Source organism: Epargyreus clarus, unplaced genomic scaffold (genome assembly GCF_041222505.1).
Source record: "Epargyreus clarus isolate Ecla_fem2 unplaced genomic scaffold, WU_Ecla_fem_2.2 ptg000008l, whole genome shotgun sequence".
Lineage (NCBI taxonomy): Eukaryota > Metazoa > Arthropoda > Insecta > Lepidoptera > Hesperiidae > Epargyreus > Epargyreus clarus.
This window is the reverse complement of record NW_027332216.1, coordinates 9419260-9541155: the sequence shown is the minus strand read 5'-3', so window position 1 is coordinate 9541155 and position 121896 is coordinate 9419260. Positions and strand designations below refer to the sequence as shown.

At 35.9% G+C, this 121896-nt stretch overlaps 2 protein-coding genes across 2 annotated transcripts; one reads left to right on the top strand and one right to left on the bottom strand.

Annotated features, from left to right (window-relative positions):
* Positions 1-343: 343 nt before the first annotated feature.
* Positions 344-2585, bottom strand: ND-PDSW (NADH dehydrogenase (ubiquinone) PDSW subunit). Its single transcript, XM_073075952.1, has 4 exons — positions 2400-2585; positions 2196-2331; positions 1382-1518; positions 344-538 (listed from the first exon to the last, which is right to left on the bottom strand). The coding sequence occupies exons 1-4, from the start codon at positions 2494-2496 to the stop codon at positions 432-434; spliced, it is 477 nt and encodes a 158-aa protein (XP_072932053.1). The 5' UTR covers positions 2497-2585; the 3' UTR covers positions 344-431.
* A 5756-nt stretch (positions 2586-8341) lies between these two features.
* On the top strand, positions 8342-83401 carry LOC140744384 (uncharacterized). The gene is made up of 8 exons (XM_073075953.1): positions 8342-8659; positions 33770-33870; positions 73409-73562; positions 75290-75475; positions 77762-77985; positions 78441-78657; positions 80287-80490; positions 81635-83401. The coding sequence occupies exons 1-8, from the start codon at positions 8486-8488 to the stop codon at positions 81770-81772; spliced, it is 1398 nt and encodes a 465-aa protein (XP_072932054.1). The 5' UTR covers positions 8342-8485; the 3' UTR covers positions 81773-83401.
* Positions 83402-121896: the final 38495 nt, after the last annotated feature.

Genomic DNA, 121896 nt, shown 5'->3' with positions numbered 1-121896 from the left:
TGGAAAATAAATGTTATTTTTTGAAATCTTGTTTTATTCAAATTCACAAGCATGCTCGATTGTTCTGCAAATTGAATATTGATGAATAAACCATGATGACGATTGATGACGACCTGCGTGGCGGAGCGGTCACCATATCGGTCTGACGCGCACTGGGTCCCGGGTTCGATTCCCGACCAGACAGATATCTAAATGATGAATTTAGATGTCTGTTTCTGGGTCTGGGTGTTTGTGTATTTGTCTATGTGTGTGTCCATGGCACCCACGATGCAGGGAATCCTAGTGTGGGGCTGTGAGTGTAGAAAGTGTTTAAAGCATTTTATTTATAAAATAAAAACGCAAGAATGCACTATTTATTTATTTTTGCAGCAATAGTTAACAATACCTATTTATGTTTATAGATAAGACTTTACATTCACTAATTTCATAAATCACTTGGTCTGGTCAGACAAGGGACCATGGCGTCTCTCCCAAATCATGCGATGTTTTTGCTTCATGTATGCTTTCTTTGCATCTGCATATGCTCCTAAATCACCATCTGGAAATAATAAAATTAAAACAGTTAAATACGATAACATTGCAGAAGTCGCAGTATCAGAAGTATATCAATAAAAATAAAAGGAAACAATGAATTTAGACTATAGTTGTTTTTTATTGTATGAAAAAGAAATGTAATGTAAAGCAGCATAATTGAACTGTTTATGATGTCACAAAAAAGGAGCTTTGCCAATGCCTATTTTGTTACATCTTTTGGGAATTCTATCAACAGAAGATACTTTAATTTTGAATTAGTTGCATATTATAGTATACAGGGTGATTTTTTTAAACGGGCCTTCAGCGCCAAATCCAAAACTAAAAGCATTAGCGAACAATGCTGAAGGGAGTTACGAGGCCGATTTTGATAAAAAGTAAAACTGCATCATTTCTTTATACTTTTTAAATATTTTTTCCCTGGCCGAGAATCGAACGAGTTAATTTTGAAAAAAAATACACCCTCTATATTATTCCACTGTCTGATAGTGTTGCTTATAAGGATCAAATTCTGGGAAGTAATGTTATGTGTAATTGTATAAGAGCATCAAGCTATATTCTGTATTTATCTGGTAATTTAACTATATACAGGATATTAGTATAGAATGAACGGGAACATGACAGGAATGTTATTATTAGTAGACTAAGCTGAATTGCCTCTGATAAGTATGTCTCCCTTACCACACCCTTCAAATCAGAACACTGCAGCGGTTAACATAGCTGTTGTTAAGCAGAAATAGGTGTGGCAAGGGCGCTGCCAGCGTTGAACCACAAAGGGTTCTACCACCTACTTATTAGTAGAGCAAGAAAACGTTTCCAGATATCTTCTATTTAGGGTAAAACAACTTACACTTTATAAACCAAGCTTCTTCTGCCTGCTTGTATTTCTCATAAAGAGGTTTGCAGGTGATGACATCAGGTCTCTCATACATCATGCAATCTTCATAGCGCATACGCAAGATGCTAAGTATTTCAGAATCCACAGCTCTGAAACACAAATGTGTATATTAAGTAAATTAATACAGAAGCTGAGTAAACCTTGTTTATAACATATAAGGAGTAAATTACCATGCCATTTGATGTTAAATAATCATAGATAGAATTATTATTGAATGTATGTTAAAAAGCCCGCTGTGTTCCATATGTACCACACCTTTCCAAACAGAGTACAGCAGTGCTTTATACTGCTGTTATGTAGCATGTATTTTTGTGTTTTTTATTTCTAAATACCAATTTCAGGGAAAAATAAAATGCTCCAAAGTGAATGTCATATTTTGATCCTATTTTTGTGCATAATTGTATACCTAACATCACAACTCTTTATTAGGAGCATTTATTTGCCTGAAATAGGTATTTAGAAAAAAAAAACACAAAAACTTGAATATCTCAAAAACAAATCCCTATCGGCTAGGATCGATCGAGTTTTCAGTAATCCTGTATAATGCATATTGATACATGTTAACAAAAATTATTTTAAAAGGACTTTTTAACTTTTTTTTTTCAATTCATGAGTTACCCTAGGTGGTATCATCAGTTACTTTTAATATAAATCATGTTTTTACAGATTAAGTAAAAGGTAAACCTGTCATAAACTTTATGTATACCGTAGCCACTAAAGTATACTTAGTAGTACGAAAAGGTAAACGAATACATAGTTCACTAACCTATCACGTTTGAACTGCGCGTTGGCCTCGAAGTCACATAGCACGTCGTCCGAGTAACACTGATCGATGGTGGGCACACGGCGGAACTTCTGGTGGTACCACGGGTACTGCTTTTGGTTCGGCTCCACAACCCTTTCTGCATCAAAACAACACATTACACGAATGCTTACATAACAATATAAATCAAAATGCAAACGAAAGTACCTTTAAACCATGTTACCGGGGCATCTACTGTGTTGTAAAGACCATTCATAAACGCCCTAAATAGGTTGTCGTCCGGTGGGCCACTCTCTTGTACCATTTTGCCAGGAATATGTTTCAGAAATAGGTTTTTGTGAACAATTCCTGGCTATCGGTTGATCTGAGTGACTGTCACGTTTGACATTAGGCGAAAACCAATGACAGTAATAGATTATACAGGCATCGGGTTATAGATTAAACAATGACTACCACACATAACATTTAATAATACACATTACCATATTTGATAACAACTATAACTGAATATATCTAAAAACCAAATTAATTATGTTATACTGCTTTTACTATTTTTCAATAAAACATAAAAAGCGCCAGTTGTAATAATTTTATGTTGTTCATATCCTCGTGGTTTTTTAGGAACTCTCAGGCGCAGGTGTATAGGTTTCCTCAGCTCACGAGTCCGGAGTCACAATGTTTTCCTTTACCGTTTAAGTAACAATATAAGTAAGTACTTTTTTTTCAATTTATAAGTGCGATTCTGAGATTTGAACCGCGGTTCTCCCGATTGAGAGGACGAATTTCAACCATTAGACTATCGCTCTTTTTTAGGATATTAGAGTCTGCGTCAAACTGCTAGTCCGCTCCGATATTGCAATTGCAAAAAATAGCAAATTGTAGTCATCCGTCCGCTGCCCGCTCTTGCCCACGGGTACATAGCTGCGTTAGTGTGCCCTTACATTGCTACGGAGTATAATATGCGCTTGTGTTCGATCGCATTGGCTCTCTGACTGACCTACGCGCACTAATTTTAGAGCGGACCCGAAGTTTGGTGCGGAACTGCGGACTATACTCCTCGTAGTTGCTGTTAACAGAATTAAGGCGCTATTAACAGAGTTAGTCTCAAATTACAAATTTAATTTAGATGATGAAGAATGTAGGTACTGGGTAGAAGTAAATTTAATATCATATTAAAGTAAGTTAAATGTATTAAATTAAACTTAAGAATTTCTGAAAAATATAATTTTAACATTATATCCACGTATCCATAAAGGTAAGCAAGTATTGAGTCATAACTTGAGTGATTTTTATAATTTATCTCATTTATTAAATTATTATCAGTATATATCGACACTTAATTGCGTTATGGACATCAATTAAAACATAGGGATTAGATTTTCAAGCGGTAGGTACGCTACGCCGCCTACGACTCTGTGAACGTTGTTATCAGCGGTTATTATTGTTTACGATATACCGTTGTCTGTTATATTATATTGTATAATAAAATAAAAGCACGATAAGTTTTTACGTACATTCATATAAAACTGAACAATTGTTTATAACAGAAAACCGTAGAAGGAAAAACACGAAGTAAATCTTTTACAATTAGTTTGTTCAAATCAAAAAAATCATGACCAATATTACCGATACTTATATATTATTACAAAATTGTAACAGTAGGCTTCGATTCACAAATACGTAGGTACATTTAGGTATTTATATAAAATATCGATTCAATCATGATAAAAACAGAATAATAGACAGCGATGTAGGTACGCTAGAGCTTTTAACGACGGACTAATCCAATTATAAATCGGAGGCCCGGCTTTTCATTAGGGTATAGCATGCCAATATCTAAGGATAATTTAATTGTAACATGCCTCGGATGACAAAGCTTGTTATAACTAAACAAAGCGTTCCGCTTGAGTATAGGTAATAGTCTCATTCTGTGTTATGAATGGATTATTTTCTTGTGTACCTACTTATTTCTCTCCTACGTTAGAGTAGTAAGTAGATCTACATACCTACATATTATGTAGGCATTTGTTAGATATTACATTAACCAGAAATTCATGTTATTAATAGTGATGTAGCAGGTGCGTAAATATTAGTAGTGATTTGAAATTTTACATTATTTTTATAGATATTTTAAAGTTTGATTTTTTTGGGCAAAATTGATTTATTTTTAGCAAAAGCTAAAACTAAACCTTTATTGATTCCTCTTTTCTGCGTATCTGTATCTCATTGTTATTTAAACAGAAGTTATTTATGATAATCCTTTTATCATAACCGCTTATACTGGATTGAAACATTATGATAAGGCGGCACCATGAATAATATTCAATACCTACTTACTGAATTTAATATACCTATGTATTATTTACGCAAACCTTTACCACCTTTACACACCACCATAACGTTTTCGCGCGTTTAATTTATTGTTTGCGTTACCTTGTATTTTATTCATAATAATATTTAAATGTTTAAGGCATCGAATAACATGTCAGCTTGTTTTTTATTTCATTTAAATCGATGCCTACACACTACGTAAGATAAGACCAATGATATGGAATTTCGCGCGTTGTTACTATAGAGCTCGAATTTCAAATATTTAATAATTATCGTTTATCACTATTTACTTGGTTTAACTTTGAAATATGTAATTATGAAATATACACGCTTTATATTATATTTTTCCTTAAGTTAAGGATGTTTGAACTCTACCAATCGCAGTTAGTCGAGTTCTAAGACCTATTTTACGAAATTAAAATAAAATAAATCTAAGTGCATTCCACGTAATGGTAAGTAACATTGTGAATGCGTTGCTACCTCTCGGGACTAAGTTAAACTGTTCCGTGAAAGTCGTATACTTTTAGCTTAAGAGGCTTGTTATTAAGAAGCTTTACTCTACATGGAAAAAGAACACATACGATTACCTATTTACCGAAATAAGTCAAAGAAAACAAATTTATTATGGAATCATAAACGATACTAACATGATGGTTGATCCTTAAGCATGTTAGCTCCCCCCCCTTAAACCACCCTTGGAACCACTAGTGCGTGAATAAAAGTATTTTTCACATATAGTTATGAATAAAGATTTTACTCACCATACGGTTACGGTCGTAACTTCAGGCATAATATCCAATGACTTTGATCGTTACGCGCACCGGATGCCAAAGTTCGTACGGTGCCGTGGTAGAACAATCTCCAGAAATTTACTATTATTTTTACTATATAATGTACTTACTGAGCCATTTTGGACATTTAGGTATATAAACAATTAATATATGTATATAGTAATTGTAATCGCAAAATAAAATGAAAATGGAATTAAAATCACTATGATCTATGCAGTGTACCTACCTCATACGTTTTTTGGATCACTTATGCCTATAAAATATATAGTTATTTAAATATCATGTATCTATCGGTATACTTAACTATCTGAAAATGTTTACAGATATGTACTTTGTTGGGTTTTTCATGCAAAGATAAAGAATTTTATATTGAACAATATTTTTAGGGTTCCTTACCCAAAGGGTAAAAACGGAACCCTATTGCTAAGACTTCGCTGTCTGTCCGTCTGTCACAGAGTTCTATCTCTAGAACCGTAACAGACGGACACTTGAAATTTTGACAGAGGATGTATAACGGTGGCCGCTTTAACAACAAATAATAAAAATAAAAGCCATAAAAGAAACCGCTCATCTATTGAACCCTAATAGGTAGACAGTTAAAATTTTCACAATGTATTTATTTCAGTGGCTGCTATAATAACAGATACTAAAAATTAAAAAACAATGTTGGTGGTACGGAACCCTCCGTGTGCGAGTTCAACTTGCACTTGGCCAATTTTATTTTACTATAAGTACTAAAAATGTATCGGTAACTTAAGGAAAAAATTGAAAATGTGTTTACGACCATGAAAGGCAATTATGTATAAACAATGATGGACGTAATAGATTAGTCTACCATTACCGATATTAAATTTTACATTGTTAGGGGATACATTTTGTTAGTATCCCCTAACAAAATGTAGGTACCGAACCTAAAATTCTCTTTCATCTTTTTATAAGAACTTAGAACTTTATACTGGTAGGTATAATACTTAAACAAAGTATTTCGCGTTGGATTCACGGCAAATATTTATATGATATATAAATAACCGAAGATAGGTGCGAACATAGATAGATAGAATACTCTTTATTGCACACTTACAGTTGAATTTAAATTATAAGCAAAATACATACACACGTCAAACACTATGCAATAGGCGGTCTTATCGCTAAGTAGCGTACTCTTCCAGACAACTTATGTATGAAAAAGAAAAGAGAAAGCGAAGAAAGAAGGACAGTGTGCGCAAAGTTACAGAAGGTTATGAAGGATAGGATACATGTAGTATATTAGTGTTAAAGCAACAATATGTGAAACAAATAAATACAAGCAACCAAAAATGATGAAAAAAAAAACATACGAAACAGTGACACAGTACATATGAAAAACATATGTATGAATAAGTCAAAATTCTAATATAAGGATAAGCCCACGGCTTATCATAGAAGCGTAGTTATTTTCAATAAAAGTTGCAAAATGAAATAATAAATGAATTTACTAATGTTTCATCATGATACCTAGATATTATGTTCATAAACTATGCCACAAGATAGAGTTTTGGATGACATTTTTATTTTACACGTTTAGTTAATTTTATTTTTACGTTTTTTTTTTAATTTAAAATTTTAATATTATTATTATTTAGGTTATTTTCTTTTAAAATTTTAGGTTATGTTTATTTTAATTATTTGTCTTTTCTTCATGTTTTGTTGATTTGTATTTAATATTTCTTAAATAAACTATAATGTATTTATTCATTTATAATATAGTGTTCCAATGGATTTATAAATTTATAACCAATGCTATCCCATAATTTGAGTTTACATATTGGATAATATGATTTTTCCTCTCTGTTTTGTACAAACGACATGGAAGAAAAATTCGGAATACATATTCATAGCATGGACTTAAAGTGATTGGGTATAAACATCTTTGCGTGATCTCTGAAAACGCACTATATAAAAAAACAGAATATTCTCAGCAAGTTACGTTTGATCTACAAGAAATACATTTTAATGCAATCAACCAAACACTTTAGAGAAACGTGGTGGAATAGCCTTTCCGCAGTTGTGGGGAGAAAGCCGTGTTCAGACATAAGCCAGCCAAAATAGATATATACAGTATTATTCTATTTAGCCACCTTGCCTAGGATTAGCGACGTCTAAGAATTACGTATCTTATACAAGGTCATACTGTCTCAGTTTAGGTATAGAATTCACAAGCATTTAAAGTTTTTTAAATAATTATAATGTCATTATTCACGAGTCTTTCGGATTTATAAGATAAAAGCTCATCTTGTCGTTAATAAATAATTGAGGAAATAGCTATTTATTTTGTTCTACGTAAGAAGATAGACGATATCTTTAAGTTTACCTCTACAAGAAGTGTATAGTGTAAATGTTTACAAATTTAATGCAATTTATGTATCTGTGCGCCGAAGCTCGGCAAGTCGTGGAAAGCTCCCTCGTTGAAGAATGTCATTGAACGAGGGCGGGCGGCGCGCATGCGTCTAGCGATACGGCCTGTGTTACAAGCTCCGTGTACACACACGATAGTTATGGAAAACTTAGGTTATGTTGTAGATTTATTTATGGAGTTCGTTTTAATGAGTGCTATAAAAAACGTCCGTGAAAGGTTCAAGTTCCGAAGCCGCGGTTAGAGCTTTAACGTAAATGTTTTTCCTGAAATATAAGATCTCGGTTCAGAAATTGCGATTTCAAGGTTGTGTTCATTGATATCTAGTGCGATTAGTGCTTAACTTGATTACTTATTCATTTTTATCCGGTGATAGTGAGCTTTTTTCGCGATAAAATATTTTCAGTAACAGAGCTTTGCTTATCACATTTCTAGTGTGCAAAGAGCTATTGGTCATATTGAACATTCGCAAATGAGAGTAATTTAGTTTTATTGATGATGATTTTTAATACTGTGTATGTGAGACTTCAGTAAATACATAAATGATGTTAAGTGGTAGAATTCCGTTAGCAACCCAGACTTGCGAAGTCAGTTTGATCGGCTGTCATTTGATTGTGCGTCAGTGTGTGGGGGCGGCGGCGTTGTTGTGACGCGGCGCGGAGGGCACGCTCGGTCGCCTCGGTCCTGGTGACCGAGTGTTCGTTAGTTCAGTAGTGTCCGTGTGTCGACAGTGACGACCGCCTGCGTGCCTCCATGCATGCGAGTGCAGAGCCGGCACGATGCGGTGGCGCGCGCGCGCGGCCCCTTCTCGCGCCAAAGAGCGCGCGAATCTCAGTTTCTTCATCTTTGTCATATTCTTTGCTGTGTTTGGTGTAATAGTCTTCACTGAACTTCTCCTCCTCGAACGCCCCGCGCCTGGATCAGCGAGGTCCCGATACAATGAGGAACTACAGGTACCGAATCTTTATATAACTTGTAGCTTGACCAAATATTATTAGACTACCAAAATACCAGACAGGATCGATGTGTTTGTATTTTATTAGTATAAGCATATCTATTCTATGATATTATTATCATTTTATCCATTAGGTTTAATATAGAAATTGCCATATGTATCTATTTACATGTATTATAAATTCAGCACATCCTAAAATCCAGCTGCGTACAAAAGAAAATCGTATTAATGAAACAGACAAGATATTCATTGTTTGTTTTATTTACAATAATGTGAACAAAACAAACGGAAGTTTAGTCAAAAAGGAACGCTGTTGTTACTTCGGTGTGGCTCCCAGGGCAGACTGATCGATATTATCTGGTAAAAACATTGACTCGTACACATACGCTAAAAATAGGTTAAGCGGGAATTATTTATTCAGCAGCTCACAGGATCCATGAACCTACTAGTGATTAGATCAGTTTCAACTATAGGTTCTTTGACACAAAATATTAATTATAAATTTAAATTTATTGTGCATGATCTAATAAGTCAAATATTCATGAAATAAGAATACATAATTATAAGGAAATTTGTAGCCGATTTAAATACGAATTGAAGGAAATGAATGATTGTTTTTGTTATGAACTAAAAGACGAAAGATGAATGAAGGTAAATAAACAATATGAGCTATATCTCCTCGTGGCCTGTCAGTTACAGTTGTCGTGTGGATGTATGGTAAAAGATGAACGAAACCGGTTCGTTTGGACAAAGACGGGGTCAATATCACCGATCCGGTACAGCAGTTTGTCGTTTGTGTACGCGAATTTGAGTAAAAAGTAGGTTTCCTTTATTACTTTCTTAATAAGTATAATAACAGGTACAGATGTTTTTCGATACTGCACTTTTCGATGGTTTATAGGTACCTATTATTGTTTCATGCAATATGTACTTACCTATATACCTACCTTTACATATTATATGTTTTTAATTATTTACAAAATAATCCATGAACTTTAATTAAAAAAACAATATGAAACAATATAAACTAAATTGAAATCAAGTATGTTGCGTATCTTTTCGAGGTTCGAAAAACGTTCACATTTTTAATTAATAAAGGCGTCTATTGTGGTAATTTTTAGACTTCTTACAAACCCAGTATTTATATATTGCTTTAATAGACTCATCAAATAGAAAAGCAGATTGCGAAAAAATCTCAAATTAAAAATAAGTTGTAGCTTTGTGAAACATTTTGTAGACCCATAAAGGAAAAGTACATAGTTACTGGCGCATTTTACTTTAATTTTTTGCATCACAGCGGCGTTTTTTCTTAAAACTGTCATTCAAAGAAAGTCAGTTGCTTTCATTTCGTTTTATATTTTTCAGAAATTGCGGGCAAATATTTTTTTGTTCGTAAAAACGCCGTGGACTAAGGCTGAAAGCGAACGAAATATGTTTAATCCGACCTCAAACGTTTGCAGATGAGTAAGGTTTTAAAGCTCCGGTTAAATTAAATAACATTTTTGACTGACCTAATTTTTTTAATTAAGGTTCTGTGGCTTTGAAATACAGATGTACGACTTCACTACAGATATACGATACATACATACGATACAGACGTATACCAAAGAGATTAAATAATTTGAGATTAATGCATATTTATTATTACATTTTTTCGTAACTTCATTCTTCAGGATCATTACGTTAATCTTCAGAATGTTTTTATCATGCTAAGTCGCTTCAGTCCCCGTGTGTTAGTATTTGCGTAACACGTAAACACACATGGCCCTCTTTTTTGTTTAAGTCGTCAAAACGTGATGCAGCATCGATACAATCCCTAACGTCCGTTATTAAAAAGCAATCTATTCATCTTTTGTCTACCATAGATCGAAATTTGACAACATCCAGTATGGAGAAATGTTTAAATGTCGGTCTTTGGTAGGCAAATCCTTGGATAGATTGATTATTAATGGCGGGCCTAAAGCACACGGCCATGCTATCGTCGAATGTTTGGTGGAGCCGTAAACTAGTATCCTAAAGTCACAAATTACTTCAGGACTTTTAAATCTTGTACTTTGAAATGTAGGGATTTCTCATTAACTACTTATATTCAATAACAACAGGTTTTGTTCAACGTAACGTACAAAAAATTAATGGAATTGATTATAAAAACACCCTTTAATTCTCGGTTTCGCTAATAAAAAGGTGCATGCTTGCTTGTATTAATCAACTTTAAACTAATTATAACTACTTTGAACGTGGATGTGGGAGGTTATAAGGAAAGCTCGTTAGCATTAAGCTTTGCTTAGCTGATTAAAAACACTGGACATTAATGAGTTACTACGCTTTCCCTCGCATTTTCTCAATATATATTTTATTTTATAACTGATAAAACATTTCAGGTTTGAATAATATTTTTCGTATATTCATTAGATACTTTCGTCATTGCATATCCACCGTTTAAAATATGATATTCATTATCATTGACTCATCCAATATATAATTATTATGTCGCAGTCAACTAGCCTAATTAGTCTTAATCGAAAAGCAGCTGTATCAATTCAACCGTAGTCTCTGATACAATATTTTATGAACTGGCTAGTTTTTTGCTCAGGTCATTCTTAAAAAACTTGGCTGTGGTATACATAACGTTAATCTTTTTCTTTTTTTTTTTTTTTCGAGGGGGAAACCTTCAAAAGGTACCCGACGACGTGGGAGCGACGCCGGGTTATGTGGGATTTTTACCCACTAAAACCCCCCCGGTGGCCGTCCTCAGCGCTTGTTGGAGAACTCCGGGATCTCCAATGGAACACAACCGGAGTCCTCCGAGCGCGATGCCCCGGTCGGGCTCTGCTCTGGGGGGAGCACTTTGCGCTCCTCCCGCACACCTGGTGTTTACGACGGCATGCGACCACACATGCCGCCGTTCTTCCCGGGGTTGCTCTCCGTACGGTTCGAGCTCCCACTCTTGCCGCCGGCAACCCCGGAAGCCCCCTTTTACTCGCCTCTTACGACAGGCAGGGGATACCGTAGCCCTATTCTAGTCCCGGAACTACAGGGACAACATAACGTTAACCTATTAGGTAATGAACAGAGTTATAAAAGGACATATCTTATTACCAATATCTCGGCACGCTTATTTAAATACATTTTAACTACTGAATTTACATGAATTGTACCCACTCGTTCGGAGGGTGCAGCAGTGTCTTCCTTACTTATTTTTAAATTTCCTTTTATGTTCCAACCTAACCTAACCAATCCTATATGAAACATTGATATACTAAAGAAACTTTCCTTGCTCTTTGATTTGATGTTCAATCAAGCATCAATTAAGCTCATTCAGGAAGCTAGGTAGTTAATATAACGGCTTATTAAGCTATGTAACTGCGACTTAATTATTTCATTCATAATATATTACAAGTATCTATCGCATAGCAGAAGCAGTGGTAACGGGGACAAATGTTCAAAATCTACGCAAATATATTTTTTAAAGTAGTTTGAGCATTACGTATCTAGAAATTATAAGTATTGTAACAATTAATAAGGGTTACCATACTTTTTATGCTAAGGTAAATGATATTTTTAAACAAGTCCTTTGTCCGTATACGCATATTTGACTTTATTGCAATAATTTTTAAATAATTCGAAAAAAAATACTATTCGTATTATTAAATTTTCTTCATATCATAGACTACACAAACCTATAGAGAACATTGTTAATAAATCTCAAGTAAGTATGTAGATTTTCTCAAGATATTTTCCTTAACTATAAAACCAAGTAGGTAGTAATAATTTTCTAATAAGCATTTAAATGAAGAACAATATAAAAGATACGTGATGAGTTGTATATACCGATTTTGCTTAAATTGCTCATAAGTGCAATGTGTGTGTTTAAAAATGTGCTCGTCTCTGTAAAGTCTAAACATAGTTAAACAGATAATTAAAATAAAACAGATATAGCAGTTTTCGACATTAGCCTGTTAGCTAGTGTAGCAGGTACCTAGTCTTATAAAACACGTACATACTAACACGTATACGAAACGAACGTATTAAGAACCTATGTACCAATAGGTATCTTAATTTCGTAGTTTAGAATACCATATAAGACATAATATTGATCCGTATGTGTAGATTATTACAGAAAAATATGATATTTTCAAAAAGTACATTACATTTATTACATTTCTTAGTTGGTAACGTCTTATAGTTTCTAGTTTAAATAAATATAGTTCAAAAAACTAAAAAACACGCTTTTATGATAAAATTAACTAAAAAGTAGAAAATCTAAATGAATCTAGGAATCAATTAAGGAACAGTAAATAGTATAATTGTGAAATAAACCTACAAAGTTTGAACGAAATCTGACCGTTTAAAGTGGGTCAAAATCGCGCCCAAAGAAGTCGGTTACAAACATACAAACATACAGGTGAAGCTAATAAAAAGCGTGTAAAAAGCCCTTCATAATGACTACTTAGTAGAATTTACTGTGATACAATGACATTTTCATGAAGGAATTCTATGAAGATATTAAAATTTTATTGCCTCTTAATATTTCCAAGACGTTTGAAAGCACGCTGGCACACTGTTTGGCATTTTTATAACATTAGATGACTTAATAAAACCTTTAAAGTCTATTACTCTAGAAGTGTACTCTGTGTGCACAAAGGGCTCTTTTCTTGTCACGCGTGCTTATGTCCGCATGCGTGAGGTCATTCGTTGCAGTCTCTTCCCGTCCCGAGTGCATGTCGCTAGCACGACAAGAAAGTTATATTTGAAATCATAGCACGCATGCATGCAAGCCGGCATAAACCTGCATGACAGGATCAGATAAATTATTAAAAGTAGACCCGCGTGGCATAATTGGTGTTCTACTCTAAACACGAAAAATAAACTTTGGATTAGTTTAGTACATGGGTATAATATTTGGTCCTGAAATCTCAAAACGAATTATAATGTTTGCATTCAATTTTATCGCGTTAAGAATTGTACTCGATATGAAATCACAAACGATATGTATTAATTAGTGTTAAACTACTAATCTATGTGTTAAACAATAATAATTAATACTTTCTTACTAAAGTAACAGCAATAACATAAATTGTTTAAAAAAATCAATAAATAAAATATTTTGCTTGAGATACTTAATTTTTAGAAATTTATAAAACTTAACTATATTATATTCATGATTTATTGTCTCTGCATTAATTTTGAAGTTATACGAAAAAAATATCTGTCATTGTTGATATTTGACTATCTGTTGTATGGATTTCATTTATGATAGAACACAAAACACTACTCATAAAACCACAACGAACATTAAAAATAAATATATTTACATCGCAACTGAAATACATATGATGGCAAAAGTATCGATGTCCCAAAGTGTAAGTTTGGTCACGTTACTCTTGGTGGAACAACGACCCCATTATCCATTCACAACGTATTAATAGGATAATCCTCTTCGTCAAAAGTAATCCTCTAAGCACATCATCTGGTCACGGACGGTTAATACGAATGAGAAAGTTGATAGAAGGCAATAATAATAGAATAGCACATATTTGATGGTGGTAGAACCCTTTGTAGTTCGCTACCGCCGTACCTATTTTTGCCTAATAAATACTAGCTGTGTTTAGCGCTGCTGTGTTGCGGTAAGGGAGTCATATTTATCCGAGGTGTTCCAACTTCATCATCAACCCATTACTGTCCCACTGCTGGGCACGGGTCTCCTCACAGAATGAGAAGGATTAGGCCATAGTGGACTATGACCTAATCCTTCTCATTCTGAGAGGAGGACCGCGGTGGACCGCGCTGGCCAAGTGCGTATTGGTAGACTTCACATACCTTAAGTTTTTTTTTTTTTTTATAAATCTCTCAGGTATGCAGGTTTCTCACGATGTTTTCCTTCACCGTTTAAGCAAGTGATAATTAATTTCTAATACCCTCATAAATTTGAAAATCAGAGGTGCGTGCCTGGGATTTGAACCTCGGACCCCTCGATCGAGTTCCAACTTAGGTAGGACTAATTCTATCTCGGGTTGATTACAGATGTCCATGGGCGGTAGTGACAGTTTATCTTCAATTGAGCTATATGCTTATTTGATACTTTTATATAATAAGAATATTTATAATTATGATTTACTATCTCGAGGTGGTCAAGTGTCAACCTAAACCGTGATAGTAGCCCTACCCCGTATTGAGACTATTTGTGTCAAAAATGATCAAGGCTATCCGACGGCGGCTAATAAATAATATTACCGAAGTACCGCCCTATTTACTTTACTGCGGCGGGACACGTGTACGGTAACCCAATATCGTCTATTACTCATAAATGTACCTTCAGGGTCAATGGGATAACCCTACCTAATTATGTTTTTATAAGATTGAAGTAGCGAACGAGCATAGAAGGTGATGGTGAGTGGTTACTACCTACTTTTGTTGGATATTTGTAACCGATTCTCTATAGACAAGGGGTTTTTATCTAAAGTTGACCACTGCGTTGTCACTGCTGACGGCATAGTGTGACACAATGGTTGCATCATATACATGTAATACAGCATATGCCAACCTTTTAAAGGTGGTAGAACCCTTTGAGGTTCGGCTCCGGCGGCACCACTGCCACACCTATTTCTGCCTAATAACAGCAGTGTTAAGCGCTGCTGTGTTCCGTTTTGAAGGGTGTGGTAAGGGAGACATACTTTTCCGACGCATTCCAGCTTAGTCCTCAGGGTAGTAGCCACTTACCATCAGGTGGACTGCATGCTAGTCTGCTACTCCTATATTATAAAAAAAAATATGCCAACCACAATTCATTATCATTATCCTTCATTATTTTATTTACTATAGCTCATGACACTACAATATAATCTCTAAATTATACCCGTCTACGACTCACCATTGACAGAGTTTGATAAGCCTCATACGTTTAAACGCCCTCCAATGCACCAAAACGCCAATGCAATAAATAAAATAATTATTTTAATGGATGAAACAACAATAAAGGATGCTCCGAATCCCCTTCCGAAAGTTATTTTGGACAACTTCGTCATAATTGAGTAACGAGTTCGGCGAGATGAACGAATGACGTGTTAAAGAAACCGTCATCTCGTTCATTCAACAATTGAACTGACAGATAGCCGTGTAAGTAAAGAATAGTGACATGTACGAAATTAAATATTGCTATAATGTTTCATTTATAGTAACATACAAACGATTATTTGGTCACTGTAAGCACGTTTCATCATCGAACCATTATTGTCCCACTGCTGGGCACATGTCTTCTCACAGAGTGAGAGGGATTTAAGCCATAGTCCACCACACTGGCTAAGTGTGAATTAGTAAAATTCACACACCCCTGAGAACATCTTTTTTAGAACTTTCAGGTGTTCAGGATTCCTCATGATGTTTTCCTTAACTGTTTAAGCAAGTGATTATAACAAATTTCTAATACGCATAACTTTGAAAGTCAGTACCTGGGATTTGAACTCCAAAGTCCCGAATTAAAGGTTGCGTTTCTAACTTCTAAGCTATCACTACACCAAGCTCGTTTATTAAATCGTATAGTACCTATATCGTTTGCTTTTATATTTAATGTTATTGTACAAACCATCATATCATATAGCACAACAGAGCCTCACATAAACGTATAGAAATCCTTATAAAATAAAAGCATCATTATGGCTACATACGAAAGCGTAGCGTGTAACGAACCCTACGCATAATGCGATGATTATGTACAGCGACGTAGTGTTACTTCGTAGTTATTGCTTAACGGAAGTGCAGCTTCGCTAATAATGACTTGAACGTGCCTGGAATTAAGTGGAATATGGTCGATGCAGTTAAATATGGCTGCATTAAAGATATTGGAGGAATGGTGGAGATTGGAGGTCCGGAATGTGAAGTATGTTAATATGTTTTAAGGTTGTAGAACTCTCAGTGGTTTGACTCCGGCGATACCACCACCGCACTTAATTCTGCATCATAACAGTAGAGTTAAACGCAGCTATGTTATGGTTTGAAAGGTGTGGTAAGGGAGACATAATTTTTCGAGTCATTGCACCTTAGTCCTAAGGGATAGCGGCGCTTCTGTGCTCGGCCTCGAGTAAGAATCCAATCTTACCTGGGGTTGATTTAATTGGGGTTAATAACGTATTTGGCGAGATTATAATATAAATACTTATTAAGTAATACGTTATATAATAACAATTGGACAATTAAAATATAACACCTCCAGATCCGGACCTAAATGAAAGAAAACAATTTTTTTGGTCACTAAATATGGAACCACAATGTTGTCCGACTCACACTTGACCCCTTCTTTGTTTGCAACGTGTCATGGGAATTGCTTCCCGGTGATACCGTTTCGGCTTGATTCGGATAGAAATAGCCTCCTGTCAAAAGGATAAGGATATAAATGACTAAGGCCGCGGCGTCCCTCGTCGGTGCCAACCTTTTCGTCCATTACGTTGTGGTCGCATTTTGATTACTGCTGATGGGTTGCGATTTTTTATATAATTCTACCTATTTCGAAAGCTGAGTTTTGGAAAGGTGTAGATGCAGACTGACTTACATGTCAAGAGATCATCTTGGTTCTCAGAAAGAACAATGGATTTGCGATTGGCTTTTTTATTATATAGGAGTAGCAGACGAGCATGCAGTCCATCTGTTGGTAGTATAAGATTTCTACCTGAGGTCGGCCACAGACGCGCCGCTACCTCTGAGGACTCAACTGGAATGCCTCGGCAAAGTATGTGTTCCTTACCACACCCTTCAAACCAGAACATAGTAGCGCTTAACACTATTGTTATGAGGTAGAATTAGGTGTGGCGGTGGTGTCGCCGGAGTCGAACCACAAAAGATTCTACGACCTTCAAAACTCAGGGGCTCAGTTAGAACCCCTGTATATAGATGACAACTTACCATCAGGTCGGCAGCATGCCCGTTTGCTTCTTGTTAGTGTTATTCTCGTATCTGTCTAAAACACTTACACATAGTTGGTACGCAGAGTTTCGGACGAATATAAACACGTAAAACTTCGTGCCTAATAAAATACCTAAATACTGTTAAGAATTTAATTACTCGCATACGTGCCGTTCGGAGTTTGCCTTTATAACACGAAACCTATATTTAACTTTTAAGCAGTTTTATTTCTAACTCTTCCTAGTTAGCAGTACCTTGTAAATACTACCAGGTTAGTACAGTAGTCAGGTAGACTGTAAATCAGTTTCCTAATTCAGTAGACGTACATTCGCCCCTTTAGCGTAAAATTGAACTTTTAGCAGTAAACTCCTTCTTTGTAAAAGCCGGGTTAAAGTTAGATCATTCATTGTTTCGTTATTGCGGTTGACGCTAAAAATAGCTCACCACACCGAGGGCGGCAGTTTATTCCATTTCAGTTCACACGTTTAAGAACAGTATGGGATAAGATCGAATTACAAGTACAGTACATATTGCGGTCATGTCGCGTTGCTAGCAAAGGGCGTATTTTTGAAACAGAAGTGTATAAGGGCGTTTTTCCTGTCGCGCGTTACGCTTACACGCATGTCTCATCTGCATGCGTGATACTTGCATCCTATCGTTTAATAGGCACACGTATGTATTTAACGAGTAAATTATATAGTATAGTAAATCGGTGTCCAGATGCAATGAAATAATTATAATATGGAACTGCATGGACTCACACTAAAATTTATTTTTGTAAGGCAAATGGTTCTAATAAAGTTTCGCTGGTAGTACCTTTCTCGGTTTTGTATTTCCCGTACTACCCTAAAAACGCGATCAGCATTCACATACACATACTTCGACGAATTATTATTAGATTATTTGCCTTTTCTTAGAAGTCTATTTAGCTTCTTCATCCATGATCTCTCTTCATGCGCTTGTGAGCTGTTATTAAGTCTAGATAAAACCCGACGCGAGAGGCCATTGTGTATTCAAGAAAACTTTTGACAAGAAGTTCGTTATTCTTTCAATTCCAGTTGGCTTTTGTGAAATTATTCTTCGCTCCTCTCTTTTCCTTATTCACAATTAAGGGTTGAAACTTCTCTTAAGAAAGGAAGGTGAAGCCTGTTGATTAGTGACTATTTTATTTGCTAAGTTATAGAAGTTACTCGTCCTAGCATTCCTGGAGCGGTCAATGCGATCCCTGGAAAAGACAGCTAATCAAATACGAAGTAGGAAGTATAATTGAAGAATAATGCCTTACTGTAATCACATACGAAGTAGGAAGTATAATTGAAGAATAATGCCTTACTGTTGCTTAGAACCAGGTACATTGGGAGATCTTTTGTTTTTTTGGTTTAACACTGTCTTCAAAACGCAATTTCTTTACATTTTTATTTGTTATGGTCAGTAGACCGACTGATTCGTTATCGTAAATTGCTTAATGTAACTCTTAATTAATATTATCGCTCCAAATAAGGAAGCAGAAATTAATTGAAACATATATTTTTTTCGCACATTAAACAAATTTTATGATAAGTTAAATGTATCAGGAAATAATGCGTGATACTTGGTCTATTTCAAATCAAACAGGTAGGTTTTATCTATGGGATGGGGTCGCAATAACATAACTATGTTGTTTTATTGTACCTACACGTGCGAGGGAAATCTATAAGATATCGGATATCCGTTTGCGTGTACGGTTATGTCGACGTCTATTGAATTGAAATATTGGAACGTATAGGATTCAATCTGTTTGTTTTCATAACATGTTTTATTTAAATTATTTACTCAAAAGTGGGTCTATATAGAAATGGAATATTTGAATACTAATAAAATGTGCCACAAATTGGAAGATAGATTGGATCATAGGTTAATATTATAACCTTCTTTAATTCTGCGTCGTTTTTGTCCTATTGGCTTTTTGCATTGTGAAATATAATAAATATACTTAGCTCATAAATGCAGACCTGGCATTAATAAAAATAATAGTAGAAGAATCTTTTAAATATTTCAGTTAAAAAAAAAACTATGAAACTATCATCAAGTGTTTTTATATTTATGTCAAATTTTCGCCAACATCTGTTAGGCTAAGTATTCCACAATTATACAAAAATAGCCTAAATTGGCGTTTATAGCTAAACATGTAAATAATCAGACAAACTTTGATAATGGCAGTTATTATTAAAATCACAGGCATTTTGTTGATGTACATCGAAATTAGCGTCAAAATGTTTCAATAATGGCGATACATAATTCGTATGAACGTATTTTGTACATTTGTTATTCTTTGGACGTGTAGGTATTTGTTACCGAGCACGTGTGTGCCAGGTGGCACGTCTGTCTATTTGTTTAATTGTATATATACACATGTTTACGTAGTAAGGGTATGTTTCGATGGCAACTGGCAACGTTACTGATATTTGTAAGATACCGACACATTTGTTCTTCACATTAACATCGATATTATTTATAATATTCAATTTATAAGCTCTTTGCCAATACAACAATTTCTTTTTCTTGTAGCCAGAAATTCATTGGTAGGCATAAACGTTGGATAGATTAATTATTAATTAGGGGCATTACTCATCGCTTTATAAAGTTATCTATCTTTATATGTATTGCAGTCACCAATACGTACAACACGCAAGTCAAGCGCGTTAACTCGGGAAACTTCCTATGGGAAGCAAACTTCAAGAGGATTACTTTAAGTTGATGGATGCAGAAGTATACCTACCTATACTCTGATTCACAAGTAGGTGTCCAAAATGTAAGCAAAGAAACGTCATTGTCAAAATACGATTACAGGTATTGTAAACCTTAACAAATCAACAAGAAACAAAAACTTTAACAAACACATTAAAAACAAATAAAAATATCAACTACACACAATTTAACAAACGCGCTATGAAAACGAGAAAATAATCGAGTTCGATTACGATCACGAAAATGTGTAACGTCAGCTACGAAACTTAAAAATGGCGGTACAAAAACTGTTTTGGACCCCGTTCGTGTTACCATTATCACATTTTAATTATCTACCATAAAAAACAAGTTTTATTATTATCAATTATTGAACGAAATTGAGGTAATATAAATATTATAAAATGTGAATTGATTTTAATTTATTTAGATTATTATTTTATTATCGTTGTATTAATGTAATATCGTCAAAAATAAGAAGCTACCATGTGCAACCATAAAGATACTTCGCCGCCTTGAAATTGAATGAAGCCGCAAATGGCTTATTAGTAAGTTCTTTTTTTGAATTCATGACAAATAAAAACATTTTTAGAGAAAATTTACGAATAAATAACTAATACTGCGTAATTTTCATGATAATTAAATAATTTATAATAATAATTTCAAATATTTTAGGGACATTTTAGCACGGAGACGTGGCAAAAAATTTTTACGCAACTGTTTCAATTCTCAAAACTGGGTACATTTTCTTGTTAGGAGTGAGTAATCTTTACTAATCTATGTGTGCAACGTATTTTCTTGATAGATGAACACACTTTTGTTTATATTTTGGACACCTAATTATGAATTGGACTATACTATAGTTTTAGGAAGCACGAAATTAAAATCTGAACAGAACCTTGGCAACGACACTGCGTGTAAATGTATCGATAAAGTACTAGTAGCGTGAGAACCTGTGATCACGGCACGGCGGTGTAATTAGTGTAATAACTGTAATAATATGATGTTAACAATAGACGCAAATTGGATGTAAACAAGTGTTATCCACATGTAACGGAAGTAGCTTGTTTATATTAGAACGATATACAATTAACCAGAATAATGAGGACTCTATGGAGTTGTATACGCATTGTTTTGTTTACGTATCTGGAATTACCGATTGCGGTAAACAATTACCAAGGTACCGTTATTAATAGACAATCTATACAATGTTTTGCTTACCAAAGATCGACAGTTACAATTTTATTCCTAGGTATGCAAATGGCAACTTATGGCAAATAAAAGTACTGAAATTTAAAAATTAACATTGTAGCTTGTGTCCGTATTCATATGTATGCCGCTGTCTATATGCGTGTGTCCTAAACGTACGTAATAATTAATATCTGATGTAAACATAATCAGTATCAACTAATTGTTGTCCTGCCGCTTCTTAGAATTAATATAGTCATTACAGGTATATGATAACGGTAAGTATGAAGCTCTCTCAGGGGCAGGGCCGGGGCGGAATGTTGATTGGAGGCCCTCAGTGTAGAAAGTTGATTTGATTTTACAAACGTATCACAAATGTATCATAGAATTATTTGCCGAAAAATACGTATGATTTCGGTGACGTTCCACAGATTGCTTGGTTCTGACAACCTTTTTTTTAGTAACTGTGTTTGGGGGCCCCGGAATCTGGGGGCCCAGGGTGGCCCGCCCCTTCCGCCCCCATTCCCTTAGTCCGCTAGAGTTTAGAGGCGTAGTTTCCTATGGTTTCTTTCGTTGTTACCGGGGCTCACCGCCACATCTATTTCTACCTTACAGCAGCACTGCTAAGCGCTGATGGGTCCTCGTTTGAAGGGCGTGGCGAGGGAGACTAATCAGAGAAGTTCGAACTTAATCCACAGGGGAAGCAAAGCAGTTGTGGCCAACCACGGGACTTACTCTGATCCTATCCGGGGTTGATTATAGATGTTTTAGGGCGACATTGGGCCCTTATCATCAAGTAGACTGCGTGCTCGTATGTTACTCTTATATTATAAAAAGATATGTCTATATGCAGATGAGTTTAAAAAGACAGAAAGAAAAATATTAAATTTTCTACCATTCTAAGTGAACTTTAAGTACTTATATTCAATTTAAATGCGCAATGCAAAACGCATTTTGAGCGAGAATATTAACTAGCCGCGGGGCGGAAATGGCTAGACTTGAATTCGATAACAGAATAACATAAATAGTCCTAACTGCATTCATATTTTGTTTATATAAACCAGGAAATTACATTTTTATACGTGATATCTAAAGTTCATTGCCAATTTTGTAATGTAGGAGTAGCAAAAGAGCACGCTGTTCAATGGTAACTGTCGCACATAGACTTCTCTAATCGATCACAGATTGGATTGGTGACTTGAAGGTAGGTCTTGGAAAGCCTTGTATGAGTGTTATTCCCTTATCGCACTTTTTAAACCCGATCACATCAGCGCTTAACACTGCTGTTATAAGGCAGAAATAGGTGTTGCGATGATGCAACGCAGTCAAACAACGTAGAAATCTATCACCTTTACTTGTACCTCTCGAACATATGAGTAAGTAAATACATTCGTGTAAAAGTGTATGTTGATCAGGTAGTCTAAGTGTGAAACCTTATGTACGAGATTAAAAGTTCGTTCAGTTCAAGAAGAAAATTCTCAGTGTTTAGATAAAAGCTTTAAAATCACTTCCATCTCGGATCTATCGCGTAATCGATCTTCCAGTTACAAACTTCCCGACAGGGCCTCGCTTGCGGGAAATCAGATTCCGTGAAAATAACGAGAAATAGAATCTTTTCGTCAACGGTCGATGAGATTTTCCACGGTTTTGCATTCAATCGGCCGTCTGCGGTATAAAGCGGCCATTAATTTTATTAGACGCCGCCGTCTCTCGTCTCGCCTCGCCGTAAAACAAAGAGCTGCAACTAATATTGGAAATGCCAAAACGCTTACGGGCCCAATAAAATTATAGCCCATTGAACCATTTTATGCCGGAATACTTTTCACGCGCTAAAATTTGTGGACGTGTCTCGAATTGAAATTTAATGCTCGGTTCGGAGGTTTGTTTATTTGAATGAACATATGAATTACATTTATTAATTTGTAATAAGTAAGAAGGTTGTGGGCTTCTGGTATGGAAATTCTTGTATGAAAAAATTATTAGTAGTGTACCTACTTACATGTAATAATCCTTGCATTTGATTCATATGGATTGATTATCGTCGATCTGGGGGCACGGCAATGCACCCGCCATAATACTATTTTGAAATAGACTGTTTTCCTATTTTTTTATATTATTGAAATAGATTTTTGTTTTATTTTTTCTTTTAGTTTTTTATTACCTACCTATTATTAAAAGGGCTTTAAGGATATTTTTTGGCAATAGCACATTAATGCAATGCTAACAACAAAATTTGAGGACTTGTTAATTGATGTCGTTGACTGCCGTGGGATATTAATAATTTGAGGATAACTTGTAACTACATCTTTTTACTACGCCTACGCCAACGAGTGCCTTAGAGAAAGTTCATGGCAAAGTTACTAGATTGCAACAATTATAACCTTTTAGTTTGATGAACTATAAAAGCGTGGTTTTTAGTTTTAAATACTATTATTATCAAGTAAGTTATTTCGCTACTTCAAACCGTGTAATTTCTGAAATGTGGATATAATATACATCTGGCCCTATGCGGCTGTATAATTTGCTCCCACTCGGCTCTCGGCGTCTATTTCCGTTCGGATGGCGTAATTGAATAGGAGGCTATTATATTTGTTCTGGTCTCAGTGTATTGACCAAGTAAATGCAGTATAAAGATAAAGAGTAGATTCGAATTAGTTGGTTAAACATTTGGACAACAATATTGACAATTATAAGCTGGGAACCATTCGTTTCTGTACAGTAAGAAGCGGATCGAGAAAATACATGAAAAAGTCGCTGGCTGAACAAATCATAAACTTTAATAGCATATCATCAATATCATAAGATTTACCTATATACGTATAGTGTTAAAGAATATTAGGTTTTGAGGGTATTTTACTGTATCACGTGCAAAGTCAGTATCTTACCTCTTATATATTTGTTCGTAACAATAAGTTTAGCTTGTGGTAACCGTGAATAAACGACAATAGATATGGTCTAATAATCCCCTTAACGAATAAAAATCTCTTTCGCTTATTCTTTGTATGAAAAGGGGTGAAGCTAGTGTTTGTCTTTATTAGTCTAACGTTCTAACGAGCTATGTGCCGTGACTGCAATAAATTATGAAGGAATGGAAAATAAAAATGTTTTCCCACATACCGTGTTACCATTGTCGTAACCCTACCCGTTATCTTACGACGTAGTGATACATTTGTTCGGTAACCATACGGCGGTTGAATAACAAGCGTGAAAAAGCGTCAGGATCGTCTAATAATCCCTTTCAACGGATAAAATCTTCCACGCTTCCCTTCCATCAAAAAGGTTGTAGCTAGTCTTTGTTTTTATTACACTGGCGTTCCTCCGAGCCATGTGCCGTGCCTGCAATAAATGATTATGAAGGAAAGGAAAATAAAAATATGTTCCCGCATACAGTATTTGCCCTGCCATTGTCGTTTCCCCAGCCGCATGTAATTTTTATGATATACGTATAATCTCGCTAATGCCGCGTAAATCACACAGTACAACGAGTCGTTGGGCCCTGTAACCGCTTTTTACAAAGAATTATGCATACAGAGATTAACGTTGGTACAGTTTTTGAAATTGCAGACAATGCGACAATGAACATTTTATTGCGGAGGTGTAAAATATTCATGTCGATTTTCAGCCTATCGTGATTTTTGCTTCATTTTAGCACGCGTTTGACATGACACTAATATTTGTTTTGAAAAAAAAAACATTTGGGCTTTCACACTAGTTTTGATAAAAGGATTTTATTGATATCATCATGTATCTATTCGGGTGCTTTCAAATTAGACGATTCGAATCTGATAGCTGCCTCACGGCAGTCGGACGAGTTGTCGTATTGTACACGGACTGTTGTGTTTTATCATACAAAATCCCTAATCACAATGCTGTCGTGTTGCTAACGGACATGTGACGGGATCTACTCCCGCTCGTTCTGCGTCATGGTACATTTTGTATGAAAATGTAACCGTCCGCTTGCAGAGCGACAGCCGTCCAGCTGTCGTGTTACAGCGTCTGACGGAAATTGTCTAAATTGAAAGCTCCCCTGTGGTGCATCTAAAGACATCGTATGTACAAGACAAAATTATATCGCTCTATAGAATGTGTATGAACGTATTATACGAACGAAATATTAATTTTCTCTAAGAATATTGAAAAACATACGATTTTATCTCAAATGACACGGTCAATGTTTGCACATGTAAATTGAGCTTTACAGTTCTGATGAACGGTACAGAACTTCTCTTTTATTATATTAGATTTGCACGTCTATGAAAACGCTATGAAGATTATTCAGGCATATGGGTTTTCTCACCATATTTTCCTTTACCGTTAAAGCGAGCCATAATTTATTAATAGTTTGTGAGATATGCGCATCTAAAGTCGCAAAGTATCCCGCTTCTCAACAACTATGGGGCTGTGGGAAGTAGAACTAAAATAACATTTTCAATGAAAATGGTTTTCAATAACATACGTGTAATTACTGCGTAGTTTTCTAGATTTAAGGTATTTTAAGTTTAGAGCTATATTATTATTGGCGCGAATTATTAGGTAAGTACTTATTGTTGTTATCAATAAAATTATTGTTTATGGTGACATAAGAGTTGTTGAGTACGGGTTTGCAATAAAAACTCCAATTGAATTTTTCTTCCTGTATTTTCTTTTCTTGACCATTTACAATATTCTTCTATTTTCCGGAGCGTGCCGGACCCTATTTCTAGCCACCTTAAGTGGCAAAGTGAGTGTTACAACCGACGGGGGGCTAACGCAGCAGTCGCTTTTACTCCCGTCTCGCTCACTTCCTATAGCCCTCTCTTTCTATCATGCATCTCGCTCACTCGTGTCCCTCTCTTTCTATCTTTACTTTATTTTTATTTTTCTTTATTTATTTACATTAAATACCTTATTTTAAACATAGTTGTACATTATTTTTCATACACATTAAATATTCTTATAAAATCAACAATCTTACGTACTAAAAAACAATAATATGAATTACAATATATCAACTATTCTTAAATTTATTCGCCGTCCGCAACATCCTCCCCCCGGCGCAGCTCCGTCGTAGCCCTCCCTATCTGGAGGACGGCGAGCTTCACCACGGGCCTCCTGAAGACTCCTCCCCGGGTCCTCACGTCTGCTGAGCGTATGATGCCGTCGGGTCCCTCGTGCACTCGCTCGACGATGCCGCGTGGCCATGTGTTGCGGGGTAGCGTGTTGTCGACCACGATGACCAGGTCGCCGACCCGTAGTTGTCGTGATGCCCTTGTCTCTTGTCCTCGAGGTATCAGCGTCGGCAGGTACTCCTTGACCCACCGCCCCCAGAACTGGTCCGCCAGCGCCTGTGCTTTTCTCCACACGCTGCGGTCGGCTTCCTCGCAGGGTCCCGTCAGCGGCAGCCCGGTCGATGACCCAATCAGGAAGTGGTTGGGGGTTAGTGCTTCTGAGTCGGCGAGATCCACGGAGACGTGCGTGAGTGGCCGAGCGTTGACACAGTACTCGGCCTCCACCAGTAGCGTTTGAAGGACTTCTTCTTTGGGTGACTTCTCGTTCAGTGTGGTGCTCAGCGCGGTCTTGACTGACCGCACGAGCCGCTCCCATGCCCCGCCCATGTGCGGAGCCCCCGGTGGGATGAAACGCCAGCTGGTTCCATACTGTAGACAGAAGTTATGTAGCTCCGGACCCCATGCCCGGTATGCGTTTCGTAGCTCGACGTCAGCACCTCTGAAGTTCGTTGCGTTGTCTGAGAAGATCACCTGTGGCCATCCTCTTCTGGCGGCCATCCTTCGGAGTGCCATAATTGCCGAGTCGGTCGACAGCGATGACACCAATTCCAAATGCACTGCTCGTGTAGTTAAGCAGGTAAACAGTGCGCACCATCTCTTCTCATGTCGGCGCCCAATAGTGACTGTTAGGGGGCCGAAGTAATCCACGCCGCAGTAGTTGAACGGTCGATGCCCTGGACTTGTCCTCTCTTCTGGTAAGTCCCCTCGTGGCGGTGTTTGCGGCGTTGCTTTCCTTATTTTGCAAAATTGACATTCCTTAGCCATTTTCCTTACTGTCGGTCGTAGTCGAATTATAACGTATTTTTGTCGCAGCTCGTTTACGACCCTCTCGTTGTTAGCGTGTCCGGCGTTTCGATGGTAGTCCATCACTAGTAGGCGTGTGAAGGGGTGACCACCATCCAATATTATAGGTCGGTTCGAGTGCGTCGACGTCTTAGAGGCTCCTATTCTGCCTCGGGCCTTCAGTGTTCCTTCTTCGATGACGGGGTCCAACTTCGCTAGTTTACTATGCCGGTGTAAGTGCTGTCCAGCCCGCAGTCTACGTAGATCTTCGCCGAAGGAGTCCTGTTGTGCTTGTCGTATCCACCGCAGCTCGGCGTCTTGTATGTGGGAGACTTCTAACAGCAGGCTTCTGTTCTTTGTTCTTAGCTTCTGTACGTAGAGTTGAACTAGCGCTGTGGCCCTTATGAGTCGTCTGTAGGCGGAGAACCTCGTTATGTCCGGCAGGCAGCCCATGCGGTCCGTGATGTCGTCTGTGGTGATGGTATACGCCGCCTCTTCTGAAGTGTCACTGCTTGTAGCTTCGGTAGGCCATTCCTCCTCTGGTAAGCCCAGGAATGACGGCCCGGTGAACCATCGGTCGGCGCCAGTGATCCTCTTCGTTTCGATTCGCGTGGCGTCGTCGGCTACGTTGTCGGCCGTGGGCACCCATCGCCAATCTTCCACCTGGGACAGCTCGCCTATCTCCGCCAGTCGATGCGCCACGAACGGTGTGTACTTCTTCTTATCGTTCCTTATCCAATGAAGTACCGTCTTGGAGTCCGTCCAGTAGTAGACTCGCCCTGGTTTCCATTCGTGTTCCTTCAGGATGGTGCTCGCCATACGCGCCCCGATGAGTGCTGCCTGTAGCTCCAACCTGGGAATCGTGAGTAATTTCAACGGCGCCACCTTAGCCTTGCCCATGACTTGTACAACTTCCACGGTGCCATCCTTATGGGTGATCCTCCAATACGCCGTGGTCGCGTAGGCCTGTTCACTCGCGTCGTTGAATATGTGCAGCTGTAGCTCTGAGCTCGGAGTCATGTCGCGGCTGTAGCAACGTGGTAAGGCCAAGTTCGAGATGTCTTGTAGTCCGGCGACCCATTGCTGGAACTCTTCGGCTTCCTCCCTAGGTAGCTCTTCATCCCAGCCGACCTTCTTGACCCATAGTTGCTGTAGCAATATCTTCCCGGTGATCGTATACTGGCTTACGAGGCCCAGGGGATCGTAGATTGACATGACGGCGCTCAGTGCTTCACGCTTGGTCGGTGCTCGCTGTTGACACTTGACTTCGGTGGGGACCCTCTTAATGTCCGTATTGAAGCCTATGGTGTCTTCGCTCGGGTTCCACCTTAGTCCCAGGGTCTTCTCCGACTGGTGTGTCGTCAGTTGCACGTTGACATTCTTCGATTTCTTCGTGTCGGGAATACTCGCGAGGACAGCTGGGCTATTGGAGTTCCATCCCCGCAGATTGAAGCTGGCTTGTTCGTGTACATGAATGACGTCCCTTATGACCTTTATAGCTTCCTCTTCTGACTGAAAGCTATCTAAATAGTCATCCATGTAATGGCGTTCCCTTATGGCTCGCGCAGCTTCCGGGTATCCCTCTTCGTAATCGGCGGCATTCTTGTTTCTCACGCTGTGAGCGAGGTACGGCGAACTCGAGGCCCCAAATATCATTGACGTCATCTTGTACTTGCGCGGGGCTTCACTGGACTCGTCCCGCCACAGGAACATCTGGGCTGGTTGATCTTCGCTACGTATCTTCACTCGGAGGAACATTTCTTCTATGTCCGCCGTCACCGCGATCTTCTTTTCGCGGAAACCAAACAGGATCTTAATCAGAGACGCCAACAGGTCGGGCCCCTCCAGCAGGTAGTCGTTCAAGCTGACTCCGTTAATCTTGGCCGCTGCGTCGAATACCATTCGTATCTTGTTTGGCTTGTTAATGTTGACAACCGCGAAGTGAGGTAAGTACCACTTGACGTTACTTCTTTCTTCGTTGCCGTCGCATGCTTCTGCGTAACCCTTCTTCAGCAGGTTAGCCACTTGAGCGCTGTATTCCTTCTTGAATGTGGGCTCATTTTCCATCTTCTTTTCCAATGTGCGTAACCTCTTGTATGCTTGCTCGTAGCTGTCGGGGAGTGTGGGGTTGTCAGTTTTCCAAGGTAGACCCACTTCGAAGTGTCCGTCCTTCCGTCTGGCGGTCGCCTCGAAGATGTCGCTGGCTCTCTTGTCGTACTTGTTAATCTTCTCTTTCGTAGATACGCCGAGCGAGTCCACGTCGAAATGCGACTCGACGAGCTTCTGTAACTGTATGTCGCCCGTGCAGACGTGAAGCACGGCCGCCTGGTCCTGGTAGACGAACCTCCTAGGTACCGACCCATGTAGAACCCATCCCAGCTTCGTTCTTGATGCGGCAGGTTCGTTCTTCTTGCCGGCGCGCAGCTGTCGGGACACTATTAAGTGCCAATTGTCGGTGCCTATTAGTATGCGAGGTCGAGCTTCCCCCGTGCTGATTTTCTCCCTTACGACTCGCAGGTGTGCATACCGCTCCAGGTTCTGAGGTACGCGCTGATGATGCAATTGAAGTCCCTTCACCGTGCGGGCTGTCACGGAGTATGCTTCATGTTCGTGTAGACCTTTGATTTGAATCTTGACCGCCTTGCTGTCGATTCTTCTTTGTTCATTGATACCTCTTATGTTTAGAGGTTGGTTCGGTCCGCCGCTGGTGAGGTGACTTGCCAATTCTTCATCTATAAGGGTTACCGTAGACCCCTCGTCCAGGAGGGCGTGCGTCCTTATCTCCCCCCGTGGACCGCTGAGTTTTACTTCACATGTCTTCAATAGCACCGCTCTTGGTGCCACCTTTGATGTGACGCTCATGACCGCTGCGGGTGCACCCTGATCTGTGCACTCAGAAGTCTCCACCCTCCTGGCGGGCTCTGCAGTCTTGTGTAGGATGGCGTGATGCTGCATGCTACACCCGTCGACTCCGCACGGCTTCGCTCTGCATGTGGTTCTACTGTGTCTTCGTGTCATGCATTTGAAGCATAACCGCTGTTCCTTCGCCCAATTCCACCTGTCGTTGATGGTGAGTTCCTTCAGCTGAGGGCACTTCGGAGTGTGATGGCTTGTAGACTGGCATCGTAGACAGCTAGGTGCTCGCTCTTCACGCGTCGATTCACTCGTAGAATAGACCTTCTCCCGAGGTGCTGTCCTCCTTACTGGCCTCTCCCCTCTGAGAAGCCCCGGAGCGCTGTTCCTCGCCGTGTGCGTGTAGCGTAGTACCCTGTCTGCTTCACCCATCAGGAACTCCGAGAGTATTGTGATTTCGTCGCTGTATGCAATCTTCCCTTCGTTGATCGCCGCGTATTCCGCCCATTTGCTCACCAGGTGAGGGCTTAGCTTCTCCATTACATCCCTTATCAGTAATGGATTTCGTAGATAACCACGGTGGTCCACACTCTTCATAGTGTAGACGACGTTCTGTAACTTGATGGCCAATTCATTCAATTCGCTGCTGGAGTTGCCGACCTTGGGGAGTCTCTTCAGTTCTTCCATTGCTTTATCGAAGATATATTCAGGTCGACCGTATTTCATTTCTAGCGTCTTCATTATGCTGTCCGGGTGAGTTGCCGTGTACAGTTGAGAGAGCACTGTCTCTCTCGCTTCCCCACGGAGACTGTTTCGAAGCCGCAATAAATTTTCTGTGGCGCTGAATTTGTAGAGACGCGTCGAATCTTCTACTGCTGCTTTGAAGGGTAGCCACTCCATGACGGACCCGGAGAATGCTGGGAGCTCCGACGTTTGCCGCGGCGGGGGTCGTACGTGCATCATCTTCTCTAAGGCGTTTGCTAATTGTTCGATGCCCCTTCCCCTCTGCCGAGGCCGTTCCTCCCCCCGTACTTCTAACGGGGGAGGTAGGACCTCCTGTTCCCTGTGTACTTGCGTTCCGGCGTGTTCGTGGCTCTTGTTCACCCAGTCGTGTATTCTTTCTTGGTCGCAGATAGTTTCCCCCCCCTCTTCCGCTTCGATCGCAGAGATTTCCGCTTCTAGCCGCTTCTTTACTAGCGTCTTCTTAAGTTGTATTCTTCTTTCTTCTAATTCAGCTAGCTCCTTTTCCGCTTCGTATTCGACTAGCCTAACTCGTGCCGCGACGCTGACCGACGAACGATGCGAACGTATACTGGGCGCCGCGCTATATGCCGGAGACGTGGGCCGGCATATAGGCGACTTGGAGCGCGACGGTATCTCTTGCGACGTGGGGTGCTCGGGGTGTGCGGTGCTGCGTACAGGTGAGCGCTCGAGGACCCTTCCTGGTGGGATCCTCCCGACGGATGTACCGGCGGGCGTCCCGGTGAGGACTGCGGTCGATGGCGATCTCGGCGATTCTTCATATATACGGTGGAACAGCCCCCGCCCACCTGGCGGAGGGTGCTCCGATTCGCCGATGCCGGACTCGGAGTGGGTCTTCTTGCTTCGTGTGTTCATTGTAGACGCGCTGGTTGCTTCTTTTTTCTGTATCCGCCGATCGAAGGACCAATGTTGAGTACGGGTTTGCAATAAAAACTCCAATTGAATTTTTCTTCCTGTATTTTCTTTTCTTGACCATTTACAATATTCTTCTATTTTCCGGAGCGTGCCGGACCCTATTTCTAGCCACCTTAAGTGGCAAAGTGAGTGTTACAACCGACGGGGGGCTAACGCAGCAGTCGCTTTTACTCCCGTCTCGCTCACTTCCTATAGCCCTCTCTTTCTATCATGCATCTCGCTCACTCGTGTCCCTCTCTTTCTATCTTTACTTTATTTTTATTTTTCTTTATTTATTTACATTAAATACCTTATTTTAAACATAGTTGTACATTATTTTTCATACACATTAAATATTCTTATAAAATCAACAATCTTACGTACTAAAAAACAATAATATGAATTACAATATATCAACTATTCTTAAATTTATTCGCCGTCCGCAACAAGAGTTTTGTGAGTATACCTAAACTGTCTGACAATAATCAGTTGACCGGATATGTAAACTATATTTCTTCTCTTCCTGAAAGCAATATTTATTTATTAGACTATGTTTAAAATGTAATAGAATACGATTAAATATGTCAGCAATTCATGTTTGTTTAGCGTATTTATCTACTCGTAAAAGCTTGTAAAATATATGTAAATAACTACGTTGTGTATTAAATGTTATAATTGTATAGACATTATAGTGTATCGTAATTAATTCATATTACATAATAGTAATACAAACACAATCCAATATAAAACGAATGATGTAATTACAGAGATAATGTGGATTTATTTACAGTGTTGTATCTCGTAATATCAGTGACACAATACATCGGAAGTTCGAGCCGTAATGACATGATTGTGACGAATAGTTGCGGGATTGAGGTTTGTCAATAATTTATTGAAAACGGAGTGATATATTCTTTAAATCCATCCTAGCGTTACGATTAAATAGCTTAGGTACTCAGTTATTTTTATATTCTCACGGGCAGTAATTACCTCTAATGAGTAAATTAGACAAGAAACTTATCGTGCGCAATGATGTAGGGATTATCTATTTCGAAGGATCATATTCAAATCGAAGTTACAATACAGTTTCCCCAATTCGTACGCCAGACAGTTTTTATAGATTTTCCTTATCGATATCGTTAAATCCCAATACAGTTCTGTAGTTTTAAGTGTATAGATAAGGAGTGAGATACTCAGGAAGTTAATTAAATAATTATAGCGTCGTATTACACGATGTAAGTATCAATGCCGTTTAGGTGGATCGGAACAGCGATAATGGTATCAGTTTGTGTGGGCAATAAAACTGTCATGTGGCTGATTTCACGCACTGTTTTATGGCGAGAGTTAGTTATCCTTTTGTACTTTTATGTCATGGCCATCATTTGTAAGACGTAAAGATAATCCCTATATATTGTGTGGTTTACTTGTAACCCGTGGAAAGCTTCGGAGCTTCTTCAAATGTGTTGGTGCCCTATGGTGTATGTGGTTTACATAAATATGGCATGGCATTTTAAAGCACGAAAAAGCTATCTAATATACTTGTATATCTAATACCTATAAAAAAATATTGTCACTAATATTTTTTTATTATAAAAGTTATATTATAAGTTGGGTAGTAAGAAATCCGAAGTATTTTATTTGATAGCACTAAGTAATTTCAGTTTTACTGTGTCAAAAAAACAATTTATACATGTGGAAAAGGGTTTGATTTTACTATTAAGGTTGTTTTATTCTTGTTTTAGGGCTGGGAGGGGCGTACGGAGGCTGGTGGAGAGGGCGCCGAGCCTCCGCCGCCGGCGCACGCTCCTCTAGATGCTGTATGGCAACCAGTGGCAGGCACCAGGTAAGATTACATAAATAAGATATATGAAACATACATACATTTATCATTATAACCCTTGACATAAATACATACTCAAGAACGTCGACAATTGGATTGCGTTTAGTGAAATTAACGTTGGTCGAATTCCATGTTTGCCTATAACTGCCTAGACATGACAGCTGTTATGTCTATTACGTCACTACAGCAGCAAATGGGTTCTAGTTTGAAGAATGCTGTAAAGAAAAGTAACTCATTGGAGCCAATCTATCTTTGTCTTCAGGTGTAGTAACGGATCTATGGTTCTCGGGTATGACTCCTGTCCATTTGGGGTCGAACCTAGACCACTTATGACAGTCGTCTCTTTAGCCTATTTCTGCTTCTATTTCAGAATAAAAACTTAACCATAAAATGGGTAAAAAATAGTATTGTATTGCTCCCAGTTGAACTGAGTACATGATCCAATTACTTTGCCTCTCGATATACTTTTAAATTCATAAGTTTAAAGAAGCATCGGAATCCAGTACAACTTGTTCCATTCACATACGTTAATTTAATTTCGAAGCACGAATACGAGTATGAGAGCAATATGTGAAAAGTAGAACGCTGTGTTCCCATTTTAATCTAAAACTTTCTGATCCTAAGACGGCTCTTCCCACAAGTTCGTGTTGTAAAAGTTTTGACATAATCTATTCCCCACAAGTTCGATAATCTTTGTGCGTATTAACTTTAATGCGAGTAAATAAATATTTCTTTTAATGTTTATACGAGTATTATTTAATACATTATTTTTACCAATTATCTACAAATTAATTGAAATATGTCATTAAATGTTCTTTATTTACCAAGGTATAGTTCGCGCCAAACTGCTAGTCCGCTCTGAAGTTGTTGCGGAGGGTATAGTCATTCAATTTGCTATGGCGACGCGATTCATTTCTATATTCAAAGCGGACTAGCAGTTTTACCCGGATTATAATACTTCTGGTCGACAGCGATGACTCCACATCCATAAATATTGTTTTATGACAGCGATGCAAGGTCGATGCTATTATTACGTTCTAATTTAGTCTTCAGGAGTAGCAACGCAGCTATATAGACTTCGCTCCTGAATTATTTAGGGTCTGTAGCAATTACTGCTTCTTAGCTCGATCCATCACACAAAAGTAGAATTTAGCAAGAATTCGTGCTCATTCTTCAATATAATTTAGACGGGCTTAAGAAGTTGAAGTCTAAAAGGAATCTCTAACTTAATATTTCGTAAATTCTTACTGTGCTTACTTAACACTATGGTTTGGATTGACTGATACGAAAACAATGTAATAAATCATAGATAAGAGTCTAATTTTATCGAGAATCAATCGCAAGATGAACTTCCTTGATTCCAAAAAGTTAAAACCCATCTAAATGATAAAGTAACTTTTCAAATTTAGCACCACGGACGTGCTTTGTTTTCTAAAGTTGCTCTTCAAACTCCTCAAAACAATAAAAACGCGCGACTTTTTAAGCCAAGGATAAAAAGTTTACGGGAAGAGTAAACTCGCGACCGGCTGTGTACTTTACTTGTGTTTAAAACCAAACATTAAGCATCGGGTTACAATGAAAATTAAAAGGAATGGAAGCTGTACGGACCACGGAAATTTATGTTGGTATTTAGCTAGAGAGGAAGTTCCTACTCTAAAATTAGCCACGCGTATTTTCAATTTGTTTTAGTTAATGCAGCGAAAATGGGTATTATATTTTTAGAACTGGATAACGCAAAATGACTTTTTAGCGTATGGTTTTATAAGTATCGAAAAGAGTAGCCTCTTAACTAAAGGTTAATTTAGTAAACTGTATGTAAGAACTTACTGATTGTAACTTCCTATTTGATTAAGATTTAAGTTACACATTGATTGGTTGGTGGACCGAATTTCGCTCGGATTCGTGTAGGTTGTAGGTATGCATTGACTTTTCACAAGTTTAACCAGTGAGACCGAAATACTCGGGTTTTTCCCGACAGTTCCAACCCATATTAATCGACTCAATACATCCAAAATGGCACACTTTTTTTTTTATAATATAAGAGTAGTAGACGAGCATGCAGTCCACCTGATGGTAAGTGGCTACTGCCGCCCATGGACATCTGTAATCAACCCCAGATAGGATTAGATATTCCTACCTGAGGTCGGCCACAGATGCGCCGCTCCCCCTGATGACTAAGCTGGAAGGCCTTGGAAAAGTCTGTCTCCCTTACCACTCCCTTCAAACCGGAACACAGCAGCATCTAACACATAAATAGGTGTGGCGGTGGTGCCGCCGGAGTCGAACCACAAAGGGTTCTAACACCTTCAACACACACACTTTATTTTTTAAGCCATTAAGGCAAATAAATTTTACTACATTATTTTCAGTAAGTACTTACTAATATGGCATTATCTTCAACAGAATAATGCTCGTCTTTTAACTAGCTTGGAAGATAAACGGAACCTTAAATATTGGTAGTTATTATTAATCTACTGTGTACTTTGCCGTCAGCCAGATTGTCTCTATTGATTGGATTAGCAGATTTCGGAGTTGATTTTGGTTCAAAGCGACCCGTCGTTATGGTTATATAAGAGAAGGTTTACATTTATATGTACCTACTTTGTATATATTTATATATTTGTGCACTATGTTTAACATATTTACAATCGTACATCTTGGTAGTGGATATTTTTGCGAAATAGTTTTATCCTAACTTTATACCATTGATTGAATGTTAATCATGTTGTTTAGGTATTGTGTAAAATAAGAGTTTGAAAAATAATTTCTTAACGTTGCTTTAACATTAAAGGGAAAACTTTAGCACGTGAAATTTTAATGAAAGTTAATACCGGAGTACTTAACATTCTTAAAAGCTTTAAACATTGCCCAGAAAGCCTGAATGGAAACTATTTTGGCTTACTTCCAGGCGGCAGTTGTGTTCAGCGTTGCTTCGCTTACTCACCACAATTGCCACTTGCATGTGACAAAAGATGTGGCGGGCCTGGATGGTGACAGCACGAATTTGCATTTATCATTTGCGTTATTAGACTAATGTAAGCTATACACGCTACGGTCTACAGGACAGTTTACCTACGTAGATAGGCCTGTACAGTACCCTTACCAGGACTTTTTACGTTTCGACAAATATGACTGTTTTGGTATTTGTTTACGTATTTGCCCATACAAATTCCAATCAGCGCCCCTAGCGGATTGTGTATGAACTAGGAAATCGTATGGGCCAATAGAATTAGAATAAAAGCTTCTTCGCATGACTCCGCTCTTAACATATAAGTATTATTACATAGGTGTACATATATAATACATACATACAAATATAGGTATATATATATATCATTTTAAATCATGCAGTTTGCACTATGCAGAATATAATATTTACCATCATACATAAAGCATTAACAAAGTAATAAAGTTAAGTTGAAATAATGAACATAGATTCGATCAAAGTTGTCAATCACAACTTATTTATACTGGAAGCTTCAATCATAAATCTCTTTAAAGCTTGAAGCGCATACTATTCATATAAAACTGAAAACGGAGATTAGGCTGTTATAAAACCATCTATTTTTACATGCCAAATTCGTGCGTTTCAATAAAAATGTTGAAATATATTCGAGTGAACATAGTGAACACAGATTTACTCAAAGCTCTCAGGCAATTCACGTCTATTGGAAGCTTCACTCGACGTAAAAGCACTTTTAGACGTGCGAAAATAAAGAGCCTACTTCTGAACAGAAATGAAATACATTAGGTTGGTGTAAAATCAGGCTATTTTTAGATATGCCTAAAACGTGCGTTTCTGTACACACGTCGTATAATGTTAAATAAATATAGGAAACATAGGTTTGCGGAAAGTTCGTAAATACACTACGTCGATCAGAAGCTTCTCTCGCATAATAGCTCTCTTTGAACGCCTAAATATAACTGAAAGCAATGTAGTGGGTTTTCACAAAGTTGAGAGGTTATCTACTGGTCGTGTTTATATACTTCGCGATGATTATTTACTGATGGCATAACTGATTGATATGTTTAAAAACTGTGGGAGGATGGTGCAGGTGGTGGTCCGCAGGTGGTTTATAATCCCTTTTTAAAAGTTTTAAACTTTGTTTAAATTTTCATAATCCAAAATATAGTCTTACTTACCAATGAATAGCAACATATTATAACAACTTTGTATATCGACAACCTATATTTTATCTTTGGCGTATAGAATTAAAATCATTTCTACGTTTCAATAGTAATTTCTTTCAAGTATGTCATGGTCATATACATTTTTAATCGAAAGCACAAAGTCCAAGTTCTAAGCTTTAATCGAATATGTCGTGATAATTTCTTTGTCACTATTAGTTATAATTTCAATTTAATTGGAATATTTTTCCGATATACAGCGGAGACTCGATTACCCGGACTAATTGTTCTCGTAAAGTATCAGGGTAATTGAATTTACGAAGAAAAGCTGATATGTGCACAAAACCTATTTTTAAATTTTCTTTAGGGTCTTATCACATACATATGCATCACCGGTAGTAGTTTAAGAAAAATATTGTACCTGACAATTTGTAAGTGCCGTCGTTGGCCTATACAAAATAAATATATTTCATTTCATTTCATCATCATTGCTACATGTTGCATCGGTGATCGCCAATTTAACTGCTTTTCGGAAGAGGTGAAGCGAGCGAACGCCGCACCCCGCACGCATTTGAGAATCGGTCGTAGCTACTTATTGGATTCTTTTCAATTCCTCATGATGTTTTCTTTCACTGTTAAAGCAAGTGATAATTAATTCGAAATACGCACATAACTTTGAAAAATATGAGGTGTGTGCCTGTGATTGAAACCTCGGTCCTCTTGATTGAGGGGCTGCGTTTAGGCTATTAGGTATTGCTTTTTTGCAGCATAATGCAGTGAATAAAATGCTTTTATTCTTTTATTCGTCGTCAAAACGTGACGTAGCATCGTTGCAATTGAAAAAAAAACAGAAATGCCGTAGCTTTTATAGTATGCTAGAGCCATCGCAAAGTTACTTGATCAGATCATGAGTTACTTGATAGCATCTCGAATAATTAAGCCTATAATGTATTTAGTTTCTTTAGTTCATGCATTCTGAGCGGATTTCCTCTACTTTTCAAGTCGTCATTTATACGAACTTTTAATATTGCATAAAATAGTAAGGGACATTTTGCATTCGTCCATTACGTTACGATACGGTCTTATACATTTTTAATTAAAATCGATAAGTAATCATATACCTACAATAAAAACGTAAGTAGTAAAAAGGAATAATTTCTCGTTATTTTACTTGGTACCAATATTCTATGTGTATGATAAGCTTATTAGCCTTTTGAATCCCACGGGTCACCCTATCTCTTGGATTAAGTTACGGAGATGATGCCTCTGCCCTATTCCGACGTAAGATTAGGGATTTGGCTCTGCGAGAATCAATAACCCTGACCAGAACTATGCCCCTCTGATTGATTAGACTCTGACTATGATAATATTAAAGATATTGAAAAATTTGACTTTGAAATTCATATGAAAGATTTTATGAAATTTAAAAACAGATTCCGTTTTACATAAGTGTTTAATAAAGATTTTAATAAGGATTTCGGCTTCTTTATTCATAACTTGACTTCCAAACTTCTAAGATTCTCTAATTATGTTTATTCGGAAGTTTGCAATGTTTATAAAATTCACATTTTCCGAAATTCTAAGTGCTAACTTACAGATTAGACTCTTCGGATTATCCCGTATTCTGCGAAATCCGTTTTCTTTGAAAGCGGTTTTCCTCGCAGCATTTCTGTCTGTCACTCTTAAAACCTTGGATATAAAATTATTTTAAAAGTCTTTGTCCAACTCAACGTTGGATTCAGATTCAGATCCTACTCAGGCTAAATCTGCTTGATGATTTGTGGCGCTCTTGTAACTACTGAAATATTCCTAAAATATGTGCCGTGAACATCTTTCGTATATTAAATTTTATTTTTTAATTTTTGATAGATAAAGGTGCAGCTATAAAATGGATTTTTCTTCGGAAACAGTGATAAAAGTCAAACTTCGGGTAACTTGTAAAAGTCTATACACATAAAGATATGTACACAATATATCCGATATCCGTTTTATATTTCATAATTACACTCGTAATTACACAATTAATGGCATCGAACTCGAAACATTCTGAATCGTAAACCAGTAGGTATTCAATGGACCGCTCGGGAGGTCATTTAAATAGCTAATCTTAAAAAGAAAACATACAAAACATGATCTAAGTAAAATTACCCTGCTTTGAGATGAAGAGTCAATAAACTTTGCTACGTACTCGGTAAAGGGAAGCGTGTTTGTCTAACTCCGGCGGTAATGACACGAGTGGAGGGGATCGATGAGTGTCGTTTTGAGCCCTTGTGGGCTCCCGAGCCTCTCGCTTTGAACACATGTCATTAGAATAACGTTCTTAGTGGTATTTAAAAGTGACGTACTCAGAAACCGTATTATAGGGCTGGGTTCACACTGCGTTGTCGGTACTGCGATTATATGCGGGATTTCATTAAGTAGCATTGCAGTGACAGTAACCTCGCATAAGATTAGACACCTACCTGAGGTAGGCCAAACGTGTATTGCTACTTCGGAGGTCCAAGTAGATACGCCTCCGATAAGTATATGTCCTTTACCACAACCTTCATAGGGGTATGCAGTAGAGCTTAACAATGCTGTAATTAGTTAAAAATTGGTGTGTTAGTGGTGCCTCCGGAGTCGAACCACAATGTTCTATCACCTACAGAATGAAAGGTATTATGCGCTATGTATGCGCTACTATTTATTTGATAAAATTTGCATAAGGATTTACTATATAATTTCCCTAATATGTAATTATTCGTACTACACTTAGCACTTTAAGTGTTTGTTACACAAATGTATGGATTATCTACTTGTAATCTCTATAAGATAACAACGGGATCAACGTATAGCTATAAAAATAAATCAGCGTGTTTCTACTTAGTACATTTTATATGTTTGTATAGATTATTTTACTTTTATACCCGAAACCGATTTGGACGAAAATTACTCATTAGAGATAATTCGGGTCACGGTTTATCAAGACCTGATCTTCAGGATAACACAGTTACTTGGACCTTGGACTACCTTTTTTACCCAGGCTCCTTATTAGATTTATCATTGAAATAAAATGTAAAAGGTCAAAGTTACAAGTTTAGTAATTTATAAGTCTGCGTAGACATACAATAGTAAACAACAAAAGTAGTTTCTGTCTAGACATTCAAATGGTTGATTAAGCAAATGATTTTTTTTATTATATTAAGTAAATATTTTTATACAATAGACAGTCCAAATTGAAGTTTTACATTATATTTATTTGTAAAGATTCGCGACCCGTGCTTTAACGATCAAAATTATACAACACGACAGTTCCAGGTTCAATCCCGGGTCACGTAGACTGATTCAAAGTGTCTAATTAATCTAGAATTAAATTTATAAAGCTAAATTACAAAAAAAATATTTGCATCTAAAATTAAAATCAAACCTTTCAATTGAAAGATATCAAAGCGGAGAGGAGAAATATCGACGTTTCGAACTCTCGCGAGTATAATAAAGGGATGAGTGTCACCTTATGTAGACAAGACGTCTCGTTGGGGCGTCTAGCTCTTTCAACATGTGGCTTTTAAGAATTATATACAACTGCCTTGATTGATCCTATCTTAATACTGCTCGTATGTTGTGATTGCTTGTGATTTTTGCATGTAATAAGTGAATCACGCGGCAAATAGTCAATCGAGTTATCGGATGAAATGTTAATTTGAGCAGCATGATGATTTTTTTTAAGGTTTCTAACATAAGGGATACCTATAAAGGAATATAAAACTATCGCGGCTAATAGTATGCATGCAAATAGACATTCTTATTAAAAATAGTTTTCTAAATAGGACAACGTCTTACTTCGTGTATAAATTGATTTTTTTTCTGGATCCTTTTAAGTATATTGTTAGACAAATAATGGCGTGACGGAGTTGCACTACAAAAAGATGTTCACTTAAAACCTGTTTTTATTTTTATATTCCAAGGGTCGTGTCAGAATTTACCATTCATATTATTTTTGAAAGTTTTCGTAAAGTAGTGCTTTTTAATCTTGGGATACCACGACAGCGATGTTCAAAGGGTAGGGCTTGACACCCCCACGAGGGCTCTCGCGCCGCAAGACGACACTCATCGATCCCCTCGCTCGTGTGATTGTGGACCGTGTCAAATAAACACGACACATATTCCACCCTTTAACAGTTACAGTTATTCTGGGGTTGAAAATCTTAGCTTAGGATATTTTTGGGGTTGTCTGGCGCTTTAGGCGTTTGACAGAGATTTTTTATAAAAACGATGAATAAAATCGACACCAGGAAGTTGGCTAGTTAAAAATATTTTTGGCTAGCATGTCATAATTTTTTATTGTCAGTATTTGATCGCAACGCATTTTATGATTGTTGACAGTTAAATTTTAAAATTTGTAGTTTTTTTATATTCGTCAATTTTGAACTTTTCGGAACTTAAGGTGCGCCTTGCAAGAGGCTAACAGTGGACTGATGATGGCTTAAGAAAATGATATTTTGAAATTCTTTTAGATCTTGAATAGTTGAAAAGTAGGATGACATGAAAAATAGTTGAAATATTTAATTTTGTTTGTTACATATTGTAAACCTCATTGACGCATGATTTGTTGAAACCATTTCTCCTTTACACATACATAAATATAATACTTTTCAATTGCAATTAGTTACCATTTCTATGTTACGCTTGATAAAATACATTCATCAAAAGAGTAATAATTATGACCTCAGAGCAGAGATAAACATTTTCCCTTTTGCTGAAAGAAAGTGAGTGAAATATATATGCAAGTTTTTCTTTATCCGTTTTATATTTCTGCCGGTTCCCCTGTAGAGAATAATTAAAATATCTTCCAAGCGGTAAGACTCACGGCATTCTTTTTATAACGAGAATAAACTGTGGTGTAATTTACGCTCTTTGTGTTGTATGAAAGGTGGAAAACCGGATTCGTTTGAGTGTAATCATAAACTGAGTAAGATAAATCAGGTGAACTCTCATTTATATTTGGAAGGATTATTGTCTAGTCATTTAATTAGACACGAATAATATGTGATAGCCTAGTGGTGGAAACTCGGCTTGTTTATAAGGTTTGAATCCTAGGCTGCTGATTTCTGAAAGTTATGTGCGTTCTAGAAATGAATTTATATTTGTATGATTGCTTGCTATATTATTTAGCACAATACACAGAAACAAATCATCCTTAAGTAATCATCCATTCCTGTAAAAAGATTAACAAATGTAACGAATTCAATGTTGAACAGCAGTTCTAGCTGTAACCTATCACTATGACTTATTTCTGACGACCAAGATGGTTTCCTCATATCTATGTCAGCCGGTATTTACACCGTTCCACTGAACTGGTGGTAACTGCCCGATCGAACCAGACTTTAAAACCTTCGAAACCATCATCAAATAATATGGGAACATTGGAAATCCGAAATCCAGCCAATTAGAAGGAAGAATATTCAACGCCACGCAACATTACACGAAGGTACACGGCCGCTGATTTAGAAACTTTTTGTAATTAGACTTAACTCTAATTGCCATTTTGATCGTTAGGGATCGGAAACTAGAACCTATTCCACGGCTAACTTAAACTTCAGGGGACTTCTGGCTTACTAACTACGTAGCACTGTGTAACTATGTGACTTCGTTAGTTCCAAATAAACTTGGCGGGTGCAAGTAAGTTAGACGAAAGGGTAATTACGATTCGGTGGACACTTGGAAAAGTTTGGCTAAAAAGATGTTTTTTTATGGTTGTGGTTATCAAGTTGCATTCGTAATATGGGCAGAAGTCCAATCAGAAATTGATTACAGATGAGAAGTACATATTTTTCTATGTACCTGTTGAAACTTCTCAGGAATATAGACATGTTTTAAGGGTCTGACTCCCTATTGTTGTTGTATCTATACATTGTACGAGACGTATGTATATGACGTTATATAATTGACGTTATTTATAAACAATGTTTTGATAAATTTGAGCCTATGCTATTGCATAATGGCATCCGCTCTTTCGAGTTTCGTAGGGCATGTTAATCAGTCAGTCATCATTGTCATCAATGGGGAGGAGTCATTAGGTTTTGCCAAAGGCATAATGGATGGTTAGAAAATATCCGACGAAGGTTAGCTCAGGGCCTTCTCCAGATGTCGGGAGAGGCTTAGGATCCATCCAAGTACCCAATATTGAAACGTAAAAAAAATGCCGCACTTTTTGACATTTGCACGTTATAATTTGAACTAATTTTATTAAAACTGCATATTTATTAGCCAGACGTGTTTACGTCATAATTTTAATCCGCGCGGATGGCTGTGGGACGTAATTGGAAAACAGATTGAAAATAAATTGGCTTAGAACCTTTCCAAGCTTCGTACGATGTTTACGTCAAATTTAATAGTAACGCAATACGCAATATCGTAGCACATCGTAAAAATGTCTCGCATGAAATTAATTCGGAATAGCTACCGCAATAAGAGCATTTAACGGTATTATATACACAATAGTGTCCATTTTATAGGTACAACTGTCGTAATATTACCAAATGTCGATATTGTTTAGGTTAGTTTAGGTTAGCTGTGTACGATGATTACGTCACAATGAATAGTAACTCAATACGCAATATCGTAGCACGTCGTAAAAATGTCTCGCATGAAATAATTTTGGAATGGCTACCGTAATAAGAGCATTTAACGTTATTATATACACAATTGTGTCCATTTTATAGGTACAACAGTCGGAATATTACCAAATATCGATATTGTTTAGGTTAGTTTAGGTTAGCTTCATACGATTTTTACGTCAAATTTAATAGTAACGCAATACGCAATATCGTAGCACGTCGTAAAAATGTCTCGCATGAAATAAATTCGGAATGGCTACCGTAATACAAGCATTTAATGTTATTATATACACAATTGTGTCCATTTTATAGGAACAGAAGTAGGAATATTACCAAATGTCGATATTGTTTAGGTTAGTTTAGGTTAGCTGTGTACGATGATTACGTCACAATGAATAGTAACGCAATACGAAATATTGTAGCACGTCGTAAAAATGTCTCGCATGAAATAAATTCGGAATGGCTACCGTAATACAAGCATTTAACGTAGTTATGTAAACAATTGTGTCAATTTTATAGGGACAACAGTCGGAATATTACCAAATATCGATATTGTTTAGGTTAATTTAGGTTAGCTTCATACGATTTTTACGTCAAATTTAATAGTAACGCAATACGCAATATCGTAGCACGTCGTAAAAATGTCTCGCATGAAATAAATTCGGAAAGGCTACCGTAATACAAGCATTTAACGTAGTTACGTAGACAATTGTGTCAATTTTATAGGGACAACAGTCGGAATATTACCAGATATCGATATTGGTTAGTGTAGGCCATAATATGGCGAATATATTATATGTCTATTTGTGTCCTCTAAAACCATGCAGAATAAAACCAGTTTCCTTTATATTGGATTTTTACAGCACACATTACCAACAATTGGTAATAATTAAGTCTTTCTGAAATGTATGTCAACTGTCAATTAATCCAAAACTCTGTTAGCCAGAAGTGGATTTACGATTTTTGTATGAAAATTTTGATTGAACTCCACGCTATAGCCTAGCTTTGTGTATTAAATATTTTTGATTTTAAAACATTTTTCTCAACAGGTTATCGTATTTATGTACCTATCGTGATCTCAATTGACTTGCGTCGTTAATCTGTGCTGTTTCTGTTTCCTCATTTTTCGAGTTGTTTCGGTAACCTTATTATTTTATATTTTTTATTTATAACTTTATATTAATATAATTTATATTTTCAATTGCAGATAATATAATTGGGGTGTACAGTGAACTTACTCGACTGTTGTTTTTTTAGGTCTTAGATCATCGTTGACAAAATAGTCATCGTTATTTCGTAATGAGATTTTGGTGAAAAACTTGCTTTACATAGTACTTCTCTTGACAAAGTAAGTTCTGAATATGTAATATTTCACGCCTTGAAGCCATCGCCTGCTATTGTATTCAGTGCACAGTCTCTGCTATGAGACTTTGGTAAAGAAGGAATGCAAAGTGAAATTGTTACATTCTGAGCATGACTAGACTCTTGCAATGTAATACTGTTGAGTGATTTTGCAAAAAAGTTACTTTTGTTGTAATATATGTACTATAACTAGTACACCTATAATTGGTACCCACTGTTTTGTCGAAAATAATTAATTTTAGTAAATATAAATTCTGCTAATATAAAACCTAAAATCTCAAACAAAAATGAGTTGACAGTTTCAACTATAACACAGCCTTACTATCTGCTGAATTTATACTTAGTAGCTTAATGGTTTCGTGTTAAGGCAGCTTTACGTTTCTATTTATACTTGTGCGAGAATACCTAAGTATACTTGGAAAGCGCTTGAGAGAAGCATCATTTTTTATTGCGGCGACATAAACAGCGACCGTTTTGTTCATCCGATGACGTAAATGTCTTCAACGAAAGATCTCCAGCCGGGAACGAGATGAAAGGGCCAAGTACATATATCTTGGAGATGTTAGAATATCTTGTATTTCTATTTCGTACGTGCTTTTCTTTTGAGTTTATAGTATGCCTGTAAAATGTTTGTAACATGACTGTAAAATGACGATAAACGAATTTTATGGAAACGGAATTGTAGCCGTGGAAAATTTTATATACGTAAAATATGACACTTATTGTGATTTTTATAGGCAATTTTATTTATTGGATGCAATTGTGATGAGAGTTTTCAAAATGCTTCATGATCTCGGAATGAGAAGAATTTAGGCCATAATCAACTACGCCGGCGATGTGCGGATTGATAGACTACACACACCTTTGAAAACTTTATGAACTCTTCTCGTAGGTATTACGAAGTGTTTTCCTTTACAGTTAAAGCAAAATTAACTGTTATAACGACTTATTATGTCGAAGGAATATAGATATGCATCTGGGATTTGAACTCCGAACCCTAAGAAATATATATGTCTCGTTTTCACCCTCGTGAGACATTGCTCGACTATCAATACTATGGGGAACGAATTAAAAGATTAGATTCAGATACCGTTCAGAGGAAATTACAATAATTACGTAGGACAGTGTTTTTCAAAGTGTGAGTCGTGACCCCTTGGGGGTAATAAAGCTTCCTGATGAGAATCGTGGGAATTCGCGAAGTCTCAGTAAAAGGGAATAAACAATGTAGGTTTCAAAAACATAATATATTTACTATGAAAAAATAATAAAAAACGATTAGCGACGTAATCGATGTAAAAACATCTGTTTTAGGTTGTTTCTAAATTATAACCTATACCTAATTACTAAAAAAAAATTGTGCGAATTTTATATCTTAACATTATTAAAAATACAAGTTAAGAAGCGAAGGGGTTCCGAAATATTATGTTTATAATTTAGGGGGTCATGTCATGAATAGGATTGAAAAACACTGACATAGAATAAAAATAATCGGCCTATTTTAGTTTATCTTAATAGCCTTACCCTTTTTGTGTTATACGTAAGAAAACAGTCATACTAAATGTTCTTACAAATGTTCTCAATGTACTTGACATTTAGTTTCACCTAGAGGTACAATTTTATTTCTATTTCTAAGCAAACTTGAAGTAGGTTAAGGTAAATCAAGAAAACATGAGGCATAAGAAGCCCAAGAAATTAATGCTTTAGGAAAAATATAGAGTTATATAATAAAAAGTAGATTTTTTGTGGTTTGGTAGTGTAAGCTTTACCAGCACAACGATTTTTGCCTTCAAATATCAAGGGCTGCTGTGTTTTGGTTTTGCGGAAGTGACACTCGACAAACGACAAACGAAGCAGTTCAATTCAAGCGAACGATTCACTCAAACGAAGCATTAAAAATATTTATGAACGGCAATGAAAATAAACTATCGAGTTTGCTACTTAAATTTTATTAAAAAAAAAACAACTACGTTATGGTCCAACGTATCTGTGATTAAACTCAGGTAGACGTAATGTTCTATTTGTGAACAAAAATGTCTATGAGCGGTAGATTAAAATCAGACGAACTGAACACTCGTTTGCTGCTCTCATTACTAAAAAAAGGATTGCAATATGACAAAATCTGGTACTAAATATAACCAACTAGCAAAGTATGGCCTCCAAGCCTCCAATGTAGTTTGGTATAAGCGTTTTTTGTTCCAGCTCGCTCGTGTGTATGACCCGTGACCCGGAAATAAAATGCACACAGAACACCATTTTAAAAATGTATTTGTATACCCGCGTTTTAGTGCCTACTCGTATGTGCGCATTGAAACCGGTTTAAACTGTTGGTAACGATAAAATGATTTTCGTGGATTCATAAACATATTTTAATTTCTCATATTTATTATTTAGTGTAATCCATTTCTGGCCATATTATAAGTAACAAATTGTAATCTTTTTATATCGATAAGTGTAACGCTGTTGGATTTTTTTTTTTTTTTTTTAATAATATAAGAGTAGCAGACGAGCATGCAGTCCACCTGATGGTAAGTGGCTACTGCCGCCCATGGACATCTGTAATGAACCCCAGATAGGATTACATATTCCTACCTGAGGTCGGCCACAGATGCGCCGCTACACCTGAGAACCAAGCTGGAACGCCTCGGAAAAGTCTGTCTCCCTTACCACACCCTTCAAACCGGAACACAGCAGTGCCTAACACTGCTGTTATTAGGTAGAAATAGGTGTGGCGGTGGTGCCGCCGGAGTCGAACCACAAAGGGTTCTACCACCTTCAAAATGGATTGCCAAATAAATTAATAAATAAATATTTGTTCAAAGTTAATAAGCGAGTTGGTATCAGGTATAGTTCAACGGTATGAATATTAGCTTATGTGAGAAGTCTTAAGTTTGAATACTACACACGTGTGATATTTCGAAGATATTTGCGGACTAGAAGTTATTTATCTCTTTGTAGATGAGAAAAAAATTGTTAGTAAAGTTTGTGTTCTGATTTAAAGGGTATGTTGAACCACCACCCCTAACTACCACCATCACCATCTCTTACAAGTTAGTAGAGACTTATTTACTAGGAATTCCAGCATAGTGATCAGGGGTAGGTAGTTGCTACCCCCTAAGCTATTGTTTGCAAGATATAACAGATTGGTGACATATCTGTCACCAATCTATATCGTGACATGTCCTTTTACCATAATTTCGTAGAATATAATCATCAATTCATATCCTTTTATTCCGGATAAAATATCACCAGGTCGACTGAAACATTTAGCGGTAGCGGTGAGTGCAATGACGTGTTCGACTAAGGAGTCTAGGTCAATGTTCCTCTAGGGAAATTAATGTAATGCAACAGTGCAAAGTAAACAAGCTAGGGACGCTCCGATATCGTTTAAGCCGGTGCGTTATTTGCAGAACCAGAGGGTTATTTTGTAAAAGTAGCATGCAGTCTTCTGTGATCAATCCCAGATAAGATTAGATTCTTACCTGTGATCGGCCACAGCTGCGTCGCTATCCCTGAGGAGTAAGCTGGATTGCCTCGAAACAGTACGTTTTCCTTACCACTTACTTTAAACTTAAAAACAGCAGCATATAACACTGCTGTTTTAAGGCCGAAATAGGTATGGCGGTGGTGCCGCCGGAGTCGAACTACAAAGGGTTCTACTATCTTAAAAATATATTCCTTCATTCTCATTATAAACTACCTATGTGTTGGTGTGTTACTAATACAAAACGATCTCCTTGTCTATCTTTAAAAGGTGTCTAAATATAACTGTGACTAAAATGAAGTGATACAAAATTGACTTTAATAGAATTTAGTGTGTTGTATTTTGGAATAATGATATGCGGTGTAAATTCATGGAAATGTGCATTTCAAATTGTGTGTATCTATTACCATACATACCATTACATATGAATTGAAATGGAAACCCTTATCTGCGACCTAAAATATACCTCAAATTATTATAACCGTAATTTCCAGCGCATTTCGTTTTTTACGCGTTCGAATTTTTCTCACTTAAATTTTTCATTATACTAAAAACAACACCGTCATAAAGTAAATAAAAAAATTGTTTGTACGAAGCATATAATATTCTAAAAGCATCATGTATATGAAAGTATACACCGAAACTTGGTTAAACATTTATTTATACGTTTTCCCTACGATACTACATCACAGCTAAGTGCCACTGTAATATCTCGTATCTTAACACAGAAAAGATTCTTCGGGCCGCGCCCTTTACATACTTGTAATCATATCGCTTATTTCCATATTCCGACATATTCCCCGGGCATTTCACCGAGTCGGCGCTAAGTACAAAGACGTGTTATCGCTGAGGAAGAGAACGGGCTAGTTCTCCTCGGGGAATGCACATTGGCTTGAAAATATCTGCGGATATTTTAAACTTACATCAGAGAATTTTGTACGAAATTAACTAATACCTCACCGGGAAATACCCACCGGTAAAATCATTTTCGGCATGTATAAGATTTTTCCTTCATTCATCCACCTTCCACATCTATCAGCATTCAGATAACTACTAGTAACTAACCGCAGTCATTTGGCGACTGCGACAGAATAACTTCGGAGGATGTCACTATAAATCTTCTGGATCGTCTACCTATGCTTTTCTTGCATTGGTGCTATTTAAACTACACGGTTAATTTAATTAATTTCTTTCTTAGTAATATTTAATTCAAGCATAAGTGTATTCCTTGTCTCCTAGGATGTATGTTGTGAAGAATTTGTGTAGCTTTCTAATGCTTCCCTATGACGCTGGCAATTCTAATTATAATGACGAAAAATTTGTGCTTTATCTTTCCGGATAACGGGTGTCAATTATTTGTTTTACGAAAGAAATAAAGAAAAAATAAAAAATCTTGATATACCAGCAGCTGTATCTATGTATATACATCTCTAAAACTGGAGTTTGAACTGTAAATAAACTGTTTTACTTCGCCAACATCAACTTGTCAATACCAAGCAATAGTCATGTAAGAATATTTGATTCGTGGTGGCCTGAAGTTTTACCTGACTTAAAAATACTCCATAGTTTGCGGCAATTCTCGAAGCGGTTGTCTCGGGGCGCATCGGAAATGCAATTTCATGCATGTGAGCACCGCAAGTAAATACTTTTCCTTTGTACGACTTCCTGAAGCTTCTTACGCTGTATTGGACCGATGCGAAATTGAAATTCAAAGCAAACTCTTTACCCACATGTCATTCTTTTTCTCGCTTGAGGATACATCCTACCTAGAGAGCCTACATACAATATTTATACGCTATTTGAAAATACAGTTATATTCGGGCTTATTTGTACAGTATGTAATTATTGAAATTTTTACACAAGTACAGATTTATGGTAGAACGAATTCATCAGCATACTCAACTATTAATATTTACAAAGTGCGAAGTACATATCAAGTTACTTGCAAAGTTTACATATTTCATGCAATGTTGCAGTGTTTGCGAACTGTGTTGTTTTTGCAGGGAAAATAAAGCTTCTCTTCCAAATAATTGGGGGCGACTTATTTACTTTCTGATTCGCAGTTACATTGGAGGTGATAAATGAAACTGAGAGATAATAAACCAGTACTAAAACTGTTGGTGTCGAGATAATTGGTCCATAAAAAACTTTTCGACTACCGGGACGCGGGCGTTTTGGACGAAATAACGCTTCTTTGTTTAGTAACGTATTGCTCAAGGAAAGGTAATAAAATGGACTCAGTCTGTAAATCCCTCAGGACTAATTGCGCGAGCTGATGGCCGCTAGGTAGCCTAGTGACCCGAATTTGCAACATACAGGATAGTAGAAGCGTAATTAATTAAGCACATTGCGATTCCGACGTCTGATTATGTGCCGTTGCATATCAACTCGGCGTTCGCTGCATACCCCGTTAATTGAAAAGATTCGCTCGCAGTTTGTAGGAATTTAATTAGTGTCTCGCGATGTGAATAAGCTTTAGCTTGGATGTTGACGAAATTTTCGCTGCGAGTAGACTTTTGCCGTAATAAATTTCGCGAAACGAACTCGGTTACGCCAACATTTTGTGAATTCATCCCGTCACTCCCACAGATTGATGGCCTCCCACCCGCTATATAGCGATAGATACTTTTTAATAAAACCGCAAATTCGTTATTGATTTCAGCCGCTGTCAAGCACAAACGTGTTTATTTTTGACAGGGCAATAATGGCTCGTACAGTTCTATTAGTGATCGAAGCTCGTACATAATGATGATGTGCGATTAATACACAATGCGCGTGGATATTTTTTTTAGGTAATATAAGAAACAAACTCATGTATTTATAATAAGTATGATTCTTTGTTTAGCTAGCTTCACCTATATGTGTCAGTTGATAGATTATATTTTTTGCGCGTATATTCTATAGGAAGTTTAACCTGCAAACAAGCGTGCATACCAACAGATGGTACGTGGTTACTGACATCCATTACACATCTGTACTCAAACCCAAATTGCTTTGAAACATATGTCGCTCACAGATGTGTTGTTACATCTGAAGACTAAGTTGGAATGCCTTGTGACGGAAGAAAAGAAGTCCTTGCGTTATAATACCCTCTAAGAACATAGCACTAACGCTTTTTACAGGTGGAAAGACTTCGGAGTTTAGAGTAGAGATTTAGACAGACTTAACGTGAGTTGATTTTTATACTATTAGTATGAAAATCAAAACTTTAAATATTTAAGATAGAACAGCCTAACGATTAAAACTCTGTTGGCGATAGGGCGGACTGAGTTTTAAATCTCCGGTTCTCCTTTGACTTTTCAAAGTTAAGTGCATATTAGAAATTAATTTTCACTTTTACCGCTCTGAAAAAACCTACACCTGAGACTTCTTAAAAGAGTTCTTAAAGATGTGAGAAGTCCAATTATTAGCACTTGACTAGTGTACATCGAACTATGGACTAAACCTCTTCCATTCTGAGAAATCCATGCTCAGCAGGGGGACAGTACTGGTTGTCGACGACTAATTATAATACATATCTTACTAGGAATACCTACCATAAGTTACAGTTAGTAGTAGTTTATAATATTGGTTAGTCATATTTTATTGGAAAAAATATCTTTCATGTAGAGTTTATACAATATACTCGTAAGTATTGACGCGTATGAAGGGCTGGCACTCATATTTGATAAGAATAACGATTATGCTTGTCGTATAAATAATATAGCTGTGTGCAGCTGGAGGCTTCCACGTATGCTTAGATAAATAGAATCGTTTACTTAGAACACTTATTGATAGATCTGTATTTCTTATACTACCTACGATAATAATAGTACCTACTCTTTAAATGTATATGTACGTATGGTATTTTTACACCATTAAAACAACTTTTTTGTTGTTTTTTTGCCACAGTATTCCTTTTTGAAAAAGAATTGTGACTACGTTAAAAATGAAGGAACACGTCATCATGTTGTGTTTAACAGTTTATTACAGCAATTTTGTTATTGTTCAGTGGTTTTTAAAAGCCCGAGTAGACGAAAACATACAGATAGGTATAGGTACTAAAATAAATAAAAAATGTTGTTTTAGTATCTTACGTTTAGATTTAACTAGCTGACCCGGCAAACCTTGTATTGCCAAATAAAAAAATGTTAAGGGTGAACAACCACTAGCACTTAGGGGTATGAAAAATAGATAGTAGCCGATTCTCAGACCTAACGAATATGCATATAAAATTTGGTGGAAATCGGTGAAGCCGTTTCGGAGGAGTACGGTAACTAACATTGTGACACGAGAATTTTATATATAAGATTTATTTCTGTAGATAAATTTAATCTGAGAACAATACAGTGCCTTTACCCTTATAGCCTGTTTAAACGCGGTTTTATAGTGGCTTTTAAATTTTCACCGAGCGCTTTTGACTGAAGTTACCCGGTTAAAACCACTAGGGCGGCTTTAAAAGTTTTATTCGTCCTAATTTCACATTTATTTAGCCGTTCTTTTTCTTATTACTGGCTAATATATTTGAAAGATTAATGCGCGAGTAATATTTTAATTTCTTTATGCTTGTTGTACGAGCACAATGTTTTTGGATTACAATTTTCGAGTTTTTATTTTGTAAAGAACAGTTTTTGGTTACATGTACCTACGTCGTCGTCGTCGTTTATAGTATCCTTTTTTATATTTAAGAATGTATGTACGAGTAGACAACAGTTAATCTATGTATTTACTCATTAGAATATAGACAGGTTGTGACGACCTGTTTTCAGTGAATGCAAGGTCGCCATTGTCGTCACAAACAAATCTATTTCGGAACCTGTCTACCTTATACAATATTCTACTGATCTTTTACGCGATATGCTGATGTTAGGAAATGACAGCTATTAGGATCGTGGAAGTAAACACTTTCATTTTAATCGATTTTCGACGAACGTGTATTTTCAGTCGAAATGTTTACGTTTGATTTGATGACACTAATGTAGGGCGTACGATAGACCTACGTAATAGCGGTAGACTATGTTCATATTGTCTATCGACATATACTCGCACTGGTGAAACATCGGTGGAAATCTTTGGCATCACGGAATTTGAATTAATTTGTAGTTCTGTCCCATAACTGGGCACTCTGGGCAGTCTCCTCTTAGCCACAATCCTCCACCTCTGAGTATATATAATCTTTTTTTTCTAAGGTCTTGCTCAAGGGTCAAGAGTACGTGTCAGGTTATTTCATCATATTATCTTTCATTACCAACAAAACGAAATTCTTTGAAATCATGCCGTCATTTGTAACGAAAAAAGATTTCTCGGTCATTTTTGTTTTTGAATCCAAAATATGTAGAATCCGAGGCTTTTTTTTTATCATTGCTTAATGGATGTATGTATTAAAATAGTTTGTATTATGTAGTCTTATTGCGTTGTAACGGATACCGGACAACGGTCGTTCAGCCGGATATATGGGCGACAGTTACGACGGTTTAGCGCGAAACGACAATATACAATTTAACATACAACGCATTGTTGTTGATTGGATGCTGTCTAGCTTGGCTTTGATGGACTTTCATAGTGAATGGCAATGCTAGGATTCACGTGAGATTTAGGATTAATAATGGATTGAGTAAACGTAACGTAAAATTGTGGGATGTTTTGAAAACTCATGGTAAGGGTACAGTTAGGTTGATCTACGATCCAATTGTTGTTCAGTTCAAGTATAAAGTATGTTCACATATTACTCGCATTGCTAGCCAACCGATACCTTATACTGGTTTGACATAATGTGAGGGCGCTTTTAGTACCTAGAACTACATTAGTCCTTCTGAGAAACTAACCATAAATACATAAAACGTTTTAGTATATGTTTTATAGTAATGTTTTAGTTCATTAGTTTATGGATGGATAATGGAGGCAATTACATGAAAATAAAACAAACGTTGGGTGTCTGTGTGTGAAGGTAATTGTAGTTTCCGTATTTTTATGTACTAATCGAGCTGATACCTATTAGAGTCAAAGTATTTTTTTATATTTTCCCAAATATTACATTAAAATTGGATCAGACGTTCTTATAAGTTACTAGCTGACCCGGCAAACGTTGTGTTGCCATATTAATGAAAAAAAATGTTAAGGGTGAACAACCCTTATCACTTTGGGGTATGAAAAATAGATAGTAGCCGATTCACAGACCTACTGAATATGCATGTAAAATTTGGTGAAAATCGGTAAAGCCGTTTCGGAGGAGTACGTTAACTAACATTGTGACACGAGAATTTTATATATAAGATAATGCATAAGAAACAGGCAAATATTCTGAAGTGTTTGCCTCATAGCAACAATATGTTTAAAGGGAAAGTAGATATAGAAATAAAGTAAATATACATAAGGTTAAATCGATAAAGAAATAAAATAAATTTACCTATATGAGGCTTCCAATTCCTTTGAAGAATAATATACATGTTTTATAAACTGTTGTACCTATTTACAATATCTTACGACTTTTAACGGTAAATTCTTGTACATACGTAATCACTTTGTCGGAAACGTCTCTAATTATTTCGGCGAAATTTTGTGTTTATATCTTTTAATTTTCGTGTTTACCTATCTAGGTTTTTGAGGCATAATCGTTTTACTAAACTAAAAAATAAAATATTTGTTTTGATTAAGTTTTGATACCGACACAGATTTTAATACGGTAAAACTTTGTGGTTCAACTCCGGCACCACTATTTTCATACTTATTTCTGCCTAATAACCGCATAGTTAAGCGTTATTGTGTTCCGGTTTGAAGGGTGTGGTAAGGGAGACATACTTTTTCGAGGCGTTCCGGCTTAGTCCTCAAGGGTAGCGGCGCATCTGTGGCCGACCTCAGGTAGGAATATCTAGTCCTATCTGGGGTTGATTACAGAAGTCCATGGGCGGCAGTAGCCACTTACCATCAACTGAATTGCATGTTAGTCTACTATACGTATATTACAAAAAGTAGATGGCACGGTTCGCGTGGTTGTAACAGTGGGCTTACTTATAAAAACGTCTTGTACCCTTACCATGAGTTTTCAAAACATCCCACAATTTTACGTTACGTTTACTCAATCCATTATTCTGTTCCGTTTGCTTCAGTAGACTGAGCAAACGTAACAATAAGTAAGTACTCAAGTCTTTTTGTCTGTCTCACATGTTCGCAAAAAAGAGAGACAAAACATAAAGCGCCATTTCGTCAATTTAGACATTTAATGTTACGTTACTGACACTACAGTTCTGATACAATCCGCTAGGGGCGCTGATTGGAAATTATATGGGCAAATACGTAAGCAAATACCAAAACAGTCTTATTTGTCAAAACGTAAAAACTCATGGTAAGGGTACTGATGACAAGACGAGCATGTAGAGCAAAGCTCGCCGCCTAGTGTTCATTTAACGGCGGCAATTGAAGCTGGCGGAAGTGGATAATAAATCTTAATGGAACGAATGACACCCTGCGGGCTATTATGTGATGACAATGGCACTGAATAAATGACAGCCCACATTTTTTTATGCTTGTTCATGTGTGTTCTAATTTATAATTGATCTACCCGTTCTTAAAATTAGCCTGGATAAACGGACTCAGAGATACTTTGGAAATGGGTGTATAAGTTCTGTTATCCTACAGATAAATTCAAGAATAGGCTGTAACGCATGGAAATACCGTTTAGCAATACATTATTTTAAAGACATGTGGCAATGCGGTATCTATATTTTTTTTTTACCTGAACCTTTTCCCTTTATTTCACTGAAATAATGAGTGTCGAAACGTTCATGTTTAATATTCTGCTAGAGTGTACTAAACATCATCTAAACCCCGAAACCGAACACTGATAACAATCTTGTTATCTTATATTACAAAACGATTTTAGCCCCAACTGGAGTATTAGCATAGTTTTCGCAAATCGAACTCGATTCTGTGCGAAAAATTCTATGAATTTCGTGGCAAATTCAAAACAAGTAAGGCGGCGTTTTCCTCTTGAATCAACTCCAATTTAGTGTAAAACCCGTCGGAACGTGGCCACTACAGCCTACATTTAGGGATATTTCCCATCGAGCAAAATGCTGGCCAATTTCCCGGTATCCAAATTCTCTCTATTTAAAAATATTATGCGAAAAAGCTTATAAAAATATGGCTGGAACTGAATTTAGTTGTTTGTATGGTTAGGTATTTTTTACACTTGACTGCGGAGAGTAATGTTTTGAAGTATATGTAAGGTTCACTCTTTGGCACGCCCTATAGCCGGATTTTAGACTAGACGGATTTTAACATATAATGAGGTGTCGTTAGATTCCCCTAAATCTCAAGAGTGACATAGACTATTGTAAGGTCACATTTATTATTATAACTAACTGTGTTAGTTCAGCATTATAAAAATAAATAAAATTAAAATTAGTTTAAAACCTTTCACTCGAAAAATAATGCTGGCTACATATTTAATTGACTGTAACGCTGTATTCGTGATTTAAAAAAAAAGGATATTATGGCGGGAAACGGCAGATGTCAAAGACGATATTGGTGGAGGTCTTGGAATTAATTAAAAATAACTAGCTGGATTCTAGTCTTTCATTGGAGATACCCCCAACAATATATATCTTTCCTTTTCGGCTTATTATTTTTAGGCCTAATAATAACCTAATAATACGGATTGTTATTTTTATAATAAGTACTACTAATACGTTTATGTTATGGGTAGGTCCGTGTGTATTAAGGTTATATTTTCTTTATAACCTATTTCCTAAAAAATAGAGCTATGAGGGCATGTCTTTTAGTCTATGCTAGACATCAAAACACGCACAGAATGATAGATGCGATATCAAAGAAAATAGCACAGAGACTAAATTTGCGAAAACATTCACGATTTCTTAAATATTTCAACCAAAATTAATTAAAACCCGAAAGCGTCGTAGCGCAAACACTTTTATTTAACTTGACGTAACTCAAACAAGCAATGCTTGTAACACAAGCTCTTCGCCGGTCGGCAGCCCGCATGGGGTTAGGCCATCGTTTCTCAAACTGCGGGTGTTCGTTGTTAAAGGGGGTCGTAAAAGTATGAAGGAAGTAATTGGTATGTAATGTTTTAAAATATTATCATGTAATAACAACATGTTTGTATCGAATCATGAGGTGCACTGATAACTGCAAGATTTAGTCGGCCCAAGACCAGGCGAAGTGGCGTAGATAAGAAGGTCTATACCCAATAGACTATCAAAGGCTCGATCAAACCATATTATCGTCACCATCTTTCCTTACCCTGTTTAAAATGATTATCGTTATTAAAACGTTTTCAAAAAATATTAATCAAAATACTATAATAATTCTATAGTGATGCAGTCTTTTTACTTGAGTTTTTGTCTTTTTTATGTCGCACCAAAAATGGTTGAGAAACAATGGGTTTTACAATGTCCTGTAATCCGCCTTAATACTACAAATACTGTAATGGATGTCCTTTTATCCTTTGCTTATTTTTCGACTCCGATACGCAAGGGTGGTAATGGGGATTAAATTAGGATCGTGCTTAAACATACGGTTCTTACGTTTTATGAATAATAATCTTTTATACAAAAAGTATGGTTGCCTAATTTCTAAATTTCTAAATGAGTGCCCTTTTAATAGGTTTTCTGCGAATTAAAAAAATAAAAAATCTAAATCGATTTGGACGATACATACGTGTGGAGATGGTTGATGCAGAAAAAACATAATGTATTCTACATTATGTTTCAAAATATTAACTAGTAATTAGCAATTAAAGCTATTAATGAAAACGTCTGCTTAAATATATAGCATAAGATTACCTCCACATTTTACTCTAATCCAAGGACACTTTATATGTTAAAATCTGCCATTTGGGCTCTAGGGCACGCCAAAGAATAATACATATATACGGTATAAAAACATTACCCTCCGCATCATCAACCCATTACTGCCCCACTGCTGGGCACGAGTCTCCTCTCATAATGATGAGGATTAGGCCATAGTCCACCGCGCTGACCAAGTGCGTATTGGTAGACTTCACATACCTTTGAGATTTTTTTTAATAAATCTCTCAGATATGCAGGTTTCCTCACGATGATTTCCTTTACCGTCTAGCAAGTGATCATTAATTTCTAATACGCATATAACTAAAAAGTTATATGCGTCTTAGAAATTAATTATCACGTCGTCAGTGCCTGGGATTTGAACCTCTGACCCGTCGAGCTTTTCCCTCCGCATTCGGATACAAATACCATGCAAGTGAATATGCAAGCTCCAATAACCATAACACTACTGAAACTTATCATAATTAAATTCATTAGAAACGAATTTGATAGTACATGATGCTGAAATTAGGTTATATATACAATAACACGTAATCCATGCTTTCAATGGGACCCCATAATTACGTCTCAGAAACATGTCAATAGAAGCTCCGGTCCGTAATTTACAAGATACCTTATTCGTTCACATTTATTGAACCACCAATACTGTGACAGGGTATAATCTTCTTAATGTTTGATGTCCTTAATTTCGAATAAATTTGTATATATTTTTTGGTGTACTTATATAAGTTTTTTTTACATTTATGTACATTTTAAGACAGGTTATTTTGCTAATCGTGTAAGGATTGGTAATATTTACATTTAATTGTATTGCTAGATTTATTACTATACAAATAGACCAGGGTAGATATTATCCTATCACAAAAATATATGTGGGCAACAGATCCATACACCATATTGGGTCAAAAAGTATTCAGTTGTTCAATGAGGAGTTTGAAAATATGCAAATATGAACGTACTTACACGTCCTTATATTAAGGCCGGCACAAAAATGTTCGCGTATCTTAAATTGTAATAATGTTTATAGGCTTTGGCTGGATGGTTTTCATAGAGGGACCCTCAGTACTGTTTCAATAGCGTCAAATAGCACTGTAGGTCTCTCGGGAGAAGATTTGAATGCTTTTGTGTCGCACTTTGCGATTATGATGCCGTGCTTTGTCTCGTCAACGGTTGTTTTTGTTTTTCATTGTATTTCAGTGCACTTTAGTATGACTCCTTCGCATTTGTGTTGCTGGATGATTATAAACGAAGAAGTACTCTCGACGGGATTTTAAATATATTTAAAAGTCACAATTTTGCTATGAGGTCTTACATAGAATAAAGGAACACCGTAAGAGTCCTTTCAAATGACGCATGTGTATACAAAGACAGACATGATCTGTTTGAAGTTAACAGTAAGTACGGGAGACAGATAACAATCACTTTGCATAGGTTTGAACAGATGCATATCAAGAAACACACTTAAAACTGTCGCGCGTTACAAACAAGTGTGCTGATGTCGCAAGAATTGTGAGAATAGGGCAATCTGTCATGATAGTCATGAATTATACGTGTGGAGATAATGAGGCGCGGCTTCGCGCGTTCAGCATTATTGCGCGTGGAGCTTGCTTGCTGCCGTCACTTGCAAAACGCTGCCGTTTAATTTACAGGCTGCGGAGCCTGTAAATTAAACGTATTATAGTATTAAGTAGAATCGGTCTAGTACACTCTTTCTTTTCATAATTGTCGTAAAAGATGACTAAGATTCCTAATCCAGGCATTTTCATATATTTAAATGTTAGCATTTTCCTATATGGTGTAAAAATGAATACTAAACATTATAATAAGAAAGGAGGATATATATTAAGATTATTTTTAAATGGCGCGTGTGTATTCAAACACAGACATTCACAGCATATTTTTAAGTGTATTTATTAGCATGGGGAGAGATAAACATCACTTTGCAAAGGTTTAAATAATGGTAAATAGTTACATATCAAGAGAAACACTTAGAAGAAGAATCAAGGGACAAAGCGATACAAACAGAATATGAAAAAGCGCGCGTTACAAACAAGCGGGCAGTACCCTTACCAGGAGTTTTTACGCTTTGACAAATATGACTGTTTTGGTATTTGTTTACGTATTGGCCCATACAATTTCCAAGTTCTGATATAATCTGCTAGGGGCGCTGATTGGAAATTGTATGGGGAAAATGCAAAACAAATACCAAAACAGTCATATTTGTCAAAACGTAAAAAGTCATGGTAAGGGTACTGATGTCGCAAGAATTGTGAGAATAGGGCAATCTGTCAAGAATTATACGTGTGGAGATAATGAGGCGCGGCTTCGCGCATTCAGCATTATTGCGCGTGGAGCTTGCTTGCTGCCGTCACTTGCAAAACGCTGCCGTTTAATTTACAGGCATTCCAGTAAGTAGAATCGGCTCATTTGATATAGTAGGTACTACACTTTTTCTTCTTATTCAAGTTGTAGAAGGTGAAGCTCACCTGGGCAGAGCCCGACGGGGCAACGCGCTAAGAGGACTCCGGTTGCGTTCCTTTGGAGATCCCGGAACCCTCTACGCAGCGCTGGACGCAGGACGGCCACCGGGGGGGTTTTAGTGCGGTAAAAATCCCACATAACCCTGCGTCGCTCCCACGGCGCCGGGTACCTTTTGAAGGTTTCCCCCACGTGAACAAAAAAAAAAAGAAGGTGACTAAGCTTCTAAATAAATGAATAAATTGGGAGCGAATCCTGTCTTAAAATCTTATTCTGCGATGGTCGCAAAATAGTACAGCTTGGCGATTCTCTATTTTTGAGGAGGTCTATGTTTGGTATTTCAAATAAAGTACAGATGAAAGCCAATCTGAAATAAACTGTAGTCATATGAGTATGTATAATGAGGAACAGCTGTTCGTGTTTACAACATTACTGCGTGACTTGCGTTTATGTCTACTGCCTGTTACATCTAATCAATAAAGTCTGTGGTGATCCAGAAAATGCTTGCATAATTTTTAATTTCCCACGTCAATTTGATGTAAATTATGTATAACGCAAAGATAATGAGGCGCGCTGCTCGCGTGTTCAGCATTACTGCGTATCTTGGGCTTATATTTTACACTCCCGGTACTCGCAAATAGCTGTCGCTTAATTTACAGACTCTGCAGTGTAGTTACTGAATATTTGCTCGTTCAATTCTTATAGCGTATATTGAGTGCAGATAATGAAGAGTAACAGTTTGCATGTTCAATATTACTCCGTTCTGTGGGGCTTCTTTACTGCCGTCGTTTCCATTATTTAGAAATTGCTGTCAGTGTCAGTCAGAAATTTTATTTAGTGCTGACATACTCGTAAAATAGATAATATTCATAATGTACCGAGAAATAAATGTGCAGATGTTACGTGTTCATAATTAGGTACTGCATTTTCTGCGGCTTGTTACTGTCATTCTGTCATTTGCAAATTCCCATCAGTTTCAGTAGCCTTACTAATTAATTGGTAATAGATAAAGCTACTAATATTTGTGTGATAAATACTATAACTTGCTATAAAGGTAAGTTCATTCGTATATCATGTAGAGATATAGTTCATTCAATATTATCGTATACGACGGGGCAAGCTAACTGTCCACATTTGCATACATTAAGACTAATTTACGAAGCCCGTAAACATGTTTAATGACTAAATGTTCGCAAATTCTTAAGTAAATACTATTTCCTTGGCAGCCCAAACTAAATATAGCCCAGACAGACCTAGCAGTGGGGCAATCTGATATAAATTATGTATGGAGAGATAATGAGGCACGCTTGTTCGCGTGTTCAGTATTACTGCGTACTGCGGGGCTTGTTTACTGCCGTCACTTGCAATCGCTGTCGTCTAATTTCCCGGTACGTATTTCAGGGGAGTTACTGATTAAACGCTGGCGTATTTCTAACTGAATAAGTCTTCGTGGAATTTGCTATATAATAACTATATCCAAATAAATAAATCAGTCGTATCATTGACGGTCCCTACGTATAAAGCGACATGTCAAAGACGGAGGTTTTCAGGAGAGCGTATTTAACGTTCAGACCGATCTATTTATAATTGTAACAATTATAAATATTTTTTTGTTTAATGTTTAATTATCCTTGGTAAGTATAATAGTATTTATGCATGTAGATATTGTTTTCATTTTCCCGAAAAACTGATACTCATAGTTGACTGTTTTTACTAGTTTTTACATTGAAACCCATGTTGGTCTAATCCTTTATACCTCCTTATACGTGGGAAACATATAATTATGTATGTAGAGATAATGAGGCACGCTTGTTCGCGTGTTCAGTATTACTGCGTACTGCGGGGCATGTTTACTGCCGTCACTTGCAATCGCTTTCGTCTAATTTCCCGGTACGTATTTCAGTGGAGTTACTGATTAAACGTTGCTATATTTCTAACTGAATAACCGTTGGTGGCGTATGTAGTATAATATATGAAACTTTATACAAACAAACAGATCATTCGCAAGATAAAATTGTTATGAAAGTAGTTAATCTTTGTTTAGAATCCTAAAATTGGCAGACAATGCCCTCGTCATAAGCACACCTTCTCTATATTAAACTGTATTGGCGTTTTAAATTCAGACCTTTTGTTTAGAACTCTTGGCGAACGCTTGATAATATATGTATTTTATACCTTAACTATATAATTGTTGCCTACTTCAAAGTAGGATTCTTAGGCTTAATTATGTACTATCTGCGGTCGGCAGTGATCACTTATCATTAGGTAAATCATTGTTTAATTTCATGAAGGCAATCAAACCACAAAGTACCACAAGTATGTCGCATCCATCCGTGCTCTATATGACACTCTATATGAGACTCGATAACTACCTAAACCCGATTACAAATATGTCTCCAACCCTGAATAAGCCAGAACGTCTATGTGAACACAGCAGTGTAAATAGGCACTACTGCTACAATATAAGGTAGGAATAGTATGTACACACGGACGTACAAACGTTCGGCTCGTGTTTGTTGACGAGCTGCCCCAAGTCGTAGCGCTGTTCGAATATCCTGTCGTGTGCACTCAAGGGGCAACTCGTATCGATTATATTGCTTCTGTATGTTGTCTGATACTCTTACATGGGTATAGTGCAAATTGTAGGTACCTATATCTGATTGAATGTCATAAACCTAACTTAATATTATAAATGCGAATGTAGGTTTATTTGTTTTCTACATTTTCACGGGTTGTCAGAGGTTCAGATAAAAACCACGAGCGAAGCGAGGGTAAAAGCTAGTATAGATATAATGCAGATTGTATTGATGATTAAGTTTCGTTGATTGCAGTTTTTTCATATATATGGTATTAGACTTTATGATTCGATTTTTTTTTCGAAGAAGTCTACTAAGAGGAAGACGTATAAATGTTTAAAGTAAAGATAGATTAGCAAAGTAGATTTTCCATGCTAAGTAATCATGCCTAGAAAAAGGCTGTCTTACCTCGAAGCTTGTATATATAGAAGATGTTTAGAAAACCACCGTGACCACGATCCATGCAACTGGGTCGAATAATCGGCAATAAATAAATTTAAAAACGCATATCGTGAGTACCCATTACATAATAAAATGTCTCAATTCCGTGATAATTTTAGTCTAAAATGTTTAGAAAAGTTCGATAGCGTGATTTAGAACACTTGTGACGCCATTTCTGGACTTGTTGCTCAAAGTCGTTGCATTAGTGAAAATCTTCTCAATATCTCCAGGTTATGTAAGTTAATCTTATATTTCAGGTATACTGATGATATATTTTTTGTCCAGTTTATTTTAACTCTTAGAAGCAAACTTAATTTTATGATGTTACTTATATTTCTATATTTTTGGCAAGGTAACATAATTTGTCAATCCTAGATTACAATTACAATAGACTGACATTGTTATAATGTAGCTTTGAACAATAGCCTGGGAAATTAATCATCTTTTGTTAGCTTTTTATAGAGTTTACTGACAAAGTTTATGTTGCCCAATCATTAACTAAAATACTGATAACTAAGGTACCTGGCATAAATGGCATTATGTACGTACAAATAAACATTATTTTATATAATACTAGCTGACCCAGCAAACGTTGTGTTGCCATATAAATAAAAAATGTTAAGGGTGAACAACCCTTATCACTTAGGGGTATAAAAAATAGATAGTAGCCGATTCTCAGACCTACTGAATATGCATATAAAATTTGGTGAAAATCGGTAAAGCCGTTTCGGAGGAGTACGATAACTAACATTGTGACACGAGAATTTTAAATATTAGATAAGAGTAACAAACGAGCATGCAGTCCACCTGATGACTACTGCCGCCCCTGGACATCTCTTATCAACCCCAGTTAAAATTAGATAGGAATCTTATCTTATATGGGGTCGGGTAGGAACCTGCACCACTACTCCTGAGGATTACGCTGGAATGCCTCTAATAAGTATACAGCAGAATACAGCAGAGTTCAATACTGCTGTTGTTAGGCAGAAAATATGTGGCGAAAGTGCCGCTGGAGTCAAACCGAAGAGGGTTCTACCTTCAAACTTCTATCTATCTTTAATCTGCTTGATCGACGCGATCAAAATATTTTGAAAATCATATGCGATTGGAGAAGCGCCAAATTGGTTCGGATTTTGTGTCACACTGTATTCTTGTTATAACGCTCGATACAGCTTCAATATTTATGACCGCCATCGATCGCCATAGATGCATAATACGAGCTTATACAGCGTTTTCCAACTATTTGCAATATTGATGACCCGTGCGCTTTAGTGCCTCCAGTCATCAAAATAGAGCGTTCTAGGTTCAATCCTTAAAAAGCAAATACCAAAATGCCTATATATTTGTTAGAAACCTTATTTTTATGAATTTGTGTTTGAAGTGTTTTGTGTTATTGAGAATCTTATTGAAATTATCAATTTAATATGAATTGTCTTATTTTTAGCGTATTTTAATTCGTTATCACCTTATAACTATCACGTTATTATGCAAAGATTAGTATCAATGAAGCAAAGCTATTATGGATTACATTATATAATTAATAAGCGTCGAAATTTAATGAGGTAAATTTAATTTAATTTAATTTAATCTTTGCTAATTTAATGTATTCTCAAGTTTGAATTAAGCTTTAGGACAGTAATGCATACATACATAAATAGACAGGATATGAAAATAACTTAAATCATAGTATATTTTTAATACACTAATGTTTAATAATTAATTGAGACACTTTACAATCATGTAGATGTAATCACTATTTCTTTATGTTGTAAGTAATATTTTAAGCTTTAATATGCTTGTTGCATAATATGTCAGTATCATACAAATGGCGCGTAGTCATTCGGCCAATAGTCAATATCAGGGAATAGATACACGCTAGTTAAAGTTAACGGCTTGGATTTAACGTTACTGTGTTTTGGGAAATAAAATATTATCTATTCTGTTTGGATAGGTTATATCGTATCGGAATATCGTGGTGGTATTGCGTGAAGTTTGTGTTGGTTATGCAAAAATAGAAATGTTTTCGGGAAAAGTAGCTTTAATTATGTTTCAGTATTTTCAAAGATTCTTTGTACGTATAAAGTCCTGTCTATGATATGGATATGAGTTAATTTAATTACTTAAAGTCTTAATAAGTTACATATTTTGAAATTACAAATCAAATCAAATCAATTTTTTTTAATGCAAAATAGGTTCTTTACAGAGCACTTTTTGAAAGTCAATACAACTACCACCACTTCACAAGGTGTTTCGTTATGGAGAAGAAGCGGCGAAAGTAACTCCATAACCCACATCTTTTTTTTTTTAAATAAATGTTTCATACAATGGCTCTTAACCTAGTGGTACATGTGGAGCTGGGGCTGCTTCAGACTACACCGTTTTATCGATCAAATAATCACTCAGCCTATAGTACGCTTTTTACATGGCGTTTGTTTAATGACAAGTTTATACTTTTTTCTCTTAGATTCAACATACGCTTCACTTATTTTTATTTGTGGTTATATACACATCCCCACACTTACGCTCCAACTCTCCGATATTTTATAGGAAATGGAAAAGCACTTCATTTCCAAGAGAGCACAAGAAAATTGTACAAAATATAAAACGAACAAGACTTCCTTCGTATCGGAGTAAAAGTAAGTACTAAGAGTCGCCACGTCTTCAGATACTTAACACAAAGGACTCTAAGCTATTGCAGTAGAAAAGAGTAAAAGGACCTCGTGTATTGCCATTTTGTATTCTGTTTTAGACATTTTTTGTAAGAATCGTACTGTCTAAGGAAATTAAAGTACTTTCAATATTAAATTTAGTTGGACAGCTTTCTTTATCTCCTTCCATATGCAAAATGAACAATTTAATACACTGTATTTTTACAATGAATATTTTAATATTAATATGTGTTTCTGGTAAAATTGCTCTATTTCGATCCTATTAAAATAGGGATCCATGTGTTACGTATGAAAATTGAAAACCCGTACGGTCGTATATGCTTACGTCGGAGCCATGAGTCAAAGCTGGTAATAACTTTGGAGGATGATAATCACAATCATTACTATATTATGTATAGTAGTCCATTGAAATGTTACAATTTAAGGACCGAATATTGCATTTTTTAGAGGACGCAATTTTATTTTTTGGACATGTGTGGGGGATAGAATGATAACTTTTAGCGCAGTTTATCAAATTCCTAACAATCGAAATTCTCGAGGGATCATTACAATTTTTACATATATCATAAACATACTTATAGAAAGATTACGTCTGACATTATCTACGTACATATTTCAATTAATACTAACATTCGACTTAAATTCATTACTCATTGGGAAACGTAGAAACATGCTCTCCCGTTTAATATGTTCATGTTATTTGATAGGGGTTGCGTTAAAGAAGTGAGATGAAAGCCATTTACAGAATTCTAATCAGTTTCGCGTACGAAGCGAACCTCTCGTACGCAATATCCAGCAATAATGAACAATTTCCTGATGCTCTCTTGTGTACGGAGTACTTTCCATTTCCCGCGGCGTATTCTCGAGCGCTGAACCGTCTGACACATTCATATCCCACCTCTGATGTGCGTTGAGCGTAAAATGGCCCGATCCAAAACACAATATTAAATAGTTCAAATAGTGAATGTTCATGGAGCGGAACACCGTATTTTGTTTCGCTATAAGGACGCATTCCTGTCGCGCGTGTCAGAAGTATGGGAGATTCGGTAAATGAAAATACGTTTTTGTCCAGAGGCTGTCAGTATAGAACTCCTTTATTAAACAAATCTTACTACTAAGACCTTAATCCATATTTAGCTCTATAGCTATGCTCCTTATGTCACTATAATAATTGGTTTATAAAATCGCCTGGCTCGCCAATAGGCTAACAGGCGTGTTGACGCGCGCACGAGTATAATACCTACACGCGTATATCTTGTATCTTATTTATTTATCTATTTCTTTATTTATTAAATCATATTTACTAACATTACACTAATTCGTTAGTAAATGTAGTCAAATGTGTTATGTCTTATCGTTTCTTACGCACAAGTATATGGGACACGAAGAAACTGCAGCGAATTAGTTCATGTGTGTGTGTGTGACGCGCGTGCGAGCCTTAACACGCGTGACATGAATAACGTCCTAAGTTTATCTATCAATGCGTAAAAGCATTTAAATAAAAATAATGAACAATTCCCTGATGCTTTGTGTACCGAGTACTTTCTAATTCCCGCGGCGAATTTCTGAGCGCTTAACCGTCTGACACATTCATATCCCACCTCTAACGTGCGTAGACCGTAAAATGGCTTGATCCAAAATACAATATTAAATAGTTCAAATAGTGAATGTTCTTGGGGCTGGTATCATAGGATCATTCGCGTGATGAAGCAAAAATAAAATGCTTTATTTTTGCCTTAGGCCGTAATATTATCTTTGTTCCGTTTAAATTAATCGTTTAGTTTATTTTCACCTTTCTAAAATTATCCATCGATGGAAGATTTCGGTTACTTGGAGAACGCGTTAAGTAATCGATTCTGGTTATTAGGTTCCATTAGGCTTAAAAGTCGATCAGAATCTACGGACGGTTTGGCAATCCCATAAGCCGTTAGTAATTTCCTTTGAAATCGATAAACAATTATGCTTCTCTTTACTCTCCTTACTCCTCTCTTTATTACGAGGTCAAGAGAGAACCGTTCAAGTCCAATTTACAAGAATAGTTCTAACAGTGGAATATATAGAGGTATCTTTATAGAGCAGTAAATTTTAGTGTACAATTTCCGACACTAACTCGTGGTGTAAGTGCTTTTCTATTTCCTACATTGTATAGTCGAGTCGAATCGACATTGACACTTTCATATCCGTTCTTGCGCGAGTGAAGCGTGAAATTGCCTAATCTAAACGGCTGGGGAGGATTGATGACAGGTGCTCGCTTAAATATACAGCCCGTGTGTTCATAGGATGTTTCGCTATGATTGATAGGGATAAGTCTTGCGTCGTAGAATATCATAGAAGTTTTGATTACAAAGTTGAAACAGGGTAGATTGGGTGTATCGTGGACTCTCAATTGAAATAAAGAATCATGTGATCCATAAAAGATATGTGTTTTTTTTTGTATTAAGTATGTTCTTATGCGTATTAAAAAAAAAAAGGGTTAATGCTACCATGTTGATGTTGATGGTTAGATATTCTCACTTAAATGACAGGTGAAGTTGACTCTTATAAAAAGTATATTTTTATGAAACATTTTATTATTGTTTTTTTATAAATATCATTTTAATAGCAGATAATTAGGTATAGGTATTAAGGAAGTTTTACTTCTTATTTGATTACATAAACTGGCTCAACACCTTTTAAATGTTTCCAGCAATTACAGTATCTGTAGGTATAGGTTCGTAGTGAACGAATTGTTATGTTATGTGGTACGAGCAGTAAATGAAAACGTTTAACAAAGCTCACGTTTAATTCCACTAATTAATACCTACTACATAATTGATTAACGCGTCGAGTGTTGACATTGCTCAAAGATTATTAATGGGGCGCGTAATTGTAAGTTAATCAAATTTGTCAGTTTATCACTGTTACTATTATATTACATTCGAGTTTGCATACAATTATCCGCGATATATTTGTTTAATTTAACACGCTGTTGTAATTTCATTTATGGTCGTAGCAGACGTGCAACTTTTAGCATCGGAAATTCGCATTTGTGGCGATCGCATCGATGTTGTCACGTTTTGGGGACTTGTTGCGTTTGGTCGCGTTATCGGTAACACGCGTTTTAACGACTTAATGCTGCGTCGCGTTTTTGCGTTCAGTTGCTGCAATATTTTTTAAAATGTGCAACGTGACGAAGTACACCATATCTAGTTTCCGAAAAGAAGCAAAGTTGTTGATCGTTGATGCTGAAAGTAGTATGTCTGCCGGTGCCCTTGTATGCCAATTCTCTCCACCAGCCGCCGCTCGGATATTTGCATAGTTCGGTAATTTACTTCACTATTAAACTCCTCTCCGGAATTTCCAATGTTTTAAGCTTTAAAAGTGCAAATTTTGAATGAGAAGTTTAAACTGTTTCAATGCCTTACTTTAAAAATTGTTTGAGTATATTTTATGATAACGTAATTTTGAATTTTGATAGCTTATTAATATTTCCATTAAGTTAAATTTAAATAATAATTTGTAGGTATGGTAAGGTTAATAAGATACTGCCACTCATGGACCTATATAGTTAACGCTCGATAGAGTTAAAGTACTATCTATGGTAAGTCATAATCATGTGTAGCAATCTCTAAAGACTAAAGTTGATACTCGTATGTTCGCACTTACATGCTATGAATTAAAACAAAACTTATGAAAATACGATTTATCTACTTTTTATTCGATCAATGTATGTAATACATATCCGAAATAACCACCAATTTAAAAATACACATCCGACAAAATCCCAATAAATTCGGAAGCGATTTATAAAATAAAATTTCTATACAGTCCTACGTATTTGCGTTACACCTGTGCAGGATTCTGATAAATGTTGTACATTAATCTCGCCCCTTTACATGTGTAAGGGTCAGGTGGAACCGTGGTCGCTAGAAACGATATAAACTTGTGTAAACTGCCACTACAATGGCCAATATGTTCCCTGTTTACTTTATGTTGGTGATTGCTTATTTGTTTGTGTGTACTTTGTACAAGGCCGTCACTATCGGTTTGTTTACATAATTTGACCGTATTGTAAAGGTATGTAATTATGGATTGTGGTTCTAGTGGCGTGGAAGGGGTTTCACTATACATACATAAGTGGACGGACGTGGCTTTTGTTTGAAATGGTCAAAAAGATGCGGAAAGCCCAAAGCTCCAGTAATGTGTAACGAACTTGTTTGGGGTCCAAAACCATCCATTCCTTTGATTTTCGTTGTACATTGTACAATTTACAACCCATTGTGGTTCGATTCCAGCAGCACTACCGCCACACCTATTTCTACCTAATAACAGCAGTGTTAGGCACTGCTGTGTTCCGGTTTGAAGGGTGTGGTAAGGGAGACAGACTTTTTCGAGGCGTTCCAGCTTAGTCCTCAGGGGTAGCGGCGCATCTGTGACCGACCTAAGGTAGGAATATCTAATCCTATCTGGGGTTGATTACAGATGTCCATGGGCGGCAGAAGCCACTTACCATCAGGTGGACTGCATGCTCGTCTGCAACTCCTATATCATAAAAAAAATGTATATGGGATTATAGGATAGCTTATACGTATATTTATAGGAAGCTTGTAATACATGAAACAAACCGAATAATACGAGAACTTTCTACGAATCTCTATAAATGCTTTACGTGCGCGATAAATGATTCATGTTGACATCTGGAAACTACTGAGATGAATTATAAGAAATCCTACGGCATAACCACATGCGTGTGCTACCGGTCTGATAATAATCTGCCGGATAAGGATAGGATAGGATAAGGTGCCGGATTCGATCCGCAGTTAAGCACACATTAACGAATTTACTTTTGTTGTGTTTAAGTGTTTAAATACGGGCACATGTGTAGAATACAAGTATACAAATTATAAAGCTCCAGTATGGTAGTACGAGTGTCGAAAGCTTATTAGTTTAAAATGTTTAATAATAACACAATTTTGTACATTGACTTCACGTAACTTTAAAACATGGATTTCTGCGAAGTAACATCTATTACTACATATAACATACATGTTATAAATGTTAACTTTGTAACTTAAACATTTGAAATAATACTTTCCTACGAATCTACGAAACATCAAACCGTTGCAATGTTAATGTTAAAATATGTTGGACACAATTCCAAGTAAATAGAATAATAGAGATTCATTCAATTTAAACTTTGAAATTGAATTATTCGGACGGATTTTGATTGGGGTATTAGAGTTATGCATTCCGAGTGAGACAGCCTCAATCCTCGGGCTGTGAGAACGGTATTAGATTTACTCTAACATTTCATCTAGAGAATTTCGCTACTAGATATTTGCATAACATTTTGAGAACAGATAATATTGCTCACGATCATTTGAAGCTATTATGTGTTTAGTTAATAAATAAAGATTTACTTTAGCTTAAAATTAAACTTTCTTATCTTGTGTATAATTTGTTGTATAAATAGGTCTTACTGCATTTTCACGTGTAGGTTTTTGGTGTAAAGTTTCTAACGCTGAATTAATCTGCATGTAACAAGTTGTTTCTACATAGGTACGAGTTTCTTATTTTAAAGTTTACTATTTCACTAAACTGTTATTAAGATATTTTCAGTAGAATGCCTAAATTGTCTATAGGGATATTTTAGTTGTAATCTTTAGTTTTAATTTGCGTAAAATAAAATGTTTATTCCTTGAACATGACCATGCGCCATCTGTTAAGAGCGAATGATATTTATATTTCCATTTGATGTACATAATTTGTTTAAAAAAGCCCTTAATTACGTAATTATAGAATGTTGCGTACAACTACTCGTAGTTATTGTATCGATTGCAAAATAAACGGACATAGGATATGTATGTACATAAATTATGTAAGTTTAATCGTCAAACAACTTTCGTGCGTACAATGACTTGGCGAAACAGTTTAAGATTAATTTGGTAACTTTTAATTAGTAATTTTAACTTTGTCGGATCCACCTTCGTGGTTCAGCCCCTAATTACAGTTGTTTGACTTTCAGGTTCAGATTCTACGTGTATTCGGCGTACGTGGAGCGGCGGACGGTGGCGGCGGTGCGTGTGATCGCTGCGACGAAGACGAGAGGCGCTGACGCCGTCATATGCCGCATGTGGCTGCCTGACAATCGAACGCTGACGCTCAAAGCACGGGTTAAGGTAAAAACTCGTGCCTGTTGCGAACCACCAAAGAATGGAACTCACTCCTGCCTTCGTTGTTTCCTGATACATATGATCTGGGATTGTTCAAGTCAAAGGTGACTTCTAGGCAAGCGTGTTTTGTCCAAGGCTGCATCTTACTCAACATCAGGCAAGGTTGCAGCCAAAAGTAAGCCTATTGCAAGTAAAAAACCCTCATTTTACTATATCGCAAAGCATAGCTGCTTAAAGGCAAAAGCTGTTTGCCTTAGAAATGGGTGGTGTCAATGGTGCGTAAAGTTACGACAAGGAAGTCACGATGTGCACCTGTCATATAGCGTATGAAGCTTCGTGACAATTGCACGCTGACGGTAGAAATAAAAGGGTTAAGGTGAAAGGCAATTTACTTAAACAGTCTTCACCACAAAACTCGGCCGTCATATATTTCTAAACATATTGTTATCTTAAAATGCTTTGTATTTCACATGTCCATGTTAATTCCTGTAATTTTTCTATTTATCCTTTAAATCTCCATCAACATTCATTAGGTTTTTAGCCTATCAGATCAATACAAGATAGCAGTTTCTGACATACAGGCAAGTGAACTAAAGAGCTTAATTATTCTGGAATCGGAGTCTTCTGTCCTTATCCCTCTTTCGCTATCTCTTTAAGATGAAAGAGAGACAGATAACTAGGAGTGCACATTACCGATTTGCCAAGTATGTAGCTCTCCCGTTAGTTACTGAACGAGGTTAACGTGCATTCATTATTGCTTTGGTAAAGCGCGCTAATTAGCAGATTCATACTCACTACATTATACGGGATAGAGGTGCTGTCCTTTGAAATGTGGTTTCTCTTTGAATGTTTGAGAGATACATAAATATCTGAAATTATTTTTGTAAGACTGAAAAGTTTTTTCTAAAAGTTTCTAAAAGTTTATAAAATACTGTAATATTGTAAGATAACTTGAACTTAATGTTTATATCTATCAACTGCTTAGGTACCTTTTTTTTTTTTCTCGAGGGGGAAACCTTCAAAAGGTACCCGACGACGTGGGAGCGACGCCGGGTTATGTGGGATTTTTACCGCACTAAACCCCCCCGGTGGCCGTCCTCAACGCTTGTTGGAGAACTCCGGGATCTCCAACGGAACACAACCGGAGCCCTCCAAGCGCGATGCCCAACGGGCTCTACCCTGGGGGAGCAGTTTTCGCTCCTCCCACACCATGTAGTGTTTACGACGGTATGCGACTACCGCCGTACCGCCGTCCTTCCCGGGGTCGCTTGTTGGACGGTTCAAGCTCCCACTCTTGCCGTCCGCAACCCCGGAAGCCCCCTTTTAGTCGCCTCCTACGACAGGCAGGGGATACCGTAGCCCTATTCTAGTCCCGGAACTACAGGGACAAACTGCTTAGGTACCTACTAGAACAAAATAATAAAATTTCCGTTTATATCCCAAACTATATTTCAAAAATCAAATTTCGGCGCGGTTAAGATTTGGATGGATGTCCGCTAGTGGCTAGAAATATTTGCGCATATCCTTCCCTAGGAAAATACGTCACGGTGCAATCCTCGTTGTTAGCAATGGATAGCGGTTGTTAAAAGGTTAGCCACTGTACCTCTCTCCACTTTGAAGCAACGTCGTGAAGTACGTTCCAGATCATTGTTCAGTTGTTTGAAGAGACCTATTAACTGCAGTGACACGATAAGCATTACTATACATTAATCACACTTTCATTTAATTCGCAGCCGATCCGCGAGAATTGGAATCTCAAGTACAGCGCGACGTACGTGCTGTGTCTGTTGCGTGACTCGGGAGTGAAGCCGCAAGAGACCGTCGGGGCTTCGGTGTCCATTATAGCGAGCACGGCGCCCGGACGACCGCCAACGAACCTCCTCACCGTGTTGGACACGGAACCGAAGAGTGGCATCGAGGTATTTATATTACTAAAAATGTTTTTTTTTATTCTAGAAAATATAGGAGTAGCAGATGATCGTGCAGTCCACCTGATGGTAAGTGGCTACTGCCGCCCATGGACATCTGTAATCAACCCCAGATAAGATATAATATAAGAGATATTCCTACCTGAGGTCGTCCACAGATGCGCCGCTACCCCTGAGGACTAACCTGAAACGCCTCGGAAAAGTATGTCTCCCTTACCACACCCTTCAAACCAGATCACACTACTGTCATGAGGCAGAAATAGGGGTGGCGGTGGTCCCCCGGAAACCACAGACATAGAAATTTCACAAATCAGAAAGATAAAAAAAAACAAAAGTTTAAAATCATTTAAATATTTCATCCTCATCGGGTATAGAATCTGCCATCCACTCCGAGAACCTCTGTGATAACTCTGTCACGCGAGTCATAATAGTTTTTGCAAATTAGTTTTCCATAACAATCAGTAAATACGCGAACTCCCGTTTAGTAGTCATTATACTGGCACGTAATAACAATAGCACTAAAATTTAAATACAGTTAGGTAGTTTACACGAGTTCGCACATAGGGCAAAGTTGTTTTGTTTAATTAGCACAGTTATTTCGTGCGTCTCACTTACGTAGCTACTGCTAAAAAGTTTACCGTTTACTCCTTTACTACTTGCAATAATCTGTGTGAGTAACGTTTTGGATATTGTATATTATAACTTTATTTAGTTTATTGTATTTTACCATTTGATATTTAGGTTAGGTTAGGTTAGGTTGTAGTCTGAGAAAGGTGACGATTGTTTACATAGTGTTTTTATCTGTATACATATAGGTATGTTTAGTTGAGTTCAGCTGATCTTTGAAAGAGCTGATGTAATTTTTACGAGTTGTTTTAAATCTAAAAAGTGTGAGCTCAGCTGTATACAATATTTTTATTGCTCTGAGAGTGACAACTTCGGCGACAATAGATTTCCTTTACGATTAGGCAATTATGTCTACAGAAGTTATTTCTTGTGTCGCCAACATTTTTGCATTACCTTTATTTGACATTATATAATTAGTTACCAAATATTTTAATCTACTAAATACCACAACATAAACCACACATGGCACAGCGGTTATCATTCGGGCTTATCATGAAAAAGATGTCCCAAAATCCTCGGTTTGATCTCCGGTCAGATTTACTTGTAAACGATGATTTATTTGTCTTAATTCTGAGTATTTTTATTCTTGGCTTTGTATATTTCTCTTATACCCTTTAAGAAGGATTCTCTTCGTTAAGGAGTATTCACTAGTCTGGAGTTATGAGTGCGGAAACTTGGAAAGCAACAGTTTTTAAAGAAATTCTATCGACGTCACTTTATACTTTGGTTTTTCCGTATGGTTGTCAAAGCGTATCATGTACACAATAAACTGTGTATTTAATTAACTGTAAATGTATAACAATAAAACAGAGTAATAAAAGAACGGAAATTCTTAGTGGTTAATCCTATTATTACTGGTATCTACAGTGATAAATTTAATAGCTAACTAGCCTTTTGTGTTCATTAATAGAGTATTGTTGACGGGATGTAAAACCGTTATGTTTATTGTGATTGCGCACATATGTGAAAAATGTCTATTTAAATACGTTTGGATTTTATATGAGAACAGTAATCAAATAACGATAATGGTTATTTGGTGATGTTAGTGGATTTATACAAAACTATGAGAAATTGAAGTATTTGATAACTTAAGTAGTTTGTATGTGTAGAATAGTTTGTATGTTTTGATATATTCGGGGTTAATAATATAAGTCCATGTCATTTTATTACTACTATTTCCAAAGCTATTACTTTTATTTCCAAAGCAACCTGCTTTTAGACAAAAGTACGATTTTTCTTTTCTTTTCTATGGTTTTTTAATATCGATTGCTATAGTCTTATAGCAATCGATATTAAAGAGTCGGAGGTCTAGAGCATAGGTCACGCTGTTCTAATGTGAACATACTGTTAGAAATTTATTTAAAAAAAATTATCGTTCGTATTACTGTAATTAGTTATTTTGTTTTATTTTCATGATGTGTTATTTATATAATATTAAGTTATTATTTACATAATCACTGGCAGGTACGATTGTATGAGTTAGCATAAAAAAGAAAAAAAGCGCCCTTGACGTTAGAGTTGTATTTTGCGCGGGAATAAAAAAGTTGTCGATTGGATCAAGAAATAGTTTTATTTTTAATACATTCTTCAACTTAAACTGATAACACAATAATGTATGGCACTGAATATTTCATCTATATTTATTTACAGGAGACATTACACGTCTGCGTGAAGCCCTTCCACTTCTCCTACGCTCGGGAGGACTGGCTCCTGGAGTGGTTTGAGCTGAACCGTCTGCTGGGTGCCAGCCATTTCTACATGTACAACGAGTCGTTGAGCGCACCCGTCGCCTGTCTTCTCGACCACTACAAGAAGCAAGGTCTGGTCACCCTGCTGCCGTGGAAGTTACCCATCGTGTCCAAGGTTGAGATTCGGTAAGTATACAGTATGTTTTTCAAGTGGGCCTGAATGGCGAAATCCAAAACTATTTATATAGATTAGAAAACGGTGAGAGGAGTTACGAGGCCGATTTTGATAAAAATTAAAACTGTATCATTATTTTTTTTAAATCTTTTTACCTAGCCAGGAATCGAACGAGTTCATTTAAAAAAAAAAAATTGTCGCTTATAAGAAGAATTTCGCGGAAGTAATGATAAATGACACACTAAAGGAAAATACTAATTTTAGAGTAAAAATTTAATGAATAAAGAAGCCCCTTGATTTTTTTTACTGTGTATATGTTTAAAATATAAGTTTTTAATGGTTATTATTGTTTGTACTTATGTTTTCTAGACGAACTCTGTTGTGTAGGATGGTACATAAGGTAAATCCTCTTATTTAGGCACATCATATTTAATTTACTATTCATATTCTTGTCTCCTCTTTCCAGGACGGAGGGCCAGTTTGCGGCTTTCAACGACTGCCTCTACCGATCCATGTCGACCGCGGGCTGGTTGCTAGTCATAGATGTAGATGAAGTAGTCTTACCGCGGCGGGAGCGCACACTGGCGGCGCTGTTGACAGCGTTGAGAGCCGCCTACAACCCCCCTTCGAAAGCACCCTCGGCCTTCTTGTTTAGGAACGCGTTCTTCTATCTACGATGGGAGGTATGGACTTTGGTTCTAATATATTGATAGTACAATACATTTTAATTTTCGTATATGTTTACTTTATGTATTTCGGGTTATTGTGTAGGGAGGGACTTTATTTTCTTTTGTTCATATTAAATATGTGTAGTTTTGTATATGGTTTACTTTAAATGTTTAAATTTGACTACGCTATAGTTACGTTACAGATAGATATAATGTTAAAACATTAATAGTATACAGGGTGAATTTTTAAAACGGGCCTTCAGGGCCAAATCCGAAACTATAAGGATTAGCGAAAAATGCTGTAAGGAGTTACGAGGCCGATTTTGATAAAAATTAAAACTGCATCATTAGTTTTTTAAAATATCTTTTTCCTTAGCCGGGAATCAAACGAGTTCATTTTGAAAAAAAATACACCCTCTATATTATTCCACCATCTGATAGTGTCGCTTATAAGGAACAAGTTCTGGGAAGTAATGTTATGTGACAAATTAAAGGAAAAGGAAAATTTTGAAGAAAATACATATTTTTCCATACATTGCCATACTAATCCTTAAGGATTATACATAACAAATGATTTATGTATAATTATTTAGAAACATACGTAAGTCATACCATTGAAGAATTTGTTGGTTAATCAACTAATTATTCGATGTTATAACCGTGACATACGGCTTAGTATGAGAAAGTAATAGTTTGGCAAGTAAATTACCGCCGTTTTTAGGATTTATTTTTAATAAAAATAGATAAGTGATTAAATAGTAAATTGATATTGTTTGTTGTTTATAACTATGTTTCAACAGTAAATATGAATTTCTATATCTCTTTGTTTAGTTATCACTCGGATTTGACTCGAAAAAGACATTCTCGCAAATTGTCAATTTTACATCTGTATTAAACGAAACTCTGCCCATAGCAAGTTAAATCTATTATAATGGTCCTAAAAGTAACCTTAACTAAGTTGGACATAAAAATATAAATTCTTGAAGAACAAAACGTCCATTTCGAATGATTTGAAACATTGAGTCAAAAAAATTGTTGATATGCGTAATGTTTAAATTGATGAATGGCGGGAACTTAACTGCCAAATTAATATGAAAAAATATGTATTTTCTTAAAATTGAGGCTGTTCCTTTAGTTTGTCATTTATCATTACTTCCCAGATTTTAATCCTTATAAGCAACACTATCAGATAGTGGAATAATATAGAGAGTGTATTTTTTTTCAAAATGAACTCGTTCGATTCCCGGCTAGGGAAAAAGTTATTTTAAAAAACTAATGATGCAGTTTTAGTTTTTATCAAAATCGACCTCGTAACTCCTTTCAGCATTTTTCGCTTATCCTTATAGTTTCGGATTTGGCCCTGAAGGCCCGTTTTAAAAATTCACCCTGTATATTAAAATTAATGTTTAACAATTAGTTAAAACGACATCTATTCAGTTTTAATAGTAGGTATCCACCACACCATGTAGCTGAATGATCTTCTTACACTATTTAATTGAAGATTACATAATATTTTCTTATTACTATTTCTTATTTATTGACTACCAGATAAATTGTATCTTAAACTATAAATTCTATAACTATCTAGTGAACTATCAATTAAGTAGTATAGTTTGTATTTAAATAATACTTTAACATTTCCAGGACGACGCCGAAGCCCCGGCGCCACTAGTAACAGCGCGCAAAACAAGACGATGGGCGGCGCCCCACGCGCTGAAGAACCGAAGCAAGTACGCGCTACGACCGCGCGATGCCGTGGAGCTCGGCAATCACTTCGTATGGGAGTTGGCGCCCGGAGCCAGCTCTGTGGGGGTACCCACCGATCGAGCTTTGTTACATCACTACCGTGTAAGTTATAAATTAGTTTAAAAAACAATGAACGTAGTTGTCTTAGTAGGTAAAATATAATGTAGAAGCATTGAAAGCGTCGAAGCAAGTACGCGCTACGATTGCGCTACACTATTGACCTGAACCGCTACTTCATATGGGAGCCAGTTCTCCTACTCTGTTGCATCACTACTGGACATGTTAAGAAATTACTTTAAATTTGAACGGTGAAATAAGATATAATAGCACTCTAAGAACAAAAGCAAGTACTTGTTACGACCACGCGACGCCGTGGAGTTCGGCAACCACTTTGTATGGGTATTGGCTCCCGGGGCCAGCTCTGTAGGGGTACCCACCGATCGAGCTTTGTTACATCACTACCGCGTAAATTATACAGTAGTTTAAAAATCAATTAGCGTAGATGCGTTAGTAAAGTAAGATATAGAAGCATCTAAAGCGGCGAAGCAAGTACGTGCTAGGACCGCGCGATGCCGTGGAGCTCGGCAACCACTTCGTATGGGAGCTGGCCTCTGTCGGAGTTCCCACCGATTGGGCTCTGTTACATCACTACCGCGTAAGTTATTAACTAGTTCAAAAAGTCAATAAACGTAGATGTCTTAGTAAAATAACAAACAAAATACACACAAACAAACACACACACCCATGTGCACGAACGTTCGCATAAACGCACACCGTTAAATGTCTGCCTATACTAATTGTGTAATCCGGTTTTGGCATAATTTACAACATACTGTATATATATTGTGAAAATATTATATGTATCGCTGTTGGATTACCTAATAAATAAATAAATAAAGTATGATTTAGAAGCGTCTAAAGCACCGAAGCATGTACGCACTACGACCGCGTGATGATGTCGGACTTGTTAAGCACTTTGCGTTGTACTATGTCATATCATGCGGTATTTTTTGGTGTGATCACTTTATTTAAATATAATTACGCACATTTTCAGTATTATAATATTAGTCGTATGGAGTTATATAAGGTGATTTATTTTTACCATGAATTGATTTAATTTATTTATGGTTTTTTGATGGACGTTCGTTACTAGATAGATTAATTAACGTAAGTCTAGGATTCATTCTCAACTTGTTCTCAACTCTCAAAAGTAAAATAAATTTAAACGAATAATTTATTGTTGCAGATCGCCTGCGAGTACGGCGGCATGCAGTGCCTGACGGTGCCCTCCACGGTGGACCGCACGGCGCACCGCTGGGCGGACGAGCTCGTGCAGCGCGTCACCGCCGAGAAGGAGAAGCTCGCGCGAACGTGCCCCGCTTAACGAAATTCATTCATATCCATCACGTGACGAACAAAGATAATATTTATGTATAGATGCCTCGTGAACACACGACATGGAAAACGGGTTTATTTCTCAACCTCTAATTACCTGTGTGTACGAGTAGCATTCGTATGACATCACAAGTAATTCTGTTGGAACCGTTGACTGTTGGTCTCTATTTTTTACATTTAGACCAGTCTCCTTTCAACCTGGAGTTAGATCGACTAATCTAAACATGCATAATATCTTTGTTAAATTACGTATTTTTTTAGTGGTTTATGAATCTGAACAATTATAAAAGTACCAAAAAATTACGCGGACATAACAAACGAAATGGTTAAATTTCAACATTGTTTCTTTCTCGCATATCGAATTATACCCTCGATGCCTAAGCAGTAGTTATGACGGTGGTCGCCAAAACCTTTGACAATGTTCGTATTTCATCTTTACACAAAATTATTATTTTGTTTTGTAGGCCCACAATTAAATATTTCCTGTGTTGTGGTTGTTAGTATGTTAAAATGATTAATTTATATGAATTATCTCTATAATTTTACTTGATTACCCTGGTAACATATTGCCTGGTAAATATCTAAGTAGGTAGTAAAATTAACTACCAAACCTTTTTGGTTGTGTTTAAATCTAAAAAACACATTTCTAAAGTCTAATTTGATCATAATATTTGATTAAAGTAATGCAAGAGGTGGTAAAAAATAACAAACCAATAAGACTCTAAATTAAAAGTAAAGTGAAAACATGAATTGAAGGAAGAACGCATTTTCGGTAATATTGTTTTAAGAAATTCTCAATTTATTGACACAACTGAGGTCTCGTTAAATATAAATTAAAACCTTTAGTCGTTACCGTAAACTACTGAACCTTTTATTTTTACTACTCCAAATTAATTTTGTGGTTTCCAAAATAATTGTTAACGAAGATATCTCAAAGTTAAATAGGAAATGCAAATAAAATGTAGTTATCATATTATATTATTATATCGTCATACTGGTAAAATTATATATTTAAATATAGGGTGCTTCATTTATTACAGATTGCAAGACGTATTTTCGTATTTAAATCGATGTTGTGCTAGATTGATATAATATATTGTATAGTAATATTACTATGTAGGTACCACTCTTTACGTTACCTCTCTACGTATATTAATAATATAATAGGTACAATGGATTTCCGAAAGCACTCTTTTACAATTTTCAAACTATGTTTTGTACAGCGTAAATTTAAAGTAGGTGGAGTTACAGAATGTTCTCAAATTATATCGAAGATAAGATCTAAAAGTGATGAATCAAAATATAAGGACAATATCCTTTAGTATCACTCTTTTTGATTATAGCGAACAATTTTTAGCGTAAATTATGTTTGTTATATATGCAAATCCATTCTTCGATAACGCATTACTGTCTCATTATCTGCGACACTATGATAGTTCGTACGCCTTTGTGAGAGATATGCAAAATTACAGACGTGTACATTCTCTCACGAAGTTTTCCATTATCGTTCAAGTTAGTGTTCAATCTTTTTTTATAAGGTGGATTCGCTAAGCTGTCATCGCATCGTGAATATTTACAAAATATATATATATATAGAAGCGGCGGATAAATTATAGTTAGATATATCACTAAAATTATGATGTCATAAGTTATGTTTTCTTCCAAAGAGATTTCAATTTGAATGCAAAGAAATTTTTTATAATTTTGGTTAAGCTACATAACTTGTTGTAGACTTACCTTCTTATATACTTAACCTTCCTTCATCGGGAATACTACGGGAATAATACTATAAACACATATTTAAGTTTAAATACCATTTTTTAACGCGTGTCATATAGAATTTAACATAATGTTTCATATTTTATTGTATGGACGGCCAATGATATCTCAAGTTTGTAACTATTAATTTTCACTTTGCAAATATTTAGTTTCCATGATCCACGCATATTGTCACGTCTTGGCTTAAAATATGTGTTACATAAAATTTAAATGTACTTTAATCCTACTATAGATAATGTAGCTATGACACATATCTATTAAAATAGTATGTCTGTGTACCTAATCGCATAGATTTTTTTATGAGTGATAAACTATGAACGATGAAGGCTATGAATCTTTTCAGATTATGTCTGGTGTGAATCGATTTTAATGAAGAATTGCCGTATCATTCGATTATTTATCAACATCGTATAAAGATCACAGAACCTTTGTAGAAAATTTGGATTCTTACTTTTAATATCCATTCTAATTCCATATAAACGTTTTTTTTTATTTGCATGATAGTAACAATAACAAATAATCAATTTAGACCAATTTTTGCGTACGTACGAAATTTGATTATTTAGGTGATCAAAAATTGTCAGTTATTGATATTCGGTAAACAAAATTTGGTTAGGATTGATTATTATTACTAACGGGCAATACATGTTCGTTATTATCTTTTTTTCCAATTGGAGCATTTTTTAAATTATGCCTAAAATTGCACTTCCAAAACAGTAACTATTGCTATATTTACTCTAATTTTGGTATCCAAATCCAGACATATTTTTTTATGCGTGTTTTCAAAGTACATGTTAAACTGTACGTTAAAAATATTCATCGCCTACTTAATTAAATGCCCCAATGTTGTTTACACATTTTCTTGATATATAATAAAGGACCACTGATTAATATAACTTTTTTTTCGATTGTTTTAGAATTATGAAGTACAATTTACATGTTAACTAAGTTTATATTCGCTTTATATAAAACTGTGTATGTGTGAATGGTGCCATTTGTGTATTGTATATCCATTCATAAATGATTTGCTCAAAAACTGATCAGTATTATTTCAATAAGATTAAAAAAGAAATGTCTGATTTTAAAACGTATGTGTAGGAAGTAATGAGCAAAGAATATCAGTACGTGAATAAAAAAATCTTTTTCTGACAATTGCGATTATAAATATAGCGATGCCAAGGTTTTGAAGTATTGACGTTAGAACTATTATACCTTGTGACTCAGCTGTACCTTGTTCTATAAAGTATATATTATAATTCGCGCCTTCTGAATTCCACTGACGTAAGTGCAAATATCATGCACTCGAAAAAAAGCATTTTAAACAGTAGTGTTTTCTATAATTATCTTTGAAAACCGTTTTATTTCGGTTATATCCCTTTTTTACATATACCTATAATAGACATTACGGTTAATACACGAGTAAAGTTGCACTGGACATTTTGGCATTTGTGTTTTTGTATATAAGTCACTTCAACGTTTTTTTGCACTTACGTCATTGTTATAATAAAAGTGCAATATATCAAAATTAATAAATAAGTGACGAAAGTATTTAATCGTTAAAATTTTAAGTATGTTAGTGTAAATAATTGATTTTGTGTGCTAAGGTGTAAATACTAGTTGTCAGTAAGATAATGCACAGAATAACATATTATTGTATGTAATTTTATCGTATGTACTATGAAATGTTGTTTAGCTGTTTGTGGGGGCCTTTTTCCTATCACGCGGGTTCATGCTGACATGCGGTTCTGATCTGCATGCGCCTAACTCATATACTATCATTTCACACATATTTGTATTGTCATATAAACAACACGCACGCGGGATTCGGAGAGATTGCAACGGGGCACGCATGCGGGTAATACCCACGCGATCTTAAACCGGCGTGACAAGAAAAAAATGCCCCCAATCCGCATTTATTGTACCAAAGCTCTCTCATTAAAATAAAATATCGATAGGAAATTTTTGATATAAGGTTCGTTAGTCATATTGCACACAATAAAATTGATAGTAGTGAAATATTATAATTAATAGGAAGTAATCAAAAAGTGTTTTATTTTTATATCGAGAACATAAAATAACATTACAATATTAAAGTATTTTTAACTTTTGTCTTAAAGTTCACACAGTAATTATGATCTGTATTGAATCAAATATATAAAGATTAGCATGCAAAAAAAATAAATATCAATTTAAATTTTGTCCTCAATGAAAATAGCTTCTTTTTTAACGTTTAATATTTCACGGCATCAATGCTTTAGATGCATTATTATTTTATATTGTATGATTTATTCTCCAAACAGCCTAAAGTTGAAATGATAAGATCTTAGGATTTATTGATGTACTATTATCAAGAGGACAATATGCCTGTTTAAGCGCTAGTAGGTATGAATATGAATTACACAAAATAATTTGCTAATATACCATTATTAGGTAATTAATAATTAGTCGGCAATTTTTTGTTGTAATTATAATAATATTTCCAAGTGTTGACGCAATGGTATCTACCTAAGCCTTTTATTAATAATTATCAATCTCTTACAATTCTTGCGTATCAAAATTAGAAATTTGACAGTCACTGATAGGCAGAAATTGGTTAGTATTGATTATTATTAATAGGCATAAATTGAATAGGTGATTCTTTCGCAAAATGTTTTTTTATGTAATCGCATAACATTACATTTTTTATGTAATTAACATTAAATAGTTTTCTTAAGATCAATAGTTAATAATTGAATTTTATTTTTTTTCTGGCAAGAATTTTCGTGAATCGTATTTTTTTTTCAGTTCTGAATTAATTCTAATCAACTGCATAATTTTAATTTAGACTAAAGCATAATAGTTGTGGTTTAATCGTGTGTTGCTTTGTGCTGTATATAAATTAATTTCTAATAATAATGAATAAAATAACTTTGCTTAACTGATAATAATAATGCTTAAATTATAATATGCAGGCCTTATTTTTTGCTACTCTATTAATATTAATATGCACTGAGTTAACTATTTTTCTAATTATATTCTTTTGAAATATCGCAAATAAATACAATAACTATATGCATTCTGCAGGATAAGTAACGCATTTGTATTAATTCAGTTCTCTTTTTAATTTATTATTTCCAGTAATAATGTAGGTATTGTAATATAGAATGATAATTGTTATCTCATAGTGAAAAATGTATGTATATGATAAAGTCTTTAAATATTCTCTTGGCTCATAATTTTCAGTAATGTTGGTTTGAAGTTATCAATTATGATATTTCGTTATAATATCGGTGACTGAGAAGCTGTATTCGAAAGTGATATATATATCGTACGTAGTATATTGATATTATATGAGTAAAATATACTTCGACTTAAAACAGCCGTGTTTTCCATAAATTTAGTTTGTTCCTATATCAGAATTTCGTTATGTGTAAGATAAATTTAATATGTGTAATTAAAATCTGTACTTTTATTAAGAAATCTCACTCAAAATAGTAACTTCACACAAGGCAATTATTTATTTAAATCGGTTGTATATTAAACGATTATTAATAAGAACGAAATATCCACACGTAACTTCACCATTTGCAATAATTTTAGATAATAATATTCTCCTTTATAACCATAATTTGCAATTACGCTTCTGAATAAACCATTTAAAATTCCTACTTTAAAACTATAAGACCTAATTTATATTAATATGGCTTTTATAATAATATCTAATTGTTATAATACATGTATATGTATAGTTGTATGAAAATTATGTAATGTAATGTATTACCATATAGTATTTTATTGATATAATGTAGCGAAATCAATGTTTAGCTGTTAAACTTACAAAGAGCACACTTGATTGAGATATAAAAATGTACATAATACATAATATGCTAGTCGCCTCTTTTTCAAAGTTGCTGTAGTCTTAGTATGAGTTTTCTATTCAAAAAAAGTTAATCCGTTAACTTGTCAAAATGGTTACTTGAAAACTAATATTCTCGTTATTAATCTACTTATCCAATTTGAAAAATGATTGCTTTTGTTTTTATTTTTATTTTGTTTATCTTAATCATAGATTAGTAAAAATTACTCACTCCTAACAAGAAAATGTACCCAGTTTTGAGAATTGAAATATTTGCGTAAAAAAGTTTTGCCACGTTTCCGCGCTCCGTGAAATGTCTCTAAAATATTGGAAATAATTATTTATTTATTACGTAAATTACGCAGTATTAGTTATTTATTCGTAAATTTTCTCTTAAATGTTTTTATTGGTCAAGAATAAAAAAAAAACTTTATAAGCCATTGTGGCTTCATTAAATTTCAAGGCGGCGAAGTATTTTTACTAATCTATGATTTTAATATAAGATTATATTTTTACAGATTAAACTCCTTTCTAGATAAAACTTTTTTAGAATTATATACTCATACTAAGGCGTCTGTTTTCGTAAAGTTTGGTTGAAAGCTAAACAGCGTTTGATAGAGACCGAACATTTAGTGGCAAATATTTTGTGTGTCTATATTTTTATCTGTGATGTCTATTTTAGAGATGAAAAGGGTTAGGTATTTGATTTGGAGAAGAGATGGGTTGTTAATCAAATGTTATAACTGGTCTTTTGTAAGATAAATAAAAAGATATTGAATTTAAAGTTCGTTTCACTCACTGGTTTCCGTTGTTTATAAAATTAACTAATATTAGAGATACCTATTGTAATGCCTAGTGCTATTCCAGCATTAAATTAGCTTTTTTCTTAAAGTATTACTTAGTCTATTGTTAATGCAGTACCTATGTCTATGTCCTGCATAGAAGTCAAAGTTTGAAGGTGGTAGAACCCTTTGTGGTTCGACTCTGGCGACACCACTGCCACAGTTATTTCTACCTAATAACAGCGGTGCTAGGCGCTGCTGTGTTCCGGTTTGAAGGGTGTGGCAAGTGAGACAGACTTTTCCGAGGCGTTCCAGCTTAGTCCTCAGGAGTAGCGGCGCATCTGTGGTCGACCTCAGGTAGGAATATCTAATCCTATGTATAGTGGATTACAGGATGGGCGGCAGTAGCCACTTACCATCAGGTGGACTGCATGCTCGTCTGCTACTCTTATATCATATATATAAAAAAAATGGTGATGAGTATATTATAAGAAAGAATAGAGCTTAGCCCTATTTTTCCACTAGCAAGGATATAATATTCCGTATTCTAGTATTGATTTCTTTATATATCTTTGAAAGCCGAGGGACCTACAGCGCCATCTCTTTGCAAAGTTTTACACTATATGTTTAAGTGCCTGTTGCTTCTTGAAAGATTCATTATAGTTGATTCTAGATGACACTTGTAACGCATGTTATTTAAAGTTAAAACACTAGATGGCTTTAGTAGAGAAAATTTAGAAGAAAATTTATAATATTTTGATCAAACTTTTCCTGCGACTAGATATGCGAATGAAACGATAAAAATAAAAGAACCAAATTGCTCCGTAAAAAATAGAAAGTACTGGTGTACTGCTATAATTAATAACAATTAAAACCAATGTTATACATTTATTACTTGTTACGAGATGAAACAATCGCCTGGATTCGAACTCCAGACTCCTATATGAAAAGTCAACATTCTATGCAATCACTGCCCGTAGGTACTTCTGCAAAATAAATACGTACTGGTGATTTAATTCGCACATAATAAATTTAGCAATAAATCCATCGTAGGCAACATACCCCGTTGGTCATTTATATTTGGGCGTTACAAATCACATTATGATAAGGGAGCAAGCAGGCTGGGCGACCTCAGGATGTGACAAATGTCCCCAATTAACTCGGAGGTGGTCGGGCCCTACTGCCCTTTGTTTGCTTTTTCAACGCGGATTACACACAAATATTTGTGAACCGATGTCGACCGTGTATTGTTTATCTTGCTTAGATTCCCTAAGTTAAATGGGTGGCCGCTTAAAAGTTATTTGGAGCTTACATGCACGATGTCGGCCATTAATATATTATGTTTGATTTACTCCTTTATTGTTTGTTGTAGAAATGATGGGGTTATTCTGTTAAAATAAAATTATATAGGCATGTCGGCGACATGACTAACATTCACGACCCGCGTGGTGGAGCGGTCACCGAACCGGTCTGACGCGCGAAGCGTCCCGGGTTTGATCCCCGGCCAGACAGATAACTAAATGATGAATTTTGGTTTCTGTTTCTGGGTCTGGGTGTTTGTGTATTTGTCACTGTGTGTGTCCATAGTACCCACGATACATGGAGTCCTAGTGTGGGGCTATTAGTGTTTAAAAAAAATCTATCCTCTTTTTTGTAGCATTTGTACCGATCTACACGTTGTCTAGTAATTATACATTTCTTTGTAAAGCACAACTAGTAATTACAATATAAACAAAAATCCGACTGCATAAATATAATTTCCTAAGAAGGTACGTGATACAGCCTATGCCACTTCTACGATTTATGTAAATCCAACCACCCCTCAATTATGTTAACCTTGACTTTAGATAATTTAATGCGACAGAATTATACATTTTTCATTGCTACTGTACTATTTTATAAGAAACAGACCTAAGAAGTCCTTGTGGCATTCTCTACGATTACATAGAAACTCAACAAGAATTGTTAAATTGAAAATATATCTATCCAATACTTAGGTAAGACTTTCCTAAAACGTTTCTTGAGATCGTTTTTGTTCAGATATACTATTTTGATTATCTTTTCTAAACGGTACCTTTGTTGTTGGGAAATATTTAGTCCCTTTTTAGCTTCTGTTTCTTAGAACTGACGTCACACTTAATTTTGTTTTATAGCATTCTAGTTTGAAATAAGGGCGTCTTTAGTTATAAGTCATACTTAGTGCTAGAGAACAAGAATTTGTGATGTTGATTGTCGATGTTCATGGGAATGGAGTTCTCATATAAAGTGGTCACTGCTGCCCACTTCATATGATTATTATTATGTTATTATGCTTCTTCTACCATAAAAAACCTGAATTAAGTATATTTAAGTTTTCTACTTTCGTCCAATATATATTTTTCTAAGCAATATTTTTTATATATGTGAAGACGTTATTCACGTATTCACGAAGCCAAACTTTACTACTTTTACCAATCGATTAACTTAAAAAGTATGTAGAAAAATACAATAATCTCTGAAATTGAAGGTGAAATCAAAATATATCCGAGACACGAATGATTGAGTATTGCCAGTTCACTACAAGCAAAATAACTTAAGTTTTAAAATAGTCTCAAAGTTAAATCGGAGTGTATTTATTATATCCACGTCTGCAAGCGGAAGTTAACTCTTTTGCGCGAAGTTTCGTTTTAAAACTACAAGATTTTCTTGGTTATTTATGGCACCATAAAGTCTAAATGAAAGCCTTTTATGTTTGGAAAAGCATTTAACTTATATTGGGATCAAAGTGTTTACTTTTTAATATAAGATTGCTCCTAATTTCCAATATGCAAGCTGCTTACTGTAGACTCTATTAGTTATCCTACCGTCACAATAACTATAGGCCTTAATATTACTGTACTGTTCGTTTTTGAACGTGGTAGAACCCCTTGTGGTTCAACTCCGGTGGCACCACCGCCACACCTATTTCTGCCTCATAACAGCAGCGTTAAGCACTGCTGTGCTCTGGTTTGAAGGGTGTGGTAAGGGAGACATACTTTTCCGACGCGTTCTAGGAGTCAAGACGGCAGTACCCGCTTACCATCAGGTGGACTGCATACTCGTCTGCTACTCCTATATCATAAAAAAGTTTTAACTCATTGTTGACGTATAGTATGTAACTGTTTATTATTTCGTTTATTAGTCTATCTGTTGTTAGTACATGGTTAACTTAATAAGAAGCTACTTATTTCCTTAACAATTAAGATAACTAAGATAAACAAATTCCTTTTGGTTTTTGTTTTTATGTTGTTATAACTTTAGTTTGTTTTGTTACTTGTAGTTAATCTCCCATAAACAGAATCAGAGACATAAAACCACAACAGAAAGAAATCAAATAAACAATAAACAATCACAGCAAATCCTGAATGAAATTAGATTCCATTACGACACCATTTCCTTTTCCTTTCCGGTATTTTGTCTGATAATTATAGAATGCCTTCACAATACCTATTATCATTTTGTATTATATTGGGAAAGAGAAACCTTATTTGGATAACGATATTTTTTTTGTAATGATACCTCAAATCTATTTTTAGAATTCTTTCTTTCAATAAGTACCTACTTATACGTCACTCGCGGGTCCAGGAGGAAAGAGAGGGTCTAGCGAGCTTAAGTCCGCCTTTCAAATCTAAATCATTTATTTTAGTTTCTCCTTATTTAAGTTCCGTAACCGGGAACATTATAATATTTCTGAAATAGAAGGGCCTTATTTTTTTACTTATATTTCTACTTATTCCTAAGTCAAGTCTAATATTCATAAGTCTAGTATTCAGAGCCTTTGTCAAATGGAATAACACCTTTAATCGCCACTAGTATGCGTTATTTACATATTTAAATCGTTTTATACATTGCAATTTGTAAGGGAGGGTCCGGCCCCTGTGGCATGGCATGACCTAATTATTTTATTGAGTTACATAAACTTATGTTTGCTTACATTACCTCGATGTATGATCAGGGAAATCATTTATATTTTTTCTCATAAACAAAGGTATCACGTTATAGCGTAGGAAGGGTGATGGTTTGTATATAAATTTCTTAGAAAAAATGTAAGATCTGGATATGAAGGGATTGGATTTAGGATTGGTACTACAGAAAAAAATTACAAATAAGAAATGTGTAATGAAATAATTTATTTTACTTTATTGAAAAGTCATCAAATCATATGGATATAACGAATAGAAGAATGCGTATACCTACACCATGAATCCATAAGTCACACATTATATTAATTCATTGAAAAGTTAAAAATAGATACACAACATTGTATTTCTACGTTCTTATATTTGACTATGGTTATGAAAGCAAGCCAGCATGGTATTGCATTAATTTTTATTTTTACAATTGTAATTAGATTACCTCAAAAAACAAATCAATAGCAAATAATTAACACGAAAATTGCAAAAACACAATGTCAATATGAATTTCAATAATTTATGTCAAAACAAATACATCATGTTAAAACTAATAATGCGATGACCATTTAGCGATGTTTAATCAAGAATGCAAATTAAAAATTTATGAACATTATAACAATGAGCATTTAGTTATTTCGCAATGAATTAATTTAAATAAATTTGTGTTATATTTTATAGTAGCGCTTCAATGTCCAATGGATAGACACACGACGCTTCCTAGTTAATCCTAGTTTTCTATAATATAGGAGTAGCAGACGATCATGCAGTCCACCTGATGGTAAGTGGCTAAGGCACCAAAGTAAAAAAGTTGGTCTCCCGTACTATAACCTTCAAATCACAATACAGCAGCGCTTAACATTGTTGTTATTAAGTAGAAATAGATGTGGCGGTGGTGCCCGCAGAGTCGAACCACAAAGGGTTCTACGGTCTACCACCTTCAAAGTATATAAGTAGAGTAGTAAACATTTGAAGTCAAGCAGGTGGTTTTCAATCATGCTCATGATAACAGCTGTCCATATTCTCGATAGGTAGCAATAAACATTTGGCATATGGACTGCAAACATCTTTCCTACTTCATTAACTACATAACTACAGAATTATTATTAAAACTGAAAAACTCAGCTTTTTAAATATGTGGCCTATGTCATTCCCATAATTTAGACGAATGCCCACAATTAGACGAAACGTTCAGTCTTAGTTCTCAGGAGTTGCACCACTGGGGTTCTGCAACTGTTGCAACACAAAAGCAAAACTGCAAAACTGTTTTCGAAGGTGGTAGAGCCGTTTGTGGTTCGACTCTGGCGGCACCACCGCCACACCTATTTCTGCCTTATAACAGCAATGTTAAGCGCTGCTGTGTTCTGGTATTGAAGGGTGTGGTAAGGGAGACATACTTTTCCGAGGCGTTTCAGCTTAGTCCTCGGGAGTAGCAGCGTATCTGTGGCCGACCCCAGGAATATCTAACCCTATCTGGGGTTGATTAAAGATGTCCATGGGCGGCAGTAGCCACTTACCATCAGGTGGACTGCATGCTCGTCTGCTACTCCTATATTATATATATACAAAAAAGAACTTTAACTGTGGCTTATTACACAAATTGTCCAAGGGCGGAAGTACTTTGTTGTAGTAAAAGTGTAGATATGGTATGCCTTATTAAACTAAGAAAATGTATGAAAATAAAATAGCCCGATACTTATAGTTTAGAAGGGTCGGAGAGCCCATTGAGCTATTTAACTTAGAATATCGAAACTTTACACTAATTACTTTGTAACTTAACGGTCTGTTTGAACAATTTATTGACGTATATAACTTCATAAGTCCTTTTCGGCTTCTGTTCGCTGAAGTAAAGGAGCTTAACTCGATTCTAACGTATGCTTAGTGCTTTATAAATGACAGTATAATAATTAGGTCTTATATGTACCTAAGACCTATGTAAAGTAAAATATAAAGGGCAAACTTTATATAAGCTTCTTAGGCATTTCTAAGTTTCTATATTTTTTATAAAAACAGTGTGTATTGATCGTGATATAAAGTTTCGTTTATAAGATATTTACGAAAACCAAATCTAAATTCATCCTTTAAATGTTTGCCTGCCTTGGAATGGAGCTCAGAGTTGTCGCGTTCGTGTTAGGACAATAATTGTGTCTTCTACGCGGTAAAATCAGCTTTACGATGGTAAAATCAAAATAACTGCTGATTCTGTTAAAACAGATAAGATGTTTCGTTAAATTCATTTAATTTAACATTTGATATTGAAATTGGTTTATAAATGTCAGTTGAAATTGGTTTATAAATGTAATAATGTAGATAATGTAGATATATAGTATAGGGTATGTACCTATTGTACATTATTGGAAACGTACCAATAACAACGGACTTTCGCAATTGGTTTCGTTCAAACATTGACCGTAATCACCGGTTTAGTAGTGTTATCCGTGTCTGGTATCCAAGAAAACCAATATTTCCATTTAGCATTACATTTAACTACGTATATAACATAACATTACAATACACCTGATGGTAAGTGGCTACTGCCGCCCATGGACATCTGTAATCAACCCCAGATAGGATTAGATATTCCTAACTGATGCGGGCTCAGATGCATCGCTACCCCTGAGGATCAAGCTGGAACGCTTCGAAAAGTCTGTCTCCCTTACCACACCCTTCAAAATGGAAAACACAGCAGCGCCTAACACTGCTGTTATTAGGTAGAAATATGTGTGGCGGTGGTGCCGCCGGAGTCGAACCACAAAGGGTTCTACCACCTTAGACATACATCACACATTTACATAGGTATTTCTTGCGTAAAGCAGTTCTCGCGTGCAACGCATCTTATCGGCTTCAGATAGAACCCTCGTTCTATATGCAGTAAGTTACAGATGTCCATGGGCGGCAATACCCATGCAGTTACGATCAGATAGACTACATATTAGATTGCTACGTTGATCTTATAAAAAACAAACGTAAAGTAAACAAGAACACAAGACTGAACGTTTCTATTATAAAGAAGAAACGTTTGTACCACCCGTCGCTAAATTACAAGCCCTGTAGTATTCTAGTTAAAGAAACATTCTAGCAGAATTCTGAATTTATAAGAAAAGGTAAGCTTTTCTCATTTCCAAGACGAGCTAGCAGTAAAGTAAACTTGTAAGTTCTCTAAGTAAATTCTTTGTAAGTAAATTCCTTACTGTTGAGTTTAGTTGTAAGATTAAGTTTAACAGACTTTTAGCACTCCAGAAAGTGTAAAAAGTCGTGATTGCTTTAATATCCTTTTGTAGAACGTGCAACTAGTGCATTTGGGAGCAGTTTTATATCTTTTAATCTCTATAATCTAATTTTGGAGGGGGAAAACTAGGATAGTAAACTCGAGAGGCTCCACTAGAACCCCCGTTCTATATAGAGTATTAGGCTGGCTATACATGGACTGTTCGAGAACGGGGTAACCGTTATCAACATAAACGGACCGCTCTTGCAGTCAGAGTCAACAGCTTGAAGCTGCCATTGATAACTCCTTGAGCAGTTACGCTGACTGCTCGAAGAATTCGTGCAGGCCGGAATCGTGCGTAACGAAGAATGAAGAGCGCGGGCTGAGGTAACTGCACGAGAGCAGTCGACAGCTCGAGCAGGCAGTGTATGGCTGGCGACTGCTTGACCGCAAGATGAAAAATCACCGCGCTGCCAACGGCCTCAAGCAGTTGCAACTGCTCGAGCGGTTCGTGTATGTACGTACTTATAAGTCTGAAGTTCACTATGCAGTCGCAGCTTGAAGTATTCGATACTGGCTGCTCCAAGCTGCTCGTGTATGGCCGGCCTTAACGATGTATATGGGCGGCAGTGACCTTTTACTTATATTAAAACTTAAGTAATAAATAAAGAAGTGAGAAAGAATTTAAATGTGTAAAACTAAATGTTAACGTAAAGATTATGTGATTTTTTTAATTACAGTACTTGACGCTGATACTCATTTATTTATTTAGAGATTTTTTTAATAATTAGACATATATACAAATAGAAAGAAAGCATTAAAATATTTTATGTTTCACATTTATTGATGTTAAGAAAATAACTCTGTTTATAAGTAGCTCTAATACATCACAGTTTTATTTATTACCGAAAACTTTACTGAATATAAAAATAAAATTAGTCCAAAGCCATCAGAATACGAAAATAACGAAAATTATCCGCGAACAAAACTGAATAACACATATTTTTGCAAAAAGAAGCAAAGCAACGAAAAATTGAAAAAAATTGTTATCCGCAAAGCGACACATAGGTACCTACACAAATATTACATGTGTGCAAGCTTTTAAAACCTCAAATATTTATCTGCCACACAGACATTTTAAAAATATTGCTACCGAATAGAGAAAGCTATTGGAAAATGCTCCTGGGAATACATACCACAAAAATCAGGTGGACTGCATGACTGATTGAAATTATGATGATATGTATTAATGATATTTGTGGGCCCAAGCTGTGCCTAATAATATATAACTAACTAAATACGTAGGTTTATACTTCATATTATCTATAAGCTTTCAAAAAACCAAAACCCCACCCAAATTAAACCAGTAGATTTTTGAGAAAATCGCGCATACAATCTTACATACATTCATAAATAGCGGTCGAATACAGGACCTCGTTTTTTAGTTGGTTAATAAAAGCAGCCCAGATATATGTACATATAACTTCAGTTAAGATATAAATAGATTCATAATTCTCATATTTACGTGTGTAATACGTACGTAATTTAAAAGCAATTTCACATTACCGTTTCGAGACAAGGTAATTAAACGTAATGTATAGGTACAATCAGGATATACGGGGGTCGTGTGACGTACGTTAAGGGTGTACTTGACAGCGGCCAATACCTGCCCACCTGCCGTGAGATATTGAAAACAGCGGCCGAGGCGATTCGTTCCACCTTTTTTATTGGCAACATTTCAGTCGTTCCGCATTGTTGAGCGTTTCGCTCAAACGGGATGCGTTGTCAAATTGCGCTGATATATTACAAACGGGCGTTTGTTCCGATCGAGTTATTAAACACACGTTTTATTTAGTAAGAATCTGGAAGGTAGTTGTAGTGGATGTAAATGTGGGTAGTTTGTCTCGAATGTATAGGTCACCTAATAACTGTAAAGCAGTCATAGTTTGACAATCGGCTAGGACGGACGTGTCGGTGCGTTTGCGAGCCAAATTATGTTGTAATTAGTGTCGCAGATACCATATAACGGCGACGAGGATAAAACGGAATAACCTAACTGTAAGTAAAGTGATTTTATTCAAAAACACAAAACCTAAATAATCTTTCAAGCTGTATTTTTATCGCTGTTCGTTTCATTTTCTTAACAATTGCTATCGTTGTCCGTAAAAACATACGCCATTCAATTGCACAATTTATTTTTTTGGAATATTTTAAGCATAAATGTAAAGTACTTATAATGACTACTGACTGATGAGCCTATGTGTAAGCCACACGTTTTGACACAGGTAACTAAACAAAAAATATGTACATATATATGAGTCCGTATAGATCTTATACGTAGCGGCTTATACTTGCCCACCTGCCGTGAGATATTGAAAACAGAGGCCGAGGCGATTCGTTCCACCTTTTTTATTGGCAACATTTCAGTCGATCCGCATTGTTGAGCGTTTCGCTCAAACGGGATGCGTTGTCAAATTGCGCTGATATATCACAAACGGGCGTTTGTTCCGATCGAGTTATTAAAGGGACCCTTTGCACCATTTGTAGGTGTACAGTGTGTACTATACATAGTTAGAGTGATAAAACATAATTAAACACTTATTTTTTATAAACATTCATAAAGTCTAAACAAGCTGCACAATATGTAACATAACCAATAGAATTCTAGTAAGGCAAGGTAAAAAAAATGACTATATTCTATTTTAAGTATTTGAAGTAATGTTTTTCTAAGTCCTCGTGAAACAAAGTAAAGCAAGTACAGGCATCCAATCACTTTTCCCTTCTATGTTCCTTATAATCGAAAGGGTAATTGTCTGAATAGCTTCAGGGATCATTTCCTTGGTGGAAGTAATGGGATAATTTGCCTTTGTTTGCCTTGTTATACTTATAACCAACTTGCTTTCTTAAATACCGGTAAAGTGGTTTAATGTTTAAGTTAATTGTTAAGAATATTTAGCTTCAGGATAGACAATTAAGAAAGAAGGTTATAGTTGGTTGAATTATGTCTCCTCAATTATTTATAACTATGACTCATTTGAGAAATTAATAATTATGTTTAAGAAATTATTCTCCTAAGTACGATATACAATAATAATATGAAGACAATTCACTACATGTTAAGCGTTTTACGTCTATAAATATTAAGTAGCATACACATTGCTATAGTTTACTCCGTCGTGATAGCTCCTATTGATACCTATGACTTCTTTTCTCCACATGAATGTATTAAATATATTTAAGGAACAAAATACTATTAGCTAATTATATTCGCAGAAAGACATTTTCGTGATTATCAAAACGCCACAACCAAGCATGGTAATTACGGCCACAGATCATTATCACGAGAGACTTTAGTGCACTTTAGCGGACTTTAGTACCCTTTAGTAGACTTTAGCAGACTTTAGAAGACTTTAGCAGTAGACTTCTTTGTTGGATGCATGGATACCATCAAAAAAGGCAAAAGTGAAAAGAAACCACACGAGTTAGAAATGTTTGTTTTTCCGATGACCAAATACGTATGCCTCAAGAATAATTAGGAGTACATATGTTTTACAAAATACTTCAAACGTTTTGTAATCGAATCTTCCAATAACCTTTTTACCGTACGGAAATTGTTCTGATTCAAAGAATAGCGAAAAAAATATTCATTTCTTATTGAATAAATTAGCCTTATGATATATTCCGTATCCAATAAAGGAATAACGTTTTGTTTAATGAGAATTGTTGTGATTGCTTGAATATTTTCGTACGTAAATTCTGTTCAGGATATTCATTTGTGAGAGAGAATTTACTTATGACGAATATGGAATAATTTAAGTTAATTGAGTTGTTCATTTTTGGAATGATTTTATTAATGTCTTTGTATATAAATTATTAAGTGTATCTATATTTTAAAAGACCACTAATTTTGAACAGAAACTTATTTTAAGTTTATTCGCAGTCAAAAGTTATAAAAACATTAAAAAAAATATCATCCAAATTGAAAACTTACATTACCTTTTTAAATTTGCTTTGATTTGATTCGCTAATCGAACTATTTTTAAAATTACTATTAGCTTAATTGACATTATATTCGGAGTTGAAACTACTGATATTTGTATAACAAAAGATCGTCCTGCCATATTTACTTCCAAGAATTGTATCTACATGAATATTAGTATTCGGAACATTCCATCGGAATCGATCACCCTATTTGAAACGTATCTCTTGAGAGGTCACACAAAATTGTATACGGACACATTGAATACTCTCTCCTCGACAACATTTCATGTTTTTGTAATAGTTTACATATGAAGATAGATCTCAATGCTTAGATCTTTTTCTCGTAAAATATTGTATCGTAATTATGTAATTTTGAATTTTTATTTGCAGAATTTGGCGCTAGTAATATAAATATGGGTTTTAGTGTAGTCGTCATGGGCAGGTAAACCAACGCAAGCGTGGGCTAAGAGTAACCCTACCTAAGTTAGTTTCGTAATTATGTCTGAAAATAAATTATTATTAGAGTACAGACGAATTATAAGCTCTGGCTACTTTTTTTTTTCGTTGTTTCTTGTGGATGTTGCTATGAGATTGATCTCTTCATTACATTTTCATTACTTGTTGAAAACGTGATTGGAATGTATTAATAAATAATGTAACAACGCCTACCTCCTGATTTTTTAAGTTAAATATCAGTCAATAAAATATGAAAATGATTTAATAAGTTTTCTATAACTACGCTACATATCGGATTCCTGCTAATTGTCCTTAAAACACAATATTACTTCAGTAAATTAATCAAGGCATTTGCAAATAACAAGATGGTAATAGGTACACCAAAATTAATGTTATACAGCGAAGTTGTTTGGAAACATTAAAAAACAATACAATCGACGGACCAAATTGTACTTTAAGTGCTTTACAGAACTATCTAACTGTAGGACTACCATGAGTTTACAAAAGTATTACTCGCTAGCGACTGCGTAAAATAAATGTATGAAAAATTGTACAGCGTCTCTGGTGGTTACTCGTTGAACTAAAATCCGTAGTGACGTAACTCGATACGTAAAAAACCTATCGAAATCAAATCGCTAGCGAATGTCATTATGATCTATTGCCATACAAATTCGGTCCCATGAGTCATTAATTTGACAGACGTTGTCAAGAAATACCGTAACGATAGTAGTTATGTTATTCACTAGCAAAATGACAATAGTTTTCTATTTACCATTTCTATAGTGGCGTTTCTATGCCAACTCATGGTAATGCTACTGATAGCTCTCAGTAAAACACTCAAATAAATAGAAGCGCTTCTGCGAGATTAAAAACAAAGCTGCAGCTACTAGGTGGGTAACAAGATCATGCTCGCTGCAGTCTTATAGGGATGGCGATTTGAAATCGATTAATCGAAGAATCGACCTTAAGGCCACAAAATCGATTATGTGAATCGATCTCCAGTAATGGATCGATTCAGTGAATCCATCTTTCACCCTCGAAAATCGAGTCAATCTTTTCTAAGTTGGTTGAATGTGTTAAAGACTGTTTTTGTTGACGGAGCTTGTTTGGTCCTGATGACTATTTTGCGCTATCTTCGCTATCTTTCGGCCTCGATTTTTTTGTGAATCGACTTATTACCACTTCGATTCGAATCGATTCGAATCGATTCGAGAATCGATATTTTTTGGAAGAATCGCCATCCCTAAGTCTTAATTTACAGACGTCTCGGGCTCTTCCTAGCTGTATTTCCGGTGAGCTATTTATCAGTACCGTTGTCCGCCGAGTAATTACTGATGTCGCACTCCACTGGTTTGTACGGCTTCAAAATTGTCTATTTTTTTAAATTAAATGTATGTATTGGAATTTCATACAAACATTCTGTTTTAATTCATATTTATACATACACATATGGCCTACATGTGTAAGAAAATTAAAAAGTTGTAAAGTAAATATCTGAATATTACTTACGATAATATTTCTCTAGTCTTGCTATGTGAAATTAAATGTATGGATGGATGTGAGGATCTACCCATTGGAATTTCATACAAAAATTCTACTTTTATTCATCTTTATACATAAAAATATAGGCCATATTACAATGTAAACAGTTGAAAAATATTTTTCTATATATTTATAATAATATTTATATCACGGCGTGCGTAAATTGACGTTTTACGCACGCTTCGCGTGCGCAAAACCCCCATTTCCGACCCCGTAATATAAAATTTTATACAACACGCGGACGAAAAATGTTTTTCTGACTCGTGTGATTGCAGTCCTCGCCTGCGGCTCGGCCTGCAAACTCACACTTGTCAGAAAAAAATTTTTCGTCCTCGTATTGTAATGTACTATTATAGCACTCTGTGACCTAAACCCGCATTTTAGCCACGCATTTCTGTGTCCAAAGTAGCCGATTTTTACACCGTACGAATATTAATACACTACCCTCACAGTTGTAAAAAATAAACATAGCTATGAACGTTTCATACTTTTAAATGCCATTTAAAAATTAAAAGTGAGTAATTAGTATTTTGTTTAAAGCTATAATTATGTTAATATTTTATTTTTGACGTATTTATAAATGTTTTTGCCATTGTGTATATACTAAGAAATAGCATTACTATAAGACTAATTGTTGGGCTTTATCGAGTTTTATTGTTTGTTTTGACTGTGTATTTTCGCTACACACCAATAGTAGGAGATATTTAAATTAGGAATCATTATCAAAATTAGCCATAATACTACTCCAGTAGAATCTCGACTAAGCGACCTATTTGTTGTCGTATTTGTGGCATTCGGATTATCGAAAATTTGGATAATCGAGTTTATGAAGAAAAGCTATTTAAACCGATTTAGGAAGGTAATGTTTTTCGAATATATGTTTGTTACGTATGTATTTTTCATTCTTTGGCAAACTCAAACGACTTCACTAATTTTGACATATGATGTGTCGTTGGATAAGTCTAAATTGTGGAGATAACATAGGCTATATTTTTAGCAATCGGGTTTTTGTTTTCTATATAGTAACTTTTTAGTTGCGATTTGGCGACTTTCCGGAAATTAAATGCACATGTCACACAAAATGTGTCTGATTTGCAAGGGTTATTACAAAGTTACTTCTTCACGTTTGTCAAACTAAATAATCGCGAATATTTCTAACTGAGGTCCGGATAATCGATTTTCTACAGTATCAGTAGTATTAGCCTATTATGTGCACGGCGTTTAGCACCCTCGCTGCGCTCGGGCGCTAACTTCACGCCGTGCAAAAATAGGCTACTTTGGCCACGCGTATCGTAATGTATTATTCTCTAGTATTGCTATTTGAAATAAAATCTCATACAAACATTCTACTTTTATTCATCTTTATACATACAAATATGGCCTACATATGTAGAAAAATTAAAGGTTGAAAAGTAATATACATATTACTTACGATAATATTCATCTAGTCTTGCTATACACATTTTATATCATTTGAACAACCCCTAGTACTGCAGGCATGTATGTCAAGAATCAACATAAGCACATACTCAACTGAAAGATTATAAATTTATTCATGTTGGAATGTACACTGTACCTGCCTTTCAGCGTACGAGGAAAGCAATTTAGAGACGAGGGTTAGGGTGGGAGATCTATTATTTTATGCTGTAACATATCGTTTGTACAATGTGGTAGCTTTCCACGTTTCTATGGTTTTGGGGTGCGAGTGAAATGCAAAGGAATGGCTTCAACCGTTACGTGTTTTAACATTTCAATATTGGTGATGGTTGTACTTATCGAGTTATATTTTGTAGTTGTTACTCGTTTAGACTGATTGGATAATTAATATTAATGAAGTTAATAAAAGTACTAAAATGTTCACTATTAGCTTGAATAGTTAATTAAAAAACTAAGTGATTACCCATTTTAATCGTAATATTTCCAAAAGCAAGCAGTGATAGTCTAGTGGTTAAGAAACTCGGTCTCTTGATCGACGGGTTCAAGGTTCAAATCCCAGGCAATTAATTATCACTTGCTAAACGGTGAAGGAAAACATCGCGATGAAACGTGCATACCTGAGAGATTTATAAAAAAAAACTCAAATGTATCTGAAGTCTACCAATACGCAATGGGCCAGCGGGATGGACTATGGCCTAATCCTTCTCATTATGAGAGGAGACCCGTGCCCAGCAGTGGGACAGTAATGGGTTGTTGATGAATGAATGATGAAGATTTGCAAAAGTAACCTATTTGTATATTAAAATACAAATATTACAAACGAGTTTTGAAATTGATGTACATGGGCGGTAGTGTGCAGTGCGTAGTCACCATCAGGTGGGCTTCATGCTTATTTGCTATTTCAATCTTAATAAGCAAATAAATTAGGAGCATCGTTTTTAGGGTTCCGTACTCAAAGGATAAAAATGGAATCATATTACTAAGACTTCGCTGTCTGTCCCTCTGACCGTCTGTCATAGGGCTATATCTCCGGAACCGTAATAGATAGACACGTGCGTTTACAGAGGATGCATAACGGTGGCCGCTATAAAAACAAATACAAAAAATAAAATAAAGTTGAAAATTAAAGTGGGTCTCCATACAACAAAACGGTATTTTTCTGCATTGTCGATCTAACTGTTAAACCGTACTAGGAGGCGGTTGAAATTTTTACAATCCGTTTACTACTATAACTGGTATTATAATCAATACAAATAAAAACCATAAAACATATTTTAATTTTATTTACGTTGTTTACGTATCATTCATTCATCATCATGATCTATTGTTGTGTCCTATAAATAAGTATTGTTGAAAATAATAAAATGAATAAAAATAGGTAAAAAATAATGAATGGTACGGAAGCCTCCCTGTGCGAGTTCGACTCGTACTTGGCGAATTATTCATATTGGATTCGTAATTTTTCCTTGTGTTTATGATAAGAAAAAAGGTTCCATCATTAGCAATATAAATCAAATTCAAATTGATCAAATCTTGAAAAAATTGTAAACGAAATCGGAATTGTGTCTTGGTGGCACGAATGAACAATTTTATTGTGTAGCGCTTCTTTTGTCCCTCTAGAATACCTCAGTAAGGCTTTACAGCGATAACGAGGGCGGATATAAAAATGTTTTTTAAAATTCCCCACATAAATATTATGACAATCGGGAAAATAAAACTTGGACGTCAACAATATGAACATGAATTTCCCTATGAAATGGTAAAATTAATGAGATTTTCACTTTTCGCTGTAATTAAATGTGACTATTTACTTGCAAACCAGGTAGGTAATCCAGCTTTTATATCAAAATACTAAAACAACTCCACGAAATTATCAAGTATTTGGTTTGATTTTGTAAACTTGTAAGCGGTTTTCTAAGTTTCACGGCAAAGGTATTATAGGTGGTAGTAATAAAGATGCAACTCCTGCAACAGGTCCTCCATACGTATTTCCAGGTAGGCACAGACGCCATCGAAATATTTAATCACAAATAGAATAGTCAGAAATGACTTTTCAACAAGACTATTCAGTTTCGAGTCAATTCTAGCAATATATTAGAAAACTGGAAAATAAAATGTCTGTTCTACGACAAAACATACTTCATATTGTGGTTTTAAACGATTTAAGTGCACTTTATCCCTAGGAAAATCACTATCATCGATTTTGCTTGCAATTATTTAATCCTGTAGCTTATTACTGTTGAACCGACTAGTTTAGTTCACAGCAGTACACAGTGCGACGTCCTAGTGTTCATGACACTCGGCGAGCTGGCGCTTTGCCAGCGCAGCTGACAATTGACGTCGGTCAGCGCTAAATGCCAATCGACGGCCCAACAAAATGTAATCCCGATATTTAACACCCTATATCAATACATACACACAAAGCAAACTAGCGGATCACGTGTAAACATTGAATCCCGAATGCAATGATAGTCTAGAGATGGTCTTATAATAAAACAATATTCGATCTAGACGCACTTCATTCGAAGGAAAATTCACTGTCACTGGCTTAGGTTGTATTAATTATATCCTGTAGCTAAACGTAGCTTTGTACTGATTAGTTTAGTTCACAGCAGTACACAGTGCGACGTCCCAGTGTTCATGAACTGGCGCTCTGCCAGCGCAACTGACAATTGACGTCGGTCAGCGCTAAATGCTAATCGACGGCCCAACAAAATATAATACCGATATTCAACAGCCTATATCAATAGATAGATACGCAGCTAACTATCAGGTCACGTGTCAATATTTAATCCCGAATGCAAGAATAGCCTGGAGGTGATTTTATAACAAGACAATTCGATCTAGATACGTTTTACTCTGAGGAAAAGTCACTGTTAGTGGCTTAGCTTGTAATCATATAATCCTGTAGCTTGACGTAGCGTTGAACCTACTAGTTTAGTTCACAACAGTACACAGTGCGATGTCCCAGTGTTCATGACACTCGGCGAGCTGGCGCTCTGCCAGCGCAACTGACAATTGACGTCGGTCAACGCTAAATGACAATCGACGGCCCAACAAAATGTAATCCCGATATTTAACACCCCATATCAATAGGTAGATGGGAAGTAAACTAGCAGATCTCATGTAAATATTTAAACCCGAAAGCAATAATAGTCATAACAAAATGATATACGATCTAGACGCAGTATATTTGGAAGAAAACTCGCTATCACTGGCTTAGCTTGTAATTATATAAATCTGTAGCTTTTCGTAGCGTTGAACCTAGTTTAGCAGTACACAGAGTGATGTCGCAGTGTTCATGACACTCGGCGAGCTGGCGCTCTGCCAGCGCAGCTGACAATTGACGTCGGTCAGCGCTAAATGACAATCGACGGCCCAACAAAATGTAATCCCGATATTTAACACCCCATATCCTGCTCGACTGTTTATCCGTTTGTGATGTGAATAATAAGTAAATCCTGTTGGTTTATTGCCGTGGGATAGAGTATTGAAACCCGTAGCGTGGACTATTAAAATAAATGAGTAACCTCCAAATTTACATTCATCACACTCTAAACAAACTTCATTTTGTGTAACTATTCTATTTTATTTTATCTTTTAAAATTCGAAATATAATATTATTAAAACGATAAAAATAAGATGGTGCCTTAGCTCTTAAAATTCAAATTGTTTTATTAAAATAGGAACGTAATATTAATTAATGTCTTTCCCATTTAATATTGATATAAAGCGCATATTATTATAATAAGTAGAATACTTGACGTTAAAACTGACGTTAAGACTGACTGAAAATAAACAGAATGGAATTCTGAATTGGTAATAGTTGTGAAGTAATATAACTTATAACAAATACATCACCGTACCTACCTTTGTTTATTCTAACTATAATATTAATTTATTCTACAGCAGTGGTCGATAGTTAATACTATCTATAAATTTCATTCAATAATCATGATATTACATCAACATACCTGTCACCTGTCAGTTGACGTCAACTAGAGCTAAATGCTAATTTACGCCCACACAAATGAAATCTGTATTCAGTATCATCCTTTATATACTAAATTGCTAAATTAGAGACCTGTCATAAAGTGTCTGATCTAAGTGTCCTTTGAAAGTTAATACAAAAGTCTAATTCAAAATAAAATATGTACATTTGTGAGTGATGACAAGTAAGTTAGGAGTATCCTCTGAGTTATTTCACAGATAACCTGTACCTTAGAACTAAGTGGTTATCAACCCATTATTGTCCTACTGTTAAGTGCTTCTCTCAAAGCGAGAGGCTTTTAAACCATAGTTCACCGCGTTGGTCAAGTGCAGATTAGTAACTTCACGTACCCTTGAGGACTATTTTTAAAAACCTAAAAGTTCTTATGTAGCGTGCATGTTTCCTCACGACGTTTTCCTTCACTATTTATGCAAGTGATTCAAAATTCCGACTTTCGAAATCTTATCTATTCGAATCTTATATTTCCCATATTCATCTTCGAGTTTAACACTATACACCGCTCTTAAGCTCTAGAAGTAACCATTACAATAATATAATATGTCTATATGTCTATGATATCAGTTAGTTTAGACAGTTTTATAATAAAGTCGTATCGTTATATCGTACTATATCAAAGGTACGATATTATAATAACGGAGCTTAGATAGGTCGGAACTACACCACAAAGAGTCAGGAATATTAAAGTTTGGTGGCCGATATCCAGTACATTTTATACAAGGGAATATGAAAATATTGTAGTATCCAAAAGGTAGCCTTTACAAACACGCGTCCTGAATACTCGCATTATTAATATTTCAAAGACTTTATACTTATATTTAGAATTTATACATTCATATTTTTGGTTGGATTTGTGCTTTTAGGTTTCAGTATCTAGGAGTGTGCAACAGTGATAGCCTTTGTTTTTTGTTTACGAGGGGAAACCTTCAAAAGGTACCCGACGACGTGGGAGCGACGTCGTGTTATGTGGGATTTTAACGGCACTAAAACCCCCCCGGTGGCTGTCCTCAACGCTTGTTGGAGAACTCCGGAATCTCCGAGGGACAACCAGAGTCCTCCAAGCGCGATGCCCCGATCGGGCTCTGCCTTGGGGAGCACTTTTGGCTCGTCCCACACCATCTGGTGTTTACGACGGTATGTGACCACAAATACCCCCGTCCGTCCCGGGGTTGCTTGCTGGACGGTTCGAGTTCTAACTCTTGCCGCCCGCAACCCCCGAAGGCCCCTTTTAGTCGCCTCTTACGACAGGCAGGGGATACCGTAGCCCTATTCTATTCCCGAGACTACAGGGACAGCAGTGATAGCCTAGTGGTTAAGAAATTCGGCCGACTCACCCACTCACATCACTTGCTAAAATGGTGAAGGAAAACATCGTGAGAACACCTGCATATCTGAGAAATCTTATAAAAAAAGTGTGTGAAGTCAAAGGTTTGTGAAATCTACCAATTCGCATTTAAACAACGCGGTGGACTATGGCCTAAGCCTTCTCATTCAGAGAGGAGACCCGTGCCCAGCTGTGGGAATAATGGGTAGGTGACGATCTAGCGCTGGATAGGCTTTGTAATAGAACCATATTATCTTCTATGTAACCGTCTATTTCTCTCTATTATATTTAAACATAGCATATAGAAATTTTAAATTTTTACAATACATAAAAAACTATGTAGTTTTATAGTTGGTATGATAAATAAAAAAAAATTTTAACAAAAAAATAAAACCGACTTCTATGTCACTACAAAGTAAAAAATAATTGAAATAAATGTTGGTTTAGTACATATTTCTGAAGTCGGCGCTCATATTGGACACGCTGTTATCAAACGAAATATATTGAGCGCCGACTTCAGAAATATGTACTAAACCAACATTTATTTCAATTATTTTTTACTTTGTAGTGACATAGAAGTCGGTTTTATTTTTTTGTTAAAATTTTTTTTTTCACCCTTTTTAGTGATAATATGCTAACGTTTGTATTAATATTATGTAAAATTGTATAAATGTGATCATGAATAAAGGTAAGGTCTGAATAGATACGGATTGGACCCACCCGCTCGCAGGGCGCTGCCGCGCCCTTCTCGCTTAGTTTTATATTGTCTTATATGTTCCAACCTAACCTAACCAATTCTTTAAGCTTTATGAGATACTAATTATTGGCTAGGTTAGGTAGGAACAGATAAGTAAATAAATCAAACTAGGTGGTAAAACTCTGCGAGTGAACCGGTCCAATTTACCTTAATTCAAAAGTTAAGAAAAGAAAAAGGAGTTGATGGTCAAATTTTTCATCATATATCTCTGTCTAGCTACTTCATTACAACAAATGTCTAATCTATATACTTTACATGGGAGGCACCTCTGCATCATCAGGATTGAAGAATTGAAGGTCATATCTTCCATCATATGTCTCTACTCAAAGAACTTATCATATATTCGTAAGCTCCAAATGCCTAATTTGTATGGTTGAGGCAGGAGGCACTTCTGCATTATCAGAGTTGAAGAGTAGAAGGTCAAATTTTCCATCATATATCTCTACCTATCAACCTTATTGAATATTCATAAGCATTAAATGCCTAACTTGTATGGCTGAGGCAGGAGGCACCTCTGCATTATCAGAGTTGAAGAGTGGAAGGTCAAATTTTCCATCATATATCTCAATTTATCGACTTTATTAAATATCCATAAGATCCAAATGCCTAACTTGTATGGTTGAGGCAGGAGGCACTTCTGCATTAACAGGGTTGAAGAGTTGAAGGTCAAATTTTCCATCATATCATAATAACCTAGACACTCAATGTTCATTTTAAGTTTCATGAGAATTGAGTGGGCAGAAGGTAAGTTGTCATAAAATATGTAAAAAGCAGGGGTAGTGATGATGAGTTCCACCCCATAACTTAAATTCTAATCATCAGAGCGTACTAATGTTAAGGTAGGAAAGTACCGCAACGAAACACCTTTTCATATGAAAAAAAGAAAATTAAAATTGGTTAAGAAATACTCGACTTATTCAAGTTTATATAAAATCGGGTTTTTCCAATTTTCCGGGAAAACTGGCGGAAATTTTCAAATTTCCTCGAAATGGGACCCTCTGTGAAACTAGCCGCATACAATGGTGTATGAATCATGTCGATCGGTCGCGGCATCGCGAAAAAATCGCCGAACAAACATAAAAAAAAAAAAAAAAAAAATATATATACGGTCGAATTGAGTAACCTCCTCCTTTTTCGAAGTCGGTTAAAAAAGCGAATCAATAATATTACGGAATCTTCCGTACGCAAGTTTGACTCGCACTTGGACAACATATCATCTAATACAGTGTTTTTCAACCTTTTTGTATACGTGACCCCTTTACAGGATAAAAAATACTCACGACCCCCTTAAGACATAGAGACATAGAAATTTAGTAATTTAAATGTGTATGTTTACCTATCTACAATGGAAAGAAATAGTCTCTGCCTACCTATACAGGAAAGAGGCGTGATTTATACGTATGTATGTATGTATTTATGTATGTATGTATGTATATATGTATGTATGTATGATACCTATCTATCAATTATTTTTAGCATGCAAGGTCACCGCGAAAGCTTTAAAAGTAAGTAGCTACGGGCAAACTTGGTAGCAAGAGTTCTAGAACGGAGAGTTGAACTATTGATGTTCTTACAAGATAATAAACCAGAATATGCTAATCATTTATCTAACCCTGTTTGGTGCTTAAAGTTAGCATTTCTGGCAGATCTTTTTAGCCATCTTAATAAATTAAACAAGAGCCTCCAAAGGAGAGTAGAACATATTTTAACAGTTAAACATAAAGTGAAAGCATTTCATTTCAATTAAAACTTAGTTTTTTTGTCATCTTCTCTGTAAAATAGTACATTACAATACGAGGACGAAAAATTTGTGGAGGACGAAAAAGGACAAGTGTGAGTTTGCAGGCCGAGCCGCAGGCGAGGACTGCAATCACACGAGTCAGAAAAACATTTTTCGTCCGCGTGTTGTATAAAATTTTATATTACGGGGTCGGAAATGGGGGTTTTGCGCACGCGAAGCGTGCGTAAAACGTCAATTTACGCACGCCGTGATATAAAATATATTTAAGTATTTTCTGTATGTCCAGAAGACTGTTGATGATTATGCAATAACCAATCACCTGTAGTAAGGGCTCTCATTCCTTCTATGATACAGAGCTTACAACATTTGTAAAAGAAATTATTAATATACTTTACAGACTTGAACTCTGAAGCTGACAATGGATGTACGTGGATTTTGGCCCCTTTCTTTGATAAGGCATTATAATTGGCAAATCTCACTACAAATCTGAAAAAAAAAACTTGTAGAGTTGGCAACTGATGGCGTGCTTAAAATAGAATATAATTCGCAAAGTGTTGATGTGTTTTGGATGAAAAGAAAAGAAGAATATCCAGAGCCGGCAAAGGAAGCTCTAAATTTATTAATGCCATTTGCCACTTCATACTTGTACGAACTAACGTTCTCCTTAATTGTGGAAATTAAAACTAAGAAGAGAAATTGACCACTACTAAAAAAATATTTAATTATTAACATTTCTAACATAGCACCACGCTTTCACGATTAAAAAAAAAACAAGCACATCCTTTTCACTGGTATTGTATTTTTATTGTAGTATAGAACCTTGTAATTTTTCTTTTGCCGTCTACCATCCGAGTAAGGTATCGCGACCCCCCTGGGGGCCGCGACCCACACGTTGAAAAACACTGATCTAATAGAACTAATTCGGTTAAAAATTTCATTATTCCGTATGAAACCAAGTTGTATGATTATACGATTTTATGTACAATGTACATATAGATAAATAAGCATTTAAAAGGTTATAATTAGACCTATTCGAGTGTATCTAGCATTCGAAACAACACATAGGTTTGTTCAATCAATATGTTAACGAACTCAACTGTGGGTATGTCGGAGATCTCTGTATCTCCGCCATGTTTGACCCGTTTTCCAAAACTATTTATGCAGAATGCACGGCTATTGCTTTGAGATGCTGTGTGTAGATTTCGCCTATTCTCGAGACGGGCGGCTCAGAACACAATACCGTATCTAGAATCGGTGTAAGCAGATTACTGCCTGGAAGCCTTATGAATTAAATTGATTGCGTAAACAATGAACTATAAGCACTTTATTGATGTTGGATTTGGTCTACCACGTTCTCATATTGCTATTTCTATAAAAAATTAAAAAAAACTTGATGCGGCGTCGTTAAGGCAATATGGAGGCAAAAATAATATTTACCTACTTTTAAAGGTGGTAGAACCCTTTACAAAGGGTTCAGGGTAACAAGGGTACAGAGTCAAACTACAGTTCGACTCTGGCGGCACCACCGCCACACCTATTTCTACTCATAATAGCAGTGTTAAACGCTTCTTCTATATTATAAAAAATACCTATCACCTCTAGGTAACTTTGTTTCAATATAAATCAAAGATAAAGTTGTACATACTGACATTAAAGTCGAGTTATTTTGATTTAAATTAAATTAGATTTAACAACGTCTTAATTAAGTTTAATGTTCGCAGTTTACAAACGGGAGGTGACTTTATTGCTCCGAGCTCTTCACTAGATTTAATTAACCGTATCTACGTGATATTAACTTATAGAGTGTTTCTTGTCCCGCGTGATTACGCCTACACGCGTGTCTCACCCGTACATAAACCCGCTGTAGTCTTCACGAGCTGTATGCATGTCTGACATAGATACTCGTAAGTATAGATATCGCACCGCCTTGTAATTGAAGGAAGCCATTAAATGGCTTAAATGGCTGACAATTTTTCAGCCGTTTAATGGCTGTCATGGCGTAATTCACACAGAACAATGCCTGCAGTTAAGTGGTGCAAAAACACGAAATCGAAGAAAAAGAGCGGAGAAATATATCGTTTCATTCGTAAATGGTCTAAAAACTACATTAATATTTTTCAAACACGAAAATAGATGACAGTGACAATTTCAATTGTCACAACTCGTTACATTTTCTTGTTAGGAGTGAGTAATCTTTACTAATCTACTATGATGTATGTATGAAACGATCGGACGCAAATCGCACGTGCGTGTACGACGCGCGTGTATGCGTTTTCGTTCTCATTTCAAATGTTGAAATATTAAAGTCCAAACTTTGGATTTTAATATTTATAAGATTTGGAATTTCTTTTTCTATTGATTAATAATATGAAATTTAAAATTACAACGACGATTACGTATTTAGAAAGCGAAAATTTGAATCATAGTTACGAATGAGAATTACTTTGGAGACTATCTAAATCTATCTATCATCAACATATCTCATTAAGCAGGAATTAAGTCCTTTTGAACAAATTGTATACAAAAAGATAAAATACATTTAAACTTTTTACTTCGTATTATTAATTACTTGTCAATTTGGTGCAAGTCAAAAATTCAATCCGGTATAAATTATTTTCTCCTCGTTTGAATATTTTCAGTTTAGTCAGCCTACATGTATGAAATAGGCATTTACCAGAAAAATGACAGCACTGACAGCACTTAATAAAGATTTTAAAAGGTTCCATCTCTGATATTTGTTTTTCCAACGTTGTTGCAGTAATTTAATATTTTCATACTTTGTTACTTTTACGTATAAAATGGAATGTGAATTTACAATCATATATTTTTACGAGGTTGCAAAGTGGAGTGCAATCCATCTGCTATAAAGTACTCACTGCATCTTAGATGTCTGTATTCGTTCCCAAATATTACAGGACTATCACTGGTATGTCAGTTCCATCGTAGCATTTGAGTTGGAGCACTTTATATAAGAAAAAAATATGAACCAGGCAATAACACAGTCAACCCAGATTGTCACTTAGGCAGCTAGAATGTTGAAGGCCGGAGCATAGTTTATTTATATGATTATAAACTAACGATTTTACATAATTAATTTTTGTAAGAATTGTAAGCGAGAGGTACGCAAAAGGGCCAGTTTAATAATCTTAACAAGTGCCATCACTGGCGTGAAATATCAACGCAATTTCGTAACGAATCCCGTATTAGTAGAATGCTCAACAATCCGAAACAAGTAAATGTTGCCAATCAAAACGGTAGATCAGGCGCCTTGTAAGTTGTTTTCAATATGTCAATGCAGAAGGATAAGTGTAAGGCACCTGTAGACTATCCTTAGATTGATCCAATCACCTACTATTGTTTGAGCAAACTGGTAGCTTTAGTCTTTGTAGTGGTAAGAAATTGACAAACTTTGCGACAAACGACGCGTAGAAAATAGACTGTTAGTACGAGTTGATTTTTAGCTGATGTCGTCGGCGCGACTGCTGAGTAACTTTATCGACAAAATCGTAATAACTATTTCTCATGCGATAGTAGCCTACTTAGTATCCAAAAAGGACTCTGGGATTCCTGTATAAAAAAATCATCATCATCATCATCATCATCATCAACCCATTACTGTCCCACTGCTGGGCACGGGTCTCCTCTCAAAATGACAAGGGTTAGGCCACAGTCCACCGCGCTGGCCAAGTGCGTATTGATAGACTTCACATACCTTTAAGATTTTTTTTATAAATCTCTCAGTTATGCAGGTTTCCTCACGATGTTTTCCTTCACCGTTTAAGCAAGTGATAATTCATTTCTAATACGCACATAATTTTGAAAATCAGAGGTGCGTGCCTGGGATTTGAACCTCGGACCCCTTGATCGAGAGGCCGCGTTTCTTAACCACTAGGCTATCACTGCTCTGTATAAAAAAATAATAAAATGTAATCGTAAAAGTTACCAAATGTTACCAATGTACACATGCAATGTGCTCAATGAAAAACTAAATAAAAGACTTCCAGAAAGTCCTCTATTGTGGAATCATTTGCTATTTTTCTTTATACGCACAAGGCAAAAGTGGAATAACAAATAAGGGTCGGTTCAATAACCCACTGGGAACAATAGCTGATACGTTTCGTTTAAAAAATCAACGCAATTTGGTAACACAACCCGCTTTTCATTCTTCTACAATGTGGAACAATTTAAATGTTGTCTATAAAGACGAGAGCAGGGCTGTCAATAAGAAATAACATGACGTTATACTGAAATATATACTATATTGTGCAATCACACATTATTTCTTAAATCGACTCTCATTGTTACAAAAAAAGAATGATCTCGTACTTACCCATTGTTAAGAACAGAAAATGAGTTTTATTGTTTAAATGCACGTTAGTATCTAATAAGGCATCAATTTGTCTAATGGACATTACATAATCGTAATATTGGTCTTTATCATGTTCTTAATAAATCTTATTAAGCACCCCTTGTACAGTGTAAATCATTGAGTCATTTGATTTTCGTATATCCTCGTAAATTATACGTAGTGCAGATGCTACTTTGACGAAGCTGAAAATAAAACCTGGTACTTTTTGAAGACGGTAAAAATAACAAATTATGCAGCTTTTAAAATGAACTTATACAATCTGGCAGCCCTGGACTCAAATGGAACGTCTGGTATTGTTATCATGCTTATAAACGAGTATCGAGTGTTTGTCAAATTCCGACGAATATTGTTAAGATAAAATCTCGTAATATGTACCTATATGTACGAGGCTCGAAACTTTTCCCGTTGACTGTTTGGGAGCTAGAAGTATACGTAATATGGTATTCTTGTATGAAATGATCATACGGATTGTGATCTTTTTTTTTTTCTTCTCGAGGGGGAAACCTTCAAAAGGTACCCGGTGCCGTGGGAGCGACACGGGGTTATGTGGGATTTTTACCGCACTAAAACCCCCCCGGTGGCCGTCCTCAGCGCTGCGTAGAGGACTCCGGGATCTCCAAAGGAACGCAACCGGAGTCCTCTCAGCGCACTGCCCCGTCGGGCTCCGCCCAAGTGAGATTGAATCACCCCACCGTCCGATGTCCGATTGTGATCTACCTAATTGTTAATGTTTCAACTTCCAAAAGCTTAGTGTTTTTACGAAGACAGGATGTAAGTACCTACTATTATTGAGTGTGATAACTTGTTTTTTTTATAATATAGGAGTAGTAGATGAGCATACAGTCCACCTGATGGTAAGTGGCCACTACTGCCGCCCATGGACATCTGTAATCAACCCCAGATAGGATTAGATATTCCTACCTGAGGTCGGTCACAGATGCGCCGCTACCCCTGAGGACTAAGCTGGAACGCCTCGGAAAAGTCTGTCTCCCTTACCACACCCTTCAAACCGGAACACAGCAGCGCCTAACACTGCTGTTATTAGGTAGATATAGGTGTGGCGGTGGTACCGCCGGAGTCGAACTACAAAGGGTTCTACCACCTTCAAAAACACAAATTACAAATGTTACAAATTGAATTGTCTTATGCCCTATCAATAACAGAAATCATTATGAAGATGCTTACTTATTGTATGCGGGTTAATTACCTTCAATTATGGACCGTAAGCGTTACTTGCTGAACTTGGCAGATTGCTTACAAGGGATCCAATGCATATGCGTCAATCGAATGTTCTAACTGCTCCAATTGCCTCCTCCATGTTTACTCAAACAAACATTAACATTATTTGTAATTGTTAATGTTTCTTGACATAACACCTCTAATCCCCTCTAAATTTTAATTTTTAATATCTTGCGATGACATTTTACTATTTTTTTATTTCTTATGGTAATTTAAATGAAGACGTCTTAGTTTATATTGATATAATAAGTTCAAAAGATTGAGAAATGTCCGTACATACATTTACTTAGTATTTTTAAATTGTTTTATTAAGTAATGTACTTAATCTGTAACGGTGATTATTCATTCAGTTTCTATATCAAACATTATACTATTTTGAACTACCTTACTATAACTATTTTACGTCGCATGTGCTTTTAGTATTTTATATTGTGTAAAATTATTTTATCATCCCATTTGATCTTCTTGTTAAAAAATCAAAATTCGGTAATGGCAACACAATCCGTTTCAGTGAAACACTCAACAGCGCGGAACAAGTGAAATGTTGCCAATAAAAAGGGCGATCGGTTCGCTTCGGGGCTGTTTTCAATATCTCACGGCAGGACGCGTATGGGTGCTACAACCCTACGTCACTACCCCGGTTGGTTAATTATTTGTCATGTACAAATTAATGTTAAATTTTGTTTTATTTTCCTTTATCGAAATTTATATTTGTCTTTCTCTGTGTAAGATACTTGTGTTCATCGTTGTTTAGTGGATCGAGCAGGAATATCAGAATTTTGATATTATTCTATATACTACCAGTGGTAGAACCCTTTGTGGTTCGACTCCGGCGGTACCACTGCCACACCTATTTCTTCCTATTAACAGTAGTGTTAAGCACTGCTTTGTTCTGGTTTGAAGGGTGTGGTAAGGGAGACATACTTTTCCGAGGCGTTCCAGCTTAGTCCTCAGGGATATCGGCGCATCTGTGGCCGACCTCAGTTAGTAATATTTAATCCTATCTGGGGTTGATTACAGATGTCCATGGGCGGCAGTAGCCACTTACTATCAGGTGGATTGCATGCCCGTCTCCTATATTATAAAAAGTCTATATATCTTAATCAACCTATGTCTTAATCAATCATACGTGAAGACCAATAATTATTATTCCCGCCCGCAGTGAAACAAGAAGCACTTCATCAATAAAACAAACTTGTGAATTCATTCGCTTTAAAAAGTGGTTTATATATAGGATGATGGATAGTTAATATAGCAAATTGTTCTCCTGATGGAAATTTAAAAACTTACTTCTACATATGAAAATATATTGTGATGAAATGAAGTTTTATATTTTTAGTATTCTCATGTTATAATCTTTAAGGTCATAAAGCAATGATCTTTAATCTGAAACGAAAAAGGGATTTTGATATTGAATCCAAGTAAGCCCTTGTTTTTCTAATATTTGTAAGATGATAAATTTATTACAACTGTCTGGAGTTTATCCTTTAGGATAAGAAGCGGCTTAGAAGATCTCGTTTTCATATTTTGGAATTAACGTAAGAAATGGGCGTTGGTTTTAAGTAAAATTACAAAATTCTAGACAGATAAATAATTGAAGGATTTAGATTTTTGCTTTTAGGATTTAAGAATAAATGTAAAGGGTATTATTATGAATAAACAAAATAAACTAAACTGTAATTCTAGAGCACGGACTTTCATATTTTGAAGTTACAAAATTACGTCAAAACAATATAAAAAATGATTCCCTTTAGGGCATTCCTACTTCAGTATTTTATAAGATATTCTACTCTATAGTTTTGTAGATATGGTCAAATATAGTGGTCGTAGAGCTACGAACATTATATGTTTTTATGAATGCAATATATGGAGATGTTTGAAATCTTGCAAGTGTCTTAAATTTATGACCACGCTGAGTGCCAGAAAGTATATTCTTACTTTTTATTATAATAAAACCTAAAGTGACAATAAAAGAGACACGTCAGTTATCGTGTTTTCTTTAAACCTTTCCAAAATTATCCACTCACAAGATGGACTTGTACGTAATGCCTTTACCGAATGCAGATCGACCTGTGTCTCGTAAATTGGTAGGTGGGATAGATAGGATTGCGTTGCACCTTCGTCACGACAGAGTTTCTCAATCGTCAGAGTTAACTGTAACTATGATGTATACTACAATAACTATGTGAAACCTTAGTTAGGTAATTTGATACGATTCGGAGACTGCTGTATAAAGATGGTAGAGCTTTTCGTTATTCGACATCCGAGGCTAAATGTTACTATGTTCTATTTTGAAGAATATGGCTAAGGGAGAGACTTATACGAGGCGTTGCAACTTCCTGGCTTCCTGATGTAGAAGCTCTATTCCTATTTGGTATTATTCCTGTTTGGTTGATTAAAGATGTCCGTTGGCGACAATTTCCACTTATAATCAAGTGCCCTGCATGGTCGTTTCTTACTTCTATTGTATACAACATATAAAAACAATTATTATGCCACGTCAGGAAAAAGGAAATTTACAAGTTGTAAAACAGCACATTAATATAACAATGCCTTATTTAAAAACGAGCTTAAACTTTACACACGAGAAGGGATTAATTAGTTACGTAACAACATACACTTTGCAAACATTTTGGCGGATAAAATGATTTAACTTGATGCGAGCTTTTAATACGTGGATTTCGCTTTGAAATTATGGTTGTGGATTTTTGAAATATATTATTTAAGCTTGGATTGACGTCGATTAGTTGTGAGCTTTTGATCAACATCAGTTGTCAGCTGTACTGGCTGCGAGCCAAGTGTCATGCATGCTTGATACAGCAGTTACTGCAACACTCATACTATTAGGCAGTAGGTATAGCTAAATGATGTAACTATAGTCTGATTCATAATTAGGTATTTTGAACACCTATACAAATACATGTCATTGTCCAAATAAGATAACAGGTATTGTAAACCTTAATAATTTAATAAGAAACAAAAACTTTAACAACTACACACAATCTAACAAACGCGCTATCACAATCTAACAAAAACATTCGAGTTCGACAGCGATCACGATAATGAATAACATCAGGTGAACACCTTTGTTTACATTTTGGACACCTAATTGTGAATCGGACTGTAGTGGTACGAGTACTTTAGTGGAATAAATGAATTATCACACCGCGTCATCCGAGGCTTAAATACTGGGCTTACATTTATTTTGTGAATTTATTTAAAAGATTGATTTACGAGGCATAAATCTATTCAAGAGAGAGCGTAATAATACTATCAAAGACTTTCAGTTCAGGCAGTATATGTTTGTTCACGTTATCCCACTGTTTAGGGTCAATAACATTTGTGTACAGCAATGAAAACCGTGTCCTTAATAAAAACTTAATGCATACTACATTATAAACGAGTGATGGTTTCATCATACTTCCGTACATCTAATAGCTCTCACACATGTAATATCCCGTTAGCAAGCAGCCATATTGAAAATCGGGCCAACGATCCATTTTACCTTATTTATTATTGGGACGTTTCACTTGTTCCGCATTGTTGACTTTTCGCGTTGACTCATTCTTATTTCTGAAATTGAATGACATATTTGTCACGGAGATTTGTATGACGAAAGTCACCAAGTGCAAGTCGAACTCGCACTCGGAGGGATCCGTACTATGAAATTTTAATTTATTTTCGTATGCATAGCAATGAAAATTGTGAAAATTTAAAGCGAAAAATATCGAAAAAATAGCGGTTTCTTGTATGACGGCCCCTGCTTATTTTCATTTTTAGTAAGTACCTGTTGTTACGCCTTTGTACATAATATGCAAAAAAATTAGGCATCTATATTTTAAGTTTCAAGAGATAGAGCCCTGTAACAGATGGACAAACGGACAGACAGAGGAGGCTTAGTAACAGCTCCGTTTTCACCCTTAGCGTATGGAACCCTAAAAAATATTTTGTTATCCGACTCGTTACGAGCGCTCGGTGAAGGAGGGTTTTGTGTAAAGTGACAAAAGAGGAGCTTCAGAATTATTCATTCGTATTCCCCCGACGCTAGTTCCTTCTAATATTTTGAGTAACTCGAAGTTGTGTTTGACAGGGATTAGGATAAGGTCGTGTTTTACGAAGAAAGTTTATGACAAAAACGTTGGATTATCTGCAGATGTACTTAGCAGGATTATTCAGAAACGTTTGCCAAAAAGTAGTTTATTGAATTGCCGACCGTCTTCCACAGCAAAGAATGACGGCATTTTATATTACATACGAGTGTACTATGCATACATACAGAATGAGTTATTTTGGATATATTTTAGAAGACCACTGAAAATCTTAGTTCTTTATTTCAAGCGACATCTATCTCTATCGACGGCGACGTCTATATTTCTGTCATTATTGTCAGCTACTAACCACGCAGTTCGTCTGGTGGTAAGGCGCCGTCTTGATCATCTGTAAGCAATTCTATTATATTGTAAACACAGTTTTTACCCCTCCGTTGCGGTTCAATAGAGATTTTGTAATAAGAATAGATAGCGAGGGCTACACAACAAGGACTAGTTTTTTATTTTTTAGTTACGGTACCCTAAAAATAACACTAAATACTGAATACAAACATTTTAGGAAGAACTTACTACAAAAATAGCATAAGCTCATATGAGTACGCGGCTACAACATAATTCCTTCCGCATTTTTTCTACTAACATCCCTTACCTCGGAGCTAAACTGTATCCTCGCCCAAGTTACAGCACTGATATATCCGTGAACATTCCTCTGCGAACATGAATATATAATTCCGCAGGATGAATGCGTGCTATGATTCTTGAAATGTGCGTACATGACTGATGTATGTAGTGTACTTGGAGGGTATTCATAAATGTTATGAGTGCGTTTGCATTTCAACCATAAGATTTTATGTTATGATCACATTTTTATCCGTCTTAAGCATGATTGTACTTTTTTAAATAGAGATTTTGTTAATGACAAATTAGGTGAGTTCATTGTATATCAAATAGTGTTGAATATTAGATTTGGAGTAATGGAAATATTCATACGGAAAACGAGATATTTTATATCAAATAGAAAATAGTAAAGAAGTAATATATTTGCCATAATACAAATATCTCTTCCGTTTATCAAGAACCCATGTAACATACGATGTCAAACAAAGTCCTGTGCTGGGTTTTATTTTATTTCCCAAGGCACTTTGATAATTTTATATACATCGGCATAGATTAGTAAAGATACTTCGCCGCCTTGAAATTGAATGAAGCCGCAAATGGCTTATTATAGTAAGTTCTTTTTTTGAATTCTTGACAAATAAAAACATTTTTAAAGAAAATTTACGAATAAGTAACTAATACTGCGTAATTTTCATGATAATTAAATAATTTATAATCATAATTTCAAATATTTTAGGGACATTTTAGCACGGAGACGTGGCAAAATTTTTTTACGCAACTGTTTCAATTCCCAAAACTGGGTACATTTTCTTGTTAGGAGTGAGTAATCTTTACTAATCTATGTACATCGGAAAAACTTTCTGAATTAGCTAGACAAAAAGATAAGATACGGTGCCGAGGAAATATTTAGTGTTCGGTATCCAATTCAGTTAGACCTCTCGAGAGCAATACATTTCAAGTTGCGCGTTCGTTTTGAACGAATTGTTCCGTTACCAACGGAAGTGGTTTAGTTATGTAAACCGGGGCAGCGTCCCGCCGATACATTACCGTCCGATACC

What these genes read in the sequence shown, in the direction of transcription:
- ND-PDSW (XM_073075952.1), bottom strand. Translation starts at nt 2,496, where the DNA reads ATGGTACAAGAGAGTGGCCCACCGGACGACAACCTATTTAGGGCGTTT. An exon ending in CCCGGTAACATGGTTTAAAG is followed by an intron (nt 2,332 to 2,399) that starts GTACTTTCGTTT and finishes GTTTTGATGCAG; the next exon opens with AAAGGGTTGTGGAGCCGAAC. An exon ending in AGAAGCTTGGTTTATAAAGT is followed by an intron (nt 539 to 1,381) that starts GTAAGTTGTTTT and finishes TATTATTTCCAG; the next exon opens with ATGGTGATTTAGGAGCATAT.
- LOC140744384 (XM_073075953.1), top strand. Translation starts at nt 8,486, where the DNA reads ATGCGGTGGCGCGCGCGCGCGGCCCCTTCTCGCGCCAAAGAGCGCGCG. An exon ending in AACCGAAGAGTGGCATCGAG is followed by an intron (nt 75,476 to 77,761) that starts GTATTTATATTA and finishes ATTTATTTACAG; the next exon opens with GAGACATTACACGTCTGCGT. An exon ending in GTGTCCAAGGTTGAGATTCG is followed by an intron (nt 77,986 to 78,440) that starts GTAAGTATACAG and finishes TCCTCTTTCCAG; the next exon opens with GACGGAGGGCCAGTTTGCGG.